Source organism: Mya arenaria, chromosome 6 (assembly GCF_026914265.1).
Source record: "Mya arenaria isolate MELC-2E11 chromosome 6, ASM2691426v1".
Lineage (NCBI taxonomy): Eukaryota > Metazoa > Mollusca > Bivalvia > Myida > Myidae > Mya > Mya arenaria.
In genome coordinates, this window is record NC_069127.1 from 74,208,304 (window position 1) to 74,348,232 (window position 139,929).

At 36.1% G+C, this 139,929-nt stretch overlaps 10 protein-coding genes across 22 annotated transcripts; 5 read left to right on the top strand and 5 right to left on the bottom strand.

Moving 5' to 3' along the window:
- Positions 1–3,507: 3,507 nt before the first annotated feature.
- On the top strand, positions 3,508–25,402 carry LOC128239383 (mucin-2-like). The gene is made up of 11 exons (XM_052956004.1): positions 3,508–3,647; positions 3,913–4,098; positions 20,066–20,116; positions 20,754–20,925; positions 21,419–21,588; positions 22,365–22,475; positions 22,772–22,894; positions 23,509–23,541; positions 23,736–24,566; positions 24,753–24,803; positions 25,290–25,402. Exons 2-11 carry the CDS (start codon positions 4,050–4,052, stop codon positions 25,376–25,378), a joined length of 1,680 nt encoding a protein of 559 aa, XP_052811964.1. The 5' UTR covers positions 3,508–3,647; positions 3,913–4,049; the 3' UTR covers positions 25,379–25,402.
- Positions 25,403–29,579: 4,177 nt separating this feature from the next.
- Positions 29,580–38,472, bottom strand: LOC128238918 (uncharacterized). Of its 2 annotated transcripts, none has more exons than XM_052955249.1 (6): positions 38,431–38,472; positions 37,146–38,172; positions 35,081–35,215; positions 33,338–33,582; positions 32,734–32,877; positions 29,580–32,533 (listed from the first exon to the last, which is right to left on the bottom strand). In XM_052955249.1, exons 2-6 carry the CDS (start codon positions 38,167–38,169, stop codon positions 31,286–31,288), a joined length of 2,796 nt encoding a protein of 931 aa, XP_052811209.1. In that variant the 5' UTR covers positions 38,170–38,172; positions 38,431–38,472; the 3' UTR covers positions 29,580–31,285. The 2 variants fall into 2 exon arrangements, with proteins under 2 accessions (XP_052811209.1, XP_052811208.1); XM_052955248.1 differs by having other exon boundaries at positions 35,081–35,224; positions 38,431–38,470.
- Positions 38,473–38,490: 18 nt separating this feature from the next.
- LOC128238919 (V-type proton ATPase subunit E-like) lies at positions 38,491–45,618 on the top strand. Its single transcript, XM_052955250.1, has 8 exons — positions 38,491–38,639; positions 40,094–40,159; positions 41,094–41,203; positions 41,624–41,690; positions 42,226–42,315; positions 42,518–42,586; positions 43,174–43,274; positions 43,843–45,618. Exons 1-8 carry the CDS (start codon positions 38,607–38,609, stop codon positions 43,991–43,993), a joined length of 687 nt encoding a protein of 228 aa, XP_052811210.1. The 5' UTR covers positions 38,491–38,606; the 3' UTR covers positions 43,994–45,618.
- A 722-nt stretch (positions 45,619–46,340) lies between these two features.
- LOC128238920 (adenosine 5'-monophosphoramidase HINT1-like) lies at positions 46,341–51,875 on the bottom strand. The gene is made up of 6 exons (XM_052955251.1): positions 51,802–51,875; positions 49,964–50,123; positions 49,615–49,749; positions 48,677–48,781; positions 47,380–47,452; positions 46,341–46,700 (listed from the first exon to the last, which is right to left on the bottom strand). Exons 2-6 carry the CDS (start codon positions 50,075–50,077, stop codon positions 46,609–46,611), a joined length of 519 nt encoding a protein of 172 aa, XP_052811211.1. The 5' UTR covers positions 50,078–50,123; positions 51,802–51,875; the 3' UTR covers positions 46,341–46,608.
- Positions 51,862–78,385, top strand: LOC128238917 (DENN domain-containing protein 5B-like). Of its 8 annotated transcripts, XM_052955239.1 has the most exons (27): positions 51,862–52,054; positions 53,642–53,751; positions 54,124–54,664; positions 54,924–54,944; positions 56,389–56,514; positions 57,432–57,616; positions 57,993–58,809; positions 59,402–59,549; positions 59,710–59,797; positions 60,880–60,918; positions 62,029–62,121; positions 63,030–63,152; positions 63,751–63,903; positions 64,286–64,379; positions 64,914–64,970; positions 65,592–65,696; positions 68,137–68,266; positions 68,748–68,876; positions 69,200–69,321; positions 69,666–69,811; positions 70,430–70,548; positions 71,139–71,236; positions 71,540–71,611; positions 72,129–72,223; positions 72,814–72,940; positions 73,339–73,513; positions 73,917–78,385. In XM_052955239.1, exons 1-27 carry the CDS (start codon positions 51,961–51,963, stop codon positions 74,098–74,100), a joined length of 4,191 nt encoding a protein of 1,396 aa, XP_052811199.1. In that variant the 5' UTR covers positions 51,862–51,960; the 3' UTR covers positions 74,101–78,385. The 8 variants fall into 8 exon arrangements, with proteins under 8 accessions (XP_052811199.1, XP_052811201.1, XP_052811200.1 ...); XM_052955241.1 differs by lacking the exon at positions 64,914–64,970; XM_052955240.1 differs by lacking the exon at positions 54,924–54,944.
- Positions 78,386–79,339: 954 nt separating this feature from the next.
- LOC128236463 (uncharacterized) lies at positions 79,340–84,747 on the top strand. The gene is made up of 11 exons (XM_052951331.1): positions 79,340–79,681; positions 80,298–80,405; positions 80,775–80,875; positions 81,122–81,307; positions 81,562–81,657; positions 81,813–81,980; positions 82,462–82,651; positions 82,799–82,894; positions 83,019–83,108; positions 83,441–83,538; positions 84,473–84,747. The coding sequence occupies exons 1-11, from the start codon at positions 79,556–79,558 to the stop codon at positions 84,663–84,665; spliced, it is 1,452 nt and encodes a 483-aa protein (XP_052807291.1). The 5' UTR covers positions 79,340–79,555; the 3' UTR covers positions 84,666–84,747.
- Positions 84,748–85,202: 455 nt separating this feature from the next.
- On the top strand, positions 85,203–91,375 carry LOC128239243 (uncharacterized). 2 transcript variants are annotated; one of them, XM_052955790.1, is made up of 13 exons: positions 85,203–85,476; positions 86,101–86,226; positions 86,426–86,532; positions 86,766–86,879; positions 87,232–87,288; positions 87,403–87,501; positions 87,853–87,963; positions 88,357–88,557; positions 88,851–88,959; positions 89,492–89,587; positions 89,843–89,938; positions 90,292–90,387; positions 90,656–91,375. In XM_052955790.1, the coding sequence occupies exons 1-13, from the start codon at positions 85,348–85,350 to the stop codon at positions 91,016–91,018; spliced, it is 1,704 nt and encodes a 567-aa protein (XP_052811750.1). In that variant the 5' UTR covers positions 85,203–85,347; the 3' UTR covers positions 91,019–91,375. The 2 variants fall into 2 exon arrangements, with proteins under 2 accessions (XP_052811750.1, XP_052811751.1); XM_052955791.1 differs by lacking the exon at positions 87,232–87,288.
- LOC128239244 (uncharacterized) lies at positions 90,985–94,247 on the bottom strand. Its single transcript, XM_052955792.1, has 11 exons — positions 94,217–94,247; positions 93,754–93,807; positions 93,518–93,568; positions 93,264–93,389; positions 93,045–93,107; positions 92,858–92,920; positions 92,538–92,618; positions 92,120–92,197; positions 91,790–91,831; positions 91,387–91,482; positions 90,985–91,125 (listed from the first exon to the last, which is right to left on the bottom strand). The coding sequence occupies exons 3-11, from the start codon at positions 93,535–93,537 to the stop codon at positions 91,041–91,043; spliced, it is 654 nt and encodes a 217-aa protein (XP_052811752.1). The 5' UTR covers positions 93,538–93,568; positions 93,754–93,807; positions 94,217–94,247; the 3' UTR covers positions 90,985–91,040.
- A 7,628-nt stretch (positions 94,248–101,875) lies between these two features.
- Positions 101,876–116,064, bottom strand: LOC128239366 (uncharacterized protein MCAP_0864-like). Its single transcript, XM_052955988.1, has 17 exons — positions 115,996–116,064; positions 115,801–115,886; positions 115,394–115,540; positions 115,128–115,199; positions 114,737–114,799; positions 114,535–114,606; positions 114,155–114,217; positions 113,948–113,998; positions 113,327–113,425; positions 112,622–112,660; positions 111,724–111,777; positions 111,424–111,465; positions 111,098–111,160; positions 104,350–104,542; positions 103,781–103,885; positions 103,464–103,541; positions 101,876–103,313 (listed from the first exon to the last, which is right to left on the bottom strand). The coding sequence occupies exons 1-17, from the start codon at positions 116,026–116,028 to the stop codon at positions 103,053–103,055; spliced, it is 1,521 nt and encodes a 506-aa protein (XP_052811948.1). The 5' UTR covers positions 116,029–116,064; the 3' UTR covers positions 101,876–103,052.
- A 4,289-nt stretch (positions 116,065–120,353) lies between these two features.
- LOC128239365 (myosin-11-like) lies at positions 120,354–135,227 on the bottom strand. 4 transcript variants are annotated; one of them, XM_052955984.1, is made up of 27 exons: positions 134,955–135,227; positions 134,753–134,840; positions 134,356–134,493; positions 134,087–134,158; positions 133,700–133,762; positions 133,486–133,536; positions 132,861–132,959; positions 132,311–132,349; positions 132,072–132,122; positions 131,412–131,465; positions 130,748–130,810; positions 130,058–130,111; positions 129,530–129,592; positions 127,536–127,610; positions 127,331–127,396; positions 127,191–127,232; positions 126,611–126,697; positions 125,821–125,907; positions 125,031–125,117; positions 124,406–124,480; positions 123,719–123,760; positions 122,852–122,884; positions 122,625–122,732; positions 121,810–122,008; positions 121,562–121,666; positions 121,258–121,335; positions 120,354–121,102 (listed from the first exon to the last, which is right to left on the bottom strand). In XM_052955984.1, exons 2-27 carry the CDS (start codon positions 134,791–134,793, stop codon positions 120,842–120,844), a joined length of 2,133 nt encoding a protein of 710 aa, XP_052811944.1. In that variant the 5' UTR covers positions 134,794–134,840; positions 134,955–135,227; the 3' UTR covers positions 120,354–120,841. The 4 variants fall into 4 exon arrangements, with proteins under 4 accessions (XP_052811944.1, XP_052811945.1, XP_052811947.1 ...); XM_052955985.1 differs by lacking the exon at positions 127,331–127,396; XM_052955987.1 differs by lacking the exon at positions 125,031–125,117.
- Positions 135,228–139,929: the final 4,702 nt, after the last annotated feature.

Sequence of the window (139,929 nt, forward strand, 5' to 3'; positions counted from 1 at the left end):
TTTCTACGGAATGCCGTTAGGGTCATCGCCTATAAATGTGTTGATCTGAAGCGCGATACTCGATAGTACGATGATGAAATCGCGAAATCATGAAACTACGATGGTGAAAACGCGACAGTACGATGATGAAAACGCGACAGAACGATAACGAAAACGCGACAATACGACAGTACGACGATGATAATGTGATAAACTATCGTGTTTTCACCATCGTACTTTCGCGTTTTCACCATCGTAATATCGTGATTTCGCGTTTTCATCATCGTACTATCGTACTGTCGCGTTTCCATCATCGTAATATCGCGTTTTCATCATTGTACTGTCGTGTTTTCACCATCGTACTGTCGCGTTTTCATCATCGTACTATCGCGTTTTCATCATCGTACTGTCGTGTTTTCATCATCGTACTATGTACGACAGTACGATGATGAAAGCGTGATAGTGCGATGATGAAAACGCGATAGTACGATGATGAAAACGCGAAATCACGATATTACGATGGTGAAAACGCGAAAGTACGATGGTGAAAAAACGATAGTTTAACGCATTATCATCATCGTACTGTCGTATTATCGCGTTTTCGTTATCGTGCTGTCGTGTTTTCATCATCGTACTGTCGCGTTTCAGATCAACACATTCATGGGCGATGGCCCAAACGGCATTCCGTACCTTTCGGTGTTTTTGCGCAATTTTCCAACACGAAATTTTAATACTGGGATTGTCTAAATCCTAGTAAGTTTAAAATACATTGAAATAGCGTCGTAATGTTTATCTGTACTCAAAAACAGATATGATTTAAACCGGGAAACCATGATTATGAGCTATGTTTAAATGGGAAAACTCAGATGAGACAGCAACATGATTGTTGTGTTAATTATTTTAATCCTATCAGATGATGTTTTATCTGCCTCCTACTAGCTCGCATTGACAATTCTAAGCCTGTTTTGAGGAAATACTGTATTTGCCGATTTTTGGACTATCTGGTATCTAGTCCCTTTAAGAGATCGACATATCCTTAAATGCTACTGATTTTGGTAATTTATGTTTTGCTTTTATTGATGTATTAAGAAACCCGTGATATTGACGATAGGTGCACTCCTTAATGTAAAGGAATGTAAACAGGAACATTAAAGCATGTGCATTTCTTCCCACCGCACCATTGTAGAGCAGAATGACACCCTATTAAAGCATAATTCACACAGTAAACAAAATGAAAGGATGAATCTCTATGCATGTGAAATTTGAAATGTAACAAAAATGTGACCAACCTACAGGTAAGGAATCTGGTTAAAATGAATTAAGTTTTATGGAGTCAGACACAAGGCATTCAGCGATTATTGAAAAACAATCCTGCAGATACCCGATACCACCGTAATGAGTTTACAATGTGTTGACAGTTACCCGTAAGTTTCTTAGCAGGGGCGGATCCAAGATTTGGCGTAAGAGGGGGCGTAACTTAGGGACGTAAACTTTTGACTTGCGCCCTTCCCTCAGAACCGAAACTATTTGGTTTATTTGGTTGAAAGTGTTGGTAGGGGGGTTTGGTTACTCCACCAGGAACATTTTAACAAATTATAGTCCGAAATAGGCATATTATATTATTTTTTCTCGTTTATGGAAATAAAAAGACAACTCGGACGATTTAAGGAGGGTGTGCACCGGGTGCGCCCCTACCCCCAACCGTATCCGCAAGTGCTTAGTATTACAAAACCTTTTCCTATGACGTTAAGGATTTGTTTGTTTAATTTCCTTATGTTTAGTAAAGCTCATGTGTGTACGTGATATAGCATTAGTCAACTTGACTTTCTTCTCGCTGTACACTGCCGGTGCAGTTTTTGAACATGTTTTCAACCGATAAACATATTCGGTTAGTACCACCTAAAATAGCGCGTAAAAAGTTACGCTGTACTTATTTCAATTGATGTCCGGCGGTGCGTGCACTCTGAGAAGACAGTGGAATAGATAAAGCATATAGTACGATACTAGGAGTTCTGCAGCTGATTGTATACACATATGATACATTATCCACAGGTCAACGTGCACATTTAAATGTTTGGATTGGTTGATAGTAATAATTGGATAAATATTGACCAACCAATGAACGTTTTAGCTAACTTTGACCAATCCAAAGAGATAAAATTATCACGTTTTAACCAATAGGTTGCTCGTAGCGAAATATAGGCCCCGTTTACGTCTAAAAGCAACGACAATCGATAATTACTTCCCTGGGATAAGCCAGTACCAAGTATTTCATATGCTTTTGTTACGCTTAAGAGTGTCAAATAACTACCATATGACGCTTGAGAGCGTCCAAAAACTACCCTCTAACGCTTTAAAGAGTCCAATTACTACCCTCGTACGCTTTAGAGCGTCAAATAACTACCATGTGACGCATGAGAGCGTCCAAAAACTACCCTCTAACGCTTTAAAGAGTCCAATTACTACCCTCGTACGCTTTAGAGCGTCAAATAACTACCCTGCTACGCTTAAGAGCGTCCTATACCTACCATGTAACGCTTTTCAGAGCGCCAAACAACTACCCGCTCAACTGTAGAGCGTACCATAACTATCCTGTTACGCTTTAGAGCGTCCAATAACTACCCTGTAGCGCTTTAGAGCGTCCAATAACTACCCTGTATCGACTAAGAGCGTCCAATAACTACCCTGTAACGCTTTAGAGCGTCAAATAACTACCATGTACGGATTTTAAGCGTCCAATAACTACCCGGTAGCGCTTAAGAGCGTCCAATAACTACCCTGTAGCGCTTAAGGCCGTCCAGTAACTACCCTTTATCGCCTAAGAGCGTCCAATAAATACCTTGTAACGCTTAAGAGCGTCAAATAACTACCATGTAACGCTTTAAAGCGTCCAAGTACTACCCTGTAGCGCTATACAGCGGCCAATAACTCCGATGTACCGCTTAAAAGCGTCCAATAACTACCCTGTAACGCTTTCGAGCGTCCAATTTCTACCCAGTTAAGTTTTCCTAAAGTGTTTCCAAAAACAAAATCACTGCCTCATTTTACCTTCACATTTTCACCTCATTTTTTCAGTAATCATTCCAACGGGAAAGGAAAGTTTACAATTCCGCGTTATTTTCATCAATTATCACGGCGATCTGACATCGATCTGATAGGAATGTCCTGGTTCATTTTATCAGAGATATTTACATGACGCTTCCATGCTGTTTACCTGCAAATATATGGGACAGCTTCGCGTTTGATTGCAATCTTGTTTATGCTTTGGGAATCTATTGTATAACATCAGATTTATGTATACGTGAGCTCTTAATTTGAAATAAAAATAAAATAAAATGCCAGATTCGAGAGTTCATTGCACTGTAGCATTAGAAATCGAGAAATGCATCCGTCAGTTACAAGAAAATTCATGGAAATGAAACTCTTCCCGGATATACATATTATGCGTAAGAGAGGTTAATCTTGGGGTTTTCCCCACAGCGCTCTCATTTCACATGAGTGTTCGTCTAAAAGAGGCAGTCTGTCTGTGTCTGATAACACAGTTGTATATTAATGTTTTTCTTGGTGTCCGAATAAATTGTGATATATTAATACAAAAAGTGATATTAACTGTTGTTTCATTGTTAAAAACATTTTGGTTTGATAATTTACAGCTACAAAGTCATCGTGTCCGTATATTTATGGATTTCTATTCTAGTTTCATTTTCACCTGTAAATGAAGTGACGGTGCATCCTCTTAATGTGATAAATTGCCAACGCTCAGATAATGAATAAATTTTGAGAACAAAAAGTGAATTTTGTGATGATTTTGGTTAATTTACAATACTGTTCATTATTTTCGGTAAACAAAGCGACATAACGTTGTCATAAATGTTTACGCGTGACGAACAATGTTAGACAACGGTGATTTAATTATGCTAACTTTACTTTTAGGGCCAGCTCATTTTAACTTAAGGACATAAATAAACCGCATCTGATCTTAGTCTATTTCGGATTTAGTTTCAATGCATTGTATGTGAGAGCTTAACATTGACATTAAAATATTCAATTCTGGAGAGTTCGGTGCAACAATGTTTCGTGGAGTATTTATGCTAATCGTTGGCCTCATCAACATTAAATGTGAGTATTACTATAATAATCATATCCTTATAGTGTAACAATGTGAACATCTAATTACGTATTCCATTATAAATTCCGCAGCAATTAAAATTTAGCGTGTTTCCCATCTATGCTTGAGGTTAATTGAAATGTATACAGCTGATTGTTGTGAATGTTAATGGATAAGTCTGATCACTGTCCCTGATTTGCATAACATTGTAGTTGACGGCAAAAGCAGATACAATCATGAAGATTCTTTCAAAAAATCAGTGCTCAATATACATTATTTTTCTCATGTATACAATGTAACTATCTTCACACTATTTTTGTTATTTATTTATCTTTTGAGTGGGTAATAGAACTGATTACAATATTTCAAGCCTTTTAAAAGATTCAGATTAAGATTCAACATATTAATTAAGTAATTTGAACACAAACGTATTCCTCATTACATGATCAAAAGAGTAATTCAAGTATACATATACACAGAAAAAAACATGCACGAGTATCTCATTAAGTAATTAAGATAAGGCTGCATCTTAATCGCTAATGATGCATCACGTATAAATGAAGGATTTAACGTAAATGATGCGTACTATATGCATATCTTCATTGATCAAGTTGCGTTTTCATTGACATGCAGAAAAAAACACTTCATGATTGAGTTTTCATTCTTTAAGATGTAAACGGTGAATGTTTTAATGGAATAGGCGAATGCAATTGGTATTTATGTAAAGTTATATTAAACTTCAATACTTAATTTGTTTCCATGCTCCAAACCATGGTTTCAATTACACATAATTGTTAATCATCCAAAAACAAGCATGGTGTTTCCAGAACATTAATTATCAAATAACACATCACAATTTAAAAATGCCAGAAATAATCTTACACAAAGAGTATATAAATCAAGATAAGGCATATTTCTGAACTGAAATTTCAGTAAAACAGCCAGGATACTGATAAGCCATTAAGCATAGCAGGTGCAGGTTGGAGGATTGAATGAATTTTGCAAAAAGTTGGATTAATTCAACAGTCACACATAAAATAAACTTGCATGACATCGTATTACAAGCACACGTTTTTAACTTAATTATATATCATATATTATCTTGTGTTTTCTTGTCATTTGACATTTATTACACCCTGTCATGAAATGCAGATCTGGAACGAGTTTTTAAAATACTTGGTTCCACTCTAATTACCTTGTAGAACAGAGTAGTGAACTAAACGACCATTTTACCTTATTTTCTCATGTTTTGTAAATTGAAACAAAACAAAACAGAACAACATAGATATATTTCAAATGACAATTATGTAGCATATCGCGTCGATGACCAGCCGACCGGGTTTAAAGCCTAACGCAGTACTGCTTTAGGCCCAAACCGGCCGGGTTTATGGCCTAAAGCAGTATGTGTATGGCCCAACTGACCGGGTTTATAGCCTAACGCAGCATGTGTATGGCCCAACTGACCGGGTTTATAGCCTAACGCAGTATGTGTATGGCCCAACCGACCGGGTTTATAGCCTAACGCAGTATGTGTATGGCCCAACTGACCGGGTTTATAGCCTAACGCAGTATGTGTATGGCCCAACTGACCGGGTTTATAGCCTAACGCAGTATGTGTATGGCCCAACTGACCGGGTTTATAGCCTAACGCAGTATGTGTATGGCCCAACTGACCGGGTTTATAGCCTAACGCAGCATGTGTATGGCCCAACCGACCGGGTTTATAGCCTAACGCAGCATGTGTATGGCCCAACCGACCGGGTTTATAGCCTAACGCAGTATGTGTATGGCCCAACTGACCGGGTTTATAGCCTAACGCAGCATGTGTATGGCCCAACCGACCGGGTTTATAGCCTAACGCAGTATGTGTATGGCCCAACTGACCGGGTTTATAGCCTAACGCAGTATGTGTATGGCCCAACTGACCGGGTTTATAGCCTAACGCAGTATGTGTATGGCCCAACTGACCAGGTTTATAGCCTAACGCAGTATGTGTATGGCCCAACCGACCGGGTTTATAGCCTAACGCAGTATGTGTATGGCCCAACTGACCGGGTTTATAGCCTAACGCAGTATGTGTATGGCCCAACTGACCGGGTTTATAGCCTAACGCAGTATGTGTATGGCCCAACCGACCTATTTATAGCCTAACGCAGTATGTGTATGGCCCAACTGACCGGGTTTATAGCCTAACGCAGTATGTGTATGGCCCAACTGACCGGGTTTATAGCCTAACGCAGTATGTGTATGGCCCAACTGACCTATTTATAGCCTAACGCAGTATGTGTATGGCCCAACTGACCGGGTTTATAGCCTAACGCAGTATGTGTATGGCCCAACTGACCTATTTATAGCCTAACGCAGTATGTGTATGGACGAACTGACCGGGTTTATAGCCTAACGCAGTATGTGTATGGCCCAACTGACCGGGTTTATAGCCTAACGCAGTATGTGTATGGCCCAACTGACCGGGTTTATAGCCTAACGCAGTATGTGTATGGCCCAACTGACCGGGTTTATAGCCTAACGCAGTATGAGTATGGCCCAACTGACCGGGTTTATAGCCTAACGCAGTATGTGTATGGCCCAACCGACCGGGTTTATAGCCTAACGCAGTATGTGTATGGCCCAATCGACCGGGTTTATAGCCTAACGCAGTATGTGTATGGCCCAACCGACCTATTTATAGCCTAACGCAGTATGAGTATGGCCCAACCGACCGGGTTTATAGCCTAACGCAGTATGTGTATGGCCCAACTGACCGGGTTTATAGCCTAACGCAGTATGTGTATGGCCCAACCGACCTATTTATAGCCTAACGCAGTATGTGTATGGCCCAACTGACCGGGTTTATAGCCTAACGCAGTATGAGTATGGCCCAACCGACCTATTTATAGCCTAACGCAGTATGTGTATGGCCCAACCGACCTATTTATAGCCTAACGCAGTATGTGTATGGCCCAACCGACCTATTTATAGCCTAACGCAGTATGTGTATGGCCCAACTGACCGGGTTTATAGCCTATCGCAGTATGTGTATGGCCCAACTGACCGGGTTTATAGCCTAACGCAGTATGTGTATGGCCCAACCGACCTATTTATAGCCTAACGCAGTATGTGTATGGCCCAACCGACCTATTTATAGCCTATCGCAGTATGTGTATGGCCAAACTGACCGGGTTTATAGCCTAACGCAGTATGTGTATGGCCCAACTGACCGGGTTTATAGCCTAACGCAGTATGTGTATGGCCCAACTGACCGGGTTTATAGCCTAACGCAGTATGTGTATGGCCCAACCGACCTATTTATAGCCTATCGCAGTATGTGTATGGCCCAACTGACCGGGTTTATAGCCTATCGCAGTATGTGTATGGCCCAACTGACCGGGTTTATAGCCTAACGCAGTATGTGTATGGCCCAACCGACCTATTTATAGCCTAACGCAGTATGTGTATGGCCCAACCGACCTATTTATAGCCTATCGCAGTATGTGTATGGCCCAACTGACCGGGTTTATAGCCTAACGCAGTATGTGCATGGCCCAACTGACCGGGTTTATAGCCTAACGCAGTATGTGTATGGCCCAACTGACCAGGTTTATAGCCTAACGCAGTATGTGTATGGCCCAACTGACCAGGTTTATAGCCTAACGCAGTATGTGTATGGCCCAACTGACCAGGTTTATAGCCTAACGCAGTATGTGTATGGCCCAACCGACCGGGTTTATAGCTTAACGCAGTATGTGTATGGCCCAACCGACCGGGTTTATAGCCTAACGCAGTATGTGTATGGCCCAACTGACCGGGTTTATAGCCTAACGCAGTATGTGTATGGCCCAACTGACCGGGTTTATAGCCTAAAGCAGTATGGGTATGGCCCAACCGACCAGGTTTATAGCCTAACGCAGTATGTGTATTGCCCAAACCGGCCGGGTTTATAGCCTAAAGCAGTATGTGTATGGCCCAACTGACCGGGTTTATAGCCTAACGCAGCATGTGTATGGCCCAACCGACCGGGTTTATAGCCTAACGCAGTATGTGTATTGCCCAAACCGGCCGGGTTTATAGCCTAAAGCAGCATGTGTATGGCCCAACCGACCGGGTTTATAGCCTAACGCAGTATGTGCATGGCCCAACCGACCGGGTTTATAGCCTAACGCAGTATGTGCATGGCCAAACCGACCGGGTTTATAGCCTAACGCAGTATGTGGATGGCCCAACCGACCTATTTATAGCCTAACGGAGTATGTGTATGGCCCAACCGACCGGGTTTATAGCCTAACGCAGTATGTGTATGGCCCAATCGACCTATCTATAGCCTAACGCAGTATGTGTATGGCCCAACCGACCGGGTTTATAGCCTAACGCAGTATGTGTATGGCCCAACCGACCGGGTTTATAGCCTAACGCAGTATGTGTATGGCCCAACCGACCGGGTTTATAGCCTAACGCATTATGTGTATGGCCCAACCGACCGGGTTTATAGCCTAAAGCAGTATGAGTATGGCCCAACCGACCGGGTTTATAGCCTAACGCAGTATGTGTATGGCCCAACCGACCGGGTTTATAGCCTAACGCAGTATGTGTATGGCCCAACCGACCTATTTATAGCCTAACGCAGTATGTGTATGGCCCAACCGACCTATTTATAGCCTAACGCAGTATGTGTATGGCCCAACCGACCTATTTATAGCCTAACGCAGTATGTGTATGGCCCAACCGACCTATTTATAGCCTAACGCAGTATGTGTATGGCCCAATCGACCGGGTTTATAGCCTAGCGCAGTATGTGTATGGCCCAACCGACCGGGTTTATAGCCTAACGCAGTATGTGTATGGCCCAACCGACCTATTTATAGCCTAACGCAGTATGTGTATGGCCCAACCGACCTATTTATAGCCTAACGCAGTATGTGTATGGCCCAACCGACCTATTTATAGCCTAACGCAGTATGTGTATGGCCCAACCGACCGGGTTTATAGCCTAACGCAGTATGTGTATGGCCCAACCGACCTATTTATAGCCTAACGCAGTATGTGTATGGCCCAACCGACCTATTTATAGCCTAACGCAGTATGTGTATGGCCCAACCGACCGGGTTTATAGCCTAACGCAGTATGTGTATGGCCCAACTGACCGGGTTTATAGCCTAACGCAGTATGAGTATGGCCCAACCGACCGGGTTTATAGCCTATCGCAATATGCTTATGACCCAACCGACCTAGTTTATAGCATATTGCAGCATGCGTTCGACCCAACCGACCAGGGTAATAGCCTTACGTAGTATGTGTATGACCCAACCTGACCCGATTACAACAAACAACAAAAACTACTGTCTCCGCTGTGAAAGTACAACATTAAGCATATCATCTTATAGTTTTATCAATCATACAACACTTTGTTCCAAGTTTGCTTATCAATCAGACCCAGGGAATTCAGTTTCACGTAAGATGTATGTAAACATCTGTATTCATGACACTTGGGTGGTTTAAACTCCGGACATTTCTACAAACTCTGTACCAGCACCTCATAAATATTCAAACTCTGGACGTTTTCAATGACGTAAACAAAACAGGGAATGCGTAGATTCTCCGGTTTTCAAATAAATGCAATGAAAGAGCAAATTGAATAAACTACCAAACAGTTAGGCAAGGCAGCAGAAATAATGTGACACAAACTTAAGACCGTCAACCTCCGACCGTTCTACGTTATAAGATTGTTAAAAAAAAGTTTGGTCATGGGGCCACGAATGACTTTTAAACACTGTGGCAGCGGGAAGAAGCTCAAACTTTGCAAATGATAGGGACCTGGTGCGGTATTCTGAAAAAAAAACTTAATTTATTAACTTTGGTCTGATTCAAAATACATTCATGTTAAAAACAAGGATACTATTTTTTTTTAAATTTGACTATGAAAAATTCAGGAAATTGACATAATATGTTTTATGATTACCGACCCTGACGTTTTGCAGTTTGTAAGCTTGTTGTAATATGACAAAAGTTGATCGCAGTTGACCAGTTTCGTAGTATCTTCTTGTCGCTTTTAGGTACCAAAATTGCTATTTTGATTATGAAAGAAACGTTAATAATTAAGCTGGAGCTACTATAGTCGATTACTCGGCACTGTTTATCTCATGTTTTGATCATATTGGTTGCTGGTTTAAAATGCGCCATAGACGGAATACGAGGTTAATTGCTGTCACCTGTTATTACAGGTCATTTGTCTCATTCGGACAATTTTAAATGGCGGATAAATAACAAACATGTTATTACCTATATGGTTTGGCTTCAGGGCCTAGTAAAAGGACAAATTAAAGATACATCACCAGAAGTCATCGTGTACATTCAGACATAAAAACGTTTGAAACTCATTTTCCAGTTCATTGTAGTTATGACGACATACTCAATTGGCACTTATTGTTACTTAAACGTTTAAAGCATTTTAACGAAGACTATCTGGTTTAGTCTGTACAAGTGGAGAACTTGATAAAGCTGCACACTCACAGATGATTGACAGTTTTCGGCATTTGTTTTATTTTTTGTCTTAGTAACAGCTGATTTTGCACCAATGCCTTCAATCCCGTCAAATAAGATAAATCACACTAAAACAGGCCGCAATCTCCTGGAAAATTGTCGAATATTTCTTTTCTATTACAGCGTAAGTTACGCTTTTAGCCATAAAACATTTCGAAACTGCGATGTAATCTTTAGTAAGCAGTCTTATATCACTGTTTTCCAGACATTTGCACACAAGTTGCCTCATTCCAAGACAAACAAAAGTTGTCAAACCTGCCAATCTGTGCGGGTACAGCTTTGAGTAGTTGCCTCAAGTAGTTTGTTTGTTTGTGTTGATATGATATTGAAATGGATGGATGTTTACGAGTTGAAGTAAATTATTCATGTTTATCCTTCCATTAACATCACAATGGTTCTATAATGAAGTTCAAGTGTATCACTACACCAGGAAGAAAAATAATGTAAACTAGAACACACTGCAATGTCAAGTGTTAAATGTACTATATAAATATGAACTAAAGGGCGCTACCTCTGCAGGCTTTAAGTATTATTGCCGGAAACGATATTGTTCAAGTTTACTAATTACATCAAGTGAAACAAACCAGCAGTTAAAGGGGAACTTGTATTTATGTCCCATGTAATGCAGCTCTTATTTTAAATAAAACCCAGTTCTGCTGCCGTTGATAATTTATTCAATATAATACACTAACATGTACAATAATACTGATTCATTATAACATATATAACCCTAACACTATAAGCACAAATTATGCTAAAAAAGAGTGACAGTGTTGTTTTATTTGAAAAGTATTTTTTTAGAATAATATGTAACAAAACTATTTTTTTAATCACATAACAAAAATGATTGCACAGAACATTATTACACAAGAGCAATATCATGACGTTATTCGTTTTTGATAATAATAATAATAATAATAATAATAATAATAATAATAATAATAATAATAATAATAATAATAATAATAATAATACGAAGGTTACACATTTAGACATATGAGAATATATATTCTAATTTTCAATGTGTTTTTGTGTTTATAACGACGAGCTATATATTATGTCTGTTCTGTTATGTTGCTTTAAACACCACAATGAGTGGAGAATATGTTTGTTTGTTTTGTTTTGCGTTCTCTCATGAAAGTAAACAAAATGCTTATTTCAATACTTAAACAATATCATCAAAACTTCAGATAAGAGCTCTGTTGTTTATAACTCCTTACAAATGTGAGAGAAAATGCTCTATTTTCCCGAAAAGTGTAAGTTATACTATATATGCATCAACACTAGGTAACATTTAACTATTTTAAGCTGTGGTTATAAGATTCTATTCAAGTGATATGGTGTTTGTTAAAAAAATACGCAAATTAACTGAATTCTATCAAAGTTTAACGAATAGATACAACACAAAATATGTTCTTGAGTCCAATTAAAAGAAAAAAATACATTTATTAATTGTAGTAGGTCTAATTAAGCATTTTACTTCTCAATACATCCGTTAGACGACAGTACGACCGATCAAACTCATTTACTTTAACCTATTTGAACACTCAGATTGAAAAAAAAGAAGAAAAAAAAGAGATGGCATATAATATCTTCATTATTTTGTCTGTTTCTTGTGGTTTTGAAGCAAAACAAAAATATTTTGTAACCTTGAAAAAACATGCAAGTGCATTGACCCCTTCTGTATATCTGTGCCGTCTGTCTTGACAAGATCACGAGCAAGATGCATACGATTTTTTTAAGCTGCACTCTCACAGATTGAACGTTTTGACAACTTTTTTTATTTTTTTTGTCTTGAAACGAGCCAATTTATGCGAAAATGCATATAAACCAGTCATGTAAGACTGCTTACAAAAATTAGATTGCAGATTATTAAATTGAAGTTCAATAAATGGTGTTTTATTTATTTTTCGTAAACCGTTAGTAACGGTTTAAGCCATAAAACCTTAATTTACGAACGGAAATATGAAAATCTGCGACCTGATCTTTTGTCAGCAATCTTTTATAACTGGTTTGCAGATATTTACGCAAAAATTGGCTCATTCCAAGACAAATAATAAAAAAAAACTTGTAAAACCGGTAATTCTGTGAGAGTGCAGCTTTTAAGGGACTTTGATGTTGGCAGCATTAAACTTGAACGAGTCGCTTTAAGCTTGTTCGTTCCTCATGATATTGGCACTTATCTTTGTATTTCGTCCATGGATGATAATAATTATCTTTCGAAATCGTACAAAACTGATAGAAATGTATTTATTCTTGAACGAAAATGAAACCAGTGCGTGCAACAATCTTAGGTAGATAAAATAGATATGTTCATTAATAATAATGTTAATGTAAGATGAAAGAAGACAAATGAAGTCCCGGAAACATGGAATATCACTCAGTCTTGATGATTCAAGGTCAGATGCATATCGGACCATAACTTGGCCTTTATCCTTACCACAATGTTGTATTAAGTTATTAACTATAATACAGTCGAACCTCGTTGGCTCGAACTCATAGGGATTGGCTAAAATACATCGAGCCTAAAATAATTCGAGCCAATGCTTACATTCAGTATATTTTAAGTACTTTAAAGAAATCGGTCTTTCGCATTCTGTTCGAGCCAACGAGGAATTCCAGCCAAGCGAATTCGAGCCAACGGGTTCGATTGTATCTACACATTATTCATTTGAATGGTACGTTCAAAAATCGTAGTATACATGTTATTTAGTTGTGTTTGTATTAAATAATCTGTAACCAGTTCCTGATTTGAGGAATATCTGTTTGAAGGTCTTGTTTGTCCTAAAAGCATTATGGTAGTGCGTTGATGGATGAGCTGTTATACTCAAAGTGATTAAAGTTCATTTAACTCAGTGTTTAATTTAAACAATATTTTATGAACAATCCAAATAATAAGTTGTATGTGTTGTACTGCGATGAAGTTTTGCTCGTGCGTAAATGATGGTAATTAAACTACCACACAAGCAATTTATTTAGTCACAGTTCAAAAATCAGTGAACAGTTAAAGGTGACTTCGATCAAAACATCAGAATATTGTTGTTAAAACGAAAGTTTAAAACGCAAGTAACTTTATATCACATCATTAAAAACAAACAAGATGTCCGCCTCTCAACCAAGAGGTCAATATATATTCAAGACCCGTCAGGGGCACGTGCACTCAGATTCCGTCTCAAAGAGGACAGTACTAAGTGCTGGTTTTTATACCATTTACCATTCATTTCATACAGGAGCGATTCATAGCAACACAATTATCATGCGGAACTCCTCGGCCATTTTCCTCCGAAAACAACCCCGGTACAACAGGAGACGAAGTTCGTAGATTTTAAATAATAGTACAAGTAAAGTGTATTACTTAAGTAAACTTGATTGCCAATGAAGTGTATGATTGCATAAATAATTAAGATTCCCAAGTAAAGTCATAAAATTTAACTGTTAAATTAAAGTTACTACGCGATCAACTGGTAGCGTAGTTAAGTATAAAGATTTCCTACATTGTAAACCGTTCATATACACTCGAGGTTGTTTTCGATGAAAAAGAGCCGAGGATTTCCGAATGAATAATTATGGCTGTATTCACAATCAAGCTAAAACGTGAGTTACTTACACTTCTAGCCCCTTCCTGTACTCACAAACACACTTAACTATTATTCCAGGGTTCATATTGTTATCCCACTTAAGTTAATATGTTTTATTGATTTAAATAATGAACTTTATGTATGTTTGAGAGACACACATCGGAAGTAATACAAAAAAACTAAATGACGGGGATTATTTTATTGTATTGCCATCTGATAACGATCTAAAAGAAGCTGCTTTAAAGTACCAATTTCATTTATAAGTTTTTATTACTAATGTTCTGATGATTCATTGCACCATCTGTCTCCCTGTGGAGCATGTGCAACTTTTAACAGTATATGTGCACCATTTTATTAGCTTTTCTGGCAGAGGGCAGATTGCTTTGTCAGAATTCACAAAAATTACTGGTACTCCCTACACTGCTCGCCAAAAATTTTAAACGTCACAATAGAAACATTCTATACACTAAACGTGATGCAGATGCTACGTTTTTAGCCATTTCAAGACGATAATAAAAAAGATGTTTTATTTTGAGTGTATAATACACACAACATAATTTCATAAACATGGTATTTTGGGAATCACCTTGTCCGTCCGTCCGTCCTGGCCCTCCTTGGCTATACTTTTCTCCATATGTTTTGAGGTATTGACATATATTGACTGTGTTGAGGAGAAGGGCTGTGCAAAAGTAACATTATTTCGTGTATGGTATTTTAAGAATCATTGCCCTTGATGATTTTTATACTTTTTTACATTTTTACATATATTTTTATACCCCCTTCACCTGTGGTGATTGACGCTTTTTTCATTATATATTTCTGCACTCTCCTAACACTGATACTATTGAAGGTTATACTATATAGTCAATACATGACCCATAATTATCTTGCTATACTGATACTATTGAAGGTTATACTATATAGTCAATACATGACCCATAATTATCCTGCTAACACTGATACTATTGAAGGTTATACTATATAGTCAATACATGACCCATAATTATCCTGCTACACTGATACTATTGAAGGTTATACTATATAGTCAATACATGAACCACAATTATCCCGCTACACTGATACTATTGAAGGTTATACTATATAGTCAATACATGACCCATAATTATCCTGCTACACGGATACTATTGAAGGTTATACTATATAGTCAATACATGACCCATAATTATCCTGCTATGCATACAACAAAGGTCAACCTGTCAGTCAACACAATTAAAAACTGTCCTATGCTTTTGAAAGAAAAAATCAATACAAAGAATCATGCCTTATGTTGTAGTCCTTATTTCTGTTTATTATAACTTAGTACCATTAACTTAATTGATGCCTTCTTATCGATTAAGGACATTCAATGAGCATACATCACTCCCAGTGATAATACATCTTAATAGAAGAAGGTGGTAGAAGGGATATTAACCTTATTCCGTGATAACTTTAGTTAGAACTGAGATAAATTGCTAAGATAGTGTATATTTGATTTACTATCATATATTTATTTGTATGAACGATGACGTTCTTTATATATGCGACTTGCTGTGTATACTCTTACGTATTGCCTATAAGACGTGTTGTATATATTCGATTTGTTATACTCGACGTATTGCCTATAAGACGTGTTGTATATATACGACGTGTTGTGTATACTCGAACGTATTGCCTATAAGACGTGTTGTATATATTCGATTTGTTTGTATACCTTACGTATTGCCTATAAGACGTGTTGTATATATTCGATTTGTTATGTATACTCGTACGTATTGCCTATAAGACGTGTTGTATATATTCGATTTGTTTGTATACCCTTACGTATTGCCTATAAGACGTGTTGTATATATTCGATTTGTTATGTATACTCGTACGTATTGCCTATAAGACGTGTTGTATATATTCGATTTGTTATGTATACCCTTACGTATTGCCTATAAGACGTGTTGTATATATTCGATTTGTTATGTATACTCGTACGTATTGCCTATAAGACGTGTTGTATATATTCGATTTGTTATGTATACTCGTACGTATTGCCTATAAGACGTGTTGTATATATTCGATTTGTTATGTATACCCTACGTATTGCCTATAAGACGTGTTGTATATATTCGATTTTGTTATGTATACTCGTACGTATTGCCTATAAGACGTGTTGTATATATACGATTTGTTATGTATACTCGTACGTATTGCCTATAAGACGTGTTGTATATATTCGACTTGCTGTGTATACTCGTACGTATTGCCTATAAGACGTGTTGTATATATTCGATTTGTTATGTATACTCGTACGTATTGCCTATAAGACGTGTTGTATATATACGACTTACTGTGTATACTCGTACGTATTGCCTATAAGACGTTGTTATATACGACTTGCTGTGTATACTCGTACGTATTGCCTATAAGACGTGTTGTATATATTCGATTTGTTATGTATACCCTTACGTATTGCCTATAAGACGTGTTGTATATATTCGATTTGTTATGTATACTCTTACGTATTGCCTATAAGACGTGTTGTATATATTCGATTTGTTATGTATACCCTTACGTATTGCCTATAAGACGTGTTGTATATATACGATTTGTTATGTATACTCTACGTATTGCCTATAAGACGTGTTGTATATCGATTTGTTATGTTATTGTATACTCGTACGTATTGCCTATAAGACGTGTTGTATATATTCGATTTGTTATGTATACTCGTACGTATTGCCTATAAGACGTGTTGTATATATTCGACTTACTGTGTATACTCGTACGTATTGCCTATAAGACGTGTTGTATATATACGACTTACTGTGTATACTCGTACGTATTGCCTATAAGACGTGTTGTATATATACGATTTGTTATGTATACCCTTATGTATTGCCTATAAGACGTGTTGTATATATTCGATTTGTTATGTATACCCTTATGTATTGCCTATAAGACGTGTTGTATATATTCGATTTGTTATGTATACCCTTACGTATTGCCTATAAGACGTGTTGTATAAATTCGATTTGTTATGTATACTCGTACGTATTGCCTATAAGACGTGTTGTATATATACGACTTGCTGTGTATACTCGTACGTATTGCCTATAAGACGTGTTGTATATATTCGATTTGTTATGTATCGTACGTATTGCCTATAAGACGTGTTGTATATATACGACTTACTGTGTATACTCGTACGTATTGCCTATAAGACGTGTTGTATATATACGACTTGCTGTGTATACTCGTACGTATTGCCTATAAGACGTGTTGTATATATTCGATTTGTTATGTATACTCGTACGTATTGCCTATAAGACGTGTTGTATATAAACGACTTACTGTGTATACTCTTACGTATTGCCTAAATGACGTGTTGTATATATTCGATTTGTTATGTATACTCGTACGTATTGCCTATAAGACGTGTTGTATATATTCGATTTACTGTGTATACTCTTACGTATTGCCTAAATGACGTGTTGTATATATTCGATTTGTTATGTATACTCGTACGTATTGCCTATAAGACGTGTTGTATATATACGACTTACTGTGTATACTCTTACGTATTGCCTAAATGACGTGTTGTATATATTCGATTTGTTATGTATACTCTTACGTATTGCCTATAAGACGTGTTGTATATATTCGATTTGTTATGTATACCCTTACGTATTGCCTATAAGACTTGTTGTATATATACGATTTGTTATGTATACTCGTACGTATTGCATATAAGACGTGTTGTATATATACGACTTGCTATGTATACTCGTACGTATTGCCTATAAGACGTGTTGTATATATATGACTTATTATGTATACTCGTACGTATTGCCTATAAGACGTGTTGTATATATTCGATTTGTTATGTATACTCGTACGTATTGCCTATAAGACTTGTTGTATATATACGATTTGTTGTGTATACTCGTACGTATTGCCTATAAGACGTGTTGTATATATACGATTTGTTGTGTATACTCGTACGTATTGCCTATAAGACGTGTTGTATATATAAGACTTGCTGTGTATACTCGCACGTATAACATGTAAGACGTGTTGTATATATACGACTTGCTGTGTATACTCGCACGTATAACATGTAAGACGTGTTGTATATATACGACTTGCTGTGTATACTCGCACGTATAACATGTAAGACGTGTTGTATATATACGACTTGCTGTGTATACTCGCACGTATAATGTAAGACGTGTTGTATATATACGACTTGCTGTGTATACTCGCACGTATAACATGTAAGACGTGTTGTATATATACGACTTGCTGTGTATACTCGCACGTATAACATGTAAGACGTGTTGTATATATACGACTTGCTGTGTATACTCGCACGTATAACATGTAAGACGTGTTGTATATATACGACTTGCTGTGTATACTCGCACGTATAACATGTAAGACGTGTTGTATATATACGACTTGCTGTGTATACTCGCACGTATAACATGTAAGACGTGTTGTATATATACGACTTGCTGTGTATACTCGCACGTATAACATGTAAGACGTGTTGTAAATTCTCGTCCGTATTTTATATAAGGCGTGTTTTACATTAGACGTGTTATATAATCTTTATAAACGTGTTATACGAATAAATACGATTTGTGCTGTATGCTCAGACAAGGAGGGTACACGTACGTTTATATAACATGATATATAGACAAAGATATAAGTTAACAGAACATCATAGACCATGGTATACCAATTATATGCAATAACACAAAAGTAAAAATAAATGTTATCATTCCTTGCGTATCTCCAATCGTTTACATTACATGACAGTAAAAACGTGACAATAAACTCGAATTTCATTGCATCCTTTTGTTATCGTATCCGTCGTTAAGACACTAAAATTGTATCACTGGGATGATAGGTAATAAACAAATGGGCGTGCGGTTTTATTTTGAAATTCATACCATTTTGTCAGTCTGTGAATGACCAAAAGTATTGCGCGTTTTCGCTTAAAATATGAGTTTTGTGCATACTTGGTGGTTAAGGAAAGTCATCAAAATGACAATGATTTTAACTATTTTGTAAATGTATAAGCAAACATAACTAAAAATGCCATCTGATCAAATAACAATGAACATTATGAAATATACGAAGTGAAGTAATGCAATACCAATATATGTTAGTAAAAATATTTGAAATAAAAAAATCATCAAAATGTATACATGTGACTTATACATACCCTGGTACATATTGATTATGCACCAGTCAATTGAAACCACGCCCCCCCCCCCCCCGCTCCGGGGAATAGCGGAGTCTTTGACTTTCGGTCCAGCCAATCCCAGGTAAAATCCCCGTCCTGCGGGAACAAACTGTTGGTAAAATCCCTGCCAAATGCCCCCGCACCCCGAGAACATCCTGTAATTTGAAACTGACTTTCAAACTGGGAGAGAGTCAGGATGAGGCGCCATTTCTTTTAAAATATCTCGCGAGATCTCGTTAAACTCCGGGGAAAGCCTGGCTAAAACGCGGACAAATCCCGTTTAAAGAACGGATATTTCTCGGCACAAAGCCGTGGCCCTGCTGTTTTTGGCGCGAGAACAAAACCATCGCATACACCCGGCCTATTTCCCCCACTATCCCCGGTATATCCCCGAACCTGGGTGGGGGTGATGGTGGTGGGGTGGGTGGGGGGGGTCGTGTCACAGTCACAATTGACTGGTGCATTTCACGCTTATGCGCATGCGTGCACTATTGTTTTTGTCACTGTTACTAGTGAACGTAAACATAAAAGCAATCCTTGTACGCATTATTCGTACATATTGGATGTTGGTACTAGAAATATATTTCGTTTTCAGCAAATATCAAAATCCATCTGTTTGTCTTTCAGATATTAAGGCAACATGTCTTGAGAACCTTCCCGGAGTGAACGCATCGAAAGGTAAGTTGAGATGATTTGGTCTGACGTTGAATTGACGCCAAACTCACCAAAACGGTTACTGGTGATCATTACCAACAACAATGAGCGTTAGTGGACCTTTTAAACATTTGGACATTCATTATGTAGAGTCGCCTAAACAAAATAAACATCAAAAGACTGAGGCGGCTGTCTTTATGGACTAGATGAACATATCCAATAAAACAATGATTGCCCGTGGTGGAAGTCATCATAAGAAACGTGAGCAGTAGTAAGATGCACTCTTACTCTCAAATAAGATGTACCAACAATAATACAATTGATTTGATATACCAAAAAGGATGAATAAATGGCGAAAAAAATGGTTTTTATAAAGGATACCGATTTTAATTTGAAAGAAAGGTGCAGGGAACATGGTACCTTATGAGACTATAGTAGATCAGAGTAAATCTTTTAGCACTCACCAATCATTTAAATTTTTATAAATGCATTATTTAGTAAGTAGCTAAATCTATATCACTCAAAATTTATGTTTCTTATGCATGTGTATGTATTGAATTTGAATAAGTGTCACTTTAAACGCGATTTTGTGTTGTCTATATGGCTTTACATTCGTTATCATAATAATAAAATTATTTTTTAAAAACTTATATCCCTCCAGTGGCCATAATGTGCCGGGGGTCCAGTGCAAGTGGTACGATGGTTTATATAGACACGTCACTCGCCGGAACGACCACGCTGGAGACTGGCCTTCCCTGCACGTGCACCGTGACTACGCAAGTTGCCAAGACAACCAAGGTGTACTCCGACTTCAACGGTGTAGACAAGTCCTTGTAAGTACGTAATGGGCGTTTTAAAAGACATCGTAGACAGTTCACGAACGATAGGCAAACATGTGCTTAAAATATGGAACTATTGTTTCTCAGACATTGTAATGGTTGTGTTATCAAGACTCAATGGCTGTACGTTATGTTCATCTTGTACAAGCTATGCACAAGTCAATTGTTAACCAGCCGTAAGTCAAAGTCCCCCTGCACCCTAGGTCCGGGGAATAGCGGGGACTTTGACTAACGGTCCAGCCAATCCCAGGGGAAAATCCCGGTGCGAGGCCACCTGGAAGGTAAAAACATGTCCCATTTACGCTATCCTGGTATACCACCGGACCTGTGGTGGGTGTGGTTACAGTTAACTGGTGCACTACATGCATATAATCTGAACACCAGTAGATATACATGTACCCGGCATTAACACTACAACATACTGGTCCAGTGTTCGTCGGCAAACAACACTGAAATGTAAATGTAAACCTATAGTTATTTTTTGTAGATGTGGTACAGCAGTAGAATTCGCCATTGATTCGTTGGGACACAAAGTGGCCAACCCATGCTACGACCACATGTTCACGTTCTCCCCCACCCACTCCAATAAGCTGTATGTCAGTTTGCGTAAGGACAGCCCGCCGTACATGTCTGATTACTGCCTTCAGCTGGAACCATGTGAGTTGCCTAATTGATAAAAACTTATTAGTTTCATTACTAGTATCGACAGTATCGAATTGTATATTTAAATTTTAAGCACTCAAATATTTGATAAGTGAACTAGAGAGAGAGAGAGAGAGAGAGAGAGAGAGAGAGAGAGAGAGAGAGAGAGATTATAATGATTTGGGAAATGGGGTGGAATATAGGCATATGTGGTCAATAAACTGTTGATAAGCCGGATGGAGTATATAAGAGCCCGTGAAGCAGAAGAACAGTTGGTATGGAAGGATTCAGGCGTGTTGTTGGAGCTAGAAGAACATTGACTGGATTGCGAGGGAGAAGGTTGAATTGTAGAGGAAGAAGAGCAACGGGTAGTTCTGTTGGTAGAATGGAATACAGGAACATCCAGACAGTTTGTTTCGGCCGTTAGTTGACAAAAACATTCGATTAAACCAAGATGTCGTGCTTGCCAACGATTCTGTATTTCTATTTGTATTGAATTTAATCAAATCAAATATTTTTTACAGAAAGTCAGAAAGTCATAAAGCAAGAAAATGTAAAAGTATGTAAAGCGGATGTAAGTAAAGCTGGAGGTAGGGAGGTAGAGAGGAAGTTAAGTAGAAAGTTTAGAACTGGTTTGAAAGTGAGTTATATGGGATTTAAAGGAAGTGAATTTTGGCAGACATTGAGATTGATATACCACATACATGTATGTCGGTGTAGTATAGCTTAAAATGATATAACTTCTTTTCATATAAGATAGTTTTTTATCTCGAACAATGTGCACTATTCAGTAGGATGCGGCACTGGCAAGTTCCAATGTGGTGATGGGAGCTGCATCAGCTCTACCTACGTGTGTGACGACTCACCAGACTGTGCTGACGAGTCGGATGAACGCAGCTGTGGTAAACACAAATCAGTCTTTTATAAGTAGTAAATAGAAAATATAGAAAATAAATAAATAAATAAATAAATAAATAAATAAATAAATAAATAAATAAATAAATAAATAAATAAATAAATAAATAAATAAATAAATAAAATAAATAAATAAATAAATAAATAAACATTTAAAGATGTGGAAGTAGCGAGTGCGGTGTTTTTATTGTTGTCTTCAATTAACACATACTAGTATTATTCAAATAAATGATACACATACTGAAATATCACACTTGCAGGTTTTATCATCACATATTTTCAGACATTCCAACGTGTGTAGAGGGACAAATATTATGTCCCAGCAACAAATACTGCATGGCTCCAGATGCACGCTGCAATAACGTGACTAACTGCCCTGATGAATCAGATGAGCAAAACTGTGACGGTAAGGTTACAACTCCCCACCCAATATGCCCCCATAATATCCGCAAACACTGTCCTTTTATCTACATCCCCTCTTACCCCCACCATTCCAAGCACACAAACAGAACGTAAATAGTCATGACCCCACTATTTGTCACCTTCCGCTGCCCGTTTCCATAGCTTTACACCCTCTGTCGCCTTTGACCATTAACACACCCGGCCTCACTGACACTTTGCACTCCAAAGTCGTACTCTCGCCCCCTCCCCGCCCCCTCTACCCTTCCTCTCACATGTAGTATCCCCATTTCTCATTGTGCACCATCATCCCCATGTCACTGGTCAAGCTACACGGCGTTCAATTTTTGCTGTTCCTTTCCATCACCCGCACAATGTTTTGTGGTCATCCAGCAATATATGTTTTTGCTTAGCCTACGCACTCCGCTTGGTTCTGGGTTGAATTATTTCTTTCCTGTTGTCTCTTTCTTTCTTAGTCACTGCCAAGGTCGACGTCATTTCCTCATCTCTTACGTAAAATTTTTGGTATAAGAGTATTCTCCTTATTAAAACACATTTAAAATGTTTTAAACGTATTTTTGTAAACTTGCGTTTCTATCTTATATGTATATATACTTTCAGGTTCTGTTTCTGGGACAGGCGGTGTATCGTCAGGTACGTTGTCAAGATTCCAAAAATAATTTGATATGTATTATCGTCAAGAAGGCCAAGCAAATAACAAACAGTCAAATGCTATGTTTGAATGAATGGACCTACACAGTGATTATACTAGTATCTCAGGAATTAACAGCTACAAACGTTTACGCCTTTAACGATGAAAATTTTATGTTCTTTGATTTCATTCGCAGATTCAATAGAACCGCTGGTGATAGTTACTTGCGCGGAAAGTGAATACCTGCCAACAACAACGACAACTACAACCACAACAACAACAACAACCCCGACGACAACAACTCCGACGACAACAACCCCGACGACAACAACTCCGACAACAACAACCCCGACGACAACAACCCCGACGACAACAACTCCGACAACAACAACCCCGACGACAACAACTCCGACGACAACCACCCCAACAACAACAACCCCGACGACAACCACCCCAACAACAACAACCCCGACGACAACCACCCCAACAACAACAACAACTCCGACGACAACCACCCCAACAACAACAACTCCGACGACAACCACCCCAACAACAACAACTCCGACGACAACCACCCCAACAACAACAACTCCGACGACAACCACCCCAACAACAACAACTCCGACGACAACCACCCCAAAAACAACAACTCCGACGACAACCACCCCAACAACAACAACTCCGACGACAACCACCCCAACAACAACAACTCCGACGACAACCACCCCAACAACAACAACTCCGACGACAACCACCCCAACAACAACAACTCCGACGACAACCACCCCAACAACAACAACTCCGACGACAACCACCCCAACAACAACAACAACTCCGACGACAACAACCCCAACAAATGAAATGTCGTCTTCCACACCATCATCATCTGCTACACAAACTTCAAGTTTAGTTACTTCTACAGTAAAGCCTACAAATCCAACATCCGCGTCACAGGCGAGTTCCAGCTCCGGACCGACGACACCTTTACCAATAAAAACATCAACAAAATCTCCAACAACACGGCAGGGTCAGTTCAAATTTAAGACAAAATGTTCAGTTAAAAGTTATAATTTCTATAAAAACAACAGCAAAAATTCGAACGATACGGCAAAATGTTTCTTTTAAGTTGTAAAATAATAATAAACTTGTTTTTCTAGGGATCTATTTTGGGGATTGTCCACACTAAGTACATTGGTGTTCTCTCTTGTTTCAGGTACGGAAGTTTCAACCACAAAGTCAGGAGGCGGTCTCACAACGAAAGAAGGTGAATAGCTGATTTTTTTTTTATTATTATGCAAGAAGTATTTATACCTAGTAGTAGCGTAGTACACATGTATATCCACATTGAAATACTTCAAAAAACGTAATTATTTTTGATAAACGAAAAAATGTTCATCCCAATATAATTCCTTTGAATTAAGGGCAATACATTAATCTTAATTCACAAGGAATTTACTGGGCTGAACGTTTATACCTTTATCAAAAATAGTTTTCTAACTACACGTTTTGCGTTTTTAAAGTCGCTTAGTGTACTTGATGCATATTTTAGTCAAGTTTTTCTGGGTAAGATTTTGGTTTCTATTTTGTTCACTTGCTATTAGTCGAGTTTGGATTTAGAACATATACAAAGCCTGCAGATGTTCTTTACAAGTATCATTATGTTAAACTAAGCTATTTAATTTAGCTGTATTGTAAGGCGCCATTAGTAATAAAAGAAACAATGTTTCAAGATATTCTTATTTATTTCCAGCGGTGATTGTAGGCTCCGTGTGCGGGTTTCTGTTTCTGATTCTACTGTTTAGCTGTATCATCATCTGGGTTCGCACCTCCGATTGGTGAGTATGGTTAGCACAATGAGGGGGGGGGGGCAATGATTGGGCAGGGTAACGGGTGTGAGTTGGGATGGATTCGGTCGGGCTGGAGGGGTAACGGGTATGAGTGGGGATGGATTCGGGCGGGAGGGGTAACGGGTATGAGTGGGGAGGGATTCGGGCGGGAGGGGTAACGGGTATGAGTGGGAAGGGATTCGGGCGGGAGGGGTAACGGGTATGAGTGGGGAGGGATTCGGGCGGGATGGGTAACAGGTATGAGTGGGGAGGGATTCGGGCGGGATGGATAACGGGTATGAGTGGGGAGGTATTCGGGCGGGAGGGGTAACGGGTATGAGTGGGGAGGTATTCGGGCGGGAAGGATAACGGGTATGAGTGGGGAGGGATTCGGGCGGGAGGGGTAACGGGTATGAGTGGGGAGGGATTCGGGCGGGATGGATAACGGGTATGAGTGGGGAGGTATTCGGGCGGGAGGGGGTAACGGGTATGAGTGGGGAGGTATTCGGGCGGGAAGGATAACGGGTATGAGTGGGGAGGGATTCGGGCGGGAAGGTTAACGGGTATGAGTGGGGAGGGATTCGGGCGGGATGGGTAACGGGTATGAGTGGGGAGGGATTCGGGCGGGAGAGGTAACGGGTATGAGTGGGGAGGGATTCGGGCGGAAGAGGTAACGGGTATGAGTGGGGAGGGATTCGGGCGGGAGGGGTAACGGGTATGAGTGGGGAGGGATTCGGGCCGGATGGGTAATGGGGGTATGATTGGGAGGGATTCGGGCGGGAGGGGTACCGGGTATGAGTGGGGAGGGATTCGGGCGGGAGTGGTAACGGGTATGAGTGGGGAGGGATTCGGGCGGGAGGGGTAACGGGTATGAGTGGGGAGGGATTCGGGCGGGATGGGTAACGGGTATGAGTGGGGAGGGATTCGGGCGGGATGGATAACGGGTATGAGTGGGGAGGTATTCGGGCGGGAGGGGTAACGGGTATGAGTGGGGAGGTATTCGGGCGGGAAGGATAACGGGTATGAGTGGGGAGGGATTCGGGCGGGAGGGGTAACGGGTATGAGTGGGGAGGGATTCGGGCGGGAAGGTTAACGGGTATGAGTGGGGAGGGATTCGGGCGGGATGGGTAACGGGTATGAGTGGGGAGGGATTCGGGCGGGAAGGGTAACGGGTATGAGTGGGGAGGGATCCGGGCGGGAGGGGTAACGGGGATTAGTGGGGAGGGATTCGGGCAGGAAGGATAACGGGTATGAGTGGGGAGGGATTCGGGCGGGAGAGGTAACGGGTATGAGTGGGGAGGGATTCGGGCGGGAAGGGTAACGGGTATGAGTGGGGAGGGATTCGGGCGGGAAGGGTAACGGGTATGAGTGGGGAGGGATTCGGGCGGGAGGGGTAACGGGTATGAGTGGGGAGGGATTCGGGCGGGAAGGGTAACGGGTATGAGTGGGGAGGGATTCGGGCGGGAAGGGTAACGGGTATGAGTGGGGATGGATTCGGGCGGGAGGGGTAACGGGTATGAGTGGGGATGGATTCGGGCGGGAGGGGTAACGGGTATGAGTGGGGAGGGATTCGGGCGGGAGGGGTAACGGGTATGAGTGGGGAGGGATTCGGGCGGGAGGGGTATCGGGAATGTGTAAGACTTGTAGGCGGGATGGGTTCCTGTTTCTTTTTTTTGACGATAGCACAATTGACTTGAGAGAAAAGTTATTGTAAAGCTATACACACATTCGATGTAAGAAATTATTAATTAAGGTATTTACTGCATTAAGAGTATTTATATACTCAGAAATCAATCAAACTTAGCCTAACAAATATTAAACAACGGTGTCATGATGAATTAATAAAATTGACAATTTCTTCTCCTTTTTCTCCTTTGAATAGTTATAAATATATAGAAATCTATAAAACTTCGGTATACAATCACTTTACATACATTGAATGACGGTGCCATGATGTATATTTTTAACTCTTTCTTCTCCTTTTTCAGGTATAAAAGGTAAGTTGTTTAACTATATACGTAGATTGAAATTCTTAAAAATACAGAACTCTTAAAGTATGAAGACTAGATAAAATGAAATTTGGCAACAAAGAAAGAACGTCTTACTTGAAAACGTTTGCAAATGAGACTAGTAATTTAGACCTCTCATTATTTAAAGATCTTCAATAGTATGTTTATGAGTATAAAACTCACCCCAATTTCCCAGGCTCAATACCTTACAATAGACACCATAGAATACAGCGCTATTACCAAAGATTTGGATTCACTCGTCTTATAGACGCATGTCTTATTCCTGAACTCACTAAAACATTTCCAAGTGTTTTTTTTTTCAATTTCTAACACATGTTTTACTTCTGAAAATAGGCGGTACCAATATCCAATATCAAACGGATCGTCATCCCTGTCCAGTGTCGGGCACAGCCGGCCTCCAGGTGGCGCCGCGCCGGTCGTGGAGCCGTCACACTTCATCGTGTATGAAAAGCCGTCGGCTCTCTCCTCGGGGCCGGCCACCCACGTCTGGGTTCCAGTGGAAAACGGACCCAAGGTCATGGACTCAAATGGCATAGAATTTGGCGAGGAGGAAGTTGTGCATCCAGCAGAAGAGAAATCTAAAATTGTAGAGCTTTAATAGCAATATGATACTCTAGTGTAAATATGTCATCCATCGCCTCCATTTGAGATTGTTCCTTCATATTCATGGTAGATCGTTGTATCAGTGTGTGTTTACCACGTGCTAAATAACGTCATAAATGCTACGTCGGAAGGCAACATTTTGCTTCAAATGAAGACAGTGTGTGTATACCACGTGATAAACTACGTCATATATGCTACGTCGGAAGACAACATTTTGCTTAAAATGAAGACTTAAATCAAAGATAACTTTTCCTTTTTAAATAAAAAAGGGCAGTCTATGCAGCTTAAACAGCCCCGCCTTCGTTTTAATACCGAAGTTTGATAAGGTGATTCGTTTCATCAAAAACTTCGACAAACCTGTTTCCAAAGTTATGTTTTGACAGTGCTCCGTCAGACGGCCGTATTGTGAAAAGGTTTGTCGGAGTGTTTTAAGAAACTAAACCCTCAATCAAACTCTGGTAAAAGACCGAAGCAGGGGTAAACGGCGTAGACTGCGCTATGTTTCATTTAAAATGGTGAAGAAATAGTGAAATTATCTTTGTTTAAAGTCTTCATTAGAAGCAAAATATTGCCATCCGACGTAGCATTTATGACGCAATTTATCACGTGGTATACACTCACTGGAAGACTTAAAACAAAGATAACTTCTTTTCTCCATCATTAAAAATAAATGGAACAAATGGTAGTCTATGCCGCTTAAAGAGCACCGCCTTCGTTTTATTACAGTAGTTTTAAAGTGATTAGTTACCTCAAACACTTCGACAGACCTGTATCTAAAACATTGTTTTAACATTTTAACAATGCTCAATGAGTATAAGTATGTGTATGGGTACTCTATATTTGCATGAGGTGCTGCGCTTATACGCAGATGTTGAGAAATGATTCTATGTACCTTTGATGTTATTTGAACGTATCGTGTATCATATCTTTGGTGACAGTGGTTTGAAATGTCGTATTTGTGTAAATAACGTTTGAATAGTTATATTTTACATCATGAGTTATTAACTTGTTCAAAAGTTTGTATTATTATTGCTACTGATTGTATTGTACTAGTATTTAATGACGAATAAAATGATAAATAGTTTGTGACATATCGTTATCTGCATTGCGGGTTACATGAACCACCGGTTTTATGACTATGACAGGTGGGCGCGTTTAGTTCAAATATGGTGACAAGTTTCAGCACTAGGCAAGAGTGTTGTGATGGTAAAGGTGTCCGCCTCTCACCCCAGAGGTCGTGGGTTCGATCCCCATAAGGAAAATGTTCTTTTGGCGTCTACATATGAACAGAGAACTGGTTTCTGCGGACACAGAGTGATTCAACGCAGCTCCTAGCTGTCTTCACAATCCAGCGAAAATAAATGAGAATAAACCACTAGTACCCAATGCGACAATTCAAATCTTCATCAAGAAATAGTAGATATTGAATTATTGCAATAAGCAGATGACTGATTCATCATGTAGAGAAATTCTTACATCAATGAATTAAATGTTGGTTTTCTATACGGTTGTGTACAAGAGGTATTGAATGCGCTGATGCATTTTTGATATTCTAAAGACGAATGTCGATATTTTCCAACATTTACTCTACTTCCAGAACATGAAATAGGGAACATAACAAAGAACACATTTCAAGTTCAACATATAACAATACACAAGACATTTAAGTATAACATTTTTAACAATTCATAAAAACCAGGTGCTAGGCACAAACTTGATTAGATCTGCTATCATATCTTAAATGGGCACTGAGATCTTTATATATTTAAAATGACGATATGCCCATTTGTGCAATTATACAAAAATACGTGGTTTGGGAATATGCAAAATATTATGAGTGTTGGTTTAAACCGCTGAGCATAGACATTGAAGTAAATGAACAAATAAGTGATACCTTTTCAATGACAACCTTTTGCATACATGTATCTTTTTTATAGCTATACCATGTAATTAATTTGCTTTTATTTCCTGCATTACATAACTTTGCCAGGATTCAAAATAAAGTGAACACATACCATATGAATATACATTTAACATAAACAGACAGGACTTAAACACCAGAAAGAGTCGATTTGCCCTACACAAAGTAAAAACACATTTCTCGTTTATTTAAATTAATAATAATGCATCTTGTCTGTCTGTTTTCAAACACAAATATTCAACAACAAAGTTTAAAAATAGATCTATTTTAAAATGTTTCAACAGATATTAGTTGTTTCATATTACATTTATCTAGTATCAAATTAAGCAACAAAATAATTACACCTTCAATACTAAAAGGAATTTTCTTGAGATTAAACCAGCATGTAACAAACAACAATTTAATTGAAACACTTCAAATATTTATGTTGTCTTTTTCAATAGACCGTCAACATTTAAAAGTCAACATTTAAAAGTAACGGTCAAGGTTAAAGATTTTGCATGACAATGAAGCTAATAGCTAGTAAGAGCACCACAAACCAAGCATCAACTATCGTCTGTTAAAACAGGGGACACGACTCAATAATAATTCAGCCAGAGTTATGCACCTTGCTATTAACTATCTTTAACAGGTGCCCTGATATAATAACATATACTTTGAATTAAGCAATTCATTCTGGTATAATAATTTATACAGATACTCTTGCCATATTACAGAAGTATCGAACACAAGGTAAAATTTTAACATAAAATGCTTCTGTAATATCATGGCAGTACTACATACAAATACATAGTGTTTTGTAAACATAAATTTCAATAAATATATCAAATTCAATTATGTAACATTTTTGCCTGAACATTATTTTCCGCAATGTTTAAATCTAAGATGACTTCATAATCATTGCCCATATCCCCCTCTAGCATTAACAATGAAATTTAATTTTATTTGTAGCTTAGATGTTCTTTTCAAAATACCTTTGGAACCTTTTAAAGGTGCACTCTTACTCCCAAATAAGATTTACCACAATTAATATTGTTTTAATATCCCAAAAAGGATGAAAAAATGTCGAAAACAATGGTTCTTATGAAGGAAACCAAGATTGATTTGAAGGCAATTACCACAAAACTCGGTATTTCTACCTTATGAGACTATAGTAGACCCAGTAAATCTTTTAGCATTCACCAATCATTCATCAATTTTGCACTTTCTGCTATTAAATACACGGTTACAATTTTGTTATCAATAATTAATATTTTCCTTAAAGGCATTATTAAGAAAGAAGTTAAAGGTTTATCAGCCAAAATTGATGTTTGACATACATGTGTATGTATTGATTTTGAATAAGAGTGTCACTTTAATAAATAAGTTACAAGGCCAACTTTCTTATTCCAAAACCGACTGCCACAGCCACTAAAGTCAGTGCTAAAGCTCCATATCCCAGCCACAAGTAGGTCTCATCATGGCCATCATTGTGTGTATCTCCTCCCTGAATGAAACCTCGCTGCAATGGAACTTCTTCTGAATTGTTATTCTTACTCTGATTCTCATCTGGTTCAAATGCATTGTCCCAAATTTCAGTTTCATCATCATTATTCCTATCAGAATGTACATATCTGTTATTATTGTCATTTTGGCTAGATTCTGAATCACCCACCCGTTCTTTTATGGCACATGGCACTGGGGTTGTCTGTGTAACATTAACATTTGTTTTATCATAGGTTGGCACTTTCTTAACATCAATTCTATCGCCATCCCCATTCTGACTGCTATCAACTGGAACGCAGACAGCCCTATATTGTGAACCATCGCTGAGATCATGAACAAGTTCACTGGAATGATTCTCTTGTTCAAAATGGTTACCATTTTTGATATACTGGTCACCATTTGTAATTTGTTGGTCACCATCTTTTACCAGTTGGTCGGCATTTTCGATATTTTGGTCACCAAATATGACATCATCATCATCATCAAACCCAGACTCCACATCAGCAGGCTGTAGAAAGGCCATACTGGTGTCTTCATCATTTTCCGTGTTTTGTTCCATTTCACCTCTATCATTTCCGGTGTCAGTAAAATCAAAACCAACACTAGAGGCATACCTACTCCTTTTTTCCCTCAAACCATCATTTTTGGAATCATTTCTGAGATCAACTGGATTAAGCAATATATCATTGTTTGCTGCATTGTTTTCATCATCAGTTCTGTCTGTTAACTTCATAGCATCCACACTGTCTGTCACTGAAAATATTCCTGAAGTTTCATCATTTTCAACTGGAGTATCACTTTTTCTTCTCTCATTACCATCATTATCTGTAGGCTGAACAGTATTTGCATCCCCATCTTTACCCTGACTGATACTGTCAGGGTCTTTACTAGTAGTTGAAGCAAGGCCATTCTCATAGTCCTTATCATTGTTATTCTTCAACAATACATTGCCACGGTGAAGCCCGGCCTGAATGTGAAGGTCAATATGTTGACTGCCATGTGACTCATGACCCCTGTTGACCACAGTGTCCCTGTGCCTGCGAAAGTACTCACTGACCTCAAGGTCTGCATCTGCAGAGCTCTGATTGTCAGAGGATGACTGGCTGGGGTCAAAGTTCATCACTGAGTTCTGAAATTAGAAGAGAGACAGAAAATAGACACCATCTTTTAAATGAAAAATAATTAAGAGCCCGGTTTCAAATAGTTTATTATGTAAACCAAGGATAATTCCACACGTGGAAGGCTCTGAAAAAGTAACTTATATAATTCATTTATGATTGATTTTAACTATTTAAAAATCCTAAATGGATCTTCAATGTTAAGACATACCCATCCGCCCTGTTTGACAATGAAATCTGCCGCCAGGTCAGCCACCAGCTGTGAACAGTTGTCGATGATCCCGCCTACTTGCCTTTGTCCTGTCTGGAGCACATCCCAGACCAGCCGCTGCCCAAACACCATCAGCAGCGCCACCTAGAGGACAACAACAGAGACTAAAAACACTAAAACTTATGATGGAACTTGCTAAACATGTTTATTTTGATATGGTGAACACCAGCACCAATTTTTATATGAATAAAATTACTTAAATTGTTTCCGAGTGATTGCTAAAATAATTGAAGTTTTTACAAGACCATCTCATCAACTGATGACACCATGGACAAGACAAGACCTTCATCTCTTTCACTGAACAACAGACAAACAAAAACTTCTTAAACTACAACTTCTAAAGCATATCAAACGATAAATTGTTTGTTAAAAAATGTCTCAATAGTTATTCATAAATCTTTATTGAGATTTCATCAATGTAATGTTTTATTCTGCTACTAACAGTTTCAGGGGTGAAGGCAAACATGTTCTACGTGACTTTAGATAAAGAAGCAGAGATATAATTTTTTCACTTTATACTGCATAAGATTAAGAAACTACTAACGTGATGCCAGCCGCTAACATTCGCTTGTATGAGAGTACTGGCAATATCTCTAAGCTGCGGGTATGACAGGCCCTGTATCTGGGATGGTGTTAACGAACTGAGAGCTGTGGTAAGCTGGGAACCATACTGGACCCGAACTTCATCTCCGATCCGGGCGAGCATCAAAGCCGCCTCAGACTGGGGGGTGATTGGGGTTAGACGTCCCCCTGTGGCACTGGACAGCTCCCGGCTACTGCTGGCTAATGCTGTAAATAGAAATCATATTGAAGATTTTGTCTACACTCTGTCATATTTTAATAGAGCAAAATCAATGTGGCATTTTTGATTAATAATGCACTATAGTTTTCAAAAAGAATCTTTGAGTTGATCATAGTTGGCCTCTCTTGCTTTAAATTTGGTATGAAACACATTAAAGTATGCAGCTGTATGTCTTAAACCAGTTTAATCCCCAAGACTAGTGGTCACATTAAAGTATGAGGCTGTATGTCTTAAACCAGTTTAATCCCCAAGACTAGTGGTCACATTAAAGTATGAGGCTGTATGTCTTAAACCAGTTGAAACCCAAGACTAGTGGTCACATTAAAGTATGAGGCTGTATGTCTTAAACCAGTTGAAACCCAAGACTAGTGGTCACATTAAAGTATGAGGCTGTATGTCTTAAACCAGTTGAAACCCAAGACTAGTGGTCACATTAAAGTATGAGGCTGTATGTCTTAAACCAGTTGAAACCCAAGACTAGTGGTCACATTAAAGTATGAGGCTGTATGTCTTAAACCAGTTGAAACCCAAGACTAGTGGTCACATTAAAGTATGAGGCTGTATGTCTTAAACCAGTTGAAACCCAAGACTAGTGGTTACATTAATGTATGAGACTGTACGTCTTAAACCAGTTGAAACCCAAGACTAGTGGTTACATTAATGTATGAGACTGTATGTCTTAAACCAGTTGAAACCCAAGACTAGTGGTCACATTAAAGTATGAGGCTGTATGTCTTAAACCAGTTGAAACCCAAGACTAGTGGTTACATTAAAGTATGAGGCTGTATGTCTTAAACCAGTTGAAACCCAAGACTAGTGGTCACATTAAAGTATGAGGCTGTATGTCTTAAACCAGTTGAAACCCAAGACTAGTGGTTACATTAATGTATGAGACTGTACGTCTTAAACCAGTTGAAACCCAAGACTAGTGGTTACATTAATGTATGAGACTGTATGTCTTAAACCAGTTGAAACCCAAGACTAGTGGTTACATTAATGTACGAGACTGTATGTCTTAAACCAGTTGAAACCCAAGACTAGTTGTTACATTAATGTATGAGACTGTATGTTTTAAACCAGTTGAAACCCAAGACTAGTGGTTACATTAATGTATGAGACTGTACGTCTTAAACCAGTTGAATCCCAAGACCAGTGATCACATTAAAGTATGAGGCTGTATATCTTACACCAGTTTAAACCCCAAGACTAGTGGTCACATTAAAGTACTAAGTTGTATGTCTTAAACCAGTTTAATCCCCAAGTGGTCACATAATTTGTCAGGCTTTATGTCTTAAACCAGTATAATCCCCAAGACTAGTGGTCACATTAAAGTACAAGCATGTAGTATAAGGATGTATGTCTTAAACCAGTTTAATCCTTTGTAGTCGCATTTAAGTATGAAGCTGTATGTTTTAAACCAGCTTAAATCCCAAGTGTTTTTACATGTTACAAATCCTATAATTGCTACTGTACCAAGCCTCTAACCTTCATCAAACTCTGATTCCAGTTCTTCCATCTCAGAATTAAGCCCTGTCTGCAGTGAAAGAAGAATATCGTCCAGCATGACTGGTTCACATGGAATGTTCAGTCTCAACTTGGAGCGGTCAGCAACACCACTGCCTGCAACACCTTGTAGAGATAAATATATTTTTTAGTTTGAAAACTGGTTAAAATACCAGTCAATGAATACTCAATTGTAAATTTTAATGCATGTTCAGCGTGGTCATGTAACACATGTGACCATGCAATGAATTTTTTACACATGAAATTGTGTAGGACTTTATCTCTTCTTTTTCCAAACATTTAGTGGACGAATTAATATTACATGTGGGCGCTCATATAACAAGAGCTGTCGTAAGACAGCGTGCTCGACTTTGCCACTTTGACTTAGAAGTGAATACAATAACAATGTAATATTACCAAGTTTGGTCTATTTATGTCAAACCTAACTAAAATTATTCAATACATACCTAGTGACTTTGATGCTGCCCTCCCACCACCCCAAAAATGACGCAAGTCATTCAAATAACTTGATTTCCCATTATGAAAATGTGGTAAAGAATATACAAATATGCCTTTCAAAAGATATTAAAATAAAATTAAAAAAAAAAAAATATATATATAATTCAAGGGCCATATAGTATAGCCCTCCTTGTTTTCCCTTGGTAAACTAGAACTGTAAGCCATAGGCTAACGAATACCCCCCACCCCTCCATGTCTAGGTTGTTTGCCCTGGAGTTAGGCCGGACAAAGCTAATTTTGCCTACAAGGGGAGATAACTCCAGTCAGGGTCATGTGACCTGTACCAAATTCACAGAGGCGAAAGTTTACAACATGGCCATTAATTTCTGAAAGTTTGATAAAGATTTGTTGAATAATAACAAAGATGAATCCCGGACAGGGCTTATTTTGCCTACTTTAACACATCAAGGGGAGATAACTCCAGTCAGGGTCATGTGACCTGTACCAAATTCACAGAGGCGAAAGTTTACAACATGGCCATTAATTTCTGAAAGTTTGATAAAGATTTGTTGAATAATAACAAAGATGAATCCCGGACAGGGCTTATTTTGCCTACTTTAACACATCAAGGGGAGATAACTCTGGTCAGGGTCATGTGACCCGTACCAATTTCACAGAGGCGCAAGTTTACATCATGGCCATTAATATCTGAAAGTTTGAAAAAGATTTGTTCAATAACGACAAAGATGAATCCCGGACAAAAAAAAACGGACGGACAGACGGACAGACAGACGGACAACCCGATTCCAGTATACCCCCCCCAAACTTTGTTTTGGGGGGTATAAAAACTGGTTAAGAATGTAAAAATGTGCCTGTCAAAAGAAATAAAAAAATATATATATTCAAGGGACATAATTTGTATTTAGAATTAAAATGGAGTTATGTTTCTTGTTGTAAGATGGTCGTAAATAATTTTGAATTTTATTAAGTCAATTGAATGAATGGTATTGGAGTTTTAAGTGAAAATTCCAACATGCCCTAAAACTTTAACCTGCCCTAAAACTTTAACCTAAGTCAATCAGGGGCCATAACTTGTATTGAGGATAATATGGAGTTATGTACGGAGTTATGTAACATCATTGTGTGATGGTCCTGAACAACTGTGTGAAGTATTAAGTCAATTGAACAAAGGGTATAGAAGTTATTTATAAATATCCCAACCTGCCCTAAAACTTTAACCTAAGTTTCATAGTCAATCAGGTGCCATAATCTGTGTAAAGAATAATATGGAGTTATCTAACCTCATCATGTGATGGCCCTGAACAACTGTTTGAAGTATTAACTCAATTGAATGAAAGGTATTGGACTTATAAGTGAAAATCTCAACTTGCCCTAAAACTTTAACCGGACGCCGACGCTGGAGCGAGTAGTATAGCCCACCTATTCTTCGAATAGTCGAGCTAAAAATCATGAGGCAAATGCCGTATAATAACATTAGAACCGGATAAAAAAAATAGTCATGTATATATATATATATATATATATATATATATATATATATATGATTCAGTACCACAGTCTAACCTACCCATTTGTTGTGCATCAGCAGTTTGATCAGTTTGTGTAGGTTCCAAATTATCTGCCTTATCTTCTATTCCATCATCCTCATCATAATCTATATTATCATCCTCTATATGGTCATCTGCATCTTGCTCTGTCCTTTCAACAACAGAGCCCTGGGTGCCTTCAAATGATTCGTCTTCCACAGTTGGAAGAGTGTGAAGACTCTTTCTCAAGTCAAGAAACCCATCTCTGTAGCTGAAACTTCTCGAGCTCATGATGCTGGAAGCATTGGAACCATCATACTCATCATCAGCATCACTTGCGTAGCTAAAGTCTTCTAAGCTGCTTACATCACTGTTCTGTCGCTGTAATGATAATGGCGTTTTCTGTGGACTGACTGGTGTACTTCTCGTACTTCTTTGAGCTCTCAACCCTGATTGAAGAACAATACCATGTTTTGAGAACATAGTAATATCCAAATCTTGGGGAGAGACTATTGAATCTATGCTATCAAATGTTGGAATGTTATGTTGATATTTATGATATTTATAACCCAGGTTATCCTCAGAAGCAGGTGAGTCTAGTTTACGTTGCAGAGATTTTAGTCTACCTAGCTTCTTCAAATATGGTCGCCTTTTGCCAGGACATGCACTTAGAGATTTGCTTTTTGTAAGTGTGGGATGTGATTTGGAAAAAACGGCACTGTGGTGAAGTGCATCATTATCATCTTCTTCAATATCAATGTCTGGCGAAGTTGATATGTGGCCTTTGTACATTTCAGGAGGAACCATTCCCATGAAGTTAAGCATGACAAATTTGGTCTCTGACACAAAGTCCATGGATTTTGACAATCCAATTTGGTGAAGCTTTTCACACTTATAACCTGGATTGCCTTCTTCAATTTTCTGTGGACTTTTTAAAGTTAAACCAGGTTCTGAGCCTTCTTCAATTTTCTGTGGACTTGTTAAAGTTAAACCAGGTTCTGAGATAGACTTCATTTTACTTTTATCACCAGACTCCGGTGACATGTTGTCGTCTTGATGTTTCATGTTCTGGAAAAAAAAACTTATGAGAATTCGGGCTTGTCCTTCCAATGTTGCCAAGAGTCTAATAAGGACTACTGTTTTTTGTTATTTTACATCCTGTTCAACTGTCAAGTCAAATAAATACATTCTGGAATACTATTCAGCACAAGACATTGGGGCATGAAAATATTTTTGTTAATGTTAGACTAGTAAAAACGAAATAAAAAAACGAAATATGAAAAATGGTTATCAGTGTTAAAAATTTGACCACAAAAAAACCCTCACTTTTTTAGTCAACTTTTCATTTTGACAGGAAGTTGATGAAGTTTACATTGGAAACCGGATGCGTGTAAACGTCATCGAAATTAGGAAATCACGAGAAAAAGGCAACTTCCGGTTACTTGTCAACTATTATTTAGAAGTGATTTTTGTTCTGTAATTTCGTTTATTTACCTGCAAAGATGGCACTTAGTGATCAAGATGTACAGAAGCAGGTAATGTATTGCGATACAGTTTCTTTTTTTCTATACAGATTTTTTAAAGAAAAGTCTGAACATTTTAATTTTTGTCAAATTTAAAAAGTCAATGAAGATGTAGTCCACCTAAATGGCCGTCAACGAGTCTTTGACGATTTGTTTACTTTAATACTATGGCAGACTCGTGACGTCCACCATCAATTTTGAAATTATCTCCGGTATAAATTCAAATTTCTACGAAAATATTATTGCCTACTATTAAACACATATTTATTTATGTCATTATGCCAAAAAACATGTTCAGATATCATAAAACACTTACTGGGTACATGTGTCAATTGTTTATCAAGTATCCCGATATCTGTAAATCTGACAGGTTGTGTACATATAACGGTATTCGTGACCCAGAATATATTTATGTGAAAATAAGGAGTCTAATAACAAATTAAATCCAGTTTAGATCACTGTCGTGTATATATTGAACAACTTTGTCATTATTATTCAACATCAATGCACAACATTACCATATATTATTTCCCCGGTGTTAAATGGTAGAGAGTTGTAGTGTTACAAGGATACATAAGAAATGTCAAAATTATAAAAAAAAGTAACCCTGATCGCTCATTATTGGAGCTAGTGTAAGATGAAAATTTATTTCTGGAGTGATCACAAACAGTAACAATTTGACAGGTGGTGCAGCCCTACAACCCCAAATATGAATGCACAGAAAATAGTTTCAAAATACAAACGGGAGCTGTTTAGTTTAAACATATTTATTTTACAACGATTGTGAAACAAGTTATTACAACATTATATTAATCACTCTCATTGGCACAATTTTACGCGAGAGTGTGGTCTTGTGTTGTGGGGGAAACCGGAGAAAACCCACTTGTCCGGCTTGGTGACCACAAACCAAACTCACATGCGCCCATGGGAATCGAACCCAGGTCGCCTAGGTGAGAAGCGAGTGTGCTAACCACTGCGCTAACCGGACAACCTAAAAAGATAATTGAAAGCAAACACACATCATAAAAATAATTTATCAAGGAAAATATGTTTTTCAAAAATAATATGTTTGCAATTTTTTCTTGCTTTGGAATCCACTTGCCCATTTGATATATGTAACTAGAACCTTCTTGCTATCTTATTCAATGTATAACTTCCTACTTGCATGTGGTATAAAATTGACCCCTTTTTCATGCTCAGGCTTCATTTATTTATTTTCTCAAATTTGAGAAAAAAGTATGTGTTAGCATGGGGCTCAATTTCGGCCTCAAAATGGCCAGGAAAAAACCTGACTTCTATTTTGGCTTGTCCTTGTGTTTTCGAAGTCAGCTAACAGTGGTTCATGATGTTAACTTGCATTCAATTTTGATATTGACGTGTTTTTTGAGGAGTGATCAAGTTAATGTAATAAGGGATGACCTAGATCATTCATATTTAAAGCATTCAATATTCGTTTTCATTTTCAGATCAAGCACATGATGGCTTTCATTGAGCAGGAAGCCAATGAAAAGGCAGAAGAAATTGAGGCCAAGGTAAATCATCAATAAAACATCCTAAGTTTAAGGGTTTAAAGGAAGGAGTTTTCAATTTAAACATCACTTATTTGTAATTTAATTTCGTATGTTGTTTGAACAGTCTAAGAACAGAGAAATCACTTTCATGATGGTTTTGGTCCCTTAAAGATAAAAAAAAAATTGTAAGTTTTTCAAATTATATTTTTTTAAATGGAAATCAAATCCTAACAGTCTCAATAAGATACAGTAAATGTACATGATTGTAAATGAGTGTTTTGGGGGACAGTGGTCCTCCGTGTAAAATCAGACATCGTGATGCTGTTTGAACATCAGTGTGCAAGTGTACTTAACCTATCATAGCTAAGTGGGTTACCAGGGTATTTACCACAGACTTGCAGTGATTGTAAAAGGTCAATGGTTATACCCATTTTTTGACAACGACCTGACTTTGCCACTGATAAAGTAACTATATTCCATGAACGAAAAAAATACATATATGGGTACTACATGTTTACATTGTAAAACTTTATACAAATTTAATAAGAATGGACAAAAAATAGTATACTAGCAATACATAATGTTTCATTTTGAGTTTAAATTTGTTTACAAGTAGAATGTATTGAATGATTCGCATGCATATTAACCTTCAACTTTTTCTATTAGTACACACATCAGTTTATATAATGGAACATTCCATAAGCTTTGAAAATATTTTCCGTGCCATGGAAATATTTCAATCTGCCTCGCCAGGTAACATTTCAAAGTACGGTGACATCTTGCCAACCATAGTGATACACTACAGTTATTTCAATAATATGGTAAACAAATAGGTTAAGGAATTTCGCCTGTAGTTAACTTAAGACTTAACTTAAGTTTTTAATATAAAGGTTGCTATAGGTAGCACACAATCATGGATAGGTAACACACAATAACGGCATGTACCACATTTCAGGCGGAGGAAGAGTTCAACATTGAGAAGGGGCGTCTGGTTCAGCAACAGAGAGTCAAGATCATGGAGTACTATGAACGCAAGGAGAAACAGGTGGAGCTGCAGAAGAAAATGTAAGCTTCCTGTTTTGTTGCTTATGTTAATTATCACATATTATCATTTGTAATAAATATTGCATCTTTGAGCCATTGGGAAACATTCACTGTTGTTAAGATGTGATTATGCTTCACATTTCAAGATAATATATATATAAAGTACATATCATGAAATAGATCTTTGATTAGGTCACCGACCTATTAACCAATGTATATGGTTTTTAGGTCCGTGATTGGTCATACAAACATGATACTGTGCCATACACATAATACTATTAATAATAATAATCAGATTTTTTTAAACTGAGGCTGCACGAAACAGGACATGCTATTTAATTTTCCTAAATGTATCGAGAGTCGATAAATAAAACTTGTATATTAATTAAGAAAAGATGTTTCTGATGGAAGATATCCTATTATTATGTTTAATGTTTTTAGTCAGAACTCTAACCTGTTGAACCAGGCGAGACTACGCGTGTTGAAGGCAAGAGAGGACCATCTCAAGGTAACACACAAGTCAACACACATCTCCTACAGAAGCCATGATTTTCCACTTTATAGTCATGATTAGATCTTTGCCTCTAGGACATGTATATGGCAGATTTCTTCTTTTGTCTTGAAAAGACAAAAAGAAAATCTTATTAGGTTAACAAAAATTTAGTTGAAAGTTTTTAAAAGTCTGTTTTTTTAAAAAAAGGCGGTTGAGCCATTGTGATGTTATTGTCATCAACATATTTTTGTGGAGAAAATTAAACCTTGGCCATAATTAAACAAGTGTTCCAAGACATTCAAGTGAAACTTGATAGGCATGCTGCCAGAGTGAAAAAAATGCATGTGTAGAAAGGCTTGTTCCTGTGTCTTTTATATTTGTTGTTTTCATATACAGTTCCCCCTCTACAGCACCATTACTCTATTTTACTTCAATAAGAACGTTATAGAGTATGTATGTATTGGAGAAGGTAAACCCCATGAAAATCTTGAAAATGAAAGTATGCAGTATTATTACCCGGTAATGGATATAAACCTCTACTTTTTCCCAGGTCTTGATAGAGGAGGCTAGAAAACAGTTGGCTAAGATCACAGCTGACAAGGGCCGGTACAAGAAACTCCTGATCGGACTTATTGCTCAGGTGAGGTATACTTTGTAATGATTGTTTTAATTGTGACATTGTGTAATCATATTTGATTTTAAATGGAACATATGTATAACAGTTGTAAAATTGAGGAGAAGTGGTGCCTCTTGAATAATCTGTTAACTTCTTTGAAAAGTCTAGAACAAGAAATCTTATTAGTGGTTGCTGTTATATAATGTTTTATATATCTTTTGTTCAGGGTCTGTATCAGCTACTGGAACCAGAGGTGACCCTCAGGTGTAAACAGCAGGACCTTGACATGGTTATGGTGAGCAACTGTAAATCAAATATCGTCACCACAATCAGAATTTTAATCAATAAGTTCTTTCAATTAAACCATACCCTGTATTCATGAATTTGACTTTAAATTTGACTTTAAAATGTAACTAGCTAAGCTATATGACATTTTGAAAATGCCTGGCAACCATTGTCATATGTTCTACAGTTCAGGGTTAATCCTGAAATGGGGATTTAAAGCTTTTATCTTCAGACTATCATAAAAAATGTTGCTTGCATCAAAAACAGTAGGAAGTAGTAACTTGAAATGATTAAAGATTATTTTGCAAACAATTTCAAAAGGGGTCTGAGCCCATATTCTCTGCTTTCGTCATGAATCCCTCATACTCAAACAGACCCCTCCGGAGTTCTTCAGAATTGATAATTTTTAGCTGTTAGATCTCTGTATTGTACTGTTGTCTGGCTTGTGCTAATTTAAAACACTGATAATAACTTGAACTGCTTTATATTAATACAGATTCATACCAAGAAAAAATATGCTTTTTTGCCTTTGAACTGTTTATACACCGAATTCATGGCAAAAGAGTAAAAATATTTTTTTGTGAACCTTATTTCCAGGATGCATGGCCTGGTGCCGTTGAGGCTTACAGAAATGCCACTCAGGGGAAGAAAGATGTCAAGGTTACTGTGGATACAGAAACATTCCTGGGCAGTGATGTGTAAGTTTATCTTTTCAATATACTTTTTATTACTGGTACATTGTAATACATAGTATTTCTTTTCAATTATCGTTCAATACCTGCCCAGTTGTAAATACACATTTGGAGTAAAATATAAGCAAATCATTAAATTTCAAACAAGTATACCAGTGCTTAGATGGTGTAGAGCTGATTTTCAAGGGTGGCAAATATGTGGTGGAGAACCAGCTAGGGAGTTGACTCAACCCCATGAGCGGACAGATTATTCCAAAGCTTATGATTATTCTTATCCCCCCCTGTCTATATTTAGGTCTGGCGTTTTGGATCTGGCCTTCCAGGTAGGCAAGTTTGTTGTAAAGAACACACTTCAGAGCCAACTCATTCTCATGTGTGGACAGATGATTGCCAAGCTTTGGCTTATTCTAATTTCTTTCCCTGTCTGTATTCAGGTCTGGCGGTATGGAGCTGTTCCCCTTTAAGGTGGCCAGTTTGTGGTGGAAAACACGCTTTAGGGATGAATCAATCTCATGAAACGACAGATGTTTTCCAGGCTTTGGATTACTCTAATTTCTATCCTGTCTATATTCAGGTCTGGCGGTGTGGAGCTGGTCTCCCAGGGTGGCAAGTTTGTGGTGGAGAACACACTAGAGAGTCGACTCGACCTCATGAGCCGACAGATGATACCCGAGCTTAGAGTTATACTCTATGGAAGAAACCCAAACAGGAAGTTCTCTGACTAGTTAATGCATAAATTAGGATTAAGAACTTTTTACACATTTTTTGGTCAATATTTTCTAAAAAATGATTGTTCAATAATATCAAAATCTGCTATGGGAAGTTCACTGAATAATGATTATATACCTTAAGACTTACCTGGTAGAACTTTATATTTGTTTCGTAATATTTTGTACTTTTGATGACCATTGTTAAGGAATTTTAATATGATAAACTAACTGCTTTATGATTGATTTTCTATGTTTTAAAAAAAAATCCTTTATGGAACCGATAAAGCAGTTCAATTGTTGGAAATTTCAACATTATAAACTTGATTCTGTTATAAAGGTGCCATTACATAAAACATGTAAAACTGCATTGAACATTCCTTTGACCTTTATTGTGTTAAATTTTGTACATTCGTATTTAGTTGGGCCATGACTATTCTTGAAATCCATGTTCAAAGCCATTTAGAAATTGTATTAACTTTTCTTCCTTGGAAAGTCTCAACTAAAAAACATTGATATGTCATTTTGAATAATTGCTTTCTATGCTTGAATCCCTCTGGAATATTTATACGCAACATTTGTGAAAGCAGTTTAAAAACATATGAAAATGTTGTACTATCTAGTCTAATCCAGATTTTGTGTATGTAGAACTGATTTGTAATAATATTATAGGTTTTCACATATATATATATATAGTTCAAGAATGCATGTCATATCAGGTATGAGCCAATCATCAACGTAATCCGAGTGTTTATACTTCCAGTAATAAAACTTAGAACAGCTTTTACAAGTAAGCTGCATCAACCCTATGTTTTGCGTTATTTGACACATTTCCATTAAGTTCTGTCTCGAAAAGTACTATTAAAGATGCAAGAAATGAAGTACCTCTGGTATTTGTTTGGATGTGCTTTTGATTGACTTGTGTGTAACTCTTAGTTTGTACAAGTGTGCAGGGTTAGATGCAGATTGCAGTATACATAGTTGTTTCTCATCAGAAGAGTGCTGTGATGTTCACATGTAAAAGGACTCCCTTGCCCTCCCCAATATGTTTGGGCCCATGTCCCCCTACCGTCAGGGGACCTTTATTTATGCTTGTGTATTCTCCCGGTCTTGAATATACTTGACAACCTAGAATATACCCCTCTGTCTGCTTGTAGAACGTTCAGTAATGGCCGCCATTGTTTGATTGTAGTGCACTAGCCTTTACCATCAAGTATTCTCTACAAATTTAGTAACTGATGAATTTGTACTATCCTTACTCATCGGGTTATCAAGATGAATGTTATTTACTTTGCCAAATTGAGCAAAACTTGAACAAGAAAAATAGAAGAAAACTATTAGTGTAGAAGTATGTATTAATAAGTTTGATTGATATTGCCTTGCATACTATTGTATTTCACTGCTACATAAACATTGCCTATCTGCTTGTGTTTCTTGAATTTACGATTGTATCTTGCATTGTTAACATTTGCAGTGTTTTAATGTACGATAATTGCTTTGTCCCGTGTACAATCCTTCAGTAGTGTCCGTTTGTATAATAGACTTTGTATACATGTTAATATTTCCACTTTGAAAGGGTATTATTGTTATTAATAATTATGTAGATTAAAAGATATTGTATATGGAATAAAAAACAGACAATAGTTCTATGTTCCTTGTTATTCACCAATTAGCAACAGTGCTTAGATTTGCTTTTCAAAGTTTACCTGACTATTTGTGGCAAGGATTATTTTCTTTTTTCACCACGTGTTCTACGTAACTAATCATTGTAAAAGACCAATCCTCTTATTAAAAATGTAGTGGTTTTTGACAGTGTAGAGCACCTACTATTACCCCTGGTGGGACTTCCGTGGAGTAATAGTAGATGTTATACATGTGTAGGCATCTGCCTCTCACCAAAGAGATCCCAAACTCAGCCACTATCAGCCTTTATCACTATCCAGCCAAAGTATTATAGTATAGTATAACCCAAGAGTGACAGGCTCGGAGCTGCACATGAAGTTGCAACACATTGACATGTTCTGGTTGCTTTACTTTCGTAGACAGGGCCTTAAAAAAAGGTTTGGTTAGGGCTACATCCTTTTCAAAAATAGGTAGGGTAGGTAGGCCTCTTTTTTCTTTCTTTTTATTGGGCTTTATATAAGAATGTCATTTTCATCACTGGAGAGTGGTGTTAAAGTGTTAAACCAAATGTATTTATTTTTTTAGGCCCAGCCATCATACTTGAAGCACAAAATATTTTAATGTCCAAATTAGACAGGTCTGACAGCACAGCATTTGGATATTTTATTCCGTTGTTGTGGCAGCTATTACTCAAACATCAATACATGTCTTTCACAATTATGTTCATTAATACAACACACAAGTGGGTTTATAATTTAATGGCTTAGCACACAGTACCATGAATACAACTTGTAGAGCTAAACTATCAGTAAACAATAAACCTAGTATGGCACAGTACATGCTCTATTTGGATAAATGGCTTAAAGTTACATGAATATCAAAAATCAACAATCAAGCTTGGCCATTCATTGTACACACTTAACACACAGAAATTTCAGTCAATTACTTGTATATTTGTGATCTGCATAATAATATCTGCTCTATCACAATATAACACAGATAAGATATATTTATCCTGGTGGCCAGGTCATCTGTCGGCCCCCCATAATGTGGAGGTGTAGGTGGTATACAGACTGGGCGCCATCTGGACCGTTGTTTATCACTGAAACATATGCAAGAAAATCTACATTGAGCAGAAAATATTTACATGTACATGAAGAATTAACCAGGAGACCTTTTCATCATTAGGAGTAATTTTGTATCTAAGATCTCCATCTCCTAGACATATATGTAAGCCCTCTTATAGTTTTCGATAACACAGCCCCAAAGTACAGATCTTTGCAAGAATCACCTAGCATACATGTAAATTTGTCTAGGTTGATTGGAAATTAACATTTTATACATATACCGGGTATGTTGGTGCTTGAGCCAAGATTTGAAAGGTCAGGGTTGTAACATAAGATCACAGGCACAAAGCCACGCATATTTTAATCAGATGCAACCTTGTGTACTATTATTTACTTCAAAATTTTGATTGTTTTCATGTTAGTATTGATCGGCAGTTGGTGACATGGTAATTACTACAGATATATAGCATTCATGTAATTGATATAACACTTGAATCAGATTACAACTGCCTTGAAGAATTACCTGCTATGTCTAACAAAATAATGTATTGAATTAATGTCCACGTTCATTTGTTTTTCCAATGATATCATGTCAGTCTGTAGAAACTAGTTTCAACAAATTTGAAAAAGATTAAAATATATTTTTAAAAGAAAAAAACTTTTATCCTTATTTTACAACATCCATGACTTAAATTGGAAATGACAGTTGCTCACCAATTCTGTACCCTTTCTCCAGCTTTTTCTGATCTGCCACTTTTTTGGCTACAAGTAGCAGGTGGCCAAGAAGCTGTAAAATAACATTGAGATTTATAGTAGCATACAATGAAGTTTATCTACATAAAATATCTATCATGATCTATAAAGGTAAATATATCTTGTGGGTTGGTTACTCATACTAAGGCTTATTGAGCTCAAAATAATATGAGTATTGATAAGGTAAGAATGTTTTACTACAAATACTAGATATGCTCAATAATATTGATATACTGTTTGAATGTTATAATAATGATGCGACAGTTGCACTTCTACTGATGAATGTCTTGCACCACTAGGCCCTGTTTTAATAAGATATCTTAGTCGTTAACCTTATCCTGCTTAAGAGTGCTCAGAGAAGCCCCTAAATTTACAGACAGAAACTTTATGATAAATGTTCTTACACAAAAATATTTCAACACAGGTAATGCCCAAACAGGATTATGTCTGGAAATTTACAATCTTGAGCCCTAAGATCTTTTTCCAAAAGGGTCCTTGGACTTTTGGTCCAAAGTCCAAGGAAAAGAAAATCAATCTGGCACTCAGAATTAATCTAAACCAGTACATGTTAATGTCTTATAATTTTTGCAAGAATACTTCAGTTATGCAAACAAAATTTATACAAGAGATGTTAGTGAAACATTTATGCCCCCTTGGGAGCCAAATTGTTAGTAGGATTTGGACACTTAAAACCAGTCACACTGACCTTGACCTTTGACCCACTGACCTCAAAATCAATAGGGTTCATCTGCTGGTCATGACCAATAAGCCTACCTAGTATGAGGTCCCTGGGTCAAAGCGTTCTCAAGTTATTGATCGGAAACCGTTTTTCATGTTAAGGTCACACTGACCTTGACCTTTGACCCACTGACCTCAAAATCAATAGGGTTCATCTGCTGGTCATGACCAATACACCTACCAAGTATGAGGTTCCTGGGTCAAAGCGTTCTCAAGTTATTGATCGGAAACCGTTTTTTCATGTAAAGGTCACACTGACCTTGACCTTTGACCCACTGACCTCAAAATCAATAGGGTTCATCTGCTGGTGATGACCAATACACATACCAAGTATGAGGTCCCTCGGTCAAAGCGTTCTCAAGTTATTGATCGGAAACCATTTGGTATTCCGACCGACCGACAGACAGACAGACCGACCGACCGACCGACCGACCGACCGACCGACATGTGCAAAACAATATACCCCACTTTTTTCAAAAGGGGGCATAAATATGTCACAAGTGTCGCTGCGGCTGCCTACCATTTGATCTTCAGGACCGGCAGCGCCGACCCCAGTCAATGGTTTCTTGGGAATGACGAGGAAATGGACTGGGGCCTCAGGAGAGACATCGCTGAAGGCAAGGCACTGGAAAGAGTCAACCAACAATAGATCTTAATAGAGCAACATTCTCTTGACAGAACACATTTTAGTTTATCAGTAGTTGACCACACATTACAAACTTTAAAAAGAACAAACACATTGTGTTAATTTATAATATGGACAAAACAATCATGTTGTACAATGTGTGTTAAATTAACATGAACATTGTACATGTAATGAGTATTTCATTCAAATTTCGAAGATAATTATAAATCTGGCTGGTATTCAATATGATACTTATGGTCATGCCCCATTGGCCTAATTCATGTTTATTTATTTGAGCTTATCAAGGTCTGCACTCAAGTATTGGCTGCATTTTGGCTTGACCTTGCCATAATGACAAATTAGGTTGACATGTAAATCCAGATACTAAAAGACTTAAAGACAAAGTGAGATACAAGCTTTTGGGGGTGCTATACCCTAGCTCTTTGTAAAGAGACCTCTTGGTTCTTTAACGGGCTTGTTTTAAAGCACCAATACATAGAAAACAACTTTTCAAGGTTTAAACAGTACTGAGTAGTGAGTACACCATTTCCTCAGTACTACTGGTACCATATTTTAACATCTTTCGGTTTGCCGTGGCCAGGGTTTGAACGCACAATCTCTACCACTGAGCTATCAGGGCAGTTTCATTTACTGAATTGTTTGGTTATTTATACCTCACAATCCCATTAGCTACATCTACAATGATTTAATATACATTCCAGACCGATATATTGACTACCTACCGAGATATTTCTTTATGTAATAATTAAGGGAGCCAAGATTACCAGTAAAGACATTATTTTGTATAAAAAAAATATGATCTACCAACAAACCTGGTCGTCTTCATACAAAATATCTGCCGGTATGGTTTTATCAATAATCTTGGAGAAAATAGTAGGCTGTGCCGAAGGTTGGGCTGTCTGAGCCTTAGACACCTCATCCCCACCACTACTGCCACTTGACATCTCCTGTGGTGAAAATACATTTTTTTCTTTGCAATTACAAATGTTTTTTATACCATTCTCTGACAGAAGTTATGTTTTACAAGCATATTTTTGTGTTATATTTAGATAATTATAGTCAGGATTATAATACCACTGAACCTGAAACTTTGTGTAGTAACCTTGTACAGGCAAAAATTGGGAAAATCTTAAGAGTTTCAATATGCAAATATTGTCATACCTTTGACATCAAAATTCTTAATGTGAGTGTGACAGCAGTAAGGTTCTTGACAGTGGTACGAACGTTGGTGAGTCTAGATTGTCTTGCCAGATTCCTTACAACAGTGCTTAACATGTTCCAAGGAAAGGCACTTCTTACATGCGACCCTCAGCAGGTCAAGCTTTGAAAAAAGAATACAAAATATTACAGTTTAAACAAAAAATAGTCAAACAATTTATAGTAAAGAAAATATTATCAGTCCTGAAAAAGAGGGTGATTGTGGTATTGGTGTCGACCTCTCACCAAAGAGGTTGTGGTTCATAACTTACAAGCCACAACCTCTATGGTAAAGGCCGACATAAGTATTTAGTGTTAGTAATAAGCCAATATATCTATAATTGGTTCTATCCCCACTCTCTCATGGACTCTCAAATTGGACATCAGTTCTACATTCTACCCAGAAAGCGGACTCTAACCTGGTTCTATAAGCTATAAGCTTTTGTCTCATTCAAACTGAAATAAATTCATATAAACTTATGCTGAAACAAGACGAAATTAAAATATTTCTGTACCAGTTTTATCTTGTGTTCCCTCAAGATTGTCTTCTTTATTGAAAAGCCCCAATCTTAACAAGACCTTATTACTCCACAGAAAGATCTCCAGTTACTAGAGACTTGGGCAAACACCTGGGGCATACTTTATGTGGACCTCAAGTGAGGAGAATCCATGTCTTGGATTAACCATTTCTCAAGACCTCAAATGGTCAATTCATAGCTATATTTTTACCAAAAAAGGTAATAAAGACCATGGCTTTACTACAAAGAAATGTGAAGAACTGCAAGAAAACAGCGTATATCACCCTAGTTAAAACACTGTTGAACTATGCATCCATCATATGGGACCATTATTTCCAAAAAGGAGCAGACAACTGAAACATGTTCAGAAAAAAAAGCCACAAGATTCATAACTAATGACTACAACAACAGGTACTGGGGCTATGTAAAACACAGATCTCTATTCCAAGAATGCCGCAGAGAGAACAGACTGATCTTTATCTACAAGGTGGTCTACGGGCTGCGACCAGCTAAAATATCTAGTGACTCTTTTACCCCTATAAGAGATAAAAGACTTTTAAAGTATAACGTGACAGTGACTTTTATATACCCAACATTCTCACTAGTTAGACTGTGAAGGTGTCGGGTCAACTCCGCCCAATTACCTCCAATTTGACCTACTCCTTTTCAGCCTACCTAGTTTACAGCCAAGTTACTAAGAGCCGTTAAAGAGTTATATAATGTGTGTGTTTTAAAGTATCATGTATTTATTAAATGGTAAGTGGGCCACGTTCACCGTGAATAGTGATAGACCCTTCAAGTAAAATCAAGAAAAACTGACTATTTTTATGTGAAAACGGTTGTAGATTGGAACTAGTCCAAATAATTGTACGTTGACGGATTTTTTTAGATTTTTGATATGGCAAAAATCCCGTATAACATTAACACGTCTAATATTTTAGACTAAGATTGGAACCATCTGGAAAATAGTATGAACACTTCAAGATCGCTCTACAGAATAGAGACTACCACACACCCTCCCTTGCCCAGGTGTCACTACGCCTTAACTGGCCTTTCTCTGTATTGAAGCAGAAGTAAAAACAAATAGATCTTTATCCGAATGCTTTTATCCGAAATACACTCATCTATTAAAATTCACTAGGCTATGTATGACTTGGGAATCATATATTAAAATGAAATTTACACATATTTGTTATTGTAAATAAAATACAACAAAAAATTATAAAATTTAGATGTCTTTTAACTGTCAAAACGTATTTTAGGAAATTAATACTGTGTGCCTACCAACAGGGAACAATAATTGGGGTAGCAAGACACCCTTACACCGACAACTAATGTGCCACCTAGCGGAGAAGTAAACAATGAATCTGTCAAGTATCTTTTCCTGTTGTTAAGCGTTTTACAAGAATAAATAACATTACTATGGGGAATAAATAAATAAAAATGTCAGGCCCTAAAATTGACCAAAGATTTGCTGACTATTTCGTTATAGCTGGGTTAGACGTTACTTCTGGTTTAGAACCTGATCTACTTTCGGGTATGTCAATAATTCGGATACATTGTCATTTTTATACTTAAATTTGTGATAGTATTTAAACACACATACTCACAAAAGACAACATGTTCAGATAAATAGATAGTATTGAGAGCTACTGTATCTGTACATCAATATACGAAAACTATTCAGTGGTCATTGACATGTTTCCGTAAGACTAATTGTAAGATGAACACAAGTGACGCAATTGTAAAAGTCCAATATCTGCCTCAAACATTGTTCCGGAATCCTGAGGATATCAAATATTATGGTTGAACACCATAACCTCAGAGTTGTGAGTCTCGGTGGGACACCATTTACTTTCTAAAGGCAGAAAATAAGATAGGAACCAAAAATACATGTCTATTTCAAGCATACATTTATATAACTAAAGACACTAAAAAAATTGACTAAAGAATTGTAAAGAATTTCTTCAACATGCTTTGGCTGTAATTCTTGGTAAAAAAAGGCAAAGACCACATAAAAAGCCTATATAAACTCATTAGAATGAAGAAGAAACAAGGCCACATTCTTCAGGGGATACCTGACTTCAGGGGACACTGATTTCCATTCTTAGTGTCCTTTCAGGATCTTTGGAAAATGTAGTTAGTGTCTTCACGTTTTGATGTACATGGGTTAACTGTTAAATAGAACCAGGTCCAGCGGCAGGTTTATTTTAATCTGTAGAAAGGATCATGTGTTCAAGCCCTGCACTTGGTGCACTTTAACTCCTAGATTTACTTTACTGGTGTTGGGAGTAAGATGCAGTCCTGAGTGCCTGGATTGGCCTAACAAATAAAAAAGGTTAATTTGAATGGAGTGAAGTGTGCGTGGGTAAAAAATCAGTTACCCATTTACATTGTTTTTCTCTTTTGTAAAATTGAGCCCAATTCATAATATTTTTAAAAAAGACACTTCTCAACAAAAAAATCATGAATCTAAATATAATTAAATAAATATATCAATTTCTTCCATTGGTTTCAAATTGGTTGTTAATTCATTTTTATGAATGTATTTGAGTATATAATTTAAACCCTTAAACTAGCCACACAATTACATGTCAGGTTTACTAAAAATGCCATGCACTACGACCACAAATAGATTTTTTTTTCTTTGGAAGGCTTCTGCCAAGTTCTGTTTAAATCTTAAGCCTTTCACAGTGATCTTATTCAGGGATGTGATATGTCAGCGGATTCGTGGATACACAGATTTCTGTGCATCTAATGGATCCAGGGAACCGAAAAATTGTTCTATTTTGTATTTTGTTAACTGATAGGAAATAGAGCTGTTTGCTTTTGCTTATTGTTGGTATTGACACTTGAGTTTGCTTCAAATTTGAGGTCAGGAGGGCCCTTGAAATGGCTTCTAAAGACCCAGTTTTGCTTCTGCGGGAGGTTGCTTCCCCACAAAGGCATCGTCAAAATGGTTTCAGCCCTTCAGCTGCACAGTCAATCACATCACTGTTACTAGGAAGTTAAAGCAGAGTTTCTATCAGAGCTGATCTCTATTGGAAATAACTCTGCCTTTATATAGTAGGAATGTGTCTAGAGAAGAAGCTCTTATTTGTATCTTTACTTTCAATTTTTATAGGGGAGCACCTGCAATGTCCGCCTCTACAGAGACCGTACAAGTCGCGAGTCTTAGCGAACTACCCAGACTCCCTGCCTTGGAACCCGATCGACAGAGATGCAGTAGGAATGGTAATTTGTGCTGAGTGCAGCTTCTTGACCTTGTTGTGAATTTCTGTAAACAAAATATCATAAATATATATGAGGTCTTGGTAAACATTCCTAGAAAGTGTCATTAAAATTTTGAATTGCAGATCATAACAGAAGTGTTATTGTAACTCAGACAGTGAGTGTGTAGAAAGAATAAAAATTCACCTTTCTTGCATACCCGGTATACAGATACATCTGCTCACTATTATCTCATTGACTGTACACATGTATGATAATTTTTCCACAAAAAAGTGTTTCTGCCATATTTTTCTTAGTATTATTAACATATTTTTGTTTTTAGTATATGTTGTTCAATGCTTGTAAATGTAATCTGTGGATGTAATTGTGTTTCAGCTTTGTCTTCCAAAAGGCCTTTCATTTCGAACTGAGAGACAATGTCACAAGCCACAGTTCCACTCATTTATAATCACCAGAGAGGATGGCTCTAAACTGTATGGGTCATCTTACATCTTCTTTGAGGAAGTCACAAATGTTCAGATCTGCGCGGCCATGCAGACCCTACAACACATGTATGAAGCAGAAAGAGGAGGGGGGCTGATCACGAGCATAACAAGTACCCAATCGCTGCAGGAGCCCTTGTTAGATCACAGTCCATTGTTGGATGATCGGGACATTGACACTACAGAGAGCTATGATATTAAAACTGACAGACTCTATGTGACTAAGAGTATCTGCCTCATCTCACAAGTGCAGTTTGTGTCTGCTCCGAGGACATTTCTCAAGCAGCTAGCGGAGAGTGTCCACAAGCCGATAGCCAATCAGCTACCTCTGGAAGCGTACATATACAATCAACTTTACGATGTGCCCATGCCCCCACCTGGGCGCAGTATGAAGTTCTATGGAGTCACCTCACCCATCTTCTGTCAAAGACCAAGTATGGAAACCTGAGGTTTTGAGTAATTTGAGAGAGAGAATGTTTACAAGTATTTAACGCACATTAATTGATTTTATTGATTTTGTTATATTAAACTTACATCTAATTAGACTCAATGCATTTTCCTTGGGACTTGTAATTGTATTCTTAATATGTGTATGTAGTCATGAATGGAAGATTTCTGATGAAATGTTTTTCAGAGATATATGTTTGTTAAAATGTCTTGATGCATTAGAGCTTTACTATTTCACTGTTGCAGTGGATTGGAATGATATCAAAGGTTTGTAAATGCTTGGGTGTGGGTTAAAACGGATGTAGAATAGATAAATAGGCACAAGCTATTGGGAAAATGTATGAAGGAATATACTGGTATGTTTTATCTATAAAACTCATTTCATATAGTATGTATAGATCTGTCATTTGCAGCGTTCTTGTTTGATGACATTTAGGCCTTCAGTAACATGTTAATGACATTCAGGAATATGTACAAATCAATTTCTGTTTTTTCAAGTTTTTTAACCTTTAAATATTGTTTAAATACTATTTTCACATGCAAATGCCTGAATATTCCTAAATGTTAAAACTATTGCCTTGGTTACAGCGTGCTAAAATGTAATATGCGTTATTATACAGATCAAGTATCTGCTATAGTCATATAGTTTTGGCTCATGTTTATGAACAGTCTCAGGTCTGAGTCACATCTCAGTATATTAAGTAATATAATTACCGTACACTCTTTCAACAAAATCTGTGTAAAGATAAATAAAAGTGAAACTTGTGATATGCATCAATTTTCACCATCGCGTCGCAGGAAAGAAATGTATGTAATGAAAAAGTTATATGCCTTTTTGAATCATGAGACCTTACTTAAAAATGAAGCCAGGCCCAAATATCACGAAAAATACTCTGCACATTTTTCAATCTTAACCCATGTTTCCACATAAAAGCGTGGCATAGTTCAATATTATAAATGTTTGACTCCTTTTAAAATGGCATTATGGATATCATTATGTTTATGTTGATTATCATTGCTTAATATTTTAAAGCAAAAAATGTGCTTGAGGAATAACTGATAATAGATTAGTTATTAGATAGTAAATTGTACTCATTTGTCTTTGGAGTATTGACTGAAGTGTTATTTTATCAACATGATCTATCATTAGAGAAAACACTTTTAAAAACATTTGAGATTTTTTATCATTTAATGATGTAAATAGTTTAAATAAGTTCAGATTGAGAATTGACTCAAGTATTTTTTATGATACTGGGGCCATAAACTGGTTTTAATGGGCTTTATTTATAGTTCCACTAGTTTACAAATGAAACTTTTCATGTTTGAACAATAGAAAATCAGGGAAAAGTGTAATGATTTTTCAATTTCAGTTCATATTGAATGTTTGAAGTTAGTTTGTTACATCTATAACATCTGTTTAACATGTTTACTACATGCATATTAAATAATTGACAACGCATGCTGCCTAAGTTTGCCTTGCCGTATTTATTGATGAAAAGAGCATGTTGCGAAAACATACCATCTGCTTAACCAGTTTGAAGAAATATGGTAGAGATTTTACGCATTTGCATTGTTGTTATAAATTTGCCATTGGTCACCAAAAAGACAATGTCTCATATTGATTGTACAGTGAAGTCATTGATGAGTCATTATGGCATTTAAATGTAAATTTAATCCTTGACTTAATTCTATGTCAATAACCTACCTATAGGTACTGGTGAGCTGCCTCTGTTTGACTTCTCGCTGTGGGATCTTGTTAGACTACTGGGTCTTGACCACCTGGTCCAACTGCTAGTCAGCGTGTTGCTGGAACATCAGATACTCCTGTTCTCATCTGGTAAGTAGTTCTATGAACATGCTATGTGACCATGTAAGACTACTGGGTCTTGACCACCTGGTCCAGCTGCTAGTCAGCGTGTTGCTGGAACATCAGATACTCCTGTTCTCATCTGGTAAGTAGTTCTATGAACATGCTATGTGACCATGTAAGACTACTGGGTCTTGACCACCTGGTCCAGCTGCTAGTCAGCGTGTTGCTGGAACATCAGATACTCCTGTTCTCGTCTGGTAAGTAGTTCTATGTACATGTAATGGGACCATGCTAGGCTACTGGGTCTTGACCACCTGGTCCAGCTTCTAGTCAGCATGCTGCTGGAACATCAGATACTCCTGTTCTCATCTGGTAAGTAGTTCTATGTACATGTAATGGGACCATGCTAGGCTACTGGGTCTTGACCACCTGGTCCAGCTGCTAGTCAGTGTGTTGCTGGAACATCAGATACTCCTGTTCTCATCTGGTAAGTAGTTATATGTATGGTACATGAAATTGGACTATGTAAGACTACTGGGTCTTGACCACTTGGTCCAATGCTGGTCAGTGGTTTTTGAATTTGAGCATGATCAGGTTATTTGATTACCAGATTTGTGGCAAACTACAAAGTAGCAGGTTTAAAGATTTCAAAATGAATGAACATTTTCTTATACCTTTCTCTTAATTCTTGTTCTTGTAGCTATTGCCATGATATGTAGCAATACACCGGTCTGTTACTATCAAAGAGATATTTATAAAAAACACACAAAATACATTTTACTTACTGAGTAGTTGTACATTGGCAAAAAACAACTGAACCCGTTGGTGGCAGAGAAAATGTTAAAGCTGGTGTTCCCATTTTCCTGGCAGCATTTGTGCTTTAGTTGGTTTGTACTGATATTTAAAGTATTTATGTTTGTTCATATGCCAATTTCATGTTACAGACTACCATCGACTGATGCTGGTCGCAGAGAGCATGGTAACGCTAGTGTTTCCATTTTCCTGGCAGCATGTGTATGTGCCCATCCTGCCTGCCTCGCTGCAACACTTCCTGGACGCTCCTGTTCCCTATATCATGGGACTACACCATGGGGAGGATGACATGGATAAACCTCAACTACCTAATGAGGTAACATTTTTATAAGGAAAAACCCATCTAAATTAGTAATGAAATAACAAGTGCTAGTTTCACAGAACATGTTTTTTAGCAATCTAAACATCTGTCATCTCCCTCAAAACTCAACTAGCATATTTTTTGAAATGCGGACATTTATATCTTTTTGAAATCTAAAAAACTTAAGGGTTATTAAGTGTTATGGATAAGTGTTATGGATAAGTGTCTCTCGCAAAAGAGGTTACTTATTTAAGCCCTAGTTTAAAACTCTCAAAATAGAAAACCTGTACTGGTATCTGCCTAGGGAACAAACTGCAGCATGATGAATTCATTTTTTGCAATTGTGCAAAATAAATAGCATACATAAACAAAACTGTATTATTTATTACAGGCAAACCTGTGTTTTGTGGACATCGACAACAACACAGTTGAGGTGCCTGAAGATCTACCGGCCTTTCCCTTTGAACAGGAGTTAAAGGAAGAACTGTATCAGGCCATTGTTAGCAGCAAGGAGCGCATGCTCAAGGAAACATTTACTGATTCTGTCATTTCTAGTCCTAAACGCAGGCCTAACCCTCGCCAGCTAAGCAATACCAATGCTGATGTTGAACTAAGCATGAGAAAAAACTACAGCTCCCCTGGCTTGGAGAAAATGGAAATCTTGCAGCAGAGTGAGGCTTGGTCTAAAATTTCCGCCATTGCAAAGAAAACCGGTGTCTGGAATAAAGACTTTGGGACATATGAAATGGAGGTGTCGCCTAAACTTGCCAAAGAAGAGGAGGCTAAAGAAAAGTTTACTGACTCGAGTAAAATGCCTGCTAGAGAGTTAGAGGAGTTGAAGTTTAACAATGCCATACGTGAAATATTTCTGAACAGATTTGTGAATATGTTTTGCTGGTACGAGGAGTTTGTGATATTGAATTCGCAGGATCTTGACTCGTGGCTTACGAATAGGGAGTCAATGCAGAACTTTGATAAGGCTTCATTCCTCAGTGACCAGCCTGAAAGTTATCTTCCTTTCATGAGCCCATTTCTCGAGACTCAGATGTTTGCCTCCCTTATTGATAATAAAATTATCTCAAACTGGGAGGACTCTGATGCTAGTTTGAAGGTGTTTGAAAGTCGGGTGAAGACTCTAAAAGAAGGCTTGGATATTTCATCTCACAGATCTCAAACCTACCTTCCTTGCTCAAAGCTCAAAGATACAGGTGGGTTGCTGTGAAATTTGCTTTGATTTTGATTATATGGTTTTAGGCTTGTAGCCCTCCAAAGCCTTACATGCTTATAGTGAGGTTACAGAAGTATCTGCTGCTTATAAGTTATTTTTGTGTCACCTGCGAAACACAACTGAGACTGGGATTATTTGTTTGTTGGAGTCACACTTTCATTTTCAAAACGTAAGGTCAAAGGTCAAGTTTATGCTGTCGTTTACTAGAAACATTTACATGCGTTTCTGTTCAGTAGCTTTTGAACTGTTTGGCAAAGTCTTTAATCTAGGTATGCATAATGGTCATGGTCAGTAAATGACACCTATTGATTTTTGGATCAATAGTTCAAGGTCATGGGGACATTTTCTAGAACGATAGGCGCTCCTATTCCATATGCAGAATCTAGTTCAGTGTTTGAGCACTAACTGTAACATGATATCTTCAGGTGAAAGACCCATAAGGCCCATTGTGTTTTTTAAATGTACTCAATTTTTTACATACTGTATTCCCTAGGCTTAAAAATTTTCTTGATTTTTATTAACTTAAAGAAAATAGTTCTGTCACAATCTTACACAGGGATTTTGTATTTCAGAGATTCTTATAGAGAAGCGATCAAACTACATAGACCATATTGGAAAGAAACCAGGCTTGCCAGAAGACGTTACCCCTCCACCGGAGTTACAGCTTGGATTCTTTCCCATCCTGGTCAAGGATATACTCAACTCTGAGGCTAATATCAAGTTAGTGAATATTTCAGTTTTGTGTCTGTAGTCATGGTCATGTGCCTCAGATAATATACTTGTCGTGAATATTTGGTATATATTATGACATAAGTATTTTCTTTGATTAAGTGGTAGTGCTTGTGCTGTTTCTGATGTTCATTTAATGATGATATTTCAGACCTAAGATGGACGGTGCCAAATGGCGAAGAAAGGACCGCTTGTTACAACAGTCGGAACATCTGAAACTCAACTCCAGACAGAGAGAGGTATAATGCAGAACCTATCAAAATACTTTTGTCAATTAAAGAAGGAGCTTAGTTCATAGCCTTCATTTATCATGCCCCCAGATAGATATATATCTGGAGGCATTATTGGAATGGTATTTGTCCCGTCCCATCATGTCACAAAACATTGTGTTGCATGTACCTCCAAAAGTATTGCTCCTTCATAGCAATGTTGGGCAGCATCAGAAATGGTGCACCTGCAATTTCTGTGACATTTCGCTATGTCTAACAGGAGTTATGGCCCTTTTATTAGGAAAAAATGGTCTGAAGCTTATTTTACTTCACATATGAAACTTCATAGAAATGTTGGACAGTATGGAAATTGTGCACCTGCCGTTTGGGTGACATTTTTGTTGGTCTAACAAAAGTATAGGCCCGGTAAATATAAAAAACGGTCTAAAAATCTTCATTCCAACATAAAAATAGCAGAATGTCGGTGAGTTTTTTTATGCACATGTTGTTAATTCCTAAACAAGACACTTAACCATTCCTGTGTCAAGGCGGCATTTGGGGGTATTCATCAAGTCTGTGATAGCTCTAGTTTCTATTGGTTTGTTGTTGGCATGAGATATTGTATCCTTGAGTGTTGTGTTACATGTGATAATTTCTAACAGCGTTGCACTTGTACCCTGTAGGTAACTGTGTATATTTTAAAGACACACTTCTGCTGATTGGTTACAGAATTAGTTTTGTTATTTTAATTTCAAATATCCAGTGATCTAGGATTTTCATTTCAAGACTCATTGGCCATTGGAATGAAGTACATAAAAATGAATTCAGATTGATTTGCTAATGTACATAAATACTGTACCATTCCTTTTATGATAGATAGTTCACAATTAATTTATTCTCCACAGAATATGATTAAAATGATTGCTCACTTAAATACTTAATATTATAATAATATAAATTGTTTCCGTTTTATTTTTTACCCTGTGTACTAAACATTAAGGATAGTTTGATTTTCTGTAACTGTTATGCTGTAGTTATATATTTTAATGTGTTGGTTTATTTGGTTATGTGAAAGTGGCCTTACATGTATTTGTGTTTGCTGGTGTGTTTAGTTGTCCCTCCAGGGCTCTGTGGCCAAGCAAACCTGGCTTGTAAGTGTTGCATGACCTGCTTCTTCTTTTTATCAATCAATCCTGCAATACTGTTGGTTAGCTGGCGATGAGGATAAACTGTAATTCAAATTTAAAAAAGTATTTATAAGTAAACATTCAATTTTTGAAATAATCTGTAGTTGTCATAGTTTTTGAGCATAGTCAAGTTTTTGCCACTGAGTACTGTCAAATTATCAATTGTATAATATTTACATCTGCCTAGTCCTTTGTTTAGATAAAACTTGACGTTCATATTTTATAACACGCAGGGAGTTATGACGTCATTGTTTACTTCAATATTGCGCTCCGATTGGATTAGCGCGACGTCATTTAATCATTAACATATGACAATAATCAGCTATTCCTTTATACAAATGTATGTTGTCGGTTACACTTTTTTAAGATCAAATACTCAATAGCAGAAGATACTGCTAATTCGTAATGGCAATGAATATATTTGTAAATGTAAATATAAGTATTGATCACATTTTTTCTTGCATTTATGCTGTATGAATGCAGAAGGGCAAGCAAGCAAATGACCAAGAAGCACTTCATGGAATTTGCTGGCATGCCCTACTGAGTTCATACAGCATAAACGCAAGAAAAAATGTGATCAATCCTTAAGAATACAGTTTTGCCAGTGCATTCATGTAAGCTTATTTGTTCTTCGAAGAAAAGAAGTCCTATTGTGAAAGCCTTTGTAGCATTGTTGTAATCATCATGCAAACACATCAACCTTGGCCACTACGCGAAAACCATGTAAGATATTCAAATGAAACTTAGTACACATGTTGCTAGGGACAATACGCACATGTAAAACAACAAATGTGTTAGAGGTACTATGGCTTTAAAACCATGTGAGTTATATTTATGCAAAAAGCTACAGAAACATGCTCAGTAGCAAAAAGTTTAAACATAAACCCGGTTTAGTGGCAATGGGCAAACGCCCCTTTTTAACTGAAAACAATTATTGGCATTCACTCCGCGACACATTTGCTTTTATTCATACATTTGTGTGAGCTTATCTCCCACAGTTTTAAACAATATTGTATCAAGGTTCCATGTGTACTTTATGTTCAGCACAATAACTGTAACATGGTTTTGTTTAAGAGCACAAGAACGATTGAAAGTCATGACCCTGATGACTATTGTGAACATGAGGACACAAAGACAGTCGTGAACTTGTCTTACTGTGATGATCATGTAACGTCTTTCTTCTCTTGTCATATCCAATTTTGCTACAATGCTGCTGCACTTCAGTGTTCTGCCTTCCCTGTTACCATATTTGTCTTAATAGATGTGCAGTGTGTGTGTCAAACTCAACCCCTTGCACGCTTGTAAAGTAATCATCGCCAAGGTTTCAGTAGGTAGTGTCAGTTGTATAGTGTCAGCAGGTGAGCTTGAAACAATATGGTGGTGAATTTGATGTTTACAGTGGAATAAAGTTTACAGTACGCCCCATAGCTAGACAAAATACCCACAAAAGGACCTCCTGCACATCTGTTAGGACTAACAATATATTTATGAAAATAAAACACTTGTTGTTATATAGTTTTAATCTCGGCAAGTTTTAACAATTCTTAAAATATTTTTTGACTGACATGTACCATTTAAATATATGAATAGAGTTGTCTTTGTCTGCGTTCTGTTGCCAATGTTGCATGAAAAAAATAATTTGCAGGATTTTTTTTTCTTGATTGCAAATTGTTTCTGAGTTTACCATGAATTTTGCTTTTCCCTATGATATATTTAGCAAGCCTGCAATGCAAACATTCAAGCTACTATCTGTAGCAGCAGCAGCTGTTTCTTCCCTTTGCAAAATGAACAGCATATTGCTATGCAAAAGGCATGATGGTTGACATTTTTAAAAATCTATCTTTGTAAATAAAATTTCAAATTAAAAAGTACAAAAATAGCAAAAAAATACTGATCAAGTTATTAAATATTATTTTTTGAATGTTGTTTATTATTATCTGAATTGTTTTGTTTTTGGAAAGGCTAATTTGTCTTGGACTATGGCAACTAAATGCGAAGGTGCCTATATATAACTATGATCTTTATTTATCAAGTAAATTCCCAGAATATAGACATTTTCATGGCACCATCTTCAGAAGTTCCTGGCAGAAGCTCGCAGTAAGCTTGTCCAGCCCCGGCTGACAGAGATGGCAGCGGGAGGGATGGCTCAGACAAACTGGAAGTTTGTGGAAACATTGCTCAAAGAATGTAAAACTAAGGTATATTTTTTCACCTTAATCTGTCAGTTTAAATGTTTTTATGGGATCAGTAACTGAACATTGTTTAAGTCATTGTTTTAGGTTTTCTCTACTGAGTTTATAATTCTTGTTATAGGCAAGATTTCAAAAGTGAAAAGCATATTTTTTATAAAAATATTGAAATATTTGATTGACGGAATGTTAGTATTTATCAACTTAATGTAAGAATGTTATACATTTTAGTCTCACCAGCATAGATTTAAATCTTTTGTTTACATGTACAAATCTAAAAACATATATTGATAAAATGATGACAGTGAACAACATTTGGCAAAATACAGAACCCTGACACAGTATTTATACCATAATTGTAATGGTCAACCTTCAATATAAATCTGTGATTTATCTGAAAGGTAGGATTGGAACCAGCGTATTGAGAAAAAAATTCAAAATTGCATATTTTCAGTTTAAAAATATAATGGTTTACAATATCTACAGCTCTAAATAAGTCAATAAGCTTGTACTTCTTACATTTTAAGCTAAAAAATATCCTGATTCCTATTTGTAACAGTTTAGACAACACACAATGACCTCATATAAAATAATAATGTTATTACAGACAAAGAGGATGTTGGTTGAAAAGATGGGACAAGAAGCAGTAGAGCTTGGTCACAGTGAAGGAAACCTAACTGGGGTGGAGGAAAACACCTTAATAGCCAGTCTGTGTGACCTGTTAGAGAGAATCTGGAGTCACGGTCTACAGACAAAGAAGGTAGGTGGAGCTTGGTCACAGTGAAGGAATCCTTACTGGGGGGGGGGGGGGGGGGGGGGAGGAGAACACCTTGATAGCCCGCCTTTGTGACCTTCTGGAGAGGATCGTGAGTCTGGGTCTTAAGACAAAAAAGGTAGGTGGAGCTTGGTCACAGTGAAGGAAACCTTACTGGGGTGGAGGGGAACACCTTGATAGCCAGTCTGTGTGACCTGCAAGAGAGAATCTGGAGTCATGGTCTACAGGCTAAGACAGTGGGGGGACCAGGCTAATTTGTGTAATTGAGAATGCCTATTGCAAGCTGAGAAATGTCATCAGCTCATGTACTGTATAATATTTATTTAGGTTATTATATCTAGTATCTCTGTTCATTTCTATGTTACAGGGGAAGTCTGCTCTGTGGTCCCATGTGCTGAACTTTGTTGAGATAGAGGAGGGTAATGAAGGGAAGCCAGTCAACCCGGACCTTCTTTCTCCAGGTAAATTCCATCCCTCCCTCACCTTGGGCTGGCTCTCGCCGCTTTGGGATAATAATCTATGCATGTCTCAATGGGAATATTTGTTTGTAGATTTTACAGGTTCGAAAAACTTGTGTATTGGGATTCTAGATAATCACACTTGATGAAAATAGATAAAATAAATTTGTAGCTGTTCTGTCACTTTCATGAAAGGTAAACAACAAATGTATATTTATGCTTTATAATGACAAATCATTGTTGAGTGTTTTGATTGGCAAAATTTATCAGACATTTCTCTGTGTGCTTGCGGCTTCTGTTTGTGATATTTTAACCAATGCTATATGCTATGAAATCATTATAAAATAGTAATGGCTCTATTTTGCCATAGAATTCTGTTCTGGGTCAATTAATTTATAAATAAAACGCTGTTTTTTGTGTAAGCTGATTTGAAAATTATGATTATTGACCAGTGCATTATTGAATATAATGTATGTCTGGTACTTCGATACAGCACAAAGGTACAATAATATTAAGGAGCCGTGTATTTATTTCCAGCATCAAGTTTAAGTGAGGGTGCGACATACAATTGTATGTCTAACAATATCCCAATTGGTAGGTCATCACAATTTCTAGCCCACTTAGCTGTTGTACAGTGGATCATTTCAGTCACTATTTTCAGTTTGAAGGATGGAGAAAATAGTCGCATGAGCAAAATTACAAACAAATGTTAAAACTAGATCTAAAACCCATGTTTGCACAGAACGCTCTTGATGGATGTTTTTATTTTGAACATTTTCTCCTTCTTCACTATTTTCATTTACAGGTCGTATTTTATTATTATTTTTCAGAGATTCATCGTAAAATTTTATTGTTTAGTTTTGTGCTTAAACTTTTAATGAATTTTATGTTTTGAAAAAATATTTACATTGATTTGCTCAATTTGTTGCCATATGTACCGCTACCTGTATTTGGGGGTAAGCGATGAGTAATTTATACTGATATATAAGATAGCTTTAATAACTGAAATTATTCAAAATGTTGTTCTTGACTTTACAAATTAAACTTTGAAAATGAGAGTTGACAGTTTATAACAGACAATGTTTTATATTCCATTAAAAATGTCCAGGTTTAAATAAAGGATCATAATGTTATATACTTTCCACTGTAGAAGTGTTCTACAAATACTTCTAAAAACTAGATTTAGTCTCCGAGTTTTATTTTTTTATATAACAGTGTTGGTCCCAACTGGTCTGAAATCACAAACGACGAACATTCGGAGGAGTAGATCGCTAGCCGACCTAAACTCCTCCCTCACTGACATATATGCCACTCTGTGTAGTAAGTTCAACACACTGCGTGTAGTCAACAGTCTCTGTGTGTATACTCTCTAACACTTCTATTTTTAGCTGACCAATCATAAACTGTCAAGCCAATCTAAGTTGTGTAAGTGATTGGATTCTTCAGAAGTATTATGTTTAAAATACATGTGGATGAAGCACTGCTTTCATTTTTTAAATGAATTGGGTTTTTATTTTATTCAAATGGTTTGTCATATGTTTTAAAAGGGGTCAAGATTTACAATGTGTAAAAGTATAACGTTACACAAGGTGAATTGATTTTAAAACATTTTAATATGGTTGGTCAAGAAGAATGTAACCTTGGTTGGTAGTTAACTAAACCTAGGGTAGAAGTTTGGTAGTTCACCAGTTGATTTTTCTACTAACTCTTACAGGTGTGTATTTTGTATATTTGAGTGAAGATTAGGGGTGACGGGAGTCTTATTTACCCTCAGATGTTTAAAATATTAACCTTTACATGTATTTACACTTATTAAGATGGTTAACAATTATATATGTATGAAAATATTTATGCTGGATCTCTGTAATGGATTTCAACAGTGACTGTTTAAACTTCTACAATTAATATCATATTTTTTAATCTTCCTTGATTGATTCTATAGCCCAAAAATATCAGTCTTTAGCACATCAATTTGACCAAGGTCATCATTTTGATGTCCAAATTGTTTAAATAAACGATAAAAAAATATTTTCATTTGATGGGGTCACATTTTTAAAGCAGAACTTTTTTAATACAATTTAAAAAAAAATGTATATTTTGACATTTAATATTAATTGTTTTCGAATGGTTTTGAATTGTTTTCATAGTGGCATTATATAATTTGTCTTGTCTCCAAAATGTTAACCTGAAAAGTTAATTGCTATGTTCTTTCAACCACCAGCGCTTGCATGGTGCATACTCCGTAAGAGATACCAAAGTAGGTAGTGTTGTAAACCACTCTGTTTGGAGCCTCACTAGTTTCTGTGGAAATATATTTTGGCAAAAGATTTTGAACATTTTACAATCTAGTTTGCTTTAATCTCTTCAGGACTGTTGTAATAGCAAATATCTAATAAGAAGAAAGTCATTGTCATTATGTTTATACAATAAAAATAATTAAAGCTTTGGCTAAAGTATAAGAACAATAAAACTACAATAACATCCATAAATCCTTATTTAGTGTTGTCTATACGTGTTAAGCCTAAAAATATTTCCATGGACACTTAAGCCTTTTTTTAAAAACATTTACGATTGTGTAGCGAGCGACACGGTAATTTCTACCTTAGATTTAGTTGGTATCCCATTGCTTAGTGTTGTAGGTTTGTTCTTTTCCCCTGTATTTGGTTTGGATTTCAAATATATATATTTACACCTCAACTTCCATTCCTTAAATGAACTGCCTTTCGGCAATTGCGTTCATCAATCGATGAACGCAACATCTTCAGATATGTTCGGATCGTAATTCATTGCATAACAATATACATGAAAGCTATTGATCTTGTTATTGGTTGTATTGTGTCAGCAGGTCCCGTAAAATATAGATCAACATTTTAGGAAGTGTTAGTTTATTAAATTTTAAATATATTGGTGCCAGAAGAGTTTCAATTTTTACGTTTTAAAGTGATTTCAAGTGGTTGATCTTTTCCCGCGTTATTGAGACGTCATTTGAAAAAAATGTTTCCGGTTATAGTCGGGTCGTTCTATTTACAGAATGGGTAAGGACGGATTACTGAAAAGTTTTCTTAAATGAAATTAAATAGTTTTTTAACTATTCTTGAATGAAATAATGAACTATTGGTGTAAATATAAGGAATGAATTGCGGGGTTGATGTCATTATTGGGGTATGAACGCAATTGGGTTGGTCAAAGTTGACCAACCCAATTGCGTTCATACCCCGATAATGACATCAACCCCGCAATTCATTCCTTAAATAATACTATAGTCTGCCCCTAAACATGTCACATGTTCAATGCTTTGCATGCGTTTATAATATATATAATTCCAAATGAAACCATGAATGTTGGGTATTTTATATATATGTATATTTAAATGTGTATCATTGATTTCTTTTTAGTTAAATACTTATTATTAGTTTAATGAAATGGCAAAAGACAAAAACTGTTGTTATTTTTATTGCAAACATTGTGAACCATATGTACACTTACCGGTTGTTTGGGTTATGCTTGTCTGTGATAGGTTTAGGTGTATCTACATTGTTTATGTAATCAATAATAAATTTGTTGTTTTATTTTCGTTCCCAATATTGAGTATGAGGTAGAAACACAGTGTCTTATCATAAGTGATGTTTAAAGAGAGAAAATTATATGTAATAAGAATTGTCTTTTATGTAAAATTCTTCAATGAATCATATGATGTGCAATTTTTTTAAATGCTAAAGCATGAACTGGTTTATAAGATTTTTCTCTGATTTCTCCCTAGACCTGTCTTCAATGGCACTGCCAGAAGGGGAGAAGACTCCACGACGGGGACATCGGCGGACCGGCAGCAGGGGCAATATAGAGTTACCTGCCCTCAAACCCTTGCCAAAGACCCTCTCTTGTGACATGAGGTATGTAGGCAACTTTCACCATAATAACTTGCATTTTGGGGGCAGTAATGAGGCTTGCAATTTGCCCGAGGCAGTGGGTGTTATTGTTTTTCAATGCGGGTCTCATGCTTGATAATATGTCTTGCATATTACCTTAAAGGTTTAATTGTGTAACATTTGACATAGAATAATAGATTTCACCATATAATGGTGCGATGCTGGCTAATGACATCGTGGCGTGTAATAGTTTTAGTTCAATGTTGATGGAATTGATGGGTCCAAGATGGTAATTTTCCAACATGAAATCTGTTGATTTATTTGAAAGTATAGAATTCGAAATAAAATAAAATGTCCAAATTACCAATCTTTACATAACCTATTGTTTGACTTTGAAAATAGTGACTTGTAAAGTTTTTAAAAGTTTACAGTTTAAGAGACCGGCCTGGCTTACAAACTGTAGCTTATATCGGTTGCTGTGGCTAAGCTTTCTACTTGCTTGCAGGCGTGTACAGGAGATGGGTAACATAAAAACTGATGTAGGTCGTGCCCGGGCGTGGGTAAGACTTGCCCTTGAGAAGAAACTGCTCTCCTCACACCTGAAGGAACTTCTGTCTGATTCCTACCTTCTCAGGTATGTGTAGATCTTCCAAGCATGTTTTCTAATATATCTTAACTGACTTCGGATGAAATCTCCTTCCCACTGATTTCTAACCTGCCAATTTTTGTGTGTATGAAGCAGAGAAGGGGAGAAGGGGATCATACTTATGATGATGGGTGAGAGGCAGACATTAATGCGACTTAACCTTGTGTAGGTGTATCGTATTTCAGGAACCAGTAAAAAACATTGCAATTTCCTAAGTCTTATGGATGAGCAGAAACAGTTCCTGTATTACCTTCTGTCACTCAATGAATATGAACTACCTCTGCTTCACTAATATATCGTATGTATTTCAGGAACCTGTACAAGCGTTACGCATTCCTACGCTGTGAGGATGAGCGGGAACAGTTCCTATATCACCTCTTGTCTCTCAATGCCATGGACTACTTCTGCTTCACTAACGCATACACTAACACAGGTAAACTGAGCTGTCAAATAACTTTAGGCTGTATTTAAATAATATTTCTGATCTTCACCTTCAATTGCATTTGCATTATTGATCTTTTCCTCCAAATTAATTATGTTCTTTATGATTTTATACCACATGTAGAAGGCACTTGGACAAAGATAATTTTATAATTACTCATAAATTGAGTATAAAGATAATATTTAGAAAAGTTAGTTACCAGATTGACTAATAGTTCCCAACTTGGACAAAATACCACAAATGATACTTCGCCCAAACGTGTAAATTTGTCTATAAGTGGAATACTGTTAGATTTATATTAATATTGAACCATTTTTCCTTTAATTGTTTTATAGTGGTTCCATACCGTGTATTGATATACCCAAGCCTGAAGTTTGGCTGCACGACAACCAGCGCTAACCCCTGGATCACGTTTGCTGGTCATATGGGAGAGACAGGGATCATTGAGATACCTAAGGGAGTGCTGGAGTTCTGTGTGGAGGTAGGTGTATGTGTATTTTGTGTAGTGTGTGTATTAGATGTCGTATGTGTGAACCTGGAATCATGTGCATAAGTCACGTGGAGAAGACTGGTATCTTTGATATATATAGTTGGTAGTTTCCTGAATTTTGTGTGGATGTTTGTATGTGTATGTGTATCACTTGTATTGTGTGTATTGAATGTCGTATGTGTGAACAGGGATCATTAAGTGACAGAAAGAAGTTTTTTCTGTGTGAAGATATGCATAAGTGTATTGAATATATGTGTGCATACATGTATTGAATATATGTGTGAATGTATGTATTGAATATATGTGTGTATTGAATAGTGTGTATGATTATTTATTAAAATCAAATCTAACATAATTGAAAATAGAGTTTCATATAAAAGCATATTTGAATTTCAAAGATAAAATTATTGAATAGTTAAAAATTTGAAATAATGTATTAATGCAGCATCTAAATAAGAGTATATTTAAGAAATATTTAATAATGAATAATAATATTAAGTGCTTAAAGACAATCTATTAACTTTTGTGAAGAAAATAACTTTCCGGAAAATTGGTAGTTAGTTCTGCTAAATGCTTAATGATTGTCCCGTTGATTTTAAATACTTCCAGCACAAGAATCTGGGTGTGCTAACGACGTTAAGAATAGGCCATGACAACAGTGGCATAACTCCCAAGTGGCTTATAGAGTATGTGCTCATTCGGAATGAGATTTCCGGACACACTTACAAGTAAGTATGTTGGCCAGTAAAAGGATTTATACTTTACCTCAATGGTAATTATTATGGTACAAAGTATAAATTTGTAAGACTGCAATGAAAATCTAAATACCGGTTATATACCAACATGGTTCATATTCTTAATTTCACTAAGGTCTCGAGACTCTGTTTGAGACTCCAGCTCAGAAAGCTTCAGTTTATAATGTAACTCATTTTGGCAAAAGATGTGTGCTTGATATTATTATTTTTGACAGATACAGCAATTTTGACCATATTTACTCCTATTAAAACCCATTTTTACAACAAAATTAAAAATTACTTTTCTGAGTCTCAAACTTAGACTCATTAGCTTTGTGAAAATGGACCGAGTGTTAATGAATATCAAATGAAAATGATACCTCATGATGGCAGTGTTTCAGGTTATCAATCTATTAATTTTGTAGTCTGCCAAAAGTATTTTGATATGGATCTTAATTATAAAACCTTTTAATTCATTTCTGATGTCTTTCAGATTTAAATCGAACATTTTTTTGGCTAGATTGTAAAGACAGGTAAGCCATGACCTCATATACATCTGTAGAGCACGTTTTGTCTTGTTCCAGGTTTGTGTGTGGTCGGTGGTTAGGGAAAGGTGTAGAGGATGGCAGCATAGAGAGACTCCTAGTTGCAGAACTGCTGTCTCAGAACTCCCAAGCTGGCGGTATGGTTTACTAGTACTCAGCAGTTAAGATTAATAGTGCCTTTTTGTAGAAGTTATGAAGGAAGAATCAAACTCTGTAATTTCAAAAGCCAAATAATAAAAGCCATTGTTTCATTATCAAGTGGCACTCAACCAAGTGAGTTTGAATTATAGCTATTTGGTCCTAATTGTCTCTACTTCAATGTAGCATGTTATACAAAAACAATGTTTGTAAGCCAAGAGCTTACTATAATTGAGCAGTTTGTTATAGAATAATATTGGTCATAATATGTTTCCCTTCATGTACTTGTATTTATATTACAGAACTGTTGAGTGCAGTGACCTCCCCTCCCAGGGCAACGTCCCCGGTGTCAGTGAGAAGCCCTGCCGAACCTGGTAAGGCAATGTTCACATTCAGGTTGTATGTCGTCTTTAAAGAATAAATCCTTTGTGTTTTTTCCATATATTGTTTTTATAAATAAAAAAGGACTCTTAGGGTTTAACAACAGGGATATTTCATTCAAACACTAGAAGTTTGTTTCCAATTTTACTACAAACAAACAACAGGAACCTCCCCTTGAGAATTTCCTTATATTGCATTCCTGGGGTGGGATGTTTCGATGGAAAAGCACTCAGTTGATATTACAGAATGAGAAGTACAACATACAGTAACACTGTTGGTACATGTTTGAATTGATCACAAAACAGTTTTGCAATGAAAAAAATCCATAGTAACCTCAAACTTGCAGAGTTGTCAATTTCTCAATGACAGCACTGTCCAACAGAAGTAGGCAGTGCAAAGTGTTGATAGACAATGGCTTATCTTAATTATCACAGGGATGACTGCACTTTCTAGGATGTTTAGTTTAACAATGTAGGATGGAGTATTTGAGAGTATTTATGGTTGTTACAGGTACGACAGGTAACCTGACGATCCCCGACATACAGGAGATGCTGGGCCACGCTGTGAACGGTTTGATCAAGCACTTCTACCGGTCAGAGAAAGAGGTACATTGGGACAAGGTTTTATTTCTGTCAGGTTAAGTAAAACAGTGTTAGTGGTTCAAGGTCATATTTCATTACACATTGTGTTATAATAATGGTAGTAGATTTTACACTTACATTTTTATGCTCACCTGAACTGAGAGCAGGCACACTCCATGCTAAGAATCAAGACAAATTGTATAAATTTCATTATTTGCCTCTTGCGATAAAAAAATCCTAGACAATTTGAGAATTTAACCATAACATTTCAGAGAGGCTTCCCGACTTGGGAAAAGGGTCTTGTTCAGAGTATAGAGCCTATGTATGGTTTCTGTTCCTCTCGCTTGTATACAACTATATCACCTAACTATATTTCAGAGAGGCAATCTGACATACCTGCTGTGGGGATTATGGCCTAGTGCAGTGTATAGAGCTTAAATTCCTGTATGGTTTCCTATTCCATGTATACAACTATATCACCTAACTATATTTCAGAGAGGCAATCTGACATACCTGCTGTGGGGATTAAGGCCTGGTACAGTGTATAGAGCTTATATTCCAGTACGGTTTCTTCTTCTTCCTCCAATATACAGTTTAATCTACCTATATTTCAGAGAGGCAATCTGACATACCTGCTATGTGGGGATAAAGGCCTAGTTCAGTGTATTGAGCTGATTTTCCTGTACGGTTTCCGCTCATCACGCTTGTTCAGAAACAAATTCTACACTTGGGACTACCTTGGTATGTTCACAAACACTTGATCTGTTTATATAGCTGGGTGGCAAGTGTTTATGAATTACCCGTCATGAGATACCCATGCTAGCTTAGCTGGGTCATATTAGAAAATGAATTTGCAGAACTAATTCAAAAAAATCTTTATTATCTTAAAATTATTATTAAGGTCAAGTGAAGCTGAAATTACCATTCTAGTAGTTGTAGCAAACAAGGTGTTCCATAATGATATGACCATATGCCAATAAGTAGACAAGACCAGAACTTCCAACTATTCATGAATGCACACTCACTAGAAAAAAAATTAAAAAATAAAGTATAATCTCTGGTTATTACGAGTCCATTTGGGCTTTCTTCAATTTCCCATCCTCCACAATTACAGTATTCTCTATTATTGTCTATTATAGAGCGTGTGCGTTCACACCTGGAGCCTTCCATGTCACGAGAGGGAGGTCGGCGTCGTAAGGAGGCCGAGGTTGCTCTGTTCTGGGCTTTATCTAGTCTACTGTCAAAAATCAACGAGGATGCAGAGTCTGTTGGGAAGGATGGGAAGTTCCAGATCTTCGTCTGTGTGGGAATCAGGTTGGTATTATGGTATTTGAGTAATAGGACAAAGTTGAAAGTAGACTGATGGACCTTTTAATTTGATTCAGATTATTATGTAGTAGAAATAATAGGCCTGTTCTGTGAATGAGGTTGTTTGGGCTCGGCCCAAAATACAACTGTTTGACTTTTTGCTGCTCTGCATGTTTTTGCATTATGCATTCAATAAAAGAAATGCTCAGTGACACGAATTCCATATAGAATTATGACAATTGTTCCACAGGGATTGGCAGTTGTGTATTGGCCAGAGGCCTTTGTACAAACTTCGGCAAGTAAAGAAGTTTTGCTGAAAAATAAATTTGCCAAAAGCATGGTTGATATTCGATAAACCTTCAAGATAAATACTGAAGACTGCTGCATATTGTTTGTGTTGTATTTACAGGGATCACACCCTGCAGTCGTGGCTGCCCATGATCGCCCGGAATGTGATCACAGCTCAGATGTACGAGGAGAAATCGTTCATGCGTGACAATGACCTCATCACCTTCATCACTCACATTCTCGACACGCTCAATGACTTTAACATTGTCTTGGAACCATCTCTGGTCCGGGGGCTTGACATTTAGCAAAGGAACCTTCACTGGTCTGGGGAATGCCATTTAGCAAAAGAATCTTCTCTAGTCCAAGGGCTTGACAGCAGTTGCTTCCCCTTACAGAATAGTAACACTGCCATTATACTACCAATATACTCTTCAATTAATAAGAAATTAATTTCATTTTGATTATTTTTAAATTGTCCTACCAAAAAAGTAGAATACCAATGAACATGTCTTATATACCAAACATGATTTTATTTTCCTGCATGAATTAGTGATTATTTACTTGTAGAACTAGGGCTTTTGCATAATAAGTTTCACAACACAGTAAAAGGATATGATTGAAAATCGCAAATCTGTGCTGCCTAGTTTTTATTTCTAAAGTTGTCTTACATCGCACCTGTGGGCAGGTTTAACCTGGTTTTAATTATATTCTGGAAATTAATAACTGCCATTATTCAGACTATTTTTTTGCATGAGAGAACTCTGACAAATATTTTCACTGCTTTTATAGATTTTGGTGTACGTCTATTTTATGAAATTAAAATGCGTTCACTGAGCTGGTCGAAAATGTTTCAAATAACGTCACAAAATGTAACATCTGGACATTATGAATATCGTGCAATTTTCCAATTTATGTTGGATAAATTGACATTTTTCTCACACAAAATCATAAGTTCACCTGTTGCTGTGCCACTCATGAAAAAATTGCTTTCAATGATTACACCATGAAAGGAATTTCAATATTTGTTCTGTGTTTTGTGTGACTAAGCAGATACTCTTTTGCCTTTGTTACAAGAAGTGTTTAACAGTCAAACATATTTTTATACTTCTTCATATGATTTTGGCCTTGTCACTTACAGTATTTGATTATTTTGTGCTGGTTGGGGGGGGGGGGGGGCGGTTATAAAAAAATATTATTTTGGGTTATATTGTGGACTTTATCTTATTGAGGGGTTATCTGTGTTGAACTGTATGTATATATACGTAAAATTTGTGTCAACTTAAGAATTTAAACAACAACAGTCTTGATTGTTGAGATTTGAGTGGATAAATATATAGGTTTCTTTTTAAAACCTGTGAAATACAGGAACATTTTGATGTAGTCATTGCGTGCGCATACATGATAAATTATACATATTATTGCTCAATGATGTTAGTGGACAGTTTATCTGGTATTCATTGATAAGTGACGACATAGTCGGTATATCTCTTGTACCAATCATCAGTATTCAACTAACAATCAGTTGTAGTTTGAATATGCATGTATTAAGTATATTCATTAAATAATAGTAATCATATACATTTCAGACTTACATGTATACATGTATTATATTTTGTTGTGTACAACAATAACCTTGATAGTAGATACTTTTAGAGCAATATCTTAAGTCATTAGCATTTAAAAATCTTGTCATCACTATTATCAGCTACTTAGGGATGTATTGTTTTGTTATTAAAGCTTTATATAATGCATGTTTTAAAAGGTTGAAAGCTCCTATGTTCATCTTGTTATGGCTCCCTTTCATGATGTGTTTTTGTTTGCTTTAAAAACTATGTATTTTATAGTTCTATTTTATTTTGTCATTTCCATGTGTTTTGCAAACTATGTTTGCGATATTTTCAGGATTAAAATACCATCATTTTTACATGTTAAGCATTTTTTAGACTCATCTTTTAAGGGTTTTTCCCATGCACACTAATTCTGACAACTGTGACATATTTTATTGCCTGTGCATTTATAAGTCAGTCATTTTTGTCAGAGCATATTTCTAGTCACTGTTTACAAGACTACACAAGATATGTGTGTTCAAACTGAACTATGTATTCATTATCTGCACAAGGTTTTCATGCTTGATGCAAGCATTCAGAAGTCCGCATTTAAATTATATTTGGCATGAAAATGTGTGGAACATTTACCTCTGTAGTACATGGAGATACAGTTTAGTTACTTTACAGGGTGTTAAATGTGCTTGAACATTGAATAACTTATGCTTTTTTATGTGTCCGAAAGAACTGAAGGCCATTACAAACATAGTATTACAAAATCCCTGAAAACATGTGCATTGTCCATATTGGCATGGCTGACGCCTTTGAATTTAAAATAAGTTAACTTTGCTGTGCTACACCACTCCAATTATGCCGGGCCTTACCATATCTTATGATACTCTAGTTATTATATTGGTAATAGATATTATAATTATTAAAAATATTTATATATACTACCTAAATAATTATTTAGAAACTAACCAAAGAAAATGTCTGTTCTTCAGAGCAGTAGCTTCACTTTTTGTACGAAAAAGTAAAATAGCAATCCCACAATTGCATTTAGGTTCCTACTGTTCATTGAATCAGATTTTGTGTCAAACTACAATATTTGATATTTAGTATTTTCTTGCTTTCTTTCTACAACAAAAGACATTTTACATTTGTTAACATCTACAATTGTTTATGAGTGATTATTTCATAATTATTTATGTTATTCTGAAAAATACTAAGATAACAGACCACACATTGTTTATGGTCAGTAAGCAGCTTTATTTCGCCATTATTTAATTTTGTTATTCTGGAAAATACTATGATAACACACCACACATTGTTTATAGTCAGTAAGCAGCTTTATTTCACCATTATTTAATTTTGTTATTCTGAAAAATACTAAGATAACAGACCACACCCACACATTGTTTATAGTCAGTAAGCAGCTTTATTTCACCATTATTTAATTTTGTTATTCTGGAAAATACTATGATAACACACCACACATTGTATATGGCCAGTAGTCAGCTCTTTGTTTTTGTTTTCTTGGTTGGAATGATACGTTTTTATTCAGTTATATTTATTTTTCATTTGCAACAATCTGTAGGGCTGTTACAACTCAACTCAACTCAATATTCTTTTATTATATCACAGTTTATATTTAAGTAAAAGCAAGTGAAAACTCAATATATATATATGTTAACATAGGTATAAAGAGGTGGATTAATGGCGGCTTCACACAGGTTTGGAGTTCATTATTATACAAGACAAATATTATTAGTAATGGGAATGTGGTTAGTTCAAATTGTATTTTTTTATAACAAAACAAACTCACTGAGAATGTTACGAGCACACCTCTTGGGCGAGATCCCGGGCCGCCATGCCGGCAAACGATTCTATTGGCCTGCACCGATTTTAGAAACGTCCTCAAACAATCATTCACTAAGGAACTTATGGATGGTGTCAACACAGTTCTCGGCCCCGTTAGGGTCCACAATGCCATTTAAAACATATTAATGCTGCATATTTTCAAATCAAAATTGTTATTTGAATTAAACCGTCCAGGTTATATTGACACTTCCATAAAATTGTTCATGTAACTAAAAGTCACTAAAAGTATTAGGTATTGATGTTATTCAACTATTTTAGTGGAAAACTCTGATGTTAATTACTTTTTAAGTCTTGATGTCTGCAATTATAATAATTGAACACCATTTTATTTTATTCTTCATTTTATTTTATTCTTTAGAACGTTCTACTGTTTTGCAATATACACTTGTAGTTTTGTGATATATTGTCAAATGTTTAATGAGTATTCTGTTGTTTAAGTTGATTTCTTATTGTTCTTACAACTTTTGCCTTTATTGGCATTAAATTTTTACCTGCAAAATATTGACAACCTGGCTCCAATTTCTATAATTATTTTATACCTCTAGTAACAGGTTTAAGCTTAGCACACTATTTTTTAGTATAATTTCTTTATTTTATCTCTTTTTACAGAGTTTTGAGACTGTTACAGGAATATAATTTTAAGATAATAATGATAAACTACTTTATGTCATGTTAATTAAGTTTAAGCAATGAAATAAGGGACTTAAACCTGTTATGCTTGAGAAACTTTGATGAATTGGGGCCGGATGCTTTAAGAGAATGATTTAGTGTATATGTAGAGTGTATGTGCTACTTTCAAAAGTCAGGGGCCCATCTTACAATGGACAAACAACAATATTTCAGATCAGGAATTTCAGTTCAATATGAAGTCATTGTCACAAACAATATTAAAAGTTTTACGTGCAAAATCAAATAAACATTACCTAAACTGTCTAATTAAGTTATTAGCTTCGAAATTTTTCATTCAAATTACTCAGAAATATCAATTTAAAAAGTTGAGGTAGCATACGTGTGTTGCTATGATTGCCCCACCAGTCAGTGTATAAGGCATGGTGATTGTATATAATGCTAGGATGTATTGGTTCATTGTCATACTGTTTTGTTACACCCTGTTTTGACCTTGTATGTGAAGTTATTATTGAGAAAATAAAAAGCAAAATTATCATACATTTTTTGTTCAGCAATTACTTTGTTTACTCAAAATTAAATAATAGTAACTCGGTACTACCTTGCAGGGAAATAAGATGCGTTTGATCGCTCGTATGTTGCTGTTTTATATTGTCGATACAGTCGAACCCCATTGCCTCCAACTCCTAGGTACTGGCGATAATACATCGAGCCTCTGGGAGTTCGAGCCAAGCGTGAATGCTTACATACAGTATTAAGAAATAGGTTCCTTACATCCAGTTCGAACCATCGAGCTAATCGAGCCAAGCGAGTTCGAGCCAACGGAGTTCGACCGTACTTTGGTTTCCTCGTCGGCGTCATCGACATTCGTTAACTTCTTTGCTGGCCATGAATTGAAAACTTTGACCTCAAATTAAGTTCACATATCCACGATAACATCGCACCTTTGTAGCAAGTTCCAAAAACCTTGCTATAATAATTGTCTAGTTAAGCAACATGGTATGGTAAGTAACACAGACGAGCGTTGTCATCCACTCTCAGTGCTCTTGTAACTTATCGGCCTAGATAATAGTGTAGTAAAACTATAGGGAGAACCCGAAAAGTTATACCCGCTTATTTCTTAAACAATTGAAGTCAATGTATGCTGGTAGTTTCTCGCCGTGCTGTACGTCTCAAACATGATTAAGCCCTGTCCCAAATGCATACCAGTAACTTAATTATGTTTTGACTTCAGCTGTCACTGCATCATAAATATAGGAAATAATGTTTTCATAGAAATTTTATAAAACAAATAAAAAAAAGATAAAAGAAATCAGTGGAATGTCACCTTTCAAATTATAAATATCTTAAGCTGAAAATCATGGACTTGTAGACATGGCTGTTGAATGAAAGTAAAACAGTATCACATTTCCAATTGCTTTGTTTCCTTCTACTTAAAACGCGGGTATAATCATTACTTTCATGAATAGAAAAAAAATGGCATACTCTGAATTGGAAACTTTGTATAACGTTTAATATATATGGGTGTTATTCATGAGCTTATGCACATGTACATGAATATATTCCGACCAATAGGCAAGTTACATAATTAAACATTGCAATTTATTGTAGAGCCTGCGTTTAAAACTAACACAACAAGTTAAAATATTTTTTCCTATACTAGAAAACTGGTATAAAATAGCTCGTCGGAAATACTTATTATACAACCATGGTGAAGAAGCGGTTGATAGAAGTGGTTACAATCAGCGTCGATGACAAGCTTGATCAGAACGGAGCTTTGAGAAACGTCGCTGTGAAGGACGCATGGCAAAGACTCAGGCAAAAAATCGACGTGGTAAGTGTGTTTTGTTTTTGCATTCTGAACAAATCGGTCAACATTGCCAGAAGAATACGTGTTCTAAGTATCTCGAGCCTAACACGAACGTCTGCATGGACATTCTCAGTCATCGCAGGAACCAACGAGCTATTATTTCGATTCAATGGGAGTTATAATTTTATGAAAAACATACGTGCAGGTGATGTTTGTCTCCAACCTTTTATAGTACATTAACTGCATGAAACATCAATCATTAGAGAATCTCATCTTGTAAAAGTTCCCAAATGTAAATGTAGCAATGGAAAATATTGATAAAAGACAAAACAATGTTTTTGTTTGTTCGTGCAAATAATACCATTGTCATTCAAATCTTATAATGTTTTTATGACGGTGAAGTTGGAAGGTAGCTGGTAGTTGGTAGTTGGGGATTCGAATATTCAACTACCTGCTAGTTGCAAGTTGGGGATTCGAAAAATTAGAGTTAGATGTTGATGTTGATATTAAGCTACTCGACTATTTCCAGTTATCCAACTACCAACCAGTTGGTAGTTGGGGGTTCAGATTATTTTCATCTTTTTATGGTTTAAAGGTACAAATGTAAAGAAATGTACCGTCATTATATTGTTATTAACAGGAGGAATGGAAAGCGGCGGAGAAAGTCTTAAATGAGCTCACAATGAACCTGCAGAAGATCAACATGTACAAGTCAGTTTCGGGCGCATGTGGCAAGCTAAGGAACGCTGTAAGATAAAGGCTTTTGTTTTCAAATTTACACTTATGATATTCGACTTATCTTTATCAACGCAAGCTGAGCGGAGTTCTTGTCGTTTTATTTTCACTTGTACACATTAAACTTTTATGAAACGTCCGAATTGTGAACTGAACTCTGTAACTCATTAGACGTACGTTGTCAACCAATAGTTAATTTGACAAGAATGGTTACTGCAACATGTGCATAAATGATAGCGCATAGAACTCTAATCCAATCCCAGCCACGCAACACCTCTGATAAGTAGAGATGAACTTACAAATAAGACATTGAGTTCTAGCGGTATTCACTATTTTTCATATGTGGGATATATGTGCGTTAAGAGCAATGAATGCTATTCAGTTGCAGAACCCGGAGCAGCTGGTTGACGAAGCCGAGTTCCTGAGCGCCACTCCAACTCCTCGGGACAGAGGGGACAGCCCGCAAGCACTTCAGGCTGCAAGGTAGGCGATGTTTGATTTTCTCGTTTGTTCATTTCGATAACTCTCATCTATATATTTTAAAACAGCGCTTTACTAATTGAGAAAGACATAAAGTGTAACATTCGTATTCAACAATTTCACAGTACCAACACATACGTCTTCCGTATTAGTTTATAATCGTAATGTTAGTTTAAAGCAATTGATATTGTTACACGCAACTTGTTCAAAGATCATGCTAAGATGCAAAATACCATTGTACCATTCCAGTGATTTAAAGAAGACCAAAGACGAACTGGCCCAGTTCTGTTCTTGTTTAGAGAAGATCAAGGCTAGTCTGGAGAAAGACAACCAATTACAAGACAAGATTGAGCCTCCGCCAGGTGTCGCCCCTGACATTGCAGGGAGTTACAAAGCACTGGCTTTCATATGTGACAGATGTCAAAGGGGCCTAAGGTTAGTAATATAAGGCGTACCATTTTGGTATTTGTATATGGGTGTTTCAATATTTAACATTTTGGTATGATAAAACCATTCCCAAATTCAAACCGTAAGCTATTCACTTTTGGGGACACAACTACGATCCCCAATTAAATGACTATTTACAAACATACTTTTCTGATGATTAGTTATGTACACACCAGTACTTTGTCATACTTATTTTAAGTGCATATGCCACAGTCATGAGTCAAACATAATTTATACCTTAGGGAAATTGACCATCTGAAGAAAAGAGTAGACAACTGTGAGGCAAGAAATAAGGAACTGGAAAAACATATTGACGAGAAAGAGGAGGCCATTGACAAGTAGGTTTTAACATTTGAATCGCTAGTCTTTTGCACTGCCTAGAACAATCATACAACAGATCAATCTAAACAAAAACCGTATTTGGTCGTTATTTATTTTGTCATTATATCATATGCAGTTTGCTATAGTTGTTATTACCGTTTTCTAACTTAAGACTGACAAAAACTGTGAATACCCTTGAGAAAAAGCATAGCACTGTCAAAGAAGGCAAGATCGACAACATAAAGGAGCAAATGAAAATGAAGAGTCTAGAGAAGCAAGTTGAAGCTAAGGTCGCTGAAGTGAACAAGATGAGAGCGGAAAATGCAAATCTTAATAAGAGGTATTCACACGTTTCATTTGTCCTCGAGATAAACTTCTGTACTGGTGTTTTCGTATCTTTTATGTTACTATATATACAAACAATGTGTTGTAAGAATTATTTTTGCGCTATTATGTTCTTCTCAGTAATTTATCTCCAACGGATGCAACATTACTGATATCATGTAAGTAGACCAGAGCAAAAACAATGAAACTGACTTGATAATGGTGCATTTGAACACGATCTCGATCACATTTCAGGGTACTTCCCTTTTGCCTGTAGTTTCCATCATTTTATTGATTGATTTATTGAGTTGTCCCTGTGTTTCTATTGTAATATTGAGAAAAGTTAAGATGTGACTTTAATATTCAAACATTCATATTTTAACACGATTTCCTAGACATGTTTTATATCTTTTAGCAAACATTAGGTACTGCTTCTCAAAATTTGACTGATAGTATACCCATGCTCCTATTATTTTAGACAACCATTGTACTTTCAGGTTAAACGAAATCAAAGAGCAGAGGGGTTCCGAGCTTGCAGATATGTACAACACCCATCCCCCAGCTAGGATTGCTGACCTGTATAGAGAGCTGTATGCAAGCGGCAAGAACGACGCCTTCCAATTTTACAAGACGTCTATGAACCTTCCTGCCAAAGATGCCGCCGTGAAAACAATGGCTGTTTTGCAAGTATGTCACTTGATTTTTAACAAAACTGAAAGAAGATTAGCAATATGTCATATTAAATTCATATTATCCTTGAAGATTGTTTAGATGATTTAAAAACAACAGCATGCTTGTTATGTAATCATTGAACCCAATTTCTTTCCTTTCCAGGACGCATTTTCATTCTGTGAAGAAGCAAGTAAACTTCAATTTGGACTGGTGTTAAACAGTTTGATTACTCCTACTGAGAGTTTCGATGGAAAACAGGTTATTTAAATGTAACATTCGATTGTACAACCCTATAGTTTCTTTTGTTTTATTATTGATAGAAATTGGTGACTTTATGGGAGACACATCTTGTGTTGCATTATTCATATACATTTCATTTCAGCCTCCCCACAAGGTGGATGACAATGATATGAGCCAGATCCAGAATGTTCGGAAACAGACCAGTCGCCTATCATGCGAACATGTTAAAAACGTAAGGACTTTTATCATATACAATATCTAACATATTGCCATAACCAGTTGAACCCCATTGACTCGAACTCTCTTGGCTCGAGTTCCTCGTTGACACGAACTAGATGTAAAGGACCGGTTTATTTATACTGAATGTAAACAATCCCGCTTGGCTCGATTCTTTCGAGGTTCGAGGTTTTTTGCCTGTCCCTGGCAGTTCGAGCCATCGGAGTTCGACTGTATTGTATCGAGTCAGTTGTAATATGCTGATAACAATTCTACCGCTATCATAATAATTATATACATTTATAACATATATTATAGAGTCCATACATGTTATGTTATCAATTTAAGGCATTTGTCACAAAGCTGGAATCATCAGGTGGCACGTATAGTATGGACGAACTGACGGGTTGCATGGCGTTCATAGAGCATTGTGTGGAACTGTGCTGGTACGTTCTTACAACAAACATACCATTGCAGGATGTTATTATCCAAATAATAAATAATAAGTATACTTGTACAATACTTTATTGTATGCTTTCCGGTTGATTCAAGGGATTCGTAGTGAAATAAAAATGAACTTATAGTTTCTTTAACTACTGTTCGTATACAATTTGGTGCGTTTTTCTGATAAACTACAAGTAAATGTCATTTAATATGATTTTAGGCATATACTTCAACGTAAAAATGTTTCTTTCGGGGTTTGATTGCAACGAATATCACCTCGTGACAACCAACGGTAAACATTCACCATGAGTGAAAAAAAGCATTTGGTGCTCACTCAGTGAAATATGTTGCGAAAAACACCTATATGGTTAAAGATCAAAACCAAAATCATTTCAAGTTTAAAAATTAACAACGATCCTGTTAATCACATTGTTAACTTGAACAAAGTTTTGAACAATAGGTTCATTGTTGAACAATTACAATGCGATCAGATATGACTTTTGAGAGGGTAATTGATAGTATTTATGCATATCATGGTGATATGTGATTCTGCTTTACTCGAACATATCATGTCTCGCAAATTCCTAATCGGTTCCGGCGAGTTCGAGCCACCGGGATGATTCTGTATATAAATGCAATAATGGAAATGAAAGTGAGAAACCCACTAGTATTATCTAGCCTACCCCCACCCCCTTTCAAGGTACAGTGACCAAGGTCAAACAAACACAAAACATGAGACACACCGCTACAAGACAACACACACAACTATCAAACTATCAACATGATGACAATAATAAATGTTGAGGTAACCGAATTCACACGGTCAATGAGAACTAAAAATAGAACTGATTTTGTGAAAAACAATATCATTATTTTTATTTGTCTGGTATTGCATATTGTTCTATTGTACTCCAATGCAATACTTATCATCTTCAGGTATATGTGCATGCAGACACCTCCACTCGTTATAGGATTCTCCGACAACATGAAGCAGGATATCGCAGTGGATAAAACCAAGTATGAAATAGCGTCGGGGAAAGGGGCCAAGGTGGACTTTGTACTGTGGCCTCCGCTTTATGGGCAAAAGGATGGAGATGTTATCAGCAAGGGTGTTATTCAAACAAAGTAGACGCTGTGTTATATTTTAAATATGGTGTGCATAGAATTAGATTGTTAGATGGAAATTGTATGAGTTGTCATATTAAAAAAACAAACGTATTTTCTGTTCTGTTCATTGTAGTATGCGATGTATTCATGTAAGGAGTACGCTAAATGTTTGATGTTTCTTGGAGTTCACCAGAATCAAAGATGTCTTATTAAATATGTTATAGATATATTAATGTTTAAGTTTCCGATATACTCAATATTTTTATGAAAAACTACAGAAACAATCACTTTCAACTCAACTTTCATGCCATCTGAATTTTGTAATTGTTCTATAATTTATATTATAATGCTATGTTAAAAAATGTACGCGATGTAGCTTTAAAATACTATGCTACAATGTTTTACCTTTGTAAACAATAAACATGATATCATTTACAACTAGCTTTGGTAATTTGAGCCTCGAAGTAGATCAAACAAGTATATAAATTGAACAAAAGGATTTATATTTGATCAATAAACTAAAACAAAGCACAACCGTACGCCGGGATTTCGCTTTCCGTCTCAATTAATTGAAACACATACAATGTGTTTCATTCAAACGTAAACATCTTTTGGGTCAATGTAGGTTAATTCACATAGTTTTAATTATAAAAGAAACTAAAGATTTAAATTCTGCAATAGCATCGTAATAACAAAGGAGGACGATGAGTTTTAGTCAGCGGAAATTAGAGTCCGTGTTAAAGGAGATTAACCGTGAGCTACAGGACGAGGGTGTTCTAACTGAACGACTTACTCAGGATATATGGACTAATCTCATGTCAAACCTTCTTCAGGTAAGTTGATTTCACATAATCAATCTTTTGACTCAACATTTTCTCTAAAAATCGAAATTTCGAATCGCCTGTCTATGTGTTAATATCTTGTTTGGCCATGACTTAAATACTTCTAACGGAATTATTAAGCACTAAGTGGCGGATCTATGGTCTAATGGTTACACAACTGACTGAAAATCCAGAGGTCTCAAGCCACTCCACTACAAAATACTAATCGTCCTCCGGGAGGGACGTTAAATGGAAGTCCCTTGTGACAGTGCTATAAACTGGTGCACTAGGGTAGCTCTAACCAGGGTTACATTCTGTCTGTGCACTATGCTCCAAAATCCTAATATGACTAACAATCTTATCGGAGCACCCAAGTGCGAGTATAAATAAGCTGATACACACAATTGATACAAACACTGTTTTGGTATGAAAGTGCACTATGACTGTATGTTTTGCTATGCCCCTTGGTCGACTGAAATAAATTGAGCGTACACATGTATCCGCATTGCTCTTGCAACAAATAAAAAAATAGTCTTCTGAATTCCTGTATTTGTCACCTAGCTGACGTTGATAGTATGTGAGGTTCATTACTCAACATCCTTTCTTTTGTTATAAATACAGTTTCAAACATTGCAGGGTGAATATGTTCTGTCTCTACCCATCCGACAAAACCTTCAAGACCATATACGCAAGCGGAGGCAGGATAAAATCTACACCTTTGCTAGAATCATTCAGCGATTAGACGAGATATTAGATAAATATGTGAGTAAACCAAACATGTGTCTAACTCTTTAGATGTTTATAGAAAATTTTCACAAAACCATATAGTTGCTTGTGTCATTAAGGCAATGTCCTAGTATAATTCGTTTTAATTCAGGACTTGACAGCAAACTGACGTTCTTTGAATTTATTGTGTTTGTTGCGTAACAATTATTGGCGAACTATATACATGTATATATAGATACCGCCTCCAAACCTGGAAGACGGTTTCCCGAAGAAAGGCAAACAGGCCAAAGGAGTTTCAAAGGAAACACAGAGGGATAAGAAATATAGTCCACCACAGGTTGCGTAAGTAAATAACATATATAATTAATTAGTAAACGAGTTTTAAGTGTAAGAGCATACAATACATGAAAAGACAATTGCAAAGCAGCGAACATCATTCTAATTTCATAGCATCAGGACCATATAGCCGAATATGACAGATACAATGTCAGGAGCAAGAAAAACAAACTATTTAAGAAACTTCCATATATCTTTGTCAATGTGCTGTAACTAACTCGGCATGAATTTTGCTGCAGCAAGCATGTCTCACATACAGACAGGAACATTGAAAGACCCGAAGAGCGGTCGACCAATGTTAACGTCCAAACACATTCAAATCCAGGCGGTGATACCATTACACACACTGAAAGGTATGTCGCGGCAGAACTTTGAATAGCAACACCATAAACTGAATTTTATAATTATAATAATTGAATAAGATAGTATCATGCAACTAACAAGAAGTAGTTGTTTAAACATAGATCACAATTGCTAAATATTGTAGTTGAGTATTGTGTGAAATGCAACAACTATGTTTGCAAGGTTTAAGCTTATAATATTCTTGAACTTGATTTAACGATAATGACGGAAATGCTGTTCACTTCTGAGTCCGTTTCCCTGGCAGACACCATTACTAATGTTTATTATGAGGGTCCCCACAATGATTTGGACGACTTTCTTCTTGAAAATGTTAAACAATAATGCGGCGACTTTCAATTGCAGAATAGATCTAAAATCTAGAGCACCAGAAGCGAGGACGCCAAACTTGCAATCAATGCGGTATTGAAACAACCTTTAATTAATTATCTGTATTAATTCTACGTATTTTAACATGATTTAGTCAACGATCTTTCAAGTATTATACATTGCAACCATAATTTGTATTTCATCTAGATTGTCCAAGCATGAGGTTGCCACTCAGATTCGCCAGAACAGTTTTGCACCGGAGGTTGATCGAGTTTCCATGCACGACATGTCCATTGAAACAGACAAGTAGGATACTCAGCATAATATTATTATTTATTTTTCGAACTTTTAAATAACAAGATGATATCAAAAAATATAGCCTAATATGTGTAAATACATAAGTACATGTTATATATTGCCCTTATTAAAAGAGTGTTTTCAAAAACGTATGACACTTTATGATCTGATACAAGTTGAACAAAAGAAACATTGAAAGTTACAAACTAAGAAAAGTTAATACTGCAGCAAGACCACTGATACTCATTTGGCCTGTGATATGAACAGGTACCAAGAAACCTGTACTATATCTATATTTTTCTGTTGAGGCCTGTTTTCCTTATTACGTACCTGATAATGACATACGTCGTCCTCTTTCAGGGAGGAACATTTTGAAGAAGACGACGTGTCACGTGAGGAGTATTTGAAAATGAAAGCAAACCAAAGCGTTCTCAAGAAAACTGTCGAGGATCAGCAGACAAAAATTAAACGGTGTGAATGCGCAAACTAACATTTTAATACAAGTACCATGTAACTTCAAAGCTTATCATTAATGCAAAACAAGACAACTTCTTCCATGTATGCGATACAATATCATTGAATACCTCTTTTGAGCGATACGACTATCATTTTGAAAAGCAAACAATAAAAATAAACCTTTAAAGTTAGCCAAGTGTTAACAATATTACAGGGACAAACCCAAAACCCAAACCTTAAACAATGCTCCTGTTTGAAGGCACAAATGCCTAACAAACACCGGCGGAAAACGTACGAAACAAAACAGATAAATAAGGTTTTCAATAACAAAAAATGCATGTTTTTTTTACAAAAAACTTAAATACATTTACTTTACCTTAACATTGCTTTTTTGTTTTCATTTTTCAGTCTTGAAGAAAGCGTCAGTCAGCAGGAGAAGAAAAGGCTAGAGTTACTGGATGAAATAAAGTCACTGGGTGCAGATAGGTCGGATAAGATTGATGTGTACAGAAAGGCTGAAATGGAAATAAAGTTTCTTCGAAACGAGTTGCAAATAAAAGAGAAATCTCTTCAACTGAGTTTGATTGAAAGAAACGAACTTCTCGACAGGTAAATAATTTCCTTTTAAAATCCCTTCGCTCCATTCAATCATATAGTGCACAAAACTCTGTAATGCAAGCAGCAATGTGTAAAGAAAAAAGTGAGGCAAACATTCCTGAGCCATCTTTTTCATATAGAACAATAGCCATGTTGCAAATTCCATCATCATTTCCAAGACAAGGAAACCGCCACTGGCTACGCTGAGTACCCTTCATACTAGTAACTTTGTGATTCAGCATGCAGTGCCATTTTACACCAACGTTCCGATGTTAAACTTTGGTATGTATTTGTGTTTCTTTCAGGTTAAGTGCTGTGGCATCTTCTAAAATGAAACACTCCAATACAATACCTCTGCTAGAGGAGTTAGATGGATTCACCAGACCTACACAAGTTGCTGACAAATATTCAAAGGTACAACCATGTAACTCGTCATATGTATTAAGTTATTAACCTATTACAAAGAAAGGGGGATCTTTATCTTCATTTCAACTTTGAAGCGTTACTATAGACAACGGCCTTGTATGCTTGGATTTGTACAGTTTCTCTCATCAGCAAATAAATCGTAAATATTTATGATAAGAAAATACATAAACAATATACTCCTACAACGCTTCAAAGGCCCGTGAATGACATGTAATGCAGTAAGATATTTTATCTAAGATTCATACCACTATTTTCATTGGGTTACTATTAACCATGCTTTGAACTAAGCATTCTACACTCCTAAATAATTTGTAAAGTGAACATGCTTTATATCCTTAACCTTGTGAAATGATTTAAACTTTTATATTCCATAAAAATACTGTTCTGTTTTGTTTTTATTTGAATTGATAGTATATTTGTATACTGTTGTTTTACAGCCAGCAAATCTTTGTCACTATCAACGAGAAAAGATTTCGCAGAAATGATTCAGTAAAACTTTTTCACAATTATGCTATTCTAGTTGTACGAGACGGAGTGGATGGACGCACTGAATATTCTGACTCTTGAAATGAAGGAGGAAAAGGCAAGCATGAGCTGGCTCCTGGACATTCTTCGGGTAACTTATATGGATGTTCTATTCTTCGGGACTCTTGGGTTGGACTGTGCTAAACGGCTTTGCCAGTGTTGCACTAATCATGGCCGTCAATGTATGGTTTCGATCAAACCAGACTACTGTTTCCATACTTTGGTTGTAGTGTGTGTTTTGAAGGTTTCATTTTCCAGAATTTATTAGAAATTGTCCTATGGAAATGCCTTTATTCGACTTAGTATTCTCAATAATTGTAATTGGTGAAGTTTTATTTTCTTTCAGGAAAGCTACGCCTTTTGTTTGATGACGAATGAGGGCCATGTCAAACTGATGGTTGAAAATTTGTGTTATCCGTTTACAAGAACATCAGAAATCAGAGTGAGACATTGGTAGTTTTTACAGCCTATCAAAATGCTCAATTCAAAGCTTTTTAGATGGAGCGTCTCGGGTATTGAACTATGCATTTGCAATATCAATGAGAAAATCACCTGCACAGACATTTGACAAAATATAATACTAACTTTGTCTATCAAGCACATGTCAAATAAGAAACACACAAAATAAAAAAAACACCAATTTAAAAAAAACGCCTATCGATATTAACGTATGGATATTTGGTGTATCACATTTGGACTGTCGATAAAAAACACAGAGGAAATTATTGGGAGCAAAACTTGTTTTCGAATGCAAAACCGACCATGCAAACCATGTCTTAATTATTATACATTTAGGAATCGGACAGATTTTCAATTGACGACTCTACGAGGCAGATGATTTTAGAACTTAAGAAAGCCAAAGCAAATGAATCAGTGGCCCAAGTACAGGTGGTAAGTGTATGTCCCTACACGCGTAAATAATACATTGCTTAAGAGTCAGCCTCAATGTATACATGCTGTTTATATATGGCTTTTTAATTAAGAAGTTCATAACGAGTTTTTTCGCCCAATTAAAGAAATGTTAAAGTTATTGTTTTGCACATGCAAATTGTCACCTCAATGCCATTCAGAAATATATATATCACGGCTGTTTGTAAAACACAAGGTAATAACCCTTAAATTATTTATTTTTGTGTGTATAATTATCAATAAATTTTAGCAATTCATCAAACACATACAACGCTCCAAAAAAGAATATGGAAAAGATAAGACAATGAAAAAACTAACACCGTATATGGACAGATGCTCCGAGCTTTGCTGGTACATGGTCAACCAGAACCCTCCAGTCTGTCTGGATGAGACAGTCAGACAGTCTGGGGATGAGTTTGAAAGAGAATCATACAGGTTTTACAGCCACTCAGGGACCACACTTGACTATATCATCTGGCCAGCCCTTTATCTGGCATCACAGGAAGGTTTCCTACTGGTGCGAGGAGTTGCACAGCCGAAGCAGGAAGGCGTAGCTTTGAGAATAGCGTCATCAATGTCATCGACTTCCAGAATATCATACAATACGTCATGAGCGATGTATTTAGTTGATCCTATCAGTTTAGATATGAACTCTGATCGTCGTTATCGGGGTGTGCTTCCGGTATAGATGTGCGATCCTTTTTTAGCTTTTCGATTGTTCTGTTAAAAAAATAAAATTCATTTTAAATAAAGTGCGTCTGAGCTATTAATATTTTGATGAACAGGAAAATGCTGATAAGAATTTCTGATGTTTAGATTAGAAACCGTATGACGTACCATTGAAGATGAATAGAACAGTTATCATTTGAAATTGAACTAAATATGTGAAAATTATGAATTTGAAATTATATGTACACTTAGTGACAATTATGATATCATTCTTGAAATATAACTACAAATAAAAATAACATTGAAACGTACATCTCCTTGCGTTCCAGACGTTTGGTAAAGTCGTCTTTCTGCAGTTCTATTTCTTTTTCTTTCTCAGCGATTTTTGCAAGATGGTCCTGACACTCTCTGAGAAAGGATATAACAAAATTGTATTATTCAGTAACACATCGTCGAATTCAATGTTCGATCCATTCTTTAACGTCCCGTTAAATTTGTATTAACATGCAACCTGGGTATGCGAGCGTGTTTATATTGATGTATATATGGATATTCCGTTGTTGTTGTTTTTTTCCAGAAAATATATTTAGACCTTTTTTAAGAACAAAACGGTATTTATCCTTTATTTTATTCACCAACTTGGGTATCAGACCGTGTTAGTTTTGATGTTTAATATATGTTTATTTCCAGTTTTCTTTAAGTATTTAAAACATACCGTTCTTGATCCTTTATTTTCTTCTCCAACGTGGCATTCTTTCTAAAAAGAAACAGCTTACTCAGTTATAAGACAGTCGGCAAAAAGTGTTTAGTTTTGAAATTTGACCACTAAGCGTGTCTCTGTAGTTTGTATGGTATATTTAATCAAAGCTGGCAACCGACGCGTTTTTCTAACAGATTAAGAGCAGTTAAATATTTCATATATTATTTTTTTTTATTTTCTGCTGCTGGTATTTAGTCAAAATTAAAACATGTGAAATACAAAGTGACATGTGTTGGTCTCTGAAAACTGATGAAAAGATTATAACACGGATTTAAATCGACTAACTTCTTGGCCTCTTCGAGTTCTGATTGTACAGCGTCTAGCTCTTCTCGTGCATCTTTGAGTTCTGTTCCAAGCACACTCCTGCACGATATATGTTTGTATTATATTTAACGGTTGTATTAAACAAAATGTTGCGATGGTCTGATTGTTCAGAAAAAAACAAGCACGGCTCAAACGGTCTGAACAGTCTGAAATTGTGTGAGACGTAATGCAGATCAAAAGTGTTTCCATAAAGCTTCTAGTGCAGTAAAGATTTGAAACTAACAACGATGAAGTTAACAACGTTGTTTTCTTTAACAACCGTTCTGAACAATCGGCTAAATATTAACACTTACAAAACATTATTCTACTATCTGTGTACCTGACACATATAAATTTATATGTCAAAATTTACATCATCATACAAGCAGAGTGTACACACCTAGAATCGGATCCGGGTGTGCTACGACTTTGATGTTCCTCAAGTTCCTCGGCTTTCTTCATGTATCTCTGAGCATATGACCTACACTCAAGAACAATCTAACACTATTTTAATGTCTCTCTATTTATGAGGTAGACATCAATCGCGTTTATGACTACAATATGCAAATTACAGCAACGTTTACGGACACTCACTGTCTGGTTAACATGCAAGACCTTCCTTTATTGCGCATATGCCCATAAATAAACAGATTGCTTAAACACATCACTGACATAGTACTTAGTAATTGTACTTAGACTGTGATTGATAATATTACATACTTATACTTGAGCAGTTCCTTCCCCTGCGCCTCCCATTCTTCTTCCTTACTTCTTAATTCGGCTCTGCACAAAAGGGAAATAATACAATTGTAAACAATCCGCCCTAGTCATAAAGAAAAACAATCCAATCCAGTATTGAGCTTTGGAGACAAACAAACATACGGACTTCAACACACTTTGTTCTTACCCTTTTTCTTCGCTTTTGCTTTCCAAATTTCGAATCCTTTGAAGTACTTCTTCTTTCTCCTTTCTGCCAAACAAACAAACAACAGTATTTAACGTAACAATATTAAAGATAGTGAGACATAGTTATAGGGCAGTAGAAAATACACATTAGACAATCCCAGGATCCTGTTCTAGTGGTTTGTGTTCATTTAATCATAGATATAGAAAAATGCTAACTCACTGATAGCCCCGTTTCTCTGCTTCAAGTTTTTCACAACGGTCATTTGTTTCCTGTAGTCTTTCTTCAAGTGTAATTCCTGCAATGATTTTTTCCTCGTAACCAACGATTTCTTCCCGGAGTCGGCGACTAAGTGTAGAAAAAGAAAGCATAAGTATATTATGTATATATTCTTATTTTTGGCATCAGTAAACACTAGAATATTCATCTGCCTAGTTTAATTGTATAATAAAAACATTAAAAACAACCCGACTTACATTTCAGCCTGTAATTTCATCACTTCTGCTTCTGCTTGTTATTTTATATCTCTAAAAGTAAAAAAGGCGTATGTTTGTACATTGTAATTAAGACATACTTCAATTAAAATCTGGAGATTTTATGGAATAGATGAATGAATATCTTGATAAAGAGGCAAGATCTGTTTAATTACTTTTATGTTTATGCAAAACCTGAATGCTAACTAAGTGTATAATACTCGGCATTTAATACTCACTCGTTCTCTTTCTGTAGGTTTCCAATCTTCACCATTGTATTTTCATTGTCTTCTCTGAAATGATAGCAGTTCCATTTTCAACTATTTTTTCGTGATCCTGGAGAAATAAGCGAGACACAAACATCTTGTAGATATCTATTTCAACCTCACCCTTGCCCTCTCATCAGAAAATGAAAGATAACTAGACGCTACACGTTGATAAAAAATGAAAAAGGTTCCGAAACGCTTCTTTCACGGGTAAACTACGTTTGGTGCACTACGCCATCAAGATATGTGTACATCGTACAAGTTTTAAAGGGTATACACTAAGGCACGAGTAAAGTGATTGAGGAGAGCGTTAACAAGCTTATAAGAACAGATTTGACGGACATTTCACAAAATATGTTTAAACTCGACTGCAACGTGTACGTATGAGCGCAACCTTCCTGATAATGACCTTCAAGAAATCAACAAGAAGGGGTACCTCAGTGTTGCCAACTCGATGTTCAGTTGTGTCACCGTCTCTTTATTCTTTTTCCTAAAATGAACGGGCATAATCTGTCATATCATCATCGCATTGGAGCGTTTTTGGTTATTAATGAATTCATTTAAAACTTTATAATATATTTGACAAAACTTTGAAACAGGACTTACAGTTCATCCGTTACGTAGGCTTCGTTGTTGAAATATCTGAAATATACGAAATAAAAAGGAAGAGGATTTGTGTCATAGATACTTTGGAAGAACAAAACGTATGAACATTATGGAATACAACAGCCTCGGTTTGATTGAGACTTTTCATTTGCATTAATGGTTTGTTCAACAACGGCAACGTCCCGCTGTAGCCCCTTGGATTGTACATTCAACATTTCCCTTGCTCACCATTGTATTGTATATTAAACGTCACCCCTGCATCCCTTGCATTTCATATTCAACGTCCACTTAGCACCTCCTTGCACTGTATTTTTAACGTACACCTTGAACCCCTTATACTGCTTATCTAACATTCCCATTTTATTTTTTGCATTATATATTCAACGTCCCCAATGCATTGCACCCCATTGTATTGCATATTTATTGATCCCCTTCCACCCATTGCATTGCTTATTCAACGTTAACCTGACCTCTTAAATCGATTATTCAACATAGCATTGCATATTCAACGTTACCCTTACGACCACTGCATTTCATATTCAATGTTACCCTTGCGACCTTTGCATTGCATATTCAACGCTGTCTTCCCCAAACGCATTGCATAATCAAAGTTACCCTTGCGACCATTGCATTGCATATTCAACGTTTTCCCAAATGCATTGCATATTCGACGTTGCCCTTGCGACCATTGTATTACGTATTCACCGTCGCCCCCCCCCCCCCACTCCCCATGCATTAGATAAATAACGATAACCATGCGACCATTACATTGCATATGCAACAGTACCCTTCCGACTATTGCATTGTATATGCAACGTTACCCTTGCGATCATTGCATTGCATATGCAACGCTACCCTTGCGACCATTGCATTGTTGCATATGCAACGTAACCCTTGCGACCATTGCATTGTTGCATATGCAACGTTACCCTTGCGACCATTGCATTGCATATGCAACGTAACCTTTGCGACCATTGCATTGTTGCATATGCAACGTTACCCTTGCGACCATTGCATTGTTGCATATACAACGTAACCTTTGCGACCATTGCATTGTTGCATATGCAACGTTACCCTTGAGACCATTGCATTGTTGCATATGCAACGTAACCCTTGCGATCATTGCATTGCATATTCAATGTTACCATTGCATTGCATATGCAACGTTACCCTTGCGACCATTGCATTGCATAACCAATGTTACCATTGCGACCATTTCATTGCATATGCAACGTTATCCTTGCGAACATTGCATTGCATATGCAACGTTACCATTGCGACCACTGCATTGCATATGCAAAGTTACCCTTGCGACATTTGCATTGCATATTCAATGCTACCATTGCGACCATTGCATTGCATATGCAACGTTATCCTTGCGACCATTGCATTGTACATGCAACGTTACCCTTGCGACCATTGCATTGTTGCATATGCAACGTTACCCTTGCGACCATTGCATTGTACATGCAACGTTACCCTTGCGACCATTGCATTGTTGCATAGGCAATGTTACCCTTGCGACCATTGCATTGTTGCATATGCAACGTTGCCCTTGCGACCATAGCATTGTTGCATATGCAACGTTACCCTTGCGACCATTGCATTGTTGCATATGCAACGTTACCCTTGCGACCATTGCATTGCATATCCAATGTTACAATTGCGACCATTGCATTGCATATGCAACGTTATTCTTGCGAACATTGCATTGCATATGCAACGTTACCATTGCGACCACTGCATTGCGTATGCAACGTTACCCTTGCGACATTTGCATTACATATTCAATGCTACCATTGCGACCTTTGCATTACATATGCAACGTTATCCTTGCGACCATTGCATTGCATATTCAACGTTACCCTTGCGATCATCGCATTGCTTATTGAACGATCCCCTTGCATTGTCGCATGATATTCAATGCTTGCGAAGGACCGAACATAAAATTCTGCACTGCAGACAACAAAGAAAGGATCGACATTGCATATAGAAAATAAATCAATAATAAAACGTTCATACTTGCGGGAGAGAATGTCTGGTACTTTTGTTTTATAAAGCGCAACATCTTCACGTAGATCACTAACTATTCTGCTTATCTCATCTTTATCCGAAGTTAATTTACCTATCTGTTTCCTATAAAGGAAACACGCATTGAACATGGTTATCCATTTTTATATACAAGCATACAATAGTTTAATCATGGCTTGTGCATTCTTCAAGTTAAGTTGAGTTGAGTTGCAACAATACAATGGAAACAGTTAGTTTCGAACTCCTTTCTTTTTATATGTAATGCTTTTTTTATATTATATTCATGGATATGTATAAAGTAACCTGTATTATGGTTCATATACGAAGGATCTCTCTAGGTACACATTATTACCTATGTTCATCATTTGTGGTCTGTTTGTAAACTTCAAAATTATATTTCATTTGCTTTAGGTCTGTTTCCAGGGCAACATTTCTTTCTTTCCTGCAACACAAAATGGCATACTTAGAGTTATTTCATTACAAAGTTTGCAAACCACGACGTGAACGTATACTGGTAGTCAGTGTAGCTATGCGTACAAGTTGCAGTTGAGTTGAAAACTCGTTTGCAAAATTTCTCTTTAAAATTATACGTGTAAATTGCCGATACAGTCGAACCCCGATGGCTCGAACTCGTTTGGCTTGACTTCCTCGTTTGCTCGAACGGAATGTTAAAGACCCATTTCATTATACTGAGGATAATAATTCCCACTTGGCTCAAATTTTCCGAGGCTCGAGGTATTTTCGCCAGTCCCTAGAGGTTCGAGCCAACGTGGTTCGACTGTACTTGCATAAATCACTTTTATCAAGCTATCGTACGTGTAACTCTAAATGTTTTCTGCACAATACACACAGACAGGGATGACGGAATGCGCCAAAAGATGTCTACACATACAAGTAACCTTATAAGTAGTGTTACGAACAGAAGGATTACAATTTTCAGCTTAAGGTATAGGAATGCATTACACATACTGTTTACTGATTTTTACCGTGAGAAAAAGAAATGAATTATACTTACTGTTTACTGAGTTGAAGCTCAAGGAGTTTGATCCTGTCGTTTCGTTTTAAAAGTTCCAACCTAAAAATGACAGCAGGTATTTTTTTTTCAAACACTAAACAGGTGTGTGATCATTTCAAACATTCCATACAATTTCCAAATCTCACAGCTTACAATTACCTACCTATATTCAAATACATAACTTATTTTATCAAATTAATTACCAAGTGCATTTTTGTAAAATTCTAATATGCGGCGAAAAACTTACTCCATTTCAGCAAAATATCCAAAACGTATAGAGTTCTGTAGGAGATACTGTTTCAGTTTTGAAAATCTATATCCAGGTATTAATCAGACCGAACAGGTCGTTGTAAATTGTACATGTTTAATAAGGCTCATTCGTGTAATATGATATAGTTTAATTATGAACAATACTAATCGAATGAATTCACTGAAAATCAAAGCGGATTACTGTATTACATTTGTAATGAAATATGACTTACGATGCGCTGTTGAACCGTAATTTCACACATATATAGGATCTGACACTCGTTGTCATTTAATACAAGATTTTATTAAACGAGTTTATGAAATTTGTTAGTAAGCGAGACTCTGGCGAGCTTACTAACAACCTTTATGGACGAGTTTAATAAAATTCTTGAATTAAATGACAACGAGTGTCAGATCTTTTTTATCACATGCTTAAAACGGTGTTTTTATTACCAATTAAGTTCCACTTTCTGAACCGATTGTTTGACAGCCAAAATACTCAGAATAGAATGTCAACGATGCGCCATATAAATAGTTCCAAATTAAAATGACAAAAGTAACTAGCAGTTATCAAGTTTTAAAATCTGATAAAGCGCTTAACAAGTCACAAATATAAAAATGTGTAGTAAAATATCCAACAACATGAATAACGAACGATTTTAACAAAAAACACACAATAAGTACACAATTTGATGACGTCACACTCAGAGTACATGCATTTACGCGGTTTATGTGACCTACATCGGTCTGTCAAGTTTTACTATGTGCACGGATTTAAAAGTTATTCGCTGTCGATTTCTACGATGATTTTGCAGCGTTTTCTTGGTGTACATGGTGTTTCACAACATGCAGATGATAACGGCGAAGCTTTACTCTGTACTGCATTGATGTTGAAAAAATTAATTTCCACCAGGAATGTTTCCAGAGAACATGATGTTCTAGCCGCCATGGGATGTGTAATGAGATGTCTGTGCTGCGGAATTCGTATTTGTGTTTTTGGTAACCGACAGCTGATTAAATTGGCAAGCAAATGGCATTGATTGCATATTGCTTGTGTTGGTCAAGATGGAGATGTTTGAAATGTTCTTGTGGTGTTTGTCACTATTGTGGCTGTATTTGTTGACTGACTGGATATTTCTGTGACTAGTAATCTGCATTATCTGGTTGGCGGAACATTGTTATCAGAAAGTTTTTGTACAAGATGCTTTCTTGCACTATGATTCGTTAGCCATTTCTCTCCCGGAAGTCTTACAGCTTCAGTATTACGGTAAGTATTTGTTGGCATTTAAACCATTTTGTTTACAAACAATGCGGAGGGATATCTAGGTTGCGTGTGATTAGTCTGGCCAATAGAAATGTCTGATAGGTTATCTTACACATGTGGAAGATAAAAATATTCGTAATGGGTATATTACACGGAAAACAAGGGTAAGAATGTGATAAAAGAAAATGCCACACGATGACAAATTCGTACGAAAATGTCACACATACGTAAAAGATCAGTCGTGTACGTCTACCAGGGGCGGTCAAGGATTCGACGTTGGAGGGGGCGTAACCTAGGGGCGTAGCCTATTGGCTTTCGTCAATACGTCACACATTCCAAAAATCAGTCTATGCCACTTAGATAAATCAGGGGTCATCTTGTTGTTGTTTTTTTGCTATGTCCGATATGGTTCTCGTATTTTACAGGATGCTTGAATATATTGAGTAAATGACCAAGGTACAATTTTGGGTCATTCGATATGTTAGCCTTTAACTCTTTTCATTTTGATATACGTTTGACGCAAATCATGATGGTTCTCTGTGCACATACGAGCATTTGTGTTTCAAGTTCTTCATGTCGCATGACCCGATTCAAAAAAATAACCACAAGTTAGAAATAACCACATTAACACAATGTTGGGCGTTCAAGATCCAAAACCATGGCTCAACGGCAGGCTCAACGGCAGGAATCAAGACGAAATACAGACACAATATTCCAGGCGCATTAGTTGAAGGTCAAGGTCACCATTCAAGAACAGGAGCCATCTGAATAAAACTGTTTAGTTCTTTGGTTTGGTCCAAGTTTACCCAATATCAACTATAATCCAATACAATTATTTAATTTTGCAATTTGGTCGAAAGATAACCTATGGAAAACTGATCCAAGGTTTATACACTTGGGTGCTGGTTCCTAGCAAACACTCGGCGTTGAGACGACGTTTGACTTTGATCACATCGTCGACTACCATAATTTAACTTCGGGCTAAAGTCGGAGCCTCCATGTTGTACGGTCTATTGATATATGTCACGTGTTTCCGGTCCATACAGAAAATTCCGACCTGACGGCACCTGCGTTGCCAGGTAACGGGACGCGTTGGATATATTTTTAAACACATATTATTTGGTTATGCTCGTACATCGACGTTGAGATATTACATCTTAAACACTTTGAAATCCAACTATAACCCAGCGTTATTTTAATGTCGGGGTCCTTGGTTTGCACAACGTCCACCCAGCGCCAATCTTTATTGGGTTTGTTCATTGAAGTTTTGTTTCCGTTCCTTATATGATCTACCAGTTAAAAAATGTCCATGTAACTTGGATCAAAGTTTAATCCTATTGAGTCAACATTCAAAACCCATGTTCTATGGTTAAAATATGAGAAAATGGTATCCGACGGTTGAACTTAGATAGTAAATTTTCAGGCCCCAATTTATCGAAACTTCATAAGTGCCTTATAACAGGATTAAGCTAAGCTCACTATTTTTGTATTTCAATAATTTGCATAATATTTACTTCTTTAAGAGTTTTCATACTTTAGATAGGAACTATTTTTATGATAATCGCAAAAAACACTTCTCATTTATCAAAATTCAATTTAAGTATGTATTTTGGCAAATTGAAATAAGCTACTTTAGCCTGTTAAAACAGGGTTATTTAGCTAGATCTTAGTATTTATATATTATACTACATTATAATGTCTATAATGAATACTGTTGCGTATAAAAAGCTGTACCTTTAATTAGTCTTGTAAATTAATTTCAAAACAGATGCACGTCATCTATTATGATATTGTTAGAGAGCATTGACATAGAGAAGTGTATCCCTTTCCCTATCCCCCAAAGCAGAGGTGTACGCCTATATTAAGAGCTGCCGGTCCTAACATTCAGGTGCATCTCTTTAATTGAGGTGATCAAAACATGCTTTACACCTAAAAGATATAGATGCACCTATAAATATAGAGGTACATCTCTATTTCGTAGTTGAAAAATTGAGGTGCACCTTTTTTTAGAATTGCTCTTCTTAATTTAGAGGTACACCTCTAAATTAGACAGAGGTGTATCTTTTAATTCCGGATACACTTGCGAACTGATAATTATTAACTCAAAAATACGGCGACTGATATTTTAAATTAATAAACGAGCGATAACGCCTCGGTCCATATACACTTTCGGTGGCTGACTGGCCGGTCCTTATTATGTCATATGACCCTCAGTGGTGTACGCGTACGCTTATCATCAAAATCACTTCAATAGTCTTGGAGATTTTGCTCGGACACACTTTGTGATGCCGTTGTTCAATATGGCCACCGGCCACCCATCTTGAATGCGCACAACTATTCGTTATGTTTATTCACTGTGTCAAGGTAGAGAGAAATCTATACGATCATGTTTTGGAAGTTACGTGTACACTATATGTAAAAGAATCAAAGGCCTTAGCTCTATGAAAAGTTAACAGTGCAGAACATGCAAATGCAAATGCTAATGCACATCTAGAGTACTATAACTGTGAAGTTTCATCAAAATCCCTCTAGAACATTTTTGAGATTTCACGCGGAAAAACTTTCCGGCATCCTCACATGCATATATCTAGACAGATAGAATATGAAAAAAAACACACCATCAAACTGTCTCCTTTATGGTCTAAAAAGGAGACATAATGACAACTCAGTTGACAAGGGCATCAAGTAATTGAGTTACATAACCCTCCAATTAGTCGAGTGCTTATTAATATCCTTGTTAGCCAAAACTATTTACAAGATTTGACCCGCCACAACGTTATTTTTTTACTACTTGAGATAACTTGGAAGAGGTTTAGTAGATGGAATATGGAACCTAATGCTTTAATTCATTAAACAAAATGTTCGATTGACAATTGTCGACTGTTCAATTGTCATACAGAATAGTTGGACACAACAACACAACACACGAGAAAGACGCAAAGCTGGTTTATTGACATAATGGTTTTAGAGTTACCACCTAGGAAAGGTTAGTGAAAACTCTAGGACATCACTATGGGATTAATTTCAACATCATACTTGTCCAAACATTAAACAACCAGAGAAAACTAATTGTATTCATAAGCCTCGTCCGACCTAGCCTAAATATAAAGAAAATAAAGTAAAAAGCAAAAGCAATCATATGTTGAAGTGCTGTGTTTACCTTCATGTACTAGTTTTCAGCCTGACAACTGAATTAATCTTACCAGAGAAATTAAATAAAATATTGAGAACTGATATTTCTTTATGAGAACGGCAGTACTAAGAGGTTTGTGGCCTATTCTTCTCTAATAACACTAATCGAGTGATTCCGTAAACTTAAGTACACGATTATCTGATATCTTGAAGGCTATTTGACAACCTAACTTAAATCTAAATCCGTTACGAAACATACACACGCCCATATAAAACAGTTATAAATTGCTCATGGTGAGTGAAATTCAAAGCGTTTGAATACTTCAGCCTGACATGGCTATCTTCCTGTACTGTCGAACCCTTTACAGGGACGTAGACATTTTTGTGCGCGTCAAGCCACAAAGATTGTTAGTAGAAGTTAAAAGAATTCCGGTCAAAATACAAATATAAAGGGAAGGGAAAACATTTGTTAGTGGTTTAAAAGGTTAAATATAGGAGTGAAGAACAGGTTATGGTGAACTGTGTTCAATGGAGCTGACAGCAGCATTGAACTGTTCTAGGGTTTGAAGAAGAAGTACATCTAGGGGGAGATTATTCCATAGTACTATGGACCTTGGGAAGAAGGATTACTTGTAGTAGTCAGTTTTGACAGAGATTAACCTATATGATAAGGGATGGTAATGGCGGGATTGTCTAGTAAGAGGGATGAGGAAATCTTGAATGGGGATTGCCACCAACTGGTTAGTAATTTTGTACATGAGGGACAATCTGGAGTCAATGCGCCGGAGATCTAGGCGGCGCCATTTGAGGGTGTGTAGCATGTCAGTGACACTGGAGGTGCGGCCAAAGTAGTCATCGGCTATGTCAGTAGGCGTAAATAATACTGATATTTACACATACGCCAATTCAATACAATAGGTGTAACACATTTTAATCACATATCCGAAATCAAAGCTACACTCAGTCAGTTCCACTCTATTTGCCTTGCGCTACTCCCTTGGCCAACAAAGGACCGCCTGCATGAAGCAACATAGGAGGCCAAACAACATAGTCCAGTTGTTTTCCCATCTTTGTGTATGTTCTATATCTGTCCGAGTCAAACTTCCCGCCTGTCTTCGGTGTGTCAAAAACAACAGGCGGATCCTGGACACTCATTAACCAACACAATTCCACGCAACTTCTGTAAAAGCGCTCTGTGTTCTTTGGAAGTTTTAGCTTAATCTTCTTTACCAGGTTCTGAAACCATAGTCGGAAATAAAACATCAAAATAAACTATTCTATCATCTAAAGTTTACGCAGAAAAAATGTATAAAAATGACTGTTTTCGTTGTTCTGATATATTAACAAAGTAGTTAAATTTAACGTAAAGTTATACTATTTAAATACCTTGTACACATCCTCAACGAGAAGTGGGGCAAAGCTTTTCTGTATTTCTTTTAAAAGATTGTTGCGTGTGACGTCAATCTAAAATCATTGTTTGAATTAAAAAAAAAAACATTTTTTTTTTATTTATAAAAGTGGACGTTTGGAAGTTATGAGGCATACTTATGTGTTTTCTTTATTATAATTGGAACACCTAAATAGAGCGATGTGAAGCCAATACATTCATTTAATTTACACTTTTCCATATTCGATCGGTATACAAAAGAAGCGAAAAACACATGAAGAGGCAAACTCTAATACAATCTAATAAAGACGTTCACCTTTGTTTCTTTCACGTTGCTACCGTTTTCACTTAAACTCAATGCTGCTCTTTTTATATTGTTTTTAAAGTCGTTGGCCATTGATCTGCAATCGCCGTCGACATCCTGAAACAAAATAAGAAAATTAAGTGTAATATAAACAAGTGTAACAAACTTCTTTCAACTACTTTAACAATCCCGACTTGTATCACCAAAACATGTAACGACCACTCTTCTAGTTTTCATAATTCGATATTACCTTAAGTGATACGCCACAACATAAGATATGAAGTGCTCTTCTGAGCGGTTTTCAAATTAATTTTTGAACTACCTAGATATTGTTTATAACGTTTCCCGACCGGTCTGAGAATAACTGCTTATAAAACAAAACAAATAAAAAATAAATACACTTTTTTACATCTCCAGAGTCTTTCAACCTTCAATACTAACACGGCCAGTATTTTCTACATTTCCTCTGATCAATAGAATGTAACTACTAGTTCATAAATTGCTGCTTCTAATTCATTTTTTTTCACGAATCTCATCATAACTGCACTAAACAGAAATACAACAGTTAAACAAAACATTACCATAAGTATTCCTAGCAATTTTTGAATTGCTTTCCCTTCATTCAGGCCTTCGTTCTCCATATCCTCATAGGCATCAGTCCACTCGTTGTCATATATCTCTGAGTAGGTTTCTGCTAGTTTTGTCGGTCTGCTTTCGTCACTTAGTTCGGCGATGTGTGGATTATCAGCTGCTATTTGAGCACCAACAACCGTGCTAAAATTAGTTAATAGAATAATAAAATCGTTAATGATTTTACAGTTGATGTAACAAAATAGTTTTCTTTAACTTATTTTTAACACCGCGAAAAATTACGTGGATTAATTAATTGATAACATGGATATTAATAGTTTATATAACATAAAGGCATTTAATAATAGTTTGAATAGGTAAGTATTTTATAAAATACCCACTGACCATTATGGGTATTTGCTATTTAGTAGTTATATGCTCATATTGTGAATTACTATATTAAGCACTTTGTTGTGATGTTTTGCTCGTGGTCATCATATAATGATAAAACAATGGCTAATACAGGGCCAAGCCAAGCAGACAAACATTTACTAAGACCTTGTTTGAAGGCACAAGGATGAGGCCTTAATTACAATGAACGAGAAATACTCAACGTAAAAACTACACAAAATACGAAACATCGAATTCGCATTAGTACCGCTGATATATTTTTAAATTTGAGATCATGACATTTAGAACCATGAAATTACTAATTTGAACTATTGTCTAAGTTTCTTGATATTTGAGTTAGTGTGTCACTATTATTCACTCATTAAAAATCACTCATCATATCTCATTACTTACTTAAAATATTGACTAAAGTTTGTGCCATTACGAACCTATTATCGAAATATTTCGGCTCATTAACCCGAAAAACTTGCCTTATTGTCTTAATATTACAACTTAGTATATAAAGTCCAAGAACTAGTTTTGCCATTGAAATGACATTCTTCAGAAAAGAAAAGAAAAGCTATACTTCATTCCTATGACTAACATTCAAACTTATTTTGACAAACCCTTAAATGCATTGCAAACATTCGAGAATAATTGAGTTTTCTTTTTTATTGATATATATCTACGTCTCCTTTAACTATCTTAATCTTGAGATTTTCAATCTTTAACTGTAGCTGAATTATTTCCTGCTTTTGAAATGCAATACATTATGTTTCCCATTGTCAAATATTATCTGTCCATTACATTTTATAAAGAACCACACTTAAAATGTGCATGAACATGTTATTGATATTTAATTTCTTGATTTTTACTTTCCTCAAAACAAATCTAACTTCATGTGTAAGTTAAAGCATGCCTAACACATAAACCAATAAGTGATTTCAATTTACAATTAACAGCCTATGTGATAATCTTATTACTCTTTTGTGGGCAAATAGGATCTTTAAGACACGTTTTATTGTTTCGAAAAAACAACAACACCATATGTTTTCTGCCTCTGAAAATAGTATTTTTTTTCTTTTTAGCTTTTTCTATTTCTGCGTTCAATTTAGCATGTTTACGTTCTCTGTTGAACATACACTTTGTTAATTAAACACTTAAAAGGATACCAGTAAATATGATTTGTAATCTGACAAAAGACAGGAACATCATAATTTGATTTTCCTTCAGAGTAGTTCAAAGCTATCTGCACCCAATAGCATCAAAGGGACATCCATCCATCTATCCATCCATCCATCCATCCATCCATCCATCCATCCATCCATCCATCCATCCATCCATCCATCCATCCATCCATCCATCCATCCATCCATCCATCCATCCATCCATCCATCCATCCATCCATCCATCCATCCATCCATCCATCCATCCATCCATCCATCCATCCATCCATCCATCCATCCATCCATCCATCCATCCATCCATCCATCCATCCATCCATCCATCCATCCATCCATCCATCCATCCATCCATCCATCCATCCATCCATCCATCCATCCATCCATCCATCCATCCATCCATCCATCCATCCATCCATCCATCCATCCATCCATCCATCCATCCATCCATCCATCCATCCATCCATCCATCCATCCATCCATCCATCCATCCATCCATCCATCCATCCATCCATCCATCCATCCATCCATCCATCCATCCATCCATCCATCCATCCATCCATCCATCCATCCATCCATCCATCCATCCATCCATCCATCCATCCATCCATCCATCCATCCATCCATCCATCCATCCATCCATCCATCCATCCATCCATCCATCCATCCATCCATCCATCCATCCATCCATCCATCCATCCATCCATCCATCCATCCATCCATCCATCCATCCATCCATCCATCCATCCATCCATCCATCCATCCATCCATCCATCCATCCATCCATCCATCCATCCATCCATCCATCCATCCATCCATCCATCCATCCATCCATCCATCCATCCATCCATCCATCCATCCATCCATCCATCCATCCATCCATCCATCCATCCATCCATCCATCCATCCATCCATCCATCCATCCATCCATCCATCCATCCATCCATCCATCCATCCATCCATCCATCCATCCATCCATCCATCCATCCATCCATCCATCCATCCATCCATCCATCCATCCATCCATCCATCCATCCATCCATCCATCCATCCATCCATCCATCCATCCATCCATCCATCCATCCATCCATCCATCCATCCATCCATCCATCCATCCATCCATCCATCCATCCATCCATCCATCCATCCATCCATCCATCCATCCATCCATCCATCCATCCATCCATCCATCCATCCATCCATCCATCCATCCATCCATCCATCCATCCATCCATCCATCCATCCATCCATCCATCCATCCATCCATCCATCCATCCATCCATCCATCCATCCATCCATCCATCCATCCATCCATCCATCCATCCATCCATCCATCCATCCATCCATCCATCCATCCATCCATCCATCCATCCATCCATCCATCCATCCATCCATCCATCCATCCATCCATCCATCCATCCATCCATCCATCCATCCATCCATCCATCCATCCATCCATCCATCCATCCATCCATCCATCCATCCATCCATCCATCCATCCATCCATCCATCCATCCATCCATCCATCCATCCATCCATCCATCCATCCATCCATCCATCCATCCATCCATCCATCCATCCATCCATCCATCCATCCATCCATCCATCCATCCATCCATCCATCCATCCATCCATCCATCCATCCATCCATCCATCCATCCATCCATCCATCCATCCATCCATCCATCCATCCATCCATCCATCCATCCATCCATCCATCCATCCATCCATCCATCCATCCATCCATCCATCCATCCATCCATCCATCCATCCATCCATCCATCCATCCATCCATCCATCCATCCATCCATCCATCCATCCATCCATCCATCCATCCATCCATCCATCCATCCATCTATTTATTCTATCTATCTCCAAGTGTACTATTGATTAAAATGTATCTTCATGACAAACACGATGACATAACATGCTTACGCCTTGCTGAGTTCACTAAGTGTGCATATGTGAGCAATCGTAAACATTAAGACAACGTTTCAAAAACGTTTCGTCATATTTCCTGTGGAAGAAATCGTTTATACGTTTCTGTTTCACAATTCTTTTTTCATGCAATGGCAGACGTCTACTTTACTAAATAATGCACTTTGTACAGGAAAGAAAAGGTAAAGCAAGAAGAATTTATGATAGCCTATAAGAATCTGATGTTAAGCTAGATTAATTACCGATAAAGAGTTTATATTTGTTGTAAGATAATATAGACACATTAAACAAAAATAATGGACGAATGGCTTACAGAGTTAGATAAGGTGAAAGAGCTGTGTCTACACAAATGCGTTGCTATGGGATGTTTTACGATTATCTTCATTGCAGAGAGGTAGTGTACGAACATTCAAGTTGTTGAATGCCATATTGAATACATTTCAGAAGTTTCTTGATACGTAGTGGATACGATATGAACAATGTAGTGATATAAAATATAATTGTTTCTTTCAGTGATATATCGATTTTATTTCATCGAGTCATGAGTAAAATACATTTGGTGATCACGAGATGAAATGTTTTATGCTACCAACGAAGGCTTTAGGGTTTTTCCCTATTTCATCATCATGGCCTTTGACCTACGCACCCGATGAGTGCCCCATAATTTGACCGCATAACTGAATTATAAAAGTACATGCCGGGAAATGACACAGTAATTCGTAGCATCCCATTATATAAACGTACTATTAATAAACAATTAACATAAACAGTATATACTGATCTTCAAAAAACAAATTGTTGCATTTGCCCAAAGAGCTTCATAAAAATGGATTGCGTATAAATTCAAAAAAATTACTTGTAATTCTGTGAGTCACGAATGAGCATGCAACATTTGCTATGCAATTTTTTTTAAATACATAACATTATTTTTTCAAAGTGATTATTAACGTGGAAGTCAACATGGTTTTAGTTGTCACTGTCACAGCTTTCGGAAATCATGCGGTTTCTTTTGTATCTGCTTGGAGAGTGATCAACCTGAGTAAGAGAGACTGGCGAATTTCTTTGCTCTGTTGATTATTCAATTTTTGATGCTGTTAATGATATCTAGCTGCTCGAATTATTGTAGAATAATTGGTGTTCATGTAGTAAAAACATGCATATAGGAATTAGCGTGTTTCAGGCAGCTTGGCCCCTTGAATGAGCTCTACTGGAATGTAAGACGTTTATCGCATATAATAAGAGAAGCTCGGCTTTACGGTTAAGGTGTGAAAAATTGAGATTTAGTTTTTCGACTACATAAAACATAACGTGTGAGTGCTGTGTTTGCAGATATATATTTTAAAATAACAAATTAGCATGTGATGCATTTCAATGTTAATGATGTTTCTTGAAAACCAAGTTGCGTCAACTAACTCGTGTATTCTATATATTCAAGTTCTATTCAAAGGAATTAGCGTGAGAAATGTTTTGTTTTTTATTAACCCTGGCTAACACAAGGGGAGCAACTATAATTGCACTTTGATATAGGAATAAGGGAGACAAATCCGGAAATAGTAGTTCCTTTTAAAAACAGGGAAATATCAGATTGTTTGTTCATTGTTTCAAAACAGTTTTATTGACGATTGTTACCTTTCTGATGAGGAAGATTGACTGGCATTTGTATTATTCTGATCAGCTTTAGAGTGGTATGCGTCAACTCGTGCCCTTTAAATAATTACCATTATTTCAAATTTCATCTACGTGCATAGGAGCAAAAGAAAGTTGCTTTCGTGCCTGCGACGCATTTTTGTGTGTGTCATGTCAACATTCTACCATGGTTCCGGTAATATTTAACTGATCTACAAATATCTTTTGCCGAATATATCTAAATTTATTGCTTCAATCCTAAAATGTCAATGCTAGTAGAAATCTTGTTGTGTTTGTGTATTAAGCAATGGAATTAAGGGAATGATTGATCATGTATTACGGGTAATACTGACGTCATGAGCATACGGTTGTGTGATTTGCTTATGTAGTTTAAAGTATGCCTTCACTATATTTACGAAATGTAACCCACCACAAAGTGCTAAATGGCTTTATAAGGACCGGCCAGTCAGCCAACGAAGGTGTATATGGACAGAGGGGTTAGTCGAGGTTCATTCACCTTCGAAAGCTGACTGGCCGGTCCTTATAATGCCATATGGCCCAAAGTCGTGTGTTATATTCCTTATATTATACCAAACACTTTATACTTCCATTCAATATTTTGAAAGCGCTTTTGATGTTTTTTTTAACAAAGCAATTGATGATTACTTGCGACAATTATTCGCCGTTGTGGCAATCGCAAGCCGTACTCACTATTTTTATGACGTCAACGGTACATATTGTTTTTGGCGAGGTCCGGGCCGGCCAAAAATACAATATTAACCGCTGACGTCATAAAGCCGATTACTGATTACAATACACTGATATATGGACCAATCGATATTATATGTACATATAAGGGACACATTTATGTGAGGTATAGCATTTTAAAGTATGGTTTTCATCATTATGTGTGTCCTCATGAACATTTTGCCTTGGTGGAACTGTAAATATCTTTTAAAACATAATTGGCTGATTGTTCAGACCTTTGTTAAAGTTAACACGATGTTAACACCATCGATGTTTACTTTCAACTTTTTACTTTTTTACTACTCTAAATTTTGCAAGGGCACACATATAATCTGAAGCACATCTTGCATATATTGAGATGACCGGGCCTGTTTTATCTAACTTTATCTAAATATATCTGCTGGTCAAAAATAGTTCACCTATTAAATTAAGAACAATGCGGTTAATTACGTTGTAAGCTGACCAAAGTTCTGAACTATTGACCCAATGTTTTACCCTGATCGTTATACTTCTTTTGCAGTGAGTTCCATGTAAACACGATTTGGAACCTGATATATGGAATCTAATAACAGCATAACTTGATTTTCCGTCATAGTAGCACAAAGCTTTCTGCAGCAAAATGCATTAAACTGATATATCTAGGTGATCTTTGGCGAGTTTGCACATGAACGTAAGATGAACAGTAATTAATGGATAAATATTGACCAATCAATAACCATTTTGGCAAACTATAACCTATTTTATACAATTGGCTGCTGAAAGATAAACTTTTATACAAATGATATCAGCCTTAAGATGGAAGCGATTCATTTTTTGTCAACTGTCATGAAAGAATGGAACTGTCGAAGTTAATAATTAACAAATGATTCATTCTTACTTTAAACGTTTTTCTTCCTCCAGTGAAATGTTAAGTTTTTGTTTCGTCTGCTCTAAATCCGATCTGTAGATATACAATATATTTTGCACAAGTACGTTTTATCGGAGGTTCCAGCACCCACGATACACCGAAATGAATTCAGTTATAGATTGACATCTGTAAAGGTTTCTTCAAGTAATTTTAATTGTATATTCAATATCTGTGTTGATCTCCTTCTAATGACTATAATTGCTATCTGATTTTTATTATACAGAAGTGTATAGTGTAACTATGGGATTTCACTAGCATAAACTTTAAATCGATCTTATGCTAACTAACACACTCACTTAACATTCTGTAGTTCTGATTCAAGCTTCGAGACATCTGCCCTAAAATAATAATTATAATATATAACATCTGAAATTATCTTTTATGTTTACTGTTTTGCCAAGTCATTGTTCCTGTTATATCTAGAAGGAAACATTTGTAAAACAAACATGCACATGACATGCTCATGGCATAGCAACGTTTTAATTTAAAATATAGTTTTCTAATGTGTTTGATAAAAAGGTAAAGCTGTCTTTAATATTTAAACTTACAAATAAGTTTAACCAGCCTCTAATTGCTAACAAAAAGCTCATGCTTACTTCGCTTGTTTTGTTATTTTTTCGTTTTCATCTTTGAGCCGTTTGATTTCATCACTGGAAAAAAAGTATTTCCATTATATGAACGACTAAATGTGGCAAACACTATGTATGTCTATCTATCTCTAAGTGTAATATTGATTAAAATGTATCTACATGACAAACTCGTTGGCATAACAAGCTTATGCCTTGTTGAGCTCGACAAGTGTGCACATGAGAGCAAACGACAACATTAAGACAACGTTATACACTAAATTAATACGACATGTTCATTATAAAGTCAAGATCATTCCCATACCAGGATAAAGAGAGCTGTCGTTGAATTTCGTCGATCTCGTGCTCGGTTTTATGAATATCATTGAAATAAATAGAATGCGTACAAACTGTAAATCATAACAAATGCCACGAGGCATTTATTATGTCTGTTTAGGCCGATATTTTGATCCCAATTACCCTCTAAATAGGATGAACTCCCGAAGAAAGCAACACTTGATCTTCTCAAAAACCTCAACCTCAGGGATAACTGAATTAAATAGTGTACTTTTTGGATCAGCTGTGCCTCAGTCATGGTTTCAAATTGTAACACATGTGTTTACAATAAAAAAAGTATAAACACTTATTAAAAAGTATGGCTTAAAATAGATTTATCAACAATACTGACAATTACCTTAATGTCGATTTTTCTTTTTGTTCATCTACATATTTTCCTTTCTATGTTCTGGAGACACATATGTAAGGTATTACATTATTGGTACATTAAATAACGGGGTAGTGCATGTATATATACATACATGTAGGAAGTGAAATCATGAAATGTAATTCTTGAATGACCAATTATTCAATAATATAAAATAATTAGAAGTGATACAGATATGTGTGCTTCATGATTACTGTAACTTACGAAGAGTATGGTACATCTGGTGCAGTACCTTTGACAGGCCTGTAAAGTACAAATAAAAAGGCGCCTGTAAGAATTGACCTTCCACAATAGTTTAGCTAGTTGTGCCATAAGAATGACTTACTACAGAAGATAAAACCATACTTCAATAAGGACTTGGTGCATGGTGCCAAACTTATATACAATGCAAACAGCATATACTTATGGTGCATTTTACTGGCCTTTGCGAGAAGAACTGAGGAATTTTTCTATTGATATGTATCAATTTCTCCTTCAAATTGTCTCTCCCCTTCTTGAGAATCTTTATCTTTGACTCTAGCTAAACAATCTCTTGTCTTTAAAATTTAGTAATATTTTTTGACCATTTCCAAAGAGTTTTTGGATTTTTTTTTTGAAATTTCATTTATCTTACCAAATTTAGCTTAACAATCTCTTGTCTTTAAAATTTAGTAACATTTTTTAACCATTCATTTTTAAAGAATAAAATGTCCGTAAATATGAATAATTGTCTTGGAAATTTCATGAACATTTATCTTACCAAATTTAAAAATGCATAAAAATTCAAAACATCACTTTGTCTATTTGTGAGTATATACAAACACATTTTTATTTTTACTAAAAAGCCTGAATAAATACTTTATAACTCCTATTTTATGAGCAAACAATATTTTTGAAATACATTTTCACTGATTCATAATACTATTATACCTGTTATTTGTTTCTGCGTCTGACAATTGTGTCGTTAGTTCTTTAATTTGTTCTTTTAAGTGTTCTATTTCTGCTTTCAATGTAGCATTTTCCCCGTCTCTGTAAAACATACACTTTGTTGATTAAAGAATAAGAAGGATTTATGTGTATGCATATGTGACGTTTTCATCGTAAAGGAGTCATGTGGGGGAAACAAGTGACATTTTCATTTTGCGAAGTTTTGTACCACATAAGCAGGCAATCAAAGCTATTTTCACATGTTTTCGAAAAGTTTTTTTTAATGTCACATATTATTTTAAGTTTGTTTTGCTATTTCACTTCATGGTTAAAATACTTTTTTTTGTTAACGTGAATACCTCAACATGGGTTCTTTTTTGCAAACGACATCACGTATTGAAACATAATATCTGGAAAGCACGTTTTATAATAGACCTGCCCATGGTTCACCCCAACCTTTACCATGCATTTATTTAATCCTACTGCATGTTCTGTTTGTAATATGCATGTCCGTATAAGTCATTTAAAAAGAACATTGGTTGGTGTTTGGCTATCAAACATGCTACATTATGTTTCTTTGCAGTATTGTAGTAATCATATTAAACAAATTCTTAACATACTTACTTTGAAACGTCCTTTTCGTTTCTTGTTTTCCCGTCCATCTCGTTTGGCTGACTATGCAACAATAAACAGAATAACTTAAGTAGTAAGGGCGCTCAGAGGGGACAAGGTGAACAGTGAAATAAAAACTATGATTGAAAGCCATACACATTCTTACGTACATACCACCATTATAAAAATCAGTTTAACAAGACTTTGATAGTGCCATACCTTTGTTTGTTTCTTTTCAACTCTACCAGCTCACGTGTTAGCTTATTTATAATTTCTTCAGCGCTGTAACATAAATGTTCCTTTATTATATTGAGTAGAACGTCTGTTTACGTATTTTCTTAAGGAAAACATGTATCTGCTAAAACAATGTTAATATTTAGTTTATAATGATATCTCTAAAAAGTGTAAATACAAATAATGGCTGTACATTTACAGGTTTATGGCGCTGGAGTATATTGTTTGAATCATACAATGGATCGCCTATGTTATTGTCTAGAAAGTTTTTAAAAAAACAAGACATACTTTTTTAATCATTGTTTAAGATGAATTCAGTAAATATGTTATTGATCATCAACATTTTTGCAGAAATCCATTTATACCTTCTCATGGCATCCTCGTACAGGTGGTTTTCATCTTGAGATGTTATTCCAGCTGCTTTTCTGAAAGCTGACCTGTAAAAGACACATCATAGTTTAAATCGAAGACAGAGTATTTAAAAACTATTATTGAAAGCAATACACATTCTTACGTGAATACCACTATTTTAAACATCAGTTTAACAAGACTTTGATAGTGTCATACCCCTGTTTGTTTCTCTGCAACTCTTCCAGCTCACATTTTTGCTTATTGATAATTTTTTCAGCGCTGTAACATAAATGGTCCGTTATTATGGTGAGTAGAACGTCTGTTTTCGATCTTTTGTTAAGGAAGTAAACCTTTAATGTGTCTGCTAAAACGTTTGTATTTAGTTCATTATGATATCTCTAAATAGTTTAAACAGAAATGAATGGCTTACCTTTACGGTTTTAAGCCGTTATAGTATGTTGTTTGAATAAAACAATGGATCTTTTTTGTCCGTGTCTTTTGATTTTAAAAGACAAAAATAATTGTAAATCATAGTTAAAGATGAATACACTTTACAAAATAAAGTAATTCAGTGAGTATTAACATGATTGTAGAAAACCCTTTATACCTTCTCAATGCCTCGTCGTACAGGTGGTTTCCATCTGGCGCTGTGATTCCAGCTGCTTTTCTGAAAGCTGACCTGTACAAAACACATAACACATCGTAATTTAAATCGAAGACAAAGTCTTTAAGACGACTTTGCAAAATAAACTTATTTTGGCCGTAACATTGGGAAAGCGAAAGGTCTAACTGATATATAATGTACTTTTTCACCCAACAATAATTTCAAGACAATGTCACCTCATACAGTTTATAATGGCACATTATGCTTACGGGTCCAAGTTTTCCCTCAGGTAAGCCACTTGTCCAGAAGCGACGCGGAGCTGTGTTCGCAAGTCTTCATTCTCTTTCAGTAGTTTGTCCACATCTTTCAGTGACGGACCCGTGGATTTATGTGTACCTTTGCTTTCCTTTACTTTCCTATACAATTACACAAGACTTAGTTATCTTTTTCAGTTTCTCTACAAAGCAGATGTTAAGACAATCACCGTGCTTCTAACGATTTCAATACTCAATTTCTCAGTATGACATATGCCTGGATCAGTACTCATCCATCGTCGTTACTTTAATTTTGATTATTCTTGTTCGTATTTATGATTTAAAACATCTGCGTCTTGTTTTCTTTACTAAAATAATATCAATGGTGTAGCTTTAACTATAAAAAAGAAAGTTTACTGTACCCTGCTGGTTTCGCACTCGCTTTCGTCGACTTCGACGCCATGACTTCAACAACGTTGTTTACGTGATGTTCAGTTATATGATCATTCTGTAAAATGCGTTATATTATATGACCCTAGTATTGGTTGTTAGTCATTGTCCAATTTAGAAAATACGATCGTGATAGCCATGTTCGTTTAAAATAATTAAACTCTTACCTTATTTAAAGAAGAAGAGAAATATTCCTCCATACAATAATAGAAACGCTCGTTGTTTATACTTCCTAGTTACATGGTATTCCCACTATAATAAACCAATTTACTTCCGCTTAAGATAAAAGTTTACATATTGAATGGTTGTAGAAAGACGGACGGACGGACGGACGGACAGGAACTTTTCATTTCTCCATTATTGAAGTGAAAAATAAATGTACAAACATATAACATTATGCACATACGTATACACACATCATTCAATAGATTATACAAATATCACAATTACTGATTATGTAATTATTTAAGCACGAAACGAAATATAACGCAATGTGAACATTATAATACGGCATATCAAATTATGAACAAAATAACTAGCATTATACACTATTACTAGTAATACACATACAACAAGCACATAATAAAAACTAATTAAAATTAGCAAGATTTACAAGCGTGAAAGAAAGGCCGAGACACGAACAGTCCTAATTCATTCAGAATGAATTTACAAACTGAGTAAAGTTTATATTTAAACATGTCAAATGTTCAATATCTGGGTTTTCAACAACGTTTAATGACCATGGTGACGCTGCAGTTTACATTTTTTCCATGAGTACTTAGTGGCAAGATTTACAAGTCTGAATGTAAGGCCGAGACACGAACAGTCCTAATTCATTCAGAATGAATTTACAAACTGAGTATATTACTATACGGATTTCCACCAGTTTCCAGCAAAGTACGCATGGAAAAAATGTAAACTGCAGCGTCACCATGCGTACTTTGCTGGAAACTGGTGGAAATCCGTATAGTGCATTAAGAAGTCATGGATAACGTCGACATAAATTTGGTTGAAATAATATTTGAAAGCCTTGCATGGGTTTCACAGAAAACCATGTGGGATTTCAAGTATGTTGATATATCTTTCTTGGAAAAGGTATTCCAGAGCTCACATCCGTATATTGCTTTTGGTAACAGATGACTGACAAATGGTCCTTTATGTTTTTGCACTGATTGTGTCAAAGTGGAAACCACTGTTGCTTATAAAATAAAAAAAATATTCAAACGACCCCCAACATCGGGCATAATCTTTGAAAAGTTTGTACATTAGGTCCTTCGTCTGCAGATAGAGTTGGGATCCATAATCATATAAATACTTAAGGTTTAACTATTAGTTTTATTAGTAATTCTTTTAATTCTTGTTTTCCTCAGGGATTCCCGAATTAATTTACATCTACAATCTCTTTTAGCTCGATTGTGACGAAAGATGACAATTTATAGAAACACGCCCGAGTTTAGGGTATAAACCCAAACTAGTATACATTTCGAGAAGCCCTGAGGCGGTACACCTGGTGGGGATCGAACCCACAATCTCAATAGGGGAGAGGTGAAACCCATACCACTACTCATATTCTTTAACACATAAATGCTCGTGTCTTATATCATTAGGACCGCAGGGTATTTCTTCTGGTAAAGACTTGATACATTCGGTAACCACTACATGTGATACGCTCACTTCCGGGTCAGGGACAATGCCACTTAGTTAAAACTCGTTTCAACAATTCGCTTCCATTCGCTATGAAAATCAGAAGACATTTACTCATAAACTGTTTCAGCTACAAGTTCTAAATTATTGTTCAATAAAGTAAACATATGGTTCCACATATTATCTGTGTCTTTTTTTTCTGCATATGCATGTATTTTGTGATAATATAATCCTTACCCGGTACCCGCAATCTTTGGTCGCGCCTCTAGAGCCTTTGTTCTACGCCTGTTTTGAATTTAGGTAGTGATGCACTTGGGATAGGAGGAAAATGTTTTTGCTTTAAATGAACTTGGGCTAAAATTGCAAATAAGTTTAACTTAATGCTTAAACTGCTAAGGAATATTCTTCATAACAAAGATCAATAGGCGACGCACGTTGTTTAGACTTCTTAGTTACATTATAATTGCGCTTACGAGTGTACTTTCACAACAGATAAGTTCCCTACTTGTTAGTTTGCCTAGAAAACTTTATTGAAGATTGGAGCATATCGAAACAAAAATACATCATCAAGAACTACACGCATGTAAGCGTTCTTAAGTCAATATCTCAGCAAATTATGCATGTATTGCATTGAACCATCAAACCTACATTGTAACTTAAGACAAGTGTTTCCAATTATCCAACCTACTTAATTAAGAAGATAAGTCTATTTTGCATATGATGCAACTTATGGTCCTTTATTATTATGCTGAAGCTTTTGCGAGTTAGCGTTCAAGAATCAATATTACGCAACTACTTAATGCATTGCCTCCCTTGTTGAAGACTGTCGTCTGAAGCATCATAGAAACCTTGTCTTGTGGCAATATTTAGAATGCTAATTATTTATTTCTCGCTTCAAATGTCACCATAAAAAAGTTTTCAAGCACCTTTAAGGAATAATGCTTCACTCTCCTTAGAATTATTTAAAGACCGATTTGACTATTAACATTATCTGAATCACTGCGCGCATATCCATGACAACCACGAATAATCACATATCCATACCCATTTATTTTTACTACGCACAAAAGAGTTCCAGCAAAAGATACATTTTTACTTTATTTTGTTTAACTTGGGTGGGAGAAAAATCATCTACAGAGTCTTTCACATGTGTAGTGTCTTTCAGATGTGTAGTCTTTTTCACATGTGAAGTGTCTTTCACATGTGTAGAGTATTTCACATGTGTAGTTTCAACAACAACAACACATCAAGTCTGCTAGGAATTGTCTGAATTGGCCAAGGATTTATATGGGATTTAGTTTATGTTTCGCTAGCAGATCACGAATTTGACATTATAGGTCCCAATTTTGGATTTAAAGCCTCCCACTCAAAACCTAAGCGTATTATGGTTTAAATTTTTAATGGGGATGGAGTAGGTGGTCCTTCCCCATGATTAATTTCAGCGTAAACAGTGAAGTATTGTGTATTAGTGAACTGCGCCCCTCTGAATCTGCTTATGATTAGAATATGCAGGACGTAACACATTCATTGGACTTTGTACGTAGTGGAATTTGGTATTTTAGCACACTTTTCAGGATTTATAATAAGTGGTTATAAAGTAAATATTTTCTCGAAAATTAATAGTTTGTCGAACTGTGCTGTGTTTTAGCCTAAATGTTATGATGAGCTCTATTATTTTTAAATTAGTGGTAGAAAAAGACAGCAGTATATTGAAGAGTATTTAATTGCATATTATAATGGACAAACTTCATAACGCTTCAGCTTTAAACATGAAATCAAGCTTGGCAAGCTTATCATCATTGAGCTTTTAGCCTTGTGTTGAAATAAGCGACATCTGTTTCTGACTAGGAGATTTCCAACGACCCTAAAACCTCACTTGCACTACGTACCAAATATCTAAAACTCATAAAACACATTCTAGCACACCGGATAGGCATTTCCGGTGAATTCAGCCGTGCTGGAAAATTCCATCTGGCACCCCTCTATGCCAGATGAGTCACGCGCTGTGACGTAATACTTTTTATTTATTTTATTATACACTTTATGTAACCATTATTATGCGATTTAATAGATAAGTTCCATTAACATAACCTTGACAAAAATATATCCTCAAAACAAAATAAAATAATCCTTAAAAGACGTGATATCGTAGGAACTTATTGACGTATGCAGTAAATACAAATTACTGCGCGCCATGACGTCATAAACTTCATCGCATGCGCTTTTTGTATATTGAACAAAAAATGCGCTATTTATGTATTTTCTTCACAAAACAATGTGATTTAAGGTATGCTTGAAAAAAATATATATCACGTGTGTCCGTTCCGGATAGAAAAATCCGATCCTCGGGCACGCTGCGTTGTCGGTAACTCGGCAAGCCTCATTATCTGGCAACGCAGGTGCCCTTGGGTCGGATTTTTCTATCCGGAACGGAAATACATGACAGATATTATTATTCTTACTTTAAGAACGTACTTTCAAGAATCAATGGTCCCCTAATAGAATGTATGAACCTTTCACTTCACCTGGCGTAAAGTGCTGTGGGACGGCTCGTACGTCGTACACAGTGTAGATATTTATTTCCTGGTCCTTCGTGATCATCGCAAATGCCAGCGAATTCGTGATACGCCGACTGTTCCAAGGCGGTATTAAATCTCATCAGTTATTGATAAAGATGTTTTTTAGGCTGTAGGCCGCTAGGCCTGCAGACTTTTATAACCGTATCTCGGAAATCGCATCGGCTGATCGACATAACATTTTTAACTTTTGGCGAATTAATGCGCGCACGGACGTATCAACCCCAGCGCGGTTAGAACTGCGGTGGTCACCGACCTAATTTAGATTAAAATTAGCAAGATTTACAAGTCTGAAACTTTTTGACTACGCGTCTTTACCCTGAAGTTTTTATTTTATTATTCATACGAAATAGGACTAACTGTTTTGGTGCAACAATATCAACATAACTATTCTAGTTTATATCCACATTTAGTCGATGAAAAGTGCCCTGACGCTCCTAGTGTCATGGTTTTAATTTGAACTAATAGAAAAGGGTCTCATCCTGCTGCTTCTGCTGCTGCTGTTGTTGCTGCTGCTGCTACTGTTTAACAGAAACCTTCTGAGTTTGGTGACTACTTAGTTCATACAAGATTTGTTTTACATTTCATTTCCAGTATATGTATCAGTTTTTAAGGGCGAATGGAAAGGAATGAACGTATACTTAAGCATGCAATTGCCATTTTGGTAAACAATGAACGTGGGATTTATTTATAATAAGTTGTGATGTAATGTGTACAGTATAACCACTTCAACTAAAATAGCATATATTAAGCACAATTTAAGAATGTTAAGCTACAATCGATCATTTCCACTCTATTTGCCTTGCGCTACACCCTTGGCCAACAAAGGACCACCTGCGTGAAGCAACATAGGAGGCCAAACAACATAGTCCAGTTGATTCCCCGTCTTTGTGTATGTTCTATATCTGTCTGAGTCAAACTTCCCGCCTGTCTTCGGTGTGTCAAAAACAACGGGCGGATCCTGGACACTCATTAACCAACACAATTCCACGCAACTTCTGTAAAAGCGCTCTGTGTTCTTTGGGAGTTTCAGCTTATTTTTCTGGACCAGATTCTGAAAACGTAGTCGGAAATACATCACAATACACTATTATATTATCTTTAGGTAATGCAGATAAATATATTGAAAAAGTATGGTTTCTATATGCTAATGTTAAGATATCTTAACCAAGTAACTTGATAAACATTACGTAAGGTACAAATACATACCTTGTACACGTCCTCAACGAGAAGTGGGGCAAAGCTTTTCTGCATTTCTTTTAGTAGCTTGTTTCGTGTGACGTCAACCTATATACATTGTTAAAATTAAATAAAACAAATCAATTTGTTTTGTATAAAAGTGTTTTTCCAGTTCTGAGCCCTACTTCAGAATTTCTATTTTTATGATCATTTGAGAACTTATGAAGGGCGATGTAAAGCCAATACATTTACTTAAATTGAGCGTTTACAAATACATTCGATATATTATTGTAGCGAATGACAATCTTTAATATAATCGAATAAAGACGTTCACCTTTGTTTCTTTCACGTTGCTACCGTTTTCAATTAAACTCAATGCTGCTCTCTTTATATTGTTTTTAAAATCGTTGGCCATTAATCTGCAATAACAGTCGACGTCCTGAAACAAAATAAAACAATATGTTATTTTTGAACTAGAATGAATCTAAAACATTTGGAGGCCAATAAAATGTTTACAATTTAGTACATATCGTATATGTATAATCAATTAATATATGATAATAACGTAGTTTAAAGAATTACCATAAGTATTCCTAACAGTTTTGCAATGGCTTTCCCTTCATCAAGCCCTTCTACCTCTGCATCTTCATAGGCATCTGTCCATTCGTTGTCATACAATTCAGAATATTTCTCTGCAAGTTTTGTCGGCCTGTTCTCGTCACTAAGGTCGGTGATGTTTGGATTATCATCCGATAGTTTAGCACCTACAACCTTGCTTAGTCTGAAATAAAGGTAGAAATCCTGCTGTTAAAGTTCAAGCAGGTTTAACCCAGTATTTATTGATAAAGTATGTTGATGCATGTTTGTGTTGCTTTTACGTTGTCGGTCTCTCGTCAAGTGCATTTAAGCGTGGTCTTTGTTAAAGATATTGGCTACTTAGCGATTGTACCCGTAGTTGCAATAAAAGCATTTAAGGGACTTTTTCATATTTTTATGGCTAACTCTAGACAACACGCTTGTACCAATGAAAGCTTTTATCAAAAGCTCGAATAAGATATCTATTGTTGAGAAACCCTTGAACATATCACAAAAACCTGTTGATCAAGTTATAAAAAGTGGCTGTAAAGCAATCGAAAAATGACGATATACTGTTTAAAGCACATAAGTCCGGTCAAATCAATGTCTGCCAGTTGCTGTCAGAGTTAAGTAAAATTATAAAATAATACATTTTACCCAATTTTGAAATTGTAGTTGAGTGAGTACGTTTAAGTTTGAGTTTTTGTTTCCTTTTACTTGAAATTTTAAGTAGATATACAACGGAAGTTTGGATTTCAAAATGGAATACAATTATTTTTTTGTGTCTCTCCTTGGGGTCCCATAGAACATAAAATGTGTACCTGTTTCTAAGCTCTGTTATCTCTTCTTGGGCATCTTTCAGTTTCTTCCGGAATTCCTCATTGCCTTCATCGTGTGTTTGATCTCTTCGGGCTGGACTCGCTTTCTTTCTATTGAATGTGTAGATACGAACACCTTAATAAATCATTGAAATGAACACATAAAAGAGTTTTCTCATATGGAAAATATATAATACAATGCTTGATAAATGGGTGCCAAAGTTACTCACTTTTCTAGATCTTTTTTCATTTGGCTGATTTCCCTGTAAAACAAAAATACAGGTGATTCTTTAAATGGCCAAAACATTTTTAGTGTAAATGTTTGTTGATTGTGTCTATTTCAAAACCAGTCTGCTATCTCTTCAGAGTATACTCATGGCAACCTTGATACACTTGTAGAATATTTCCATGTTATTTTTAGTCAATGAAAAGAATGACATATGTCAATGCCAGAGTGTTTCAAATACAGACCAGCAATATCAAAGTCCATTGTATGTAGTTTTAGCAATAACGAAAGCCACACTATCTTATATTATAGTTGAGAATGAGTACAAGTACTTCTTTAACATCATTTATCTAGAGAAAGTTTTCTATATGCGAATTCTTACGACGACGAAGACCACAAATTGTCAAAACCAAGAATGCTTGAGATAAGCAACAATTTATTCCTTTCTCTCTTTCTCTATCTTTGATTGGTGTTTCTTAAAACTGTCCTCTCTCCTTTAACTCCTATTTATAATAATTCAAGGAAAACTACAGGGACAAGCCCAGTAGTCAGAAAATGAAACATAAACTCTGTTCATATGCCCAAGACAAGGGTCCAAACAATAATGATGTAAAGACAAACACATATTAACACCAGTGACATACACATACCCAAATACACAATACACAAATACTAACACCACACACGCATCAACATAGTTTGACCGATAAATGATGGGAGTACCGGCATGAAACGGCCAGTCCACTGATACACGAGTAATAAGCTGATGTTTCAAATATGCGGTAGTATGTAATACGTGTCCGTAAAGCGTTCAATCAAGGATTTAAACAAATGTGTTAAAAGAACATAAGTGAGAACCAAAGCTACATACTTCTCAAGATCTTTCTTCTCATCTTGCAGTTTGCTGATTTCACTGCAAAACAAAAAGTCTTGTGGTTCGTTAAATGGTAAATACTATGTTTAACGCAGACGTTTATTGATTGCGTCTAGTTTAGTACTAGTATGCTACCTCTCTAGATTATACTCGTGACAATTAATCAGATACTGATATTTCGTGTATGTACAGCTTCCAGTCAATGAAACGAATTAAACATGGCATATGTGAGTGCCTGAGTAAGTCAAAGCTCTTTAAAGTTGGGTATAGGCACATTCATACGATAACAACAAATTACCATTACCAAGAATGCCTTAAAAACTGACTGCTGTCGAAACTTGTACATCAGCTCCACTCTAAACAAACTTATCTTTTTTTGTTTGGAGTAGCACCATTTTTTTCTCAATCTCTGTTATGTGTTTTGTTTTCATTGTTTACATATCTCCTGATATCTAATGTTTATAAGCCTATACTTTAAAAAGCTGTGTAAAATTGTCAAACGACTACTTTCGGTAAATAAATTACATTGAAAAAAGGATACTAAGAGCGTATATTAAGACTATCAACTTTAAAGGCACACAATATAGGTTGATGCAACGGAATTAAAAACTACGTGTAAACATAATAATGCATTGTAATTCAAGGAAATTGGCATCAACCTGGCATTATGTGCTATAATTATACCCTTCTTTCTTTCGGAGGATGTCTTTGTTCTCTCCCTGCACTTTTGCCAGCTGCTTTGTTAGGGTCTCTTTCTCCCTTTTCAGACAGTTTGGTAATATTATTGCATTTTTATAGTTAACAACTAATATACACATATCTAATTATGGCTTCCAGCCTGCATAATTGTGTTTGTATATTTCAAATATAGTATCAACATTGACGTAGAACTTAGTTGCTTTCGTCTATTTGCATACCAGTCTGCTGTCTCGTAATAATATACTCAGGACAATCATTCAGATAAATGTGTAACGTGTCCGTATAGCTTTCATTTAGTGATTAAAACAAAAATAAATTGAAAAGTCAATGCCAGCATTGATCAAAGTTAAAAATAAAGTTAAAATTGATTACAGACCAGAATAATCAAGGATCAGTTGTATGTTCTTACAGAACAAGTCCACAGTGAGCTTAGCTGAATGAGTGAAATGAATGAGTGCAAAATCATTATTAAAGAGACAATGATCCAACTTAAATTGTGTGAATCCAGAAGACAAAGACCATAACTGGGACAAAACCCAAAACACAAATGGGAATGTTTGAAAAACTGACGGCCGCATAAACTAGTGAATCAACTTCAAGCTTCACGTACTTATCTCTTTTGTTCAGAGTTGCATCATTTTCATTTCGTAATTTCTCCATCTCTTCATGGTGTTTCTTTAACGTTTCGTCATACTTCCTGTGGAAAATATGGTTTATACGTTTCTGTTTCAAAATGATTATTTTCATGAAATGGCATACGTCTACTTTGCCTAATAACTTACTTTGTAAAGGAAAGAAAATGTAAAGCAAGGATAGAATAGACTTCCTCTTATGAAAACTTTAGTTTTATTATTAGACTTTGAAATTTAAGAATTTGCATGTTGATAGCCTATAAGAGCCTTATGTTTAGCTACATTGTCTACCCGTAAATCAGTATTATCTATTGTAAGATAGCATAGATTTAATATAAAGTAAATAATGGAAGAATGAGTTACTGGGTAAGATATGGAAGTAAAAGAGTTGTGTCTACACAAATGCGTTGCTATCGGATGTTTTACGAGTTATCTTTATTGCAGAGAGGTATTGTACGAACATTCAAGTTATTGAATGTCATATTGAATACATTTCAGAAGTTTCTTGAGATGGAGTGGAAACGATATATACTATGTAATGATATAGAATAATTATAATTGTTTCTTTCAGTGATATATCGATTTAGTTTCATCGAGTTAGCTGAATGAGTGAAATGAATGAGTGCAAAGTCATTATTAAAGAGACAATGATCCAACTTAAAGTTTGTGAATACAGACGACAAAGACAACAATTTGTAAATAAAACTGGGAATGTTTAAAAAACTGACGGCCGAATAAACTAGTGAATCAACTTCACGCTTCACGTACTTATCTCTTTTGTCCAGAGTTGCATCATTTTCTTTTCGTAATTTTTCCATCTCTTCATGGTGTTTCTTTAACGTTTCGTCATACTTCCTGTGGAAAATATGGTTTATACGTTTCTGTTTCAAAATGATTATTTTCATGAAATGGCATACGTCTACTTTGCTTAATAACTTACTTTGTAAAGGAAAGAAAATGTAAAGCAAGAATAGAATAGGCTTCCTCTTATGAAAACTTTAGTTTTATTATTAGACTTTGAAATTTAAGAATTTGCATGTTGATAGCCTATAAGAGCCTTATGTTTAGCTACATTGTCTACCCGTAAATCAGTATTATCTATTGTAAGATAGCATAGATTTAATATAAAGTAAATAATGGAAGAATGGGTTACTGAGTAAGATATGGAAGTAAAAGAGTTGTGTCTACACAAATGCGTTGCTATCGGATGTTTTACGAGTTATCTTTATTGCAGAGAGGTATTGTACGAACATTCAAGTTATTGAATGTCATATTGAATACATTTCAGAAGTTTCTAGATATGGAGTGGAAACGATATGTACTATGTAGTGATATAGAATAATTATAATTGTTTCTTTCAGTGATATATCGATTTAGTTTCATCGAGTTAGCTGAATGAGTGAAATGAATGAGTGCAAAGTCATTATTAAAGAGACAATGATCCAACTTAAAGTTTGTGAATTCAGACGACAAAGACAACAAAGTATAAATAAAAAAGGGAATGTTTAAAATACCGACGGCCGAAAATACTAGCCAATCATCTTCACTCTTCACATACTTATCTTTTTTGTCCAGAGTTGCATCATTTTCTTTTTGTAATTTATCCATCTCTGCTTGGTGTTTCTTTAACGTTTCGTCATATTTCCTGTAGAAGATATCGTTTATACGTTTCTGTTTCAATTTTTTTCATGAAATGGAATGCGTCTACTTTACTTAATATATCATTTTGTAAAGGAAAGAAAAAGGTAAAGGAAGAAGAAATTCTACTCCGATGTATTCATCTGTCCTTTTGGCGGTTTCTTTTGACTTTTTCTCCAAATCTGACGGCTGCTTTAAAAGGTTTTCCCTCTCCCTTTTAGAAAATTATAAATTAAAGATAACACAGATTTATTAGAACACAAAAAATGGAAGAATGGCTTGCTGTGTAGGATACGGAAGTAAACGGTTTTGTCCACATAAATGTGTTGGAATCGGATGTATATAGCAGAGAGGTATTGTATGAACGAACATTCAAGTTGATAATTGTCATATTGAATATATTTCAGAAGTTTATTGATATGGAGTGGATACGATATGTACTACGTAGAGGTAATAATACATTTCATATCTATAAGTAATCCGATTAATTGAAAGCCTACCTTTCCCAAGTAGATTTTGCTTGTGCGACGTTGTTTTTCTCACTGAAATTATAAAAAACGACCAAAAAGCTTTAATTTACTAATCAAGGTCTTGCCACATGAAAGAAGTCAAGAAAAAAAACGAGGGTGCTTAAGATTACCTTTGTAGTTTATTCATACCATCTTGCAGTCGGTCTATCTCTTTCTCTAAGTTTTTGATCTTGTTGCTTGAAATAGATAGAAGGAATACTGTTGAGGGAAAATCCGAAAGTCATCTTAATATACATAACTTTAACAAGTGTAAAGCATGTTGCACAGTTACTTTTCATTTTTAATGAATACTTTAATTTCGATCACGATGGTTACCTTTCTGATGATGAAGATTGACTGGCATTTGTATTATTTCGATCGGCTTTAGCGTGATTTTCGTCAACTCGTTTCCTTAAAATAATAACCATAATTACCATAAGAAATTGATGCATAGCAAAAAGACATATTAATTTAAATTTATTTATATAAATACGACCATTCAGCACATGAGTTTTTTTTATATTAATGAACTCTCTGTTGCTGTGTTTTTGTTTTCTTTGAAAAATGGGAGAAATATAAAAAATATATATATAACGTTTCTATGCGATACACAATGCGATGACCTTAGACTAGTCATTTAAATCACAATAACCAACTTTGACTTCATGTATAGTTCTTGTTTGGTTTAAACAGAATCTATTTATATGAATAATACAAGATACAGAATACAATCATTAAGCATAATCAAACTAGTACTAACGCAGGCTAAAGTACACGGAGAATGCATAATGTTGGTCATAAAGTATTCAAAGACTTGAGAAGAAAGCTTGAAGCTTAAACAGTGTCTCGTTTCTGTCGTACTAACAGGCTGCTTTTAAAGTGTAAAAACTTGGTTGGTGTAAACTACGTGTATTGAAGTTTTAAGTAGTTACAATATTAGATCAGGTTAATTATTATGAATAGTATTGTAAATTGTAACAAGGTATGTATATAAATAAAGAACAGAAAACAGACGTAAGAGGGTTTCAAATAAAGTAAATAGATGAGTACGAGTGATAGAAAGTAGAGAAGTGACATGTCAGGGTGTAGGTGGTAGATGTCAGTTCTGTTAAATTATGTTGATGATGAGTTGAATATGTAGGTCTGTTTGATAAATGTAAGGACACATTTGAAGATAGTCGTGTTTGTTTGGTCATAAGCCTCTTTCGAAGAGAAGGAGTTTAAGTGCGATCGGTTTGGAGGTAAGCAATTTGTCAAGTAGACTTGCTCTAGAATCTCGGTAAAGTGGGCAGAAAAAGAAAAAGTGGTATGTGTCTTCAATTTCCGCGCATTGGCCACATGGACTATCTACAATGTTTTAGAGAATAAATGCTCGTAAAGGACACACTTTAGACGTGTTGCACTGGCAAAAATTACATCGGCCTCGTGTTGATTTTTTTCAAGTTCTTCTTCCGCTTGCGAGATATTATTCCAGGTGACATCAGGTTACTCGTCTGATAAAGATTGTATAAAATATTTCAAATGATCTTCGATCGAGAAGGAATTTGTGAGACCTCATTATATGTATTCTCTTCCAGGCCTTTCGTTTGACAGACTGAATATGCTACTGCAAGGAGCAGGAACTTGAAAGTGTGACACCCAAGTGTGTATGTAAGGCATCTTCCTTGATCTGTGCATTATTATTGAAAACAGGTGGATGTGATGGTTTGTTCATCGTTCTAGGGAAAAGAAGTGCCTCTGTTTTTGCTGGATTTAAAGAAATTTGCCAACGTTCTGCCGAGGTATGAATCTTTGCAAAGTCGTCATAAGGTAGACTTGCTGCAGAAATAGGGAAATCGACAATAATGTATAAGGCTGTGAATGTGACTTGTTAACTTAACGCTCTGAGCAATCGGTTCATTGTTTTACACTGATCTTTAGACTAACTACGAGCATTGAGTTCCATGTAAATACGATTTGGAATCTGATAAAAGACAGAAACATCAGGATTTTCCGTCAAAGTAGTTCAAATCTATCTGAAGCTAATTGCATAAAACTGATTTATCCACAGGGTATCTTTGGCGAGTTTTCACATGACAGTAAGATGATATATCAACAGTAATTATTGGACAAATATTGACCAATCAATAACCGATTTGGCAAACTTTAACTAGTTGTATACAATTAGCTTCTAAAAGATAAACTTTTCATACAAATGGTATCTGCTTGTTATTGGATTGTCAAGCTATAAAGAAAGTCCAGATGCAAAAGAGGTTGATGGAAGCAATTCATTGTTGTCAATTGGCATGAAACAATGAAGTTGTCGAAGTTTAACAACAAACAGTTCTTACTTTAACCTCTTTTCTTCCTCCAGTGAAATGCTAAGTTTTTGTTTCGTCTGTTCCAAATCCAATCTGTAAATATACAATACATTTTGCACAAGTACGTTTTGTTGGAGGTGGAAGCACCCACGGTACATCATAATGAATTCAATTATAGTTTGGCGTCGGTAAAGGCTTGTCCCTGTAGTTTCCATTTTATATTCAATATCAGTGTTCATCACTTTCTAATGACTACAATATAATAATAATAATAATAATAATAATAATAATAATAATAATAATAATAATATAGCATGAGAAGTTATATTTTATTTTTAGTAATTTACCAAGTGATTGTGTCTGTTTGCCCAACACTATATCAAGAAGGAAGCATGTATAAAACAAGCATATACATGACATGTTCATGGCATAGCAACGATTCAAATTTAAAATATAATTTTCGAATGTGTTTGATAAAAAAGTAAAATTGCCTCCAATAATTGCAATTACAAATATATATAACCAGCCTCTAATCGCTGACAAAAAGTGTATGCTTACTTCGCGTCTTTTGTTATTTTTTCGTTTTCGTCTTTGAGCCGTTTGATTTCATCACTGGAAAAAAAGTATTTCCATTATATGAACGACTAAATGTGGCATACACTATGTATGTCTATCTATCTCTAAGTATAATATTGATTAAAATGTATCTCAAGACAAACTCGATGACATAACGTGCGTATGCCTTGTTGAGCTCGGCAAGTGTGCACATGAGAGCAAACGACAACATTAAGACAACGTCATACACTACATTAATACGACATGTTCATTATAAAGATAAGATTAATCCATACCATGATAAAGAAAGTTGTCATTGAGTGTCATCGATCACGTGCTCGTTCTTATGAATATCATTGAAATAAATAGAATGCATACAAACTGTAGATCATAACACATGCCACGAGCCATTCATTGTGCCTATTTAGGCCAATAGTTTGGTCCCAATCACCCCCTTAATATGATTTACGAGATAAACTCCCAAAGAAAGCATCAATTGATCTTCTTAAAAACCTCAACCTCAGTGATAACTAAATTACATATTTTTAGTTTTGGGTGTGCCTCAGTCATGGTTGCAACTAAACTTCAAATTTTAACACATGTTTACAAAAAGGGGTTGATGGAAGCAATTCATTGTTGTCAATTGGCATGAAACAATGGAGCTGTCGAAGTTAAACAACAAAAAGTTCTTACTTTAACCTCTTTTCTTCGTCCAGTGAAATGCTAAGTTTTTGTTTCGTCTGTTCCAAATCCAATCTGTAAATATACAATATATTTTGAACAAGTACGTTTTGTTGGAGGTGGAAGCTCCCACGGTACATCATAATGAATTCAATTATAGTTTGGCGTCGGTAAAGGCTTGTCCCTGTAGTTTCCATTTTATATTCAATATCAGTGTTCATCACTTTCTAATGACTACAATAGCTAACTTGTTATCTGTGTTTATATCATACGGAAGGTGTAACTATGCGATTGAACTCGCATAAACCTTAATATGTTGTTATGTTAACACTCACTCAGCCTTCTGTAGTTTTGATTCAAGCTTTTAGACATCTGCATTGCAATAATAATAATAATAATAATAATAATAATAATAATAATAATAATAATATAGCATGAGAAATAATATTTTATTTTTGTAATTTACCAAGTAATTGTGCCTGTTTGCCCAACACTTTATCAAGAAGGAAGCATGAATAAATCAAGCATGTACATGACATGTTAATGGCATAGCAGCGATTTAAAATTTAAATATTATGTTTTAATGCGTTTGATAAAAAAATAAAATTGCCTTCAATTATTGCAATTACAAATATATATAACTAGCCTCTATTGCTGACAAAAAGTGTATGCTTACTTCGCGTCTTTTGTTATTTTTTCGTTTTCGTCTTTGAGTCGTTTGATTTCATCACTGAAAAAAAATATTTCCATTATATAAACGACTAAATGTGGCAAACACTATGTATGTCTATATATCTCTAAGTGTAATGTTGATTAAAATATATCTACATGACAAACTCGATAGCATAACATGCCTTGTTGAGCTCACTAAGTGTGAGCAAACGACAACATTAAGACAACGTTATACACTAAATTAATACGACATGTTCATTATAAAGACAAGATCATCCCATACCATAATAACGAGTGTTGTCGTTGAATTTCATCGATCACGTGCTTGTTCTTATGAAGATCATTGAAATAATTAGAATGTGTACAAACTGTAGATCATAACACATGCCACAAAGGCATTCATTATGCCTGTTTAGGCCGATATTTTGGTCCCCATTATCCTCTTAATAGAATGAACTCCAGAACAAAGCAACAATTGATCTTCTTAAAAACCTCAACCTCATGGATAACTGAATTAAATAGTGTACGTTTTGGATCAGCTGTGCCTCAGTCATGGTTTCAACTAAACTTCAAATTGTAACACATGTGTTTACAAAAAAAAGTGCAAACACTTATTAAAAAGTATTGCTTAAAAATAGATTATATCAACAATACTGACAATTACCTTAATGTCGATTTTTCTTTTTGTACATCTACATCTTTTCGTTTCTGAGTTCTGGAGACACAGATGTAAGGCATAACATTATTGGTACATTAAATAACGGGGTAGTGTATGTATGTATGTATGCACTACTTGTAGGAAGTGAAAACATGAAATATAATTCTTTAATGAGCAATTATTCAATAATATAAAATAATTAGAAGCGATACAGATGTGTGTGCTTCAGGATTACAGAAACTTACGAAGAAACTGGTACAGCTGGTGCAGTACCTTTGACAGGCCTGTAATGTACAAATAAAAAGGCGCCTGTAAGAATTGGCCTTCCCCAATATTTTAGCTAGTTGTGCCATAAGAATGACTTACTACAGAAGATAAAGCCATACTTCAATAAGGACTTGGTGCATGGTGCCAAAATCAGGTACAATGCAAACAGCATATACATATGGTGCATTTTACTGGCCTTAGCGAGAAGAACTGAGGAATTTTTCTATTGATATGTATCAATTTCTCCTTCAAATTGTCTCTCCCTTTCTTGAGAATCTCTATCTTTGACTCTAGCTGAACAATCTCTAGTCTTTAAAATTTAGTAATATTTTTTGAAATTTCATTTATCTTATCAAATTTAAAAATGCATTAACTTCAAAACAACACTTTATTTATTTGTGAGTATATACAAACACAAAAACATTTTTATTTTTACTAAAAAGCCTGAATAAGTACTTTATTACCCTTATTTTGTGAGCAAACAATATTTTTGAAATACATTTTTACTGATTCATAATATTATTATACCTGTTATTTCTTTCTGCCTCTGACAATTGTGTCGTTAGCTCTTTAATTTGTTCTTTTAACTTTTCTATTTCTGCTTTCAATGTAGCATTTCCCCCGTCTCTGTAAAACATAGACTTTGTTAAATTAAGAATAAGAAGGATTTATGTTTATGCATATGTGACGTCTTCATCCTGAAGGAGTCATGTGGGGTAAAAAACAAGTGACCGTTTTTTTGCGATGTTTTGTACCTTATAAGCGGGCAACCATAGCTATTTTCACATGTTTTCGAAAAGGCTCGTTAATGTCACACATTGTTATAACTTTGTTTTGTTATTCCATTTCTTTATTGAAATACTTTTTTGTTAACGTAAATACCTCAACAGGGTTTATTTTTGTAAACGACATCACATATTGAAACATAGTATCTGGAAAGCACTTTTTATAATAGACCTGCCCAAGATTCACCCCCAACCTTTACCATGCATTGTTATTTATTTAATCCTACTGCATGTTCTGTTTGTAATATTCATGTCCGTATAAGTCATTTAAAAAGAACATTGGTTGGTGTTTGGCTATCAAACATGCTACATTATGTTTCTTTGCAGTATTGTAGTAATCATATTAAACAAATTCTTAACATACTTACTTTGAAACGTCCTTTTCGTTTCTTGTTTTCCCGTCCATCTCTTTTACCTGACTATACAACAATAACCATAAGAACATAAGTAGTAATGGCGATCAGAGGGGACAAGGTGAACAGTACAGTGAAATAAAAACTATTATTGAAAGCCATACACTTCCTTACGTATATACAACCATTATGACTTTCCGTTTAACAAGATTTCAAGATAGTGCCATACCTTTGTTTGTTTCTCTGCAACTCTTCCAGCTCACATTTTTGCTTATTGATCATTTCTTCAGCGCTGTAACATACATGGTCCGTTATTATGGGGAGAAGAACGTCTGTTTTCGTTCATTTGTTAATAAAGTAGAACCTAAATTTATCTGCTAAAATGTTCATTTTTAGTTCATAATGATATCTCTAAACAGTTTAAAAACAAATAGATGGCTTACATTTACGGGTTGTATCCGCTTTAGTATGTTGAATTAAACAATGGATCTCCATTGCCCGTTCCTTGTGAGTTTAAAAGATAAGAACTATTTATAAGTCTTAGTTAGAGATGAAAGCAGTTTACGAATAAAATAATTGAGTGATCATTAATGTTATTGTAGAAACCAATTTATACCTTTTCAAGGCATCATCGTAAATATGGTTTCCATCCATCGATGTGATTCCAGCTGCTTTTCTGAAAGCTGACCTGCACAAAACACAAACCATGTCATAGTTTAAATCGAAGACAAAGTTTTAAGAAGACTTTGCAGAGTAAACTTATTTCAGCCATAACGTTTGGAAAGAGGAAGGCCTAACTGATATATAATGTACTTTTTTACCACATAATAATTTCGAGATAATGTCACCTCATACAGTTTATAGTGGGACCTTATACTATCTTACGGGTCCAAGTTTTCCCTCAGGTACGCCAATTGTCCAGAAGCGACTCGCAGCTGTTTTCGCAAGTCTTCATTCTCTTTTTGTAGTTTGTCCAGTGACGGGCCAGAGGATTTCTTTATAACTTTGCTTTCCTTTCCTTTCCTGTACAATTAAACAATTTTTCTTTTTTAGTTTCTCTACATAGCAAATGTTCAGACAATCACCGTGTTTCTATCAATTTCAATTAAACATTTATCAGTATAAAGTATACCTTAATTCTTATTCATCCACGATACTTTAATTTAGATGGCTTGTATGTATGCTTTTAAAACATCTACGCCTTGTTTGTCAGTGAAATAATTGTAATGGAGTGACTTTAATTATTAAATTGGTATTATATAAACTTGATCCATTACTGTACCCTGCTGGTTTCGCACTCCCTTTCGTCGACTTCGACGACATGACTTCAACAACGATGCTTTGTCGTGACGTTCAGTTATAAGATCATTCTGTAAAAGGCATAATTAAAATATTTTCGACACTACTATTGGTTGTTAGTCATTGTCCGATTTAGGAAATATGATCGTGATAGCCATGTTCGTTTAAAATAATTAAACTCTTACCTCATGTTAAGAAGATGAGAAATATCCCTCATATCAATAATAGCAACGCTCGTTGTTTATACTTCCTAGTTACATGGTATTCCCGCTATAATCAACCAATTTACTTCCGCTTAAGATAAACGTTCACAAAGTTTATCGCTGTGTCGCATTAACTGATACATTGAGTTGTTTAAAATCACATTTAACTTAATGCGATTTGTATTTCAATATTGTCTACGTTAAAATAATTGTGGTGTGGTATACAAAACTTAAAGGGATTCAACGATAGCACAATTCGACGTACCAAGCCGATCTGATATGGGATATTTTCTGTCATGAAAGCGTTTATTTAAGCATTGTTATTTTTCATATCAATGACATTTTCATTATAAAGGTGGTAAACAGGGTTGGTATATTGAGTCCATAAACACCGCCAATAATAAGATAAATGGTTTTATTCTGTTATATTAAAATGCACTGTGTCCCATTCCTGTAACGCAGTATTACGACCACTGTCACCTGCATACACCTCATGTGATATGTAAAATAGACACCATACAACAATGTATGTATTTTATATGCTAGTTTTTTTGCAATCACATCCAATCAAACTTACTAGAAAAGATCATAGATGACACTTTTTGGCAAAGAAAGAAAACAAAATAAGTGATTAGTGCTCGAACATCAAATTTAGTAATTTCCGCTAAATTCAACTGTGCCTATTTTGATAGATGAAACGACAAAAGATCTAGTTCCCTGTTTGTAAGATTATGCAATGGGGTTCGACCTTAACACCGCTAGTGCGTAACAGCGTCCATACATTGGTTCATATAAATTCAGTTTATAATAGTTCAATGTTGCATTTAGAGAATTAATGAGGCTAGATTCCCGCTACTCGGTACGCGGTTTCCAGGTTTTTATGGGTACTCGGGGCTCAAGAGGGTAGTACGCGGTACGCAAAAACTCAAATTTTATCATTATTTGGTTCTGCATTACTGCGTTATAGTATTTGTTACGTATGTTAGTTATCTTACCATTAAAGCAGCAAATTAATTTTTCATTGAACACCTCTTGATACGTCTGACGCTGACGTGACCTTATGAACATATGTGGGTAAGCATGGGTCTGTCTTTCCAGACGAGGAGTGCCGACATTCGTTAGCAAGGATACGGACACGGAGAAGTCCCAGTGGAAAAGGCAAGGGGACAGGATGATAAAATCCTACTTAGTACCTGTATATATGTAGTTATATAAATACTATGTTCAATTCCATCGGAACAAGTATGAAAAGGCGCCCCTTTTATTAAAAATTCATAAATGTATAGAATTCACACAAAAAGGAATAACAAATGACATAAAATACATTGGAGCCGGATTTGCAAAATGCTATGATATTGTATCAATTATATCAATAATACCATGGAATTGTATGTCCTTATACATTGTAAATTCATTGCATTGTAACTAAAATGAACTTAACTCGGTAAACAGTAATAAGAAATATGACAATATTAATAATGTCCAACAGGCTCAAAGATGCGTGAAGCGATCGATGTTTAACGGTTTAGCCAGATGGCACCGGTGAGTGCTGCTAATATTCGAGTCACCTGGGGGACAACTGCTGCATTGATTTTCTAGTTTCAGTCACCAGGACGTCAATACCGAGCGCTGCATACTGTCGGCACACTTTAATGTCAATACCGAGCGCAGCATACGGTCGGTATTCGCATGCGACACACTTGAATGTCAAGGCAATACATTAAGTTCTAAAGGTTGACTTTTCAGAACTTTTCACTCTCGTTCATGTTACTTAATAAACGTATACGGATCTAATTGTTTTAAGGACGTTAAAGTACTTAAGCACAAAGAACTCTATTTCCGGTAACACACTTAATGCATCGTGGATGTTATATAGCAAACAGTGCTTGTATAATTTTATTAAAGTAGTTAAAGCGTTATCCAATTATCAATAAAGGTTTTTTCAAGCCACAAAATTCGGAATAACATAAATTTGAGCAATGTGTTTTCAGATAGCAAAAGATGGAAGTGTTCGGCATTGCAGTTTAACTGCAAACTTCCATTCAACAACAACAACAACAGATTTTAACGTGGTTGTTTATAATCGCAATGGTAAACTGTTATGTACTAAGGATAACGGCTACATTCATCCCACATATAGTGCCGATATAAAGGCATTAACTAAAGTATTGTTGTCGAGCAACCGGAAACAGAGATTTACCATGGACCTATTCGGAACAAACTGCGTCTGTTTTGTAACGTCTCAAGGAATACTGTTTGGGCGTGGACACTTTAATGCTGGCAAAGGGGAAAGTGGACGTTTTATTCTCGACCGACAGGACAATGGACGTTTAAATAATACTGGAAATAAGGAGAAAGAACGTTTAAACTTTGGGAAGGGGGACGAGTACGTCGTTACCTCGGAAAAAGACGTTAAGCCGACGAAACGTTGTACTCCGAAACAGGGAGAGCCGACTAACCATTTCGCAGCATGTACGACGGACGAACATACGGTCGTAGTGTTGTGTCATTGCGGAAGGGGGTGCGGGGTCTCGGTTTTAGAAGTTCTTCAGAAGGTGAAGATGGGCGTGATATAATGAACCTAGACTGTTATGGATGATCATCGTTCTCAATTGTGTGAATTACTCACGGTTTTATTATTACGTTACAGCCGGCGTACCACAACACTCTATTTTGCGATTGTTTTTATACCTTTGCTATATCTACATTAGTATCTGCAACATACGGACATGAATTTGTCTCCTAGCAGATGATTTTGACGTGTTCATTTACGTTGAAGCATGCATACATGTATGTGATGAATTTGAAATATAAAGCATTGTAAATCATTTAGTTTTACTTTACTGTTTGGGTATAATCAACTTTTCAACTTACATCCAATGCCCAACTTTGCCGTAATGTAATTCTCAACCTGCTTGGCATGATAACTAATTAAGGCCAGTTTCTCTTCAACATAAGACTAGACCACTGGTGCAAAAGAACGCCAGAATCCAGGATGAGCTCTGTAATATAGTATCGCGTATTGTTCATCACCGCATACATTTCTCTTGTCAAGACGTATTTTCAAAGTATTTTGTAATACACGAGTGCAAATTTTAGAGTGTAGTGAAACATGATAACTATGAATCATTCATCTGCCTTCGTTAAAAATATAAGAACGATAATTTTACTATTCTTTACTAAGTTGCTTCCCTTATTTAATGAATATATTAAAATGCGGTATGAACACAGAACTACTCAGCAAATTAGTTGTTTTGTATGAATTGGATGAAAGCAATGAAACTTGTAAAAATGGTAGAGTTCAATGTAGTAGTGAACGTTGTACAAGAAACATTAACATCTGGAACGAGTTTGCCTAAGCATTCCGACGCCACCGACAAGAAGGTGGCCACAAATTCAACTCTTTTTTTATCTTTCTAACAACAACAACAACAAACAGACACTCAAAAGAACGTTATATAAATCGGTTTGTTTCCAAATAACCTTCATGGACAGTGGTTTGGGTGTTTAACCTGTTTGAAAGGAAAAAATGGTTGTATTAATTTTGTACCTGTTTTTGTACCAAAATTCTTACAACAAATGATACATTAATTTCATAAAAAACGCTAAATGAAATATATACGGCATGAAGTGTAAAGTAAGTAACTAAGGTGCTCGGCATATGGGACAAGGGCACATTATGCCACCTCTTCCGATATGTTATATGCAACAAATAAAGAACCCTAGTGGAATGAAAACAGTGCTCTTTCATTTAATCCAAGATGCATTGATCTGAGAAATACTACAAAGTCAACCTCAAGATAGTGTTTCATTTTAATTGGATGAATAAAATGTCATATACAGGCAGTAACATTTAGATGTGGTGGTTAATTGTGATTCAGAAATGTCCATTGGACCCAAACTTAGTATTAAAGTTTAACTATGATCTAGAGCTTCTGATAGCCATTACACTTGCTGGTGCCAGGAGCCCCGTTGCAAAATAATATCGCAATGCTTGAGATCGTAAAATTCCAGTCGTAAATCCATTGTTGGCGTAAACTGCTTTTCAATTAAAAAAAATGTCTCAAGGATATTTATCGCGAAGATTTTGCCTTAATTTTACGGATTTCCTCAAGTACTCTTCAGCAGCATAAGATTAACGATAAAGATATCTTAATCGGAAATGGAGAAGAAAAAGAAGTAATAAAACGCGCTCAAAATGCACCATTTCGAACTAGAAATGGTTAAAATGTTCTTAGAGGAGTACCCGGAACCCCCACCCTCAACGTTTTAAAACCATTTAAATTTCGGTTCTGGGGGAGGGACGAATGTTAAAATGGTGTGCCCCTAAGTTACGCCCCTCTAATGTCAATTCTTCGAATCGCCCCTGCGTACCTGGGTACTCTACAAAGAAGTGAACAGTGCATATATTCAGGCGTTCCAGTAATGATCATAGTGTCCCTATAAAATTATTTTCGTCCATCAAAACTTTCAACAATGTTATTGCTTTTCTTTCCTGACATGCAGTGCTAGATGTCCACTCTGCAAGGTGGACGGTCAAAACGCAAAACGTTAAACCTGCATTAAATTGTGTAGCGTAATGCTTGTTCATTCAATGATAGCTTCTTATACGTGTCAATACATTAAAATAATTATTTCATTTCAAAGGTACCGATGAATGGAAAGTGCGTTCAAGAAATGCTGGGCTTCTGCACGCGCACGGACACACGCACACACACTCACACCCACCCGCACGCGCTCGCGCACGGCACACGCACACACACACGCACGCACGTACACACACACACGCACGCACGCACGCACACACGCTCACACATACACACACACACACAGTTGCTATAAATCTTTAAAACCTCAACTGAATTACTATTCATATAGTTTAAATGGAGAAGAAATATTTTAGAATTATAATGTCTAAATTCTTCAAAGAAGTATATTAAAAGTGATAGAAAAGCTT

Coding starts and splice junctions, on each gene's coding strand:
- LOC128238919 (XM_052955250.1), top strand. CDS start 38,607: ATGGCACTTAGTGATCAAGATGTACAGAAGCAG. Junction 42,316..42,517: donor TGATCGGACTTATTGCTCAG/GTGAGGTATACT, acceptor TCTTTTGTTCAG/GGTCTGTATCAGCTACTGGA. Junction 42,587..43,173: donor AGGACCTTGACATGGTTATG/GTGAGCAACTGT, acceptor CCTTATTTCCAG/GATGCATGGCCTGGTGCCGT.
- LOC128239366 (XM_052955988.1), bottom strand. CDS start 116,028: ATGGAGGAATATTTCTCTTCTTCTTTAAATAAG. Junction 112,661..113,326: donor GACGCAGAAACAAATAACAG/GTATAATAGTAT, acceptor TGTACTTTACAG/GCCTGTCAAAGGTACTGCAC. Junction 103,542..103,780: donor GCAACGTGAAAGAAACAAAG/GTGAACGTCTTT, acceptor CAATGATTTTAG/ATTGACGTCACACGCAACAA.
- LOC128239244 (XM_052955792.1), bottom strand. CDS start 93,537: ATGAAATTACAGGCTGAAAT. Junction 92,921..93,044: donor AGCAAAAGCGAAGAAAAAGG/GTAAGAACAAAG, acceptor CCTTTTGTGCAG/AGCCGAATTAAGAAGTAAGG. Junction 91,483..91,789: donor AAAATAAAGGATCAAGAACG/GTATGTTTTAAA, acceptor ATCCTTTCTCAG/AGAGTGTCAGGACCATCTTG.
- LOC128238918 (XM_052955248.1), bottom strand. CDS start 38,169: ATGAAACATCAAGACGACAACATGTCACCGGAGTCTGGTGATAAAAGT. Junction 35,225..37,145: donor TGCTGATGCACAACAAATGG/GTAGGTTAGACT, acceptor TATCTCTACAAG/GTGTTGCAGGCAGTGGTGTT. Junction 32,534..32,733: donor TTGTCAAACAGGGCGGATGG/GTATGTCTTAAC, acceptor TTCTAATTTCAG/AACTCAGTGATGAACTTTGA.
- LOC128239365 (XM_052955984.1), bottom strand. CDS start 134,793: ATGTCGTCGAAGTCGACGAAAGGGAGTGCGAAACCAGCAGG. Junction 134,494..134,752: donor GGGAGTGCGAAACCAGCAGG/GTACAGTAATGG, acceptor TTAATTGTACAG/GAAAGGAAAGGAAAGCAAAG. Junction 126,698..127,190: donor GCAAAATCTACTTGGGAAAG/GTAGGCTTTCAA, acceptor TATCTTCTACAG/GAAATATGACGAAACGTTAA.
- LOC128239243 (XM_052955790.1), top strand. CDS start 85,348: ATGAGTTTTAGTCAGCGGAAATTAGAGTCCGTGTTAAAGGAGATTAAC. Junction 88,558..88,850: donor AGAAACGAACTTCTCGACAG/GTAAATAATTTC, acceptor TGTTTCTTTCAG/GTTAAGTGCTGTGGCATCTT. Junction 90,388..90,655: donor CAGTGGCCCAAGTACAGGTG/GTAAGTGTATGT, acceptor AATAAATTTTAG/CAATTCATCAAACACATACA.
- LOC128238917 (XM_052955239.1), top strand. CDS start 51,961: ATGTCAGGCCCTAAAATTGACCAAAGATTTGCTGACTATTTCGTTATA. Junction 52,055..53,641: donor AGAACCTGATCTACTTTCGG/GTATGTCAATAA, acceptor CAATTTTTATAG/GGGAGCACCTGCAATGTCCG. Junction 56,515..57,431: donor GATACTCCTGTTCTCATCTG/GTAAGTAGTTCT, acceptor TTCATGTTACAG/ACTACCATCGACTGATGCTG.
- LOC128236463 (XM_052951331.1), top strand. CDS start 79,556: ATGGTGAAGAAGCGGTTGATAGAAGTGGTTACAATCAGCGTCGATGAC. Junction 83,109..83,440: donor CATGCGAACATGTTAAAAAC/GTAAGGACTTTT, acceptor TATCAATTTAAG/GCATTTGTCACAAAGCTGGA. Junction 83,539..84,472: donor CATTGTGTGGAACTGTGCTG/GTACGTTCTTAC, acceptor TATCATCTTCAG/GTATATGTGCATGCAGACAC.
- LOC128238920 (XM_052955251.1), bottom strand. CDS start 50,077: ATGTTAAGCACTGTTGTAAGGAATCTGGCAAGACAATCTAGACTCACC. Junction 48,782..49,614: donor TTTTGTATGAAGACGACCAG/GTTTGTTGGTAG, acceptor GACTCTTTCCAG/TGCCTTGCCTTCAGCGATGT. Junction 46,701..47,379: donor GGAGAAAGGGTACAGAATTG/GTGAGCAACTGT, acceptor CATATGTTTCAG/TGATAAACAACGGTCCAGAT.
- LOC128239383 (XM_052956004.1), top strand. CDS start 4,050: ATGTTTCGTGGAGTATTTATGCTAATCGTTGGCCTCATCAACATTAAA. Junction 20,117..20,753: donor CGGAGTGAACGCATCGAAAG/GTAAGTTGAGAT, acceptor ATATCCCTCCAG/TGGCCATAATGTGCCGGGGG. Junction 21,589..22,364: donor CTGCCTTCAGCTGGAACCAT/GTGAGTTGCCTA, acceptor TGCACTATTCAG/TAGGATGCGGCACTGGCAAG.